Raw genomic sequence first — 144,179 nt, 5'->3', positions numbered from 1 at the left:
CAAAACCACACAATGTGTATGCAGAGAGAAGCCATGGGATTGGGGGTGGGCGGGGTAACAAGATGGTCTTTGGGTTAGTGGGGGAGTGGGTTAGTCCTTCTTTTATGTTGTTGTCTGAATGGCTGTCCCGGTTTTCTATCTTGAAGATTCTGATCACTCTGAACAGGGCGAGCAGGCTGTGTGAGTGCTCTTAGGTACTGCGCGTGCAGGAAGCAGCACATCCAAAACAGAGCATGGACCAGAACCACACAGGCTTGAAATGCAGCCAAATTTGCACCAGACCTGCAGATGCTCATTTTACTATAGCCGATATGATAGCTTAGTGGGTTGAGCGCTCGCTGCTGTGATGTGTGTGTGATCGCAGGTTCGAATCCCAGCAAGACCATCTCAGCCTTTCATCCTGAGGGCGATAAATGAATACCAAGACAGGTTGGGTGGTATTGTATGCATATTTGTTCTATAAAAAAGTCCTTAAGCGTAAGTGCTATACAGTAACATATTATCATTTGGCCTTGGACGTCTGCTTGTATTCACAGTAATTTGACAATATGGATCTATACACACAGATAGTAATGATACATATGGTGATCCATTCTTGTATGAAATGTATATCACATTAGTGAAATCATAACCATATTTTGAATAGTGTACTTAGGAACAATGCTATTTGATGGCCACTTCCTGTTTTGTCAAGGGGTGAAAGGTAGTGTTTAATTAATGGCACAGATTCTGTAGAAACATCTGTGTTTGTGCAGTGAGAACCGTGGTAGGCAATGCATTCCTTTCTATAGCATTGCGCTTTGCTGGGCACAGATTCCTCAGTCAGTGTTCACTCTGTATCAAGTCTCACTCACACACATTGATTTTTACAAGCCCTTGCAGTTGATGTCTAGTTTAGAGCTTATATTCAAATGACCTTTACCTGTTTACTGCAATCCCAGTTACCTGCAATAGCACGTTACTATCTGGAAATTCTTTAGCAATTTGCGTCCTCCAAATGAAACAAGGAATACATCAACACATCACAAATCATCCTCTATTGTTTTTTAGCTCAATTTGTATATAGCCTTTATGGACCTGGATGCTCTACTCCTTTTTTTGTGACAGACTATGGTTTAGCCCCTAGCTATTGGGGGATGCTTTGGCGCCCATCATATCTTTGTTACAAGCCCTGCACTGTATTTATATGCTATATACTGTGTTTATTGGGTTTTTGTCGTCTTTACCTTGTTTCTTTTTGCAGGCAGGTCACTGTTCAAGTATCCACGCTAGTCAGGCCTTAGCGTGGAGCTACCAACAGCCAGCCAGGCGAGCCCATCCCTGTGGGTAAGTAACCACTAGTGACTGTACATCTTCAATGCAGTGCAATGTAAGGTGGTCCTGTATAGCATGACTCAAACCACATTGGCAGCCTTTATTATGCACACCTGTTGTCTCCCCCCAGATGCAAGGCCACCCTTGGTTCCAGTCCAGCGTATAAGCAGCACAGTGACCAGGCAGAACTCCTAGCCTATTCCTCCTCTTTCAATCTGGCCATGTTTTGTTATTGTGAATTTGCATCCAGGCCTAATGTGTGATAGGGCAAAAGGAAAACCTGGATTATACCTCTCTCAAACACTGGGGTGGAGGGTAGGATGATTACACAAACGTGTGCATTTGTGTGCATGCAGCAGGCATTCACTTGCTATATGTATGTTGCTGCATGCACCCTTGGTGTTTTTCATACGTTAATTACAATGCAGCTTTCCTTTTTGGCTACTATTTTTTTCTGAGACGGCATACCATAATACAACGTCCGGGCCACTGCTTGCTCGCCTGGAGAAATAACATGCATGCATCCAGTTAATTTACCATGGTATGGGACTGGATTACTGTTAGACTCAGCATTTTATAGACCCAGCTGGATATTGTTCTCTTTTTTGGGAGGGAGGTTATGGTGAGGCTGGGGAAAAGTCAAATTTGAAAATGCTGACAAGCACTTGTTTCCTCTTAATGAAATTATATTTTGGATGTTGGCACTGGCAGCCAGGTTACTTAGACCTACAGGTAGGAATCAGATGCACTATTAAGCTAATTTTATTTTTTAGGGGAGAAATGGATTCAAAAAAAGAAAGGGAGGAGCAGAAAAACTAAGAGAAAAGAAGAAAAAGTGAATGGAAGAGGAAATCCGGCCAAACAAAAAAAAGTGAAGATCTTTTTACAGGTCAGACCATCAATATATCACGTGGTATTGCTGGGAGAAAAGTGGAGGAGGGTGATCAGCCATCTTCTTCAGGTACAAGTGTTAAACCTGGTTCTTCAGTGGACCCATCAACAAGAGCTCCAGATGTGAGAAGACTAGAAGCCAGAGTCTCTGCAGTTATTGGAGACATCTCAACAGAGGCAGATGCTGCAACAACTACAATGTCATCAATCATTGAAGGTGTCCCCCGAGAGGAAGTGTCAGAATCAAGTCTGCCAGAAATAATTGAGGCTGTCCATCTCGAGGAAGAGGCAGCCAGTGGTGGTACCAGTCTTCCACTGCCACAAACAATTGAAGATTCCCCCAAGGAAGAAGTTTCTGAATCAAGTCTGCCAGAAATAATTGAGGCTGGCCATCTCGAGGAAGAAGCAGCCAGTGGTGGTACCAGTCTGCCACAAACAATTGAAGATTTCCCCAAGGAGGAAGTGTCAGGCACAAGTCTGCCAGAAATAATTGGAGACAACATCACACCCCCAGAGGAAGTGGCAGGTACTAGTCATTTGGAAGAATCTTTATCTGCTTTACAACATACTGAAGACTCAGGGAATGGGGTTGTGATGCACAGAGCACGGAAAGACGATCTACGGGTGGCAGACTATTTGTTTCAACGTCAAAAACCAGATCAACTTTCCTATTTCTTCCAGCACCATCCCATTCAACCTCCCAAACATAGACACATTAAAGCAAGCTTAGCCTTTTGGAGGGAAGATGGGGGAAAACGGTATTGGTTAAGTTACTTTGAAATACAAAAGGCCAGTTTTTGCACAGTTTGTTTAGCGTTTACTAAACGTGGAGAGAGGGGTCTTTTCATCAATGGGATGATAAACTGGAGGCGTATTTACCAGTGCATTGCAGAACATGAGGCAGGCCAAGATCACCGGAGGTGCACAGATTCATATATGTTGAACTTTTCAGGGGTCGACATAGGCGGTTTACTCTTTCACCGACAGAAATTAGCTCAAAGTGAGCAAATCAGAAAAAGGAGAGACATATTGGAGCGCGTTATTGACGTTGTAAAAGGAGGCTCAGTTTTCATGGGAAATCAGAGACCATGTCCGAGCTGGATAATGAAGAGCTGGATCATGGAAACTTCCTTGAAATCCTTCTGCTCCTAAGTAAATATGACAGACCTCTAAAGGAACATATTGAGACCATTCAAACCAAATCCAAAAAGAAAACTGGGCAAGGACAAGGTGCTTCTGTGACCTTCATGTCAAAGACTACAGTTGGGTATGTGATAGAAGCCATTTCCAAACTGATCAAAATGGTAATCTGTCAAGAAATAAATGAAGCTGGGATATTTTCCATTCAGATAGACTCAACCCAAGATGTGAGTGTTACTGATCAGTGCTCTATAATTATTAGATATATTACTGACACTGTACATGAACGCCTACTAGCAGTAACCAACTGCACTTTGTCTACTGGAAAAGGGCTGTTTGAGTTGGTGCAGAGTGTTATTAAAGATAATGGTTTGGACCTAGGCAAGTGCATTGGGAATTCAACCGATGGTGCATCCAATATGCAGGTGCAGTACAATGGTTTCACGTCCTGGCTCAGTAAGGAATCCCTGGTCAAATACATGTGTGGTGCTATGCACATGTATTAAATCTTGTACTTGTAGAAGGGACACAAGTATCAAATGAATCCACTTCTTTGTTTGGCCTGTTAAACTCCTGTGCCGTTTTTTTCAGGGAGTCCTACAAAAGGATGGATGTGTGACGTGAGCTGTCTGCGGAAGGCCGCACATTCCAAATAATAGGAGAAACAAGGTGGTGGGCGAAGGATGCAGCACTACGGAAAGTTTTTGGCTCCTTTAATAACCCAAACAAAGCAATGTTCATTGATGTGGTTGTTGCACTCAATAATATTGGCTCAAATACGGAAAAATTCAATGCAAACGTCCGTTAACAAGCTTTAAACTTTTCTGAGGCTCTGTGCAAATTCCAAACAGTGCTCACAGCCCAGTTATATCTCAGAGTATTTAATTCGACAACCCCATTATCTAAGTACCTCCAGACAAGTGGAATGGACATCCTACAGGCACAAAGAATGGTCTCGGACACTACAAAAGCGCTTGCTGCACAGTCAAGAAATTTTGATTCTGTGTATTCAGCAGCTGAAAAATTTGCAGAATGGGCCAACGTGTTCTTGGAAGAGAGAGGCTATGATAAAGGAGTGGAAACTGCACTTCCAGAGGGGAGAGTGTCCCACAAAAACAGGATGCCTGGAATGAATGCAAGGGATGAGCCAATCACCTTGGCTAAAGACCGGTTTAGAGTTACTGTACATAATGCCATTATGGACAACATTCTTCAAAGACTAACTAGTCGTTTTAAAACCCACTCATCTCTTGCCGCAGATATAGCATGCCTGGATCCCAAAAATTTCAATGAAAGACTACCCGACAATGCTCTTACAAATAAGTGCTCCTTGCTTGAAAAACTGGATGACTCCATAACGCTACAGGGGTTAAGGGAAGAACTCTCAGACTTTGCAAGCAAGTGGACTAAACTGAGGAGGACACTACCAGAAGAGTATGCCTTTGAAGCCCTACATAGTGAAGATCCAGCACTACAAGATTTTGGAGAGCTACCTTTAGTAGAGAAATGCAATACATGCCGTAACTGTGCAATATGTTGCTATGCAATTCTAAAAAGGTATGAACTTTTTAGTAGTGCTTACCGGCAATTGTATTTGACATACAAGTTCATCTTGACCTTATCTTGCACACAGGTAGCATGTGAAAGACGTTTTTCAAAATTGAAGAATATTAAAACCAGCCTAAGAAACCACCTCTGCCAAGACAACTTCGAAGCCTTTATGCTCATGTCTGTGGAGCGTAATGTGCTTGTCAAATTACAAAATCCGGACATAATCGACCTGGTTGCACATAAAGTGCATTGTTGCAGGAACTCTTGATTGAGTGATTTCCAGGATTTTCATGAACCTGGAAGCAGGATTTTCAGGAGCTGTGGACCTGGCTGTCACAGAGCTGTATGCAAAGTTATGTTATTTTATGAGTTGTGTTGTTATTGTGTCATCATTTGGCTGTACTGCTTATTAAATGCAACTCTATTTTCATTACTGGTGTTAATTAGTAGACATGCTTTGAGTCTTCGTTCTGCAAAATAAGTATTTTACTATGTGATAATGTTTTTTTTAAAAAAAAAAAAAACAAAAGGAATGCTATCACTTTCTCAAGCGTTTCCACAAAACATAACAACATGCAACAGGCACATGAACCCTCCATAAGTAGCATTTTCTGTTAAGTCGTGAATTGACGCGATTCACGGATGATGGTTTGAGGGCCACTTTTTTTGAGGTGAGGGGTGGGCCACTTTTTGAGGTGAGGGGTGTGCCACTTTTCTGAGGAGAGGGGTGGGCCACTTTTTTTTGTGTGTCCGGGCCTATTTCTTGTCCCAGTCCGACCCTGCGGAAGAGTACAAGGGCCGCATCAGGGGAGTCAAGGTGCATATTGACATCTCTGAGGAGGAGAAGCTTGGAGGTGGAGGCTTGGAGAGAAGAGGTGAGGTCAGACTACTTTGAGAGGGAGACCGGGTCTGGGGGCCTGTAGATGGAGTCAGTGGAGTCAGAGTCAGTGAGAGGCTAGGAGAAGCACCAAGCCTGCAGACGAGGCATATGAAGGAGGAGTAGGACTGAGTGGGTATGATAGTAGCAGGGACCCATTCAGTGAAGGCCACTCCGCCCACGGACTGGTTAGGCCTGGGCTTAGAGAGGATCTTGTAGCCCTCCAGGAGGAGAGTGGCAAAACTCGTGACAGAGCTGGCCATGAACCACATCTTGGTTATACCGAGGACGTCAAGGTCTTCAAGGAGGTGGCAGATGTCAGAGGGGTGTTTTACAGCAGAGCAAGAGTTGACGGTAGCAAAGTGGAGCAGGTTACCACTTTTGAAGGTCTTCCGAGGAGGGGTACAGAGTGTGGTACACCTGTCGGAGGTAGCAGAGGGGCCAGAGAGGTGGCAGAAGGAGGAGTGGCAGAAGAAGGAAGGAAGGTGATGAGAACCAGAAGACACCTTTCTAGAGGAATGATGTTGTGTCGAGAGCCCTGGACCATGACAGTGCCATTTCGGTAGACATTAATGATGGACCTAGAGGAAAGGACGGATGCCAAGAGTACTTCCTAATGGGTGCCACCATTAATGGGAGAGGAAGAGAAAGGGGAGAGCACTGAGACCATACGTGGAATCCAAAGGTCCGGGGAGGGAACGACAAAGAGTAAGTCAGTGACAGTCTGCTTGGAAGAACTGTTGACATAGGTGTCAGCGATGGGCAGGCCTGGATTGGAGACCAGGAAATCTTTCTTGAACTTTTTCCTTCCAGACTTCGAAATCCATTTACTTCTAATAGATGAATTATCAAATGTTCACATACCACTGGTTGGTTCTTACTGATTTGGAGACAGTTAACTCTGGTTCTGGAAACGTTACAGGGAAGTATGACGTTATTGCTTAAAGCAAAATGGTCAGCAGGGCTATTTATGGATGCATAAATAGCCCTAAATACTAAATGTAGTATCTCCATTTAAGCAGGGTTCCAAAAACAGGATTATTATAACAACCATTCGGTCCTGATGAAGGTCCTTCAATGATCCACGTGCGGCACGCTCAGTTCAAATGTTTGTAACACAAGTAATCACTTACAGGCACAATTGGCCACTCACTAGTAATTAATTAGCCTTACGATAGCCATATCTCCTCTTACTCAGTAACCAAAATTCAAGAGTCACTTAGTATGGTATATTTATATACAATTCTATAAGTATCATGTTAGTATTGTCTGATTCTGAATTGTTAAATGATTGTTCTAGCTACACCGTAATACACATTTGTAGCATCTTATAGTCTTTTTGTTGTCCTCATAGTGTATGATAAAAATGTCACTTAGTATGGTATATTTATATACAATTCTATAAGTATCATGTTAGTATTGTCTGATTCTGAATTGTTAAATGATTGTTCTAGCTACACCGTAATACACATTTTTAGCTTCTTATAGTCTTTTTGTTGTCCTCATAGTATATGATAAAAATGTCGTTCTACAAAATGACCTTATTGTTCAAATGTATTGCGGTGTGAGCAATATGAACTGCAGTTTGCAGGAGAAGTTGTGCTTTGTTGTCTGTCTTCAGTGTCTTTACTGGTTCACGTGGACGCCTCCATAAAAGGCCCGGAATAGCGCAGAGCGTGCGGTCTGAGCAGTGTGAACTGCAGTTTGGCAGTTTGGTGGTTCAGGTGCCCTCATCTTTGCACCCCCGTCTCTGGCTAAAGAGCAAAGATCTGCACGCTCCTCCGATAATGGATCACGTTTAAGTCCCAGGGAGATACCTGACCGGGGGACATGGGATATCTTCCTCCATCTATGACCTCAAGAGTGGCCCCCAGGTAAGGCAAGTATTTTGCTTACCGCTCAAAACAGGGTGCATGGAGAGAACGAGACTGCTATGGCCGGTGTATGTGATGGCTCTGAGTTGTGTTCTGACTATAAGCCTAAACCAAGCGTAAACTGAAGCCCTTTTCTTTTCCCTCTTTATTTGCAGACCTATGCACCAGGGCTGCGGCTGGGTCAGCCGCTTTGGTAGTCCCATTGACTGTGTCCGCATCCCCATTGCTTTCTAACCGTAAAGTTGTCAGATTTCATGCATCAACTCTCCAACCCTTGCCTACAGCTACCTTGGAGAAAAGAGGGTGGAGAATTCAGTTAGACAAATGTGGTGACCAAAACGGTGAGGCCGGCAGTTTTTATATTTGGTCCAAACAGCCTAGGGGCCCTGCACAGTAACGCTCCCATTGCGAAACCAGAGCACACTCCACGTTCAGTTCATCTTCCTTCTCTGACTTCATCATCTTCTGTTCCACCAGTTCTACCAGCTTCTGGTGAAGCAGCACCGGATGTCTCTTGCCAGGCACTACTTTCAACAAGCAAGGGCTTGCTCCGTGAGATTACAGTTAGGGAAATACTGTCAAACTGTGAGGACATGCCCGGCAAGCGGGTGGGGAGATGTCGGGTGACTTGAAAACAACAGCGTTTACTGCTAAATCGCCAGCTAATCTCCCTATGTCTCCATCATCATTGCACCTTCTTCCACTGACCCCACTGTAACTTGCGTGTTGTAGTGTGAGCTCCTTGGCTGTCGAGGCTGTGGATGTGGGGCCTCTAGCTTTGAGGCGATGATTGTTCCTTCAGACCCCCTTGTAGTGGACATACCAGACTTTTGTGAGACTGCTGCTTTTTGTCGAGCCTCAGTGGTGTACAAGGGTGGTCCCTTGGGTCTTAATACATCAGCCCCCAACACGGGGCAGTCTCCTGTCCTCTCAGTCAAGGGAAGTTTGGGTCCGGAGACGTTGATTCCCAGAGAGCAGAATACATTTTCCCTGTCTTCTTTACAGTTTGACGAGGCCACTCCAGCCCCACCCATGGGGAAACTGCCACCAATTAGGGAGCATTGTTCAGCTGCTCTAGTCGACTGCATGCTGTCTTGAATTCCAACTTTGCATGCAAATTTAAATGTGGCCCTTAATTCTCTAACCGTTTTGCACAAAAAGGGTAGGATGCGCTTTGAAGATCAAGGGCTTCCATTAAACAAATTGACTGAAAGATTGTCCTACATGGAAGGGTTATTTACGGGTTGTGAACATGTTCATCAGTCACATGGGTGTTTTGCAGGGAGTGTTTCAGCGGGGGCACCCCAGGCCACCTGTGCGTCACTACCCGACAATCGGGAGGTGAGGCCCATCTGTGACAATAGCGGCAATGCTCCCTGTCTTCAAGTAATCAAGGTCATAAATGTGGGGGGATTATCTATGATTTGTTCTTTACCACAGGGTGACCAGAGTCTTTTCAATGAACAGGTGTCCCTTTGTGGATATACTTCCCTCTTAAGCGAAAGTCTGATGCAGGAGGCTGAAGACCTGTTGGCAGAGTGGGAGGTGAGGGCGGTTGCTGCTCCTGATGTAGTTATGGATGGGGGTGCCCGGGGGAGGGATGAAAGGGGGGCCTTTCCCATTTTTCAAAAGAGAAAAGTAAGAAAAGGAATAATAAGGGTGAAGTGGTCCTTGAGAATAAACAAACAAAGAATAACATGACGGTAAGGAATAACAACTCCAGGGGGACACAGAATTTTTGGAGAAATGTATTCCTACCCGGGCCTCTCCCACTCCTGTCCCCGCACCGCCACCCTCCCTGGGTGTGTCTATGCCAGCTCACTGCTCCACACAAACTAACCAAGCAAGAGAGGAGAGCGGAGCCAACCAGTACAGTGCCTCAGATCAACCTGACCTGAAGGTTGGTGAGCCGGTTATACCAGCAGCCTCACAGGAGGTAGCGACTGGACGGGGAACAAGGCAGGAGACAGCTGTAGATATGGATGGTGTGCCTATCTCTGTTTGTGTGCTTCCTGCATCTGTTGCGGCATCTGCTGGTCTATGCCCTATAGCAGCGCCGTTCAGATCGGCCCATTTGGACAAGAGGGCCCGTTGACATGCTAAGGGCTAGCCAGGGCGTGATGGGTGAGGAGAGGTCACTATCTGTACTTGGTTTGCCTCATGAACCTGCCCGGGCTCAGTCCGATATCTTTGTTCCAACCTTCAGAACTCTGAAGGAGAGGAAACGTGAAATCGGTCTTGCCCGAGCTCCTGCTAAATTGGCTGGGGGAGTAGGCCTGCCCATCAATAAACAATTAGTAAACAAGGTATTATTGGAAAAACTCATTGCGGATCTGGAGGCCATGGTCCTCCAAAGAGTTGTTTTGAGTCCAATGAGGAGTGTCCCTCCCTATCCCGTATTAGTTCAGGTGACATTACCCAGGTTGAGTTCTGGAACAGTCAGAGACTGGATAAGGTAGTCCTCCACTTGCACTCACGCTTGATTTTAAACCAAATTACGACTGCCTTTGATTACATCAGAACGTGTGGCTATGACCGCAGTGTTCGAAGTGTACGAAAAGAAGTAGTGGAACTATGTTCAATGCTGGCCTGCTACCACTCCCCTCAAAGCCCATTATCACGTCCCCTCCCACACAGACTACACACCACAAACACTTGAACCTGCTGTTTAAGGGAATGTTCAGTGCATTGCACTGAAAGGCCAAGTTTCAACTGCTTCCTACACTTTTATTTTAAAACGAACCCATTCCAGAACGGTTTCTTTTTTCAAATAAAAGTAAAGGAGCTGTACAAGGTCATTTAAAAAGGTAGAGGAGCACCGCTCCCGACCGCTCCCGCTCACTTCGACCACCCTCCTCCCCCACCTAAATCCTGGGGGGAACCGTCTGGCGTGGAATGCCTATAACATTAGGTTATTTAATAACATCTTGGTTACCCTACTTCATGGCAAAGATCTTTACCAGTTATTAAGAAATGTGTTATATGTGTCCTGTTGAACACTGTCTTTCTTTAGTAGGTTGCAGCCCCATTGGCTGTTCATAAGCATGTATATGCCCCTATGATCCAAGGTTAAAAAGAAAAGGATTTGCGTAGAACGCTGCGTCACATCCCCCTGAGAGACCAGATCCAGCGTAGACACCTCAACATTGTGTATAGAAGCTGGATCCAAAATTATACGTATATTCTTCAGTTGTCATGGAACTCGTGTGCGCGTGTATGCAAGTGCTTGCGTCAATGATAGAGTGAATGTTGTTTGGGAGCGTGAGTGAATGGGAGAGACTATGAATGCTGTATGGGTGTGCAGCACGGGGGAATGTGAGAGTGGACGAAGAATGAATGATGAACGTTGCATGAATGCTCGTGCGTGTTTTTTTTTATGTAAAAGTGAACGAAGACTGAATGCCGTATGAATGCTATTGCGTGTGTGTGAATGTGAGAGAGAAAATAATGAATGAGGCTGTGTGGTGGGAGCAGGCAGCATGACAAGAGTTCCTACATGGTATTGGCCCACAGTGGAGGGTCCAGTCTGGACATTTCTTTTCTGTGGCATGTTGTACTGGTAAAGCCACCAGGAGTAAGCTCCTATAAAGCAATACTGGCAAATATGGGTGTAGACTCCCTGAATATGTATGGTAACAGCCAGCATGAAAATGTATTTTATACTGCCATATATTGTGGAAAGGAGTTGGAAAATGCTCCTGTGCACTGTTAGTGACTTGTTGCTCCGATTGGATTGTTACTTGTGTCACCCTACAAAACCTGGGGTTTTCATCCAAATTTTCACAGAATGTGTGCTGAAAATGCACGATTTTAACCCAATATTTTTTCAAATGTTCCCGGGGCAAGAATGCCCTTGAACGCCCTTTGGATGCTTCAGGCTCCCTCGCTATGCTTGGTAGCGCCACATATTCTGGGAAAACATTTACGCCCCTACAATAAAAAAATGCATCAGCCGCCACTGCCCATAGGGCATCGACAACCGCTAGAATGGGTGTGGCTTCTGTTCTACATTTATTTTGGCTGCCACATGGAGGAGGTTATGAAAGCTGAAGTCATCCTCTTGTAGTTGGCGGGCGCCTGCTCTTGATGTCATTGTCATGATGTGCGCCTAGATCAATCAATGTACTAGAGTCAGAATAGGAAAAACAATATAGATGTATTAAGGTGTTAGCACAGTATTGGCAAAGATAGTGATAAGGAAGATAAAACAAAGAGACTAACATTTCGGGGAAGCTTATACTCAGATGTGTAGTGGAAACCTAACTGTTTTAAACCTTTCAGTAACCAGGTTTCCCTGCCTGGGATTTTGTCTGGCAAAGATTCCCAAAAGATTGTTTGAATTGTGTCTGACAAAAGCCTCTTCAATAAGAATGTCCTCCAGCGTTCTACCCCATTCACACCCACAATCCCAGGCTTCTCCCCCACTTCTGCCATCATTCTTCTTGGTCTTCCTGTTTTTTTGACTCAAGCTCTCCATTTCTTCCTGGGCCTGTCATTGCTCTGGGGACTCTAACATCTTTGTGGACTGAAGGGACCCGTTTTGATAGTCTCCAGTGCCCCAACGCTCCTCTTTCAGTATCTCTTTTACCAACTCACTGGTCCCCATTATGAGCAAGTTGGTAGCCGTGTCTGTATGTCAGACATGGCTACCGCCACGCTCGCTACCGGCCCCGTCACCCTCGATTGGGCAATAACCGGCCCATTACGAGATGTAATTGCCCATTCGCGGGTGGCGGTATTGCCTGGATACCGATCCCCATTCTGCCCTATAGGGCAGGGGAGCATGTTTGCACCAGCACCGTTGATAACGGTGCCAGTGCAATCACGAGTTCTGCTCGCAGGTGCCGCACGGCCTTCCAGGTAAGACCTGGCGGGCTGTCAGGAACCTGCAAGCAGAACTCGTAATGCGGCGGGACGGTATGAACGGTGCCAGTGCCTTACCGGCACCGTTCATACCATTCCCACCACTATGATAAAGAGGCCCACTGTCTCTTCCCTGTATCTAATGCTCCATTCTTGTCCACCTCCAATAACTCCTCCACTCCTGTTTGCACTCAGTTTCTTCACTCATCCATATCTCTCAGTATCTCTTCCATCCATTTCCCCCTCCTTACTTCCCCTCCTCTCCTGATCTAATACCTTCTACTCTTGCCCCATCTACAGTACCTTCCTTTTCCACATCTTCATTCTCTCCTTATCACAGCCGCCTACATCTCTTTCCACTCTCCCTCTACTATTGTGTCCTCCGCCATCTGCATACCACACTCTTGCTTGGTTGCCTGCAACTTTCCCACTCTCTGCCTCAATATTCGCCTTCTCAAGCCTGATACCACCTGTAACCTTCACCTTAGTAATCTCTTCCTCACACCCATTGTCACCTTTAACCTCCTCCCTCGTAATCTCGCCCACACCCTCTCCTGTTTGCCTCTTAGAGCACTGCTGCATTCTCTCCCTCTCCAACCACCAATTCAACCTCCTTCTAGTCTCTGGTCCACTGGCTCCAATCTCCAATCTCCTGTTGTCTAAAAAAGTCCCTCCAGTCTTCCTGCTTCAGCTCCTTGAGATTTCCTCTCCAACCACATCCAAACTGGGCCTTATCACAGATTGGGCGGTAGCCCTCCAATGCGGCAGTAATGCTATTAGTGAGTATGGCCACATTTACCTCCTTCTCAGAGCTTTCATTTTCAGCGCTAATAGCTCCCTCAACCCCATTGGGACTAATTGACCCAATGGGTGATGGGCAATAACCGTTACCCTGCTACTCGTGATCCGGCGCTAATAGTGCCGGAACGAGTAGCAGTAACACTATTTGCCTATGCGGTTCCCGCGGTAATTCCACCCAACCGTGATCATATCTCAAGCACTTTTTTCTAAATTCCTGCCTCTTATAGTGTCTTGAGTCCTCCCACTGGGCCATCCCTTTCATGAGTGGGAACTGTTGGGAGTGGGTATTGTCGGCAAGTCGGGATCGGCTAGTCTCTAATGGGATGTGACACGCTTTCCAAAATACTTTGGTTCCACATCATTCTGACATGGAGCTGTAGATACACTGGCTGGCTGCCATCTTGAAGCCTCATGCTGCTGACGTCATGTGATCTGTGAACTGTCCTTGTGGTACGTGTCTGTGGGTAACAGTGTGTAGAGAAATCATTGTATGTACCTGGTGACCTATGTGCACTGATTGTGCTTGCTCCAAGCTGTTCCTGGTGCCCTCCATTATCTGCGATCCCTCAATCATCGCAACAGGGTCCAAGTGAGGTGAGCCAGATTCCTCTTAAAGGGACAACATCCCAGGGACAATAAATGTGCAGTTCCCTGCCACGTGGCCAGGGAGTGATGGTGGTGAGCAGGTGATCCCTCCTAAAGATCCCAGGCCCAGCATCACTCCACATGTGGCCCTATCCAGCACTTATGGCCATCCCACTACCCACCCGAAAACCAGGCAGCGAGCATTGCCACACATTCCATACAACACCATCTCACCGACAGTGCACACATTACATTTAATATCACAATAACTGAAATTTGATAGGCAAAAAAAGTAAAATAGAAGCATCTTAAAATTGAAAATAAAATACAAATGTTCAAATAAACAGTATGGGGGATAGCATATGAAAAAGAGAAGACAATTGGGAATCTCAAATAAAAAAAGAAAAGCAACATAAAGGTGAGAGAGGTTGCTTGTTGCAAATAGAGGGTTAGGGAGGGATCCACCCATTTTGCAATAGAGAAGGGAAACTCCCTACAATTCATTGAGGTGGCTTGATGTGCAATGGCCCAAAAAGGAATTCATTGAAATGACTGCACTGACTTTGGCTTGCATTCAGATGGTTTTCATTGAAATATCATAGATCTGTACTCCTTCAATAATTTTACAGAGGAAATTGGTGTGTGCTGTAGGTGGGCATAATGGGTAGGTGCTTTGATCTGCTGGGTGGAGGTTGCTTTTTTGGAGGGACCTGGTCAGTGCTATGATAAAGCAGTTCTAGGTAGCTGCTTCGTGATTGGCCTGCAGAACAACACCAGGTGGGGCCATTTTGGCCTTCAGAATATCAAATCTGGCCCCATGTAAGACAGTGTGGTGACAAGATTTCACTGCTCCTGGGTTGGTATGCAACTTTGCGCCATCCATGGAGGTACCTGATATGACCAATGTTCAGGGAGAATGGACCCTTGGTGAGACAGACGTGTTAAAATGTGTAGGTGAGAGTCCTGGAAGGTAGATTCTTAATGATGGGGTGTGGAGACTTTCATCCCATGATGAGATAGCTTTGGTAGATCATAAGGAATTAAAGAGGTCATGGAGGGTCAGGGCGTGGGAGATATCTGGGATAGAATTAAGTGGATATTCTGTGCACTTGAGAATGGTGTTGATGCTCTGTATGAGTTCGCTGAAAGTGACATTAAAAAGGTGTTGCATGCAGTAGTGTTTTCTATGAAGTGGGTTGTCAGGATTGGTTATGAGCATGTTTATTGGTTACAGTGATGGTGGTATCTGGAGCTCAATGTTGTGTAAGGAGTTGGGATCAGAGTTTCTTGAAGTGAGCAAATGGTCTTTCTGACACACCTTTCTTCCTGTCACTTGGTTACTTTGTTGCTAGTGTTGAGCTCTTTTGGTATTTTAGAAAGTCGAGGGGTTTAAGCTTGATGTTTTTCATCACACTGGCACCCGTGTGTTGATGATATGTTGGAGAGAATTTCCATCCGAGGAGATTATTATGCAATGTTGAGGGCTTCTAGTGTGGTTAATGTTGTGTGCCTGTTAGGCAGCGTGCCCGCACCTCTGCTAATTATCACATGAGGACTACTCTGTGATATCCCTATTTTTAGATGACATTTGAGATCTTCAATAGCCATCACTTCGGCAAATCAAAGTCAAAAACTAGAAAGGATTCACTATAATTATGCAACAATGTGCCTGGCCCTAAGGATATACCAGCACAACGCTGTTGCTCTCAAATCCCTGCAAAGGATCAGACTATCGGGTTCATGGGACTGGGTACAATGCACGAGGCCTCTGGTTGCCTCTGCACAGCTGCCACCTCAGCTGAACTGTGATTGGCCCAGTAACATTATATCTGCTGCCAGTGACAAGAGCCGGAAGGCCCAGCCGGCAGGCCCGGCTCAGAAATGCCCGGAAACAAGGTCAATTCCTGTCGTGACCTGGGCACAAAACTCTGTTCCATGCTCCCTCCCTGCCACACTGCCTACCAGAATATGCCTAGCATGCAGCGGCTCATCCGTGGTTTCTGACATAGGTAAGTCGCATGTTGATTTATACAAGCCTCTGTCTGTCAGCTGTATCTCAGCTTCACCCCCTGCATCCAGCCTCCTTGTTTCACCCCTACCACGTAACCCGCCCCCTCTGCCACTTACAATGTGGCTGCTTGCTACCACAAACTGTTCTAACCCTCTCTCTCAGTTGCACACACTGCATCAATCAGTCCCGTCCATTGCCGACCTGCCCTCACAGCATTGCGCTTTTCAGCATTGCGTATTCCCAGACGTGCACATCAAGCCACCACCCTCACCGCATGACATAGCCATGCATGCCGCTCCAATTGTTAGCTTGTTACATGCTCCACTTCAATACAAAGTGAAGCGTGCCTTGCAGGATACCACTGCCACGTGTTCTCCACTTCTCAACACTACTATGTGCGCCGCTCCGTATGCTATCTTGAAATGTGCCACACCTGACTACAAAGTATTGTGTTTAGCCTGATGGCACTGCTTTGTATGCCCTTTCTGATGACAATGTTCTGTGTGCCTCACCCCAGGTCTATGCAATGACTGTTGCACCCAATAAAAATATGTGCCCCCAATAAAAATATGTGCCACGGCAACCTGTTACCCTCTACTTGTGGCCCACCTGCTCTGCTCATCTCCTCTGGGGACTCCCACTGCCCTAACCACTTTTACTGGTGCAGGAGATATGCCCACAGACCCACATATCAAGCCCTCCTCCTGCCTGTCCTGTGCTAAACCCTTCCCTCAGTCTAATAACCCTCACTGCCTCCCCCACTTTTACGCAATCTTGCCCTGCCCAAGCGACTTCCGGTCCAAGCCTGCAAGCAACTCAAGCCCACTAAGCTGCACTGGCACCCTGTCACCTACTTGCTCTAAACCTATGAGTTCCCTGCCTCCCGCGCTACCCAAACCCTTGAGTGCCCTATCACCTGCACTACCCAAGCCCATGAGGGCCCTGCCTCCTGCGCTTCCTAAGCCCACAAGTGCCTTGACCCATGCGCTACCTAAGCCCATGAGAGCCCTGCATCCTGAGTTACCTAAGCCCATGAGTGCCCTGCCTCCTGCGCTACCTAAGCCCATGAGTGTCCTGCCACCCATGCTACTGAAGTCCATGAGTGCCCTGCTACCCATGCTACCCAAGTCCATGCATGCCCTACCACCCATGCTACCCAAGCCCGTGATGGCCCTGCCTCCGGCCCTACCGAAGCCCATGAATGCCCTGCCACCTAAGCTACCTAAGCACATGAGTGCCCTGTCACCTGCTCTACCTAAGCCCATGAGAGCCCTGTCACCTGCACTACCCAACCCCACGAGGGCCCTGCCTCCAGCCCTATCTAAGCCTGTGAGTGTCCTGCCACCCATATTACCAAAGTCCACGAGTGCCTGGCCTCCTGCGCTACCCAAGCCCATGAGTGCCCCACCCCATGTGCTACCTAAGCCCATGAGTGCCCTGCATCCTGCGTTACCTAAGCCCATGAGTGCCCTGCTTCCTGCGCTACCTAAGCCCATGAGTGTCCCGCCACCCATGCTACCCAAGTCCATGAGTGCCCTGCCACCCTTGCTACCCAAGTCCATGCATGCCCTGCCACCCATGCTACTCAAGCCCACGGGCACCCGCCTCCTGCACTACCCAAGCCTATGAGTGCCCTGCCACCTGAGCTACCCAAGCCCATGAGTGCCCTGCCACCCATGCTACCCAAGTCTGGGAGTGCCCTGCCACCTGCTCTGTCCCTCGAAGGACTTGCACCCCCAGACCGAAACACATGATCACTACTTCTCCCCCCTCAGAAGCCCTAAAATTACACAACCTGAGTTCTAGAACATCCCGGCACCCCATTGATCTCCAACAGCCCTCCTACCCTATCACAGCCAACCTCAGACTGTTTAGGCTATCCAGCCGGACCTCGCAACCATGACCACCTGAACACCTTCCCCCTACCATGCGTTCACATGCCAACGCATCACCTCCTACTGCCCAGAACAAACCACTTAATTGCACCCTTATGAACATCAGATACCTGGGCGCCCACGCTATAGAAGCTCATGACCTCATCATCGACAAACAAATTGACCTACTAGCCATCACAGAATCTTGGCTACATAGTGCCTCAGGCCATATGCTCAGCATTGCTATTCCTTCCCAACTACCCGATTCACAGAACCGACCGTGCCAACTACATTGGTGGAGGAGTCGCTATCATCTAGAAATCAGACCTTCTTATCCACTCCCTTCTTCTGCCTTATACTGAGGGATATGAAACGCTATTACTTAAACTTAAGATTGATCCCCAGACATCTTTCACCATTCTCCTGCTCTGCCATCAACTTAATGCCTCCAGATCACCTGACTCTGAAATCCCCCTCCTCATAACACCCTTCCTCAAACCAGCCACCAAATACATAATTTTAGAAGACTTCAATCTAGGTTTCCAAGATCCCACTGATCATAAAGCTACCACTGTGGTCCAATCCCTCCACGACACGAAGTTCTCACAACTTGTCTCTGCCCGTACCGACATGAAAGTACGCGCACTCGACTGGATACTTACAAGCAACTCGACCTGTTAGACCAGAAAAAGTAACGCTATAGTTGAGTTATATGCATAATGTGTTGGCCGGAAACCAATCGCATCATGTGACAAAAATATCGCGATCTAAGAATCGTCATTGTAACCATAGGGCGTCCATTTTGTGAAATGTCGGCCATTTGCTTTTTTTCTTTTCTGTCAAAACGCTTTGCAAATGTATTCTATGCTTTAGACTCACACACAGTGAGAGGCCACGGCTTGGACGCTGAAACACTAACACAGACAGGAATGTCAAACTGTGCAGAAATACATTGTTTTTCTCTCTCACTAAATCCTTGAAGTTGAGCAGAAGCTGCATCTAATCAGCAGACCAGGTGCCGGATTGTCTTGCAAGCGCTGTTATAAAAGGCAGTTGAACATGAATTATATTCTCCTAGCGGTGTTCCTTCACGGAGAGTGGTATGTTCTGCTTCAGAACTATCTGACCCTTAGCTCATGAGCCAAAACATACAGATAAAGTAGTAAGGAATGTTTCCCTGCTAAGAACATGATATCCTTGCTGAGCCAGAGCTCCATTTTCCCCATAACAGAAAGCTGTCTCTGCTGCCTTTGCTAAAATAACTATGTTTAGGCTGAATGAAGACCTGCCAGAACGTGCCATAATTGTCATAATTGTCAATCACTGAACCCTAGCCTGTATGACATGTATGTGGGCGGGTCGAATTTCCTTAACAAAGGATATGTCTAATGTATATATATTGCTGTTTGAGCGCTGTTCACTCTCTCTCGCATCTCACAGTGTTTGGGAACACACGTCGTGAGGCGGTGAGACCCAGTCGGCCAACTGAAAATACTTGGAATAAACCAGACATGTTTAGAAAAAGAACCTCGCGTCTGACGTGTCCTTTTAGTATATGGTTATTGTGCCTTAGTTTCCATATGCAGTCTTTATGGCCTAGCAGACCATCGACATCTCTCTCATCAGCCCAGTCCCATGGTGAGATCGCCATCGTATTGAATTTAAACTACATCACTGGAACCCCCCGAACAACAACACCCGACAACCACCCATTCAAATCCTAGCGAGAAGCACTTGGAAGCTCACTCATGAAACTCTTAAACACACTTTGGTCACTCTCATTGAAACACAGCCTCCCAACTGCAAGAGACCTGCGGCTCTCACCAACCACTATCGTGACAGCTTCCTAGTCATGCTAGATCAACATGCTCCCTTTGAAAACAAATCTCTAAAACCTTTCAAACTGTCACACCTGGCAGCAGGCAGCGGTCCTCTAATATCATTCATACCAAGCAGCGTCTATATCAAAACAAACAGCGTTCATTTAGTTCATTGCAGCACATAGCCGCGCCACTTTGTCAGTGTTGGCAATTGCCAATGGCGACAAGCTACAGCGGATCTCTCCACTGTACAGAAACGAAGAACATGTCACGTGATTGGTCAGCTGACCTCACCCGCTATGGGATCTCGAAGGACCCGCCTTTTGCCCACACGCTTAAAACCGGTGTCTCCCTGCTGAACACTGCTTCTAATTGTAGCATTATTCCTGTTGTGACTTTTGTTTACCTACGATTCTTGATTTGACCTCAGTTTGCTCAACGAACTCCTTTTGCCTTACGTCTCGGCTCCTCCTATTCCTGTAATCGACCTGTACTGTATTTGGACTGCCTCTGCCCAACGTTTTGCTCAACGTCTGGTCTTCTTGTTGCCGTACTCCACCTGTCCCTGTGACGCCTTTGATTGCGCGTGGTGTTTCCTTCAGCGCACAATGTTCCTCACACGTAATTGTGCATCGGCATCGCATTGCATTCTACAGACACCCGGTAAGCCTATTGTTGCATCTTCTGTCTGCTCAATTGGTTTACGCTCACGTTTGGGAATATTCTCTTTACACTCTGAGGGGTTTACACGGTTACCTTGTTTTGACTATAGGCACCACAGACCACCCAGTCTCCAGTAATATCTGTTGTTCAGTTGAGACTTGCACTTCCTGTCTTCTGACTAAGTGGTCCTCACAGGGATCTTCACTGCGAATTTAACACAACTACACACTGTGAACTTTCTTCAACTACAACATACTGTGCACAAAGAACGCTCAGCTGATAGTGCACCATCTCGGACCTAGTGCGACCCACGTGCCACTCGGGTTTACTTACCTCTACTAACTACATGTTTGTTTTGTTCCGTCATTGTGTTCTATACTCATACTGGATTAAAGGAAATCCTCTACTCCTGTTGTGGTAAGACTCTGTATTGTTCTTTCCTTTCCCGCTCTTATCCTCTGGTAGCAAGTAGTAATTCTAGCTGTTTTTTCCTTAGATAGGGCCATAAGTCATCTCAAGTCAAACAAATCCTTGTTCATAAGGTACTTCCACGGAATAATTAGAGTATACCATTGTCTCCCATTCCTCGGTAAGCATTTAACCTGTTTATTCTTTCTCTCCACAGCATTTGGTTTAGCGGTGCACATATTCCCCGCTCTTTCATTTGATCTACTCCTCTGTCTGTTCATACCATCCAGCAGGGGAGCATATCATAGTAAAGAGTTCCCTCAAGTTGAGGAGGCCCAGGTTCTGGAAGAACCCCGGCTCTGGAGACCCACAGGATTCTCATTCTTCTTCATACCTCCAACCACCTTGAGGCCTTGTGTTCAACACCCCGGCCAACGTGGTGAGTAACACAAGCCCACTAACATCTGGTTCACAGATGAACTAGTGCAGCTCCACAGACAGAAAAGAGCCATTGGGCATCTACACAAGAAACACCCTACCCCCAAGAATGCCTCCCTACTCGCCACCACTTCCAAGACCTACAAGGCCACTATTTTTGTGACTAAAGTTGCCTTCTATGACAACAGAATTAGCACGGCAAGCGCCAACACTAAGGAAATCTTCGCTATTTTGCGCACATTAGAAAACCTTTGTGCACAAATCTCCTTAGTTAAGCCTGACAAAGCGTGGTGCACCACTTTACAAACTGATCAATCAAAATCAATCTACTCTGTAACCAAATAATGACTAAGAAAGCAATACTTACTGCCAAACCTATGCATCGGTCCATCACCGTGCATTTCTAGCTGCCCAACCTCCCCTCCGGAGCCTGACCCTAGGTTATCCTTTCAACCTGTATCCCAAGCATCTGTTCTGAATACCATCCAGGACCATAAACCCTCCAACTGCAAAGGTGATACCTGCCCTGCCAACATAATAAAGTTCTGCGCCCCAAGCCTTACCCCCATCATCACAGATTTTGTTAACTCCTCATTCCATTAATGCAAAATACCCACTACTATTAATGCAGCCTGGGTCATTCTCCTACTAAAAAAACCTAAATCCTCACTGGACCTGACAATATCTACCAACTACAGGCCCATTACCACAGTACCCTTCCTGCTCAGAATCCTAGACCTCATTGCTTACTTACAATGCCAGCAATTCCTAGAGCAACACTATCTCCTTGGCATCAGACAATCTGGTTTCCAACTGAAACACTTTACTGAAACAGCCTTTATCGATCTAAAAAATGCAACTGGACAGCATTAGAGATGCTGGCAGTGCTGACACTCTATTCTTCCTAGACCGCTCCGCTGCATTTGAACTTGTGGACCATGACCTACTCTGCCAAAACCTTTCCCAGATCTTCCACTTCACACCCGAGGCAGTCAGATGGATCAAATCCTTCCTAAGTGACCATATCTCCAGAGATGTCACTCAAAACCACTTAGCCAAACCCATCCCTGTCCCTCTTGGTGATCCGCAAGGCTCTACAACACCTACACTAAACCCCTCTTTGATATACTTGACACCCTAGGCATCACCAACACCAACTTTGCAGACGATACACAAATTCACATCCCCTTTCCAGCAAATACACGTATGACTCTAACACCATTAACTAAGTCTTCTGCATCATTCAGTCTTGGATGGCTACCCATAACCTTTGCCTCAATGATGGGAAGACAGAGTTACTCATTGTAGGCTCACCTGCTTGCCTCAAATCCATCAACCCCTCTTACACCTCTTTCACCATTGACAACTCTACCATTCCTGTCCTCAAACATGCTAAACCCCTTGGGGTCTACCTTCATGTGGAATTAACCATGATGAGGCGCTGTCAATGCTCAATCTTCAACCTCCCACACTGCCAAACATTCCTCATTAAGCAGACAATTCCTGATTCCCAACAACTGCTTCATGCTCTGCAGAGGCATTATCCTGAGCAAACTAGACTGTTGTAATGGCCTATTCAAGGGCACATCTGCACCCCATCTTGTTAAGGTAAAGCTGCTTCAAAACAAAGCACTACGGGCGGCTCTGGGCCTCCGCAAATCGGACCACATTTCTGCAACTCCACAAGAAGTTTATTGACTACCAACAAAAGCACGGATTGACTTCAAAACATTGACTATAGCACACCATTGCATCTACAAAGAGTATCACTACATATTATCCCCACCAAAAATATCGCCCTATAAATGGTCATCTGGAACGGCCATAGGTGATATTTTGGGGGGGTAATTTTGGTTTTTTTTTGGAGAGGGGGTTGCGGGGGTGTCCACTGCTCCTTTAAAAATAATGAAATAATGCAGGGGTTGCAGGGGTGTCCCCCGCAGGTTTCATGCCTTAAAATCGGCACAAAAATATGGCAATAATTTTGTATGGCGATATGTTTGCGGGGATATTGACACATGGAACCCTACAATGAAGACCCATATACTTGAAAAATTGCATCACAAAGAAGCAGCACTGTCGCTCACTCAGCTCCTCTGACCAGCTTACCCTAGCTGTTCTACGCTTTAAACTAGCCAGAGCAGGGGGGGGCAACACAGCCCCCACCCTCTGGAACTCCTTACCTCCACACTTAAGAAATGAGCCATCCTACCCAGCATTCAAGCGACTGTTGAAAACGTGGTTATTCAATAAGTATGACTAACACTTTAAGCATGAACTGTCTCCTACATTGCCCGTACTACTTTCTATTAAGGCAATGATCTGTAAAGTTTTTACTCTGTTACTACCATGTACAAACGCTGTGATACCTATGGGTCTAGGCATTACACAAATATTAAAATACAAATAAATAAGACTAGAATGAGTTCCACAAATGCCTATTTATTATGCCCTCTGCTATACACCAATCAGGGAGCTAAGATAAGAAAGTATATTCTCAACATATTGCGGAAGAAAAAGACAGACAAGTACAAAAGCCGTTCCCTCTGTGCTCGGTTCAAGAAATCCTTCAAAAATCTAGAGTTGAACTTGAAAACAAAACTATTGCCTTACCGACCGGAGAAATCTTAGCGATAAGAGCGGGTTTGGAGAAACCACCCTGCAGACTATGTGCAAATCCAGATGACTCTGAATCTATAAAACATCTATTGATGAGATGCCCAGCTCTTCACCAGGCCAGGAGCACCTACTTCACCCCCCTGACGGCTACATCATTTGTAGGGAATGAAGATATTTGGTGGAACCGCCTAATCACAGGCGAAAAGACTCGATGGCACATGGCGACCGCTAAACTTTTAAACCTAGCTTTGGAAAGAAGAAAACTTACTCCGGAAATTAGGATCTAGATGCACTGACAAGGAAGTAAAACGCAAGGCTTGAATCATCTATCAGGCAAAATTAGAAAGGCTTTCATTCAGTCCAGAAAGCGCTCTTGTAAAAATCTTTTAATGATTAAATACAAGTAAAAAAAAATAATAAAAAAAATAAAAAATAAAAAAATAAACTATTGTATCTGAAATTCTGCAAGGACCTAAAACTTGCCTGATTTAATGAAGCATTTGGGTATTCCACTCCGAGTTAAGACTGTCCCCCCAAGTATCCCAGACTGTGCCCAGGCACTTGATCTGTTCTACCACAGATAAAGGACTTATCAGTAATTGGCCACTCAGAACTTTGTCATCTGCCTGATCCAGAATGCCGTCAACAACTTGAATCCTTTAAGGGTCTAAACTTGTGGACACCACTCACCCTCCGGCTGCAAACCTGGAGAAAAGAATCTCAGAAAAATTGCCCCCTACCGAAAATGTCTACCAAGAATCGCTGAATCTCTGAAGAAATATGCATTCCAACCCACGCAGTCGTCTTAAGTGGCTATAAGTGAACTTATAGGACCTCATTATAGCGGTCATATTAAAAATATATGTTTATTTTATAAACCACATATATTTTAAAAAAATACACCCAGTTTTATGTTATAATCGCAATGGATAGAAAGTACTGCAAGGGATAAAAACCCATGTTTACTGCATGCAATACTCTCTATGTACTGCTCATTGTAAAACCATTCCATGCAGGCCCAACTCATTAAGTGGCATGATTAACATAAACGGTATTTAAAATACCACATATTTGTTCCCTTTACAACCATATTCATAATGACGCCCAAGGAGTAATTTGCCAAACCCCTTGAATAGATTACGACTATCTAGGCACCAGGTTCTCCGAGAGTGTCCTCCGACGCCTGGTCGCACTAAATAGCAAAACCTACTACGATATTGGTCAAATATAGTGGTGGGATCAGGAGATTTTACTTGAATCCTGACACACTCCTGATCTACCACCTTCAAGCCCTCTCTATGTCTGTATACGGAGCAGAAATCTGGGGGCACACTAGATCCCAATCGCTAGCTATAGTTGAGAGCACGTTTGTTAAAGCCCTGCTTATGCAGTCAAACGGCGCACCCAATGGCAGCTTGCATATGGAATGCAACCTGTGTCCTATTGAATGTGCCATCAGATAGAAACCTTTACACTATTGGATAAGAATCTGGACCTCCCTGAGCTTGAACACAAAGTATAGGGAGGCTCTATCCCATGTTATGTCTTTGGAGGGTTCGAGACCCCTCCCCTGGTTGAAACATGTGAAGTCTATGGATATGAATCTGAGAGCTCTATGGGAATCACCAGAAAGCATGACAAAGGAAACCGAAGAGCTGGTCAGAAGTGCCAGTGCGGCAACATCAAGACGCTACATGGAAGAAACCTGTTGCAAACTCAGTACTGGTGTACCCTACATGCAGATATGATATGATATATGATATGATAAGTCATTTATAATGCTCCTCTACACTGTTTCTAGGTGCAACAAGACAAAGGTGGCAAGACAGGGGGAGGACAAGACAAACGATCTTACTAGGCCTTGAGTCATTCAGTTTGTGCAAGTGCGAGAACGAGAAGTGTAAGGGGAAAGAGAGGGGGGAAGTGCAATGGAGAGGGGAGGGGAAATCAGGGCAGTAATGTTCTGAGTATGTGCAGCCAGGGTAGAGTGGCTCTGGGTAGTGCAAGGAGAACAAGGGACTGTAGGGTTACAGTTACAGCCCCTAAGTGCGTCGTAGGCCTGAAGACAGTGCAAGGGTGACTGATCAAGAAAGAGCCTGGTACCCAGTGAGACTCTGAGAGAAGCCAAACAACCAGTCAGTATAACAGACAGGTAGGTCAGTTAGGTCAGCAGGGGAGGGAGAGGGAGAAAGCAGAGGAGAAGAGGAAAGTTTTGAGCTGCTTCCGGAACTTCAGATGGTCCGGCTCAAGTTTGAGAGGGGCAGGGAGGCCATTCCAGAGCGAACCACCTGCAGACAAGAGAGATCTACCCATCACTCTCTGCCTGGAGAAGCGTCTAACCCTTAGAGAGTTGGAGGTAGCTGTGTGAAGGGCTCGAGAAGGAAGGTATTTTGGAAGAGAGCATTGGATGCAGTGCGGGCCCCGGCCCCAGAAAGTCTTGTGAACAATGCAAAGGGTCTTGAACTTGATCCTTGCAGCCACTGAGAGCCAGTAGAGAGATTTTAGGGCTGGAGAGGTACGGTGCCTGGGCTTGAGGCCAAGGATAAGTCTTGCAGTCCTGTTCGGAATTAGTTGCAGAGGGCAGAGAGCAGAGGAAGGCAGATTGAGAAAGAGCCTGTTGCAGCAGTCCAGCCTAGAGAGAACCAGGGCCCTGAAGACAGCGAGCTTCTGGGGAAAAGTGAGAAAGGGAAGAGTCCTATGAGGAGGTGCAGCTGGTAGTGGGACTTCTTGGCGACATCCGAGACTTGAGGAGAGAAAGACAGAGTGGAGTTGAAGATGACATCAAGGTTTTTTGCCTCGCAGGAAGGTGAAGGAAGTGGGCCCAAGGTGGGCTGTCAGAGTGAGAGAGGGAAAGCTGGGGCAGGTGTCCCAATATGAAAGGATCTCTGTTTTACTGGCAATAAGACAGAGAGCATTGGAGGCACACCAATCCTGAATTGTGGATAGAAAGTCAAGAATGAGCGAGAGAGGAGAGGGGACTAAGGAGAGCCTGAAGGAAAGCTGAGTGTCATGAGCATTACACTGAAAGTTAGAGGAGAAAGTAGAGATCAGATGGGCCAAAGAGGCCAAGTAGAGGTTGAAATACCAGGGTGAGAGGATAGAGCCCTTGGGAACGCCACAGGTAGAGAGAGAGGTGGCGGAGAGAAAGGGACCAAGTTGAACCTTGGAGGGGCGGTCCAGGAGGAAGGAGTTCAGCCACTCTAGGGCCTGATCTGTGATTCGCAGGTTTTCACGGAGTCGATGGAACAGGATGGAGTGGTTGACCGTTTCGAAAGCAGAGGAAAGAGATGAAGCTAGCTTTTGGGCATGAAGCACATTTGGACACCATTGGTCTGCGTTATGCACGCAGCCTTTACATTGACTTCTGGGTTAACACCTTGAGGGTGGCAAGCTACACGAGGATCTGGCAGGAGCCCTCTGATGCAACATGCCAGACTTGTGGAGTACAAGAGGAATCCCCATCCCATGTTTTGCTAATCTGCCCTGGATAGAAGGACTTTCGATCAAATTACCACCTCCCGCTATTGAGAGCTGCATGTATCCGACATCCAGGCGAGGCAATGGCCTACTGCAAAACATCAGGTGACCTGAATACAGTGCACTTTGTTGCCAAATTAATTCACCGGGTAGGGTTGAGGAGGGCAAGGCATCTGAAGTACTGTGCTAACAATAAATGGTGTATAACCCTCATACAGTGAACAGCCCAAGTGCTGCATTCACCACTGCCCAGGAAAAATGTGGAAATGCAGTAGCTTACTCCCTGATACGGTACAAATGCCTGCAACATTGAAGCCTTAAAACCACAGCATAGGTCCAATCCTATTCAACCCCTAATAGCACTTACCCTCAACCCATCCCTTCTTTTTTTCTCCTTTCTTTTTCACTGCACTTGCATGCTCCGAATGACACAAGACCTAGTAGGACCGCTGTTTCTTTCTATGTATTCATAGTTATTCCCATTGTTTATATTTCTCCCGTGTTCGCTTCCCTGTGCCTTGTGGCACTTTGAAACACTGTCTTGTTGTATAAACGCTTTATAAATGTCCAATAAATAAATAAAATCATTTCAACTTTGCACTATAATAGATGTTTTTAAGCATTGTATTAGATCATATTTGGAAGAGAATGATTTCAGGCCAAGAAGTACAATTAACAGCGGCAGTGGTTGAAATACTGAAGGCCTTGAACTTCCTTACTTAAGCCCAATGGAGTGGGTAGGGGGTGGGATTTTGTCAGAATAGCAGAACAAAATGAATGACAAATAAACTGGTGGCCGAGACACAAAGTCGTTAGGCGCAGTAAGAAGAAAGGGGGTTGTAAACAGATGGAATGGACACCTGGGATTTTATTGAGCGGAAATGGTTTCTGAGATTTCTGTGCATGAATTGTTAAAATTAAATTCATTTTTTTTTCTTTTAATGTCGATTTGTTATGTTGTATGGCTGTGATAAAATTAGTAAAGGTTTTTATAACCATAAACAAAAAAACAAAAATGTTTTTTAGCATTGATATGATATGATATGGCATTTGTAACGCGCCTATACACAAGTGGTTCAAGGCGCGACGAGGCGGGGGGGGGGGGGAACAGGGGAGACAGACAACGATCCTACTAGGCCAGGTGTCATTCACCAGCATTGTATTAAGCGATCTTATTTATGGGATGCATTTAAATGGAATTAACTTTTTTTTAAGTTAATTGATTTTTATTGAAAGTTAAGAATAATTAAATAGCCATTACAGCAAGTTGTATGAAAAGTGAGGTATGAGGGAATGAACTTAAATGTTTTTATGAATTGCTGATTTTTAACATTGCTTGACGTTAAAAGGGGGTGGTATTGGAGTAATTGTATCACTTTTCATTGTTGTGGCGTTTGTTTATGATTTTCTTGTAACTTGCATGGCTTAATTGCTGATAAAGTGAGTTTGATTGATTGATAAATACATCAAATAGATTATGAAACAGACACATGCCACAAATACATGTGGTTTCCTTCACTGCCCCGCAGATATGGAATACTGACTGTGGTGAGACTGAAGAGTTCTTTATAAAGGGAATGATAGCTGAGTCTATTGAGGCATTCCAGTCCTGGCGGAGAGGGCAGTAACACAAGTTACAGCCCTCTCCACAACGATGTAATGCCATTATAACATGGGCAAATCTCAAAAACTGGTTAAACACAAAATAAAATACACATTTGGAAGACGTGCTCAGACCCTTGCAGTGAGCATTGTCCTGGTAGAATGCCGGGGGTATAACATGTAGTTATGACCCTCTACTGAATCCTGGTTTACAATCGCCCGGCTGCGTTTCAGTGCTATACTGTCTGTTAATAGCCCGTCTGTGTTCCAGTGTTATAATGTTTGTTATTCATAGACTTGTGTGGGTTGGGAGTCGGAATGTCAACGACTGACAGGCAGATACTTTCAACACCATTTTGAAGTGGGGTGAAAAGAACAGCCTCACTCCCTGCTGAGACTTGCAAAACATGGTGGCAGAACAGACGTCTTCCAACAAACCCGGCCATCATTTCCAATCACTGCTCTGCAGTCTTTAGGCAATATTAAACACTGAAGTCTAAACAGTATTCATGAGGTTTTCAACATTCGCTAAGTGTCAGATAAACAACGACGAGGACAATGCCGAGGCAAGTGTTTAGAATGACTTCAAGTTGGGGAAAGGGCCACTTCTAGTCACTCGGCAGCTGGCACGCTTTGCATGCCAGGGCTGACAACTCTTCAAAGAGTGTAGACAAGCAGGAGAGTGTGGTAGAAATCAAAACGCTTGCACTCAAACAAATCACTCCAGCTAACAGCTAAGATTCACTTGAAACAAAAGTGTATCTTAGACAAGCATGCAGGTAACATGAGTCTGTGTTGGGTATGCACCCCGCCCATCAAGACTAAACATGAGCTCCTATGTGACCCCTGTTAGGCAGTATATGAGGGACCACCATGTGGTAGTACAGAAATTACCTCCCCATTAGACAGTATAAGAATTACCTCCCCCGGGCAATATAGTAATGACCCCCTCTCGTTACCTTAGAAAAGACCCCACCTGTCATGGCACAGAAATGACACCAAAACAAATGCTGATTAGGATCAGTAAGAGAAAAAAGCAGGTTATGAAATCAATTTATAGTGAAATAGGGGAGGCTCTAAAGGGGGCTTATACGGCATGTTGTGGTTACATGTGAAAACTTCCTCCTAAAAAACATCTTTGCCAATATTGTCGACCCAATTTTCTGCCTGATTGTTTTTTCTTTTTTTTTCTTTATAGAACATCACCCAATACGGCTCTGCTCCCCACCCATCCCCATACACCATGCAATTCTCTGATGATTCTTTAACCCTCTACCCCTTTTCTCTTACTCGCCAGTGTGTTTTTAGGCTGACCTTATTCAGGCAAAAATATAGTAATACAAAGAGGTTACTCAAAGGCCTTTTCATCAGATGTTAGCTTTCACATGAGTCAATCTTGCGAGTTGTGTTGTGAGCACAGAACCTACAGGGAGATTATGTATATTCAGAGATCCCTGTGTTTTTCATCTGTATAAAATGTCCCCATCTGAAAGTCTCTTGGCCTAGTAAGATCGCTGTCTCTGTCTTCCCTTTGCTCCCCCTCCCTTGACTAGTCGCGCCTTGAAACACTTCTGTATAATCGCGTGATAAATGCCATATGATATCATATCATATATCATATCTTTCTAAATTTTGCAGAATCCTGAAAAAATAAAGAGGATCAAGCACATTTTGATCATTTCTTGTAAGTAATACTATACAATTAAAAAGCTTCAAATTCACTATAATTGTTCTTTCTGCTCACTGAACAAAAATCGGAAAACCATAATGGTTTGGGAATTGTGACACTTCAGGAATTGGAAGAGCAAAAACACGATCTGTGGCATAAAGTGCCCATGCGAGCTCATCGATGTCGGCAAAACCAAAAGAGAAGTACGACAGAGGATTTGTGAGCATAGATCGCGTACTAAAAACAAAGTCCAGGAAAACCTCTAGTTGAGCATTTTGTTAATTTCAATCATAACGCAACAGAATTGTTTTGGTTTGTTATCCAAACAGTGAACATCAATATAAGAGGTGAGATGTGGAAGCCCTTTTGAACAGAGAAGATAGGAAATGGATCAGGTGGTTGAACACTGCGGACTAGGGTTTAAATGTATGTATAGAGTGAAACACCATAATCGCCAGTATTTACTATACAGATAGTGATGCCGGAGCAAATTTAGATAGGAAGACATCCATTAAACAGCATATTCTGGCCACCTTGAAAAGCTGGTATTAGCCAGCTGATATGGCACCCTTGATAATAGTTTAGCACTTTCCCCAAGGTGAGGTGTTAAACAGATGTGCAAAACGTCAGAAGTAGTAAGCTAATTTGTTATAGCGAGGCGTTTTCTAGTGTAGACCAAAGTTGTTTAGTGGTCTGTGAACTTGTTGTAGCTAGTAGGTCCTCTGCAGTTTGCACCGGAGGGTGTCAGAGGTTTGTGTATGTTATTACCAAGCAGACCGTGTGGTAAGGGAGTTTTACCCGTACTCTCGCTCCCCTTTGACATCAGGGAATTATTTGCAGCCAGAGGTAGCACTGATAACACATTCCGATATTTGAATATACAGAATGAAAAATTTAGAGAGAAATTCTTTAGACTTGAGAGACTTTCCAAAAATGAAATTAATAAGTATTGGGAAGCCAGTACAATGAGAAACTACCCAGAACAAAGAAACATCCCAAGGGGTTTTAGAATGCTCACATTACTGGATTTTAGCAATTTTAGAGGATTCAGACATTGCAGAAAAATGCGAGTTCTAAAGTGATGATAGTGTTATTAATAGAACATGCAGACATAGAACATGCAAGAATTGAGGCTCGCATAGAAACACTTACTAAAGACATTAATGGGTCTAATTCCGGGTTTGGCAGTAGCCGTGCTTGTAACACAGGCATGGCTGCTGGCAAATCCGTGATTATACTGGCAACCGCGAATGGGCAATTACCGGGTCATGCCGAGTTTGGCAGACCCGGTAATTGCCCATTCGCGGGTGCCGGTAATAAGGGACTCCCCATCCCCATCCCCTTTTGGCCCCATAGGGCTGAATGGGAATGGGGAGCTGGGATGCACCGGCACCGTTCATAACGGTGCCGGTGCATCCAGGAGTTGTTCTTGCGGGTGCCGCACTGCCCGCCAGGTCCGACCTGGCGGGCAGAGTGAGTCCCGCGAGTACAACTCGTAGTATGGCGGTACGGTAGCAATGGTGCCGGTAAGCTTACCGGCACCGTTGTTACCATACCGCCTAGTCGTAATGAGGCCCATTGAATCAATGAATGCACTTGAAACTGCTAAAAAGAGGAATTTTTATACACTGTATGATATTTTGAAACATCATCAGGATAGGGTAAACTTGAGAAAATGTAGGAAGTTTGTTAGGGATAATAGAGATTACAGAGAGGATAGAGTTTATACATTTCAGCCCAAATATGATGAGAATAGGTCTAGCACTTCTAGAGCTAGCACTCCTATTTCCTCTCCAGGTAGCTCTGATGTAGATAGTAATGATGACGTTTCTTAAGATTACACTTCTGCTACAATATAGCACAATCTATTATCATGGATACCATAGGAACTACACCAAAAAGCTATTTTAGAACAAATTCAAAGATACAAAAGAGGCAACAGAAAAAATATGATCATCACCTACTATTGGTCCCCACAAAGACGCTTCCTTCATCATAAAAACACAGTTCATATTCTTCCTGCTTTTGAACTTTCACTGGCTTCTCCATCTCCTCGAACCACGTGAGTTTTGCAATTTGCTCATTCCAGTACCTGCTGCACACGACATTCACTTTTTCGATCACTTTTCCGAATCTTACAAGTCTGTCTGCCATGCAGCTCATTATATTTCTTGCCATCTGCTTGGCACAAACCTCAAGCCTTCCAATTTTAGGTACAGTCTCTGTAGGCAATGCACACTTTTGGGCTTTTGAGCACATTGCAGGTGGTCAGGATCCATTACTTCGAGTCGCACGCTTCATGTCTGGAAAGTGCTTCACAATCTGCATAAGGTCAGATGGAGTAAACATTGAGCTGAAGAGAGGGTCCCAAGAATGCGCCTCATCACCCCCAGATTCATGTCATGATGAAGAGCCAGAAATGCTTGCAGCCACTCATCTTATTTCGGACTAATCCCGAGTGCACCAATGAATGACAAATACACTGAAATGTATCCTCTCCGCCAGTCAAGTGGCACAGCGAGTAAAGTGCTCGCTTTGACATCCATGCAGAGCTTGCTAACGCAGGTTCGAATCCCGGCAGGGCCAAACTCAGCCTTTCATCCTTCCGAGGTTGATAAATGAGCACCACACACCGTGGGTAATTATAAGCAGTGCTCAGATACCTGAGGGTTCGTAGCGCTATATAAATGCGAAATTATTATTATACAGACCGAATACAATGCTTTGCAAGTGTAGGAGAAGAACCAGAGATCGTGGACAGAGACACCTATATGGACAGCCTTGACTAAAGCACCAAGAAGCCACGATGCTGACGTCACTAGTGACACCATGACGTAGCAGCGTTAGATATGAAGCACACTCGCAGTCCTGCAACGCATTACACAAACACACATTCGTATACATGAAGAACATGCTTACCCAGTTCTATAGCTAGAGGAAAGATACATATACATACTGTCAAAGCTTTTCATTTTTTTGCAATAGCCAAATGCAGTAACGAAGAACCGTAAGGCACAAGAGATCGAGAGCAAGCTTGCAGACGCTTATAACAATGATCGAGTGGACATACAGGGGTATATATGGAGCCTGATGGAGTCACATATTACTAACATATAGGGAACCTAGTATAACATGGACAATGTAGAAACCACATTATAAAGGTTAGGAAAATTACAGCCGGCCTCAAACAACTGAGCATGAGACAAGCAAAGCTGATTCAGGCTACACAGAGAGCAAGATGTGCAAGACAGGCTCACATCCGAGGTCATAGATACAAGGACACATTCCAATCTCCAGGCAACAAGGAGTCTAGCTGCAGAAAAACTGAATAATTCCTCCTAGATGTGAGCTGGAGAGCTCAAATTTGGGGTCCCTAAACATGTGGTACAGCCAAACGAGACAATGGACAGTCATCCTTGGTGGGAAAGCAGAGCCGATCTCATCAAGCCAGACGAAGACAGCAACAAGTGTTGCAAGGTCTGAAGCGCATTTCTCATAGGCAAAGGTGGTTTACACAAGTTACATTACAGACACATAATCATTCATATCACCTTGAAGAGGTGCACAGACCGCTGAGTCCCAGGCCTGGGGAGATCAGCTCTAACCAATCACAGTTTAGAACGCCAGGGGTGGATGGCAAAGGGTAAAAACCAATAGTAAGCCCATTACTCTACAATAATGTAATAGATAGTTTCTTGGGGACGGGACAGGCCAGCCACCTGACATGCAAGAGCCAGTATAATAACATCTATAGCAGACCATACAGCAATAGAACTCTCGATACCCAATCCCGTGGGATGATCGTTTTTTCAAGGAAGGGCACCAGTGATGACGACATAATCGCACAAAACCAAGCCGAACACCATGGGGCGCTGAGATGTACCAGAGAATTCCTCTTTTTCTTGTATTGATCCCTGTTTGTTTTATTTGCAATACACCGCAGTTTGTACTTGCTGTTGACTGAGTCCTCCGTTTTCTATGGGGAGGGTGTTGGGCCCTCTAAGTCAAGCAGACCCCCAGCCACGATCTGGCATACCTGGGAGACCCTCCCAACAGAGTTTCCTGTGGCATTAATACTTTAGGGGCTCCCGATGCGTGTGGAATTAAGGAACAAACAGCAGATTCCAGTAACCTTCTTTTTCCCCACTGAACTCATGTCTGCATACCAACTATTACGTTACTCTGGATGGTGCACATCTTCTATTGTGTCTAACCCAAGTCCACGATACTGATTGTATTTGGCCCTTCTAACCTGTCTCTTAATGTTTCGCACAAACAAAATTTGAGAGACTATGAGAGAAACTATCATTTGCAATTATGCCAGAAATCACAGGAAATAATGCCAACATTAGTACATTGGTACGCTTTGCCATGCGTTGCTGGATGACAAATGTATCATTAACAGATGCAAAAGGCAGTGTACCATGTGCCGCGGTATTATTCATTTCAGTTATATTTGCACCATTGTCATCTATTAAGGAAACCAAAGAGCCATTAACAAAAGATCCATTCGTAATGTTTGCATTTGTTACCCCCCCTTTATATGTCCAGCCCCTGTATAACTACATCCCACATATATTCCTAAACCAAGCATAGAAACAGCAAAGATACCAGCTAACCAGTGCATAACACATATATATGTGGAGGAGAACATAGTTATGAGAAAATATTCTTGAAAACGTGGATGCTGCTTTTTATAAATGGCGTTGTTAGACCCATGTACATCCATTGCAAAGGTGATCATTGAGAAAGAGAGAAAGAAGAGCGAGAGGGAGTTCTCATGTGCAAAACAGTGCATATCAGCGGGTTTTGTGTGTCGCAGAGGAAGGGCGGTTGTAGGATCTATAACAAATCAAATTAAAAACACCCTGGCAAGGAAGCAGCATTAAACATTTATTTACACGTGTTTTCTCAGTATTACTAATATGAGGAGAGGGTCAGATTGCAGCACTCAGCTTGCACTGTAAGCATTTTACTGAACATTGGTGGATGGTGTGGCCTGAGGTGCTTTGCAAACATCAGACAGATGCACCCAATACCGTAACTTGCAAACTTTCACTGCAAGGGGAGTTTGTTTGTTTGTTTTTTTTATTATTTATAATTCGCGAACATACCCTAGGGTAACAGGGCGCAGCAGTTACATGTATATGTGAAGCTTGGTTACAACAGCATAGTTATTTACCTGCAGATATAAATACAAAATATATGCAGGTAATTCCTTTTACAGACAAATAGAACTAGAGCAAGAATATAAATGATGCAGGCAACTTGCTGATATCGGTAGTATAAACATGTAGGTGATAGTGGGTGAGTGTGTATGGAAGTGCAAAAGGGTGGAGGGGTGGTGCTCCTCACAGTGAGACCTAGCTGCTTATTGCATTTAGTGGTCATTCGCTTTCAGCCACAGGATGGTGTTGTCCCTGAAGTTTTGGTAGGGAATGTCAATTCTCAGTGTGGGAGGTAGGGAGTTCCATAATTTGGCTGCTTTCACTGGGAAGCTGTTGCCACCTATTGTGGAGCGATTAAATTGGGAATAGAGAGGCAATCTTTGTAGGCTGCTCTGGAGGGTCTCATGGAAGTCTGTCTATGTAATCTGTCGACCAGGTAGATAGGTGCAGCGTTGTTGAGAGAATTATGCGTAAGTGACAAAGTTTTTAGGAGAATTTTGTCGTTAGTTGGGAGCCAGGTATTCTGTCTGCTACTCTCAGAGATGTGGTCTCTTCTAGAGATGCCTAATGCCGCTCTAAGGGCGTTATTTTGTAAGGTTTGGATTTTTCTAGTAATGGCTTTGGTGGACCCTAAATAGAGGGCATTGCAGTAGTCCAGGCGAGAGAAGATGAGGGCTCTAGCCAGGGTCGTGCATCTAGTGTCAGAGAGAAATGGCTTAGCTGTGCGGATCAATTTGGATGTGTAGGCCGTGGACGATGCTAGGGAATTAACCTGTTTGGTAAATGAGAGCTTTGAGTCTAGGTAAAAGCCAAGCATTTTTACCTCATGTCCTACTTTGATGCTGTTGCCATCAATTATAAATGAGGAGTAGTTGGAACCTAGTTTTTTTAGGCTAGAGGTGGTGCCCAAGATGATGGGTCATCATTCAGGCATAGTCCATGTGTGGCCATCCATGCCTGGATGATGATATACACTCTATTCACCAAGGCCAAATCCATTTTATAATCCCCAGAAAGCGGGAGGAGGATCTGGGTATCATCTGCGTAATTAGTGTAGGTGATACCGAGATTATCCAGATCATCGAAAAGAGGCTTGGTAAAAATGTTGTACAATGTGGGCGAGACACAAGAACCCTGTGGCACGCCACAGGTGATTGGTATGGGGTCTGCAGCTGCTGTGGGAGAGAAGACCCTCATGGTTCTGCCATTTAGGAAGGATCTGATCCAGGTAATTGCTTCCTCAGAAAAGTCAGCCGCTGTGTTAAGGTGGTTGCAAAGAATAGTGTGTTCGACCAAGTCAAATGCAGCCGAGAGTTCTAGGAGGAGGAGTAAGGGGGCTTTGCCGTTATCTCTAAGCTCATCAATTTGGGATATGAGGTCGATAAGTGCTGTCTCGGTTCCATGTTGTGGATGGAAGCCTGATTGTCTCGCTCCCAATAGATGGCGTGCTTCCAGGTGTTTCTGGATTTGTGCATAGGCAACCTTATCCAAGATTTTTATGAGAAAAGGTACAGTCGTGATTGGCCTGTAATTGGTCGGTGTGGATGGGTCAAGAGTGTTTTTTTTTAAGAGTGGAATTACCCAAGATTGTTTAAGATTGGTGGGGATGGTGTTGGTGGAAAAGGATGCATTAATAAGCTTCGTAATGAAGGGAGAGAGGTCTTGGGCAGCGTCCTTGATAAGCTGCGCAGGACACAGATCGCCCTGACACTTAGACGGTTTCAGTGACAAAATGATTCTTTCCACTTCAAGGGTTGAAACTTTGGTGAAGTTAAATCGGGTGGATTCATTAGTTGTAATACTCTCGGTTATTTTAGATGGGGAGAGTTGTTCAAGGAAGCTCTTTTACTGGAAATTTTGTTTTGTAGAGTGGAGATTTTGTTAGATAATGCGTTTTGGATCTCTAAGCACCATTTTGTATCTTTAAATCAGGTGTCAGGTGATGCTATAGGGTTCTCTATTTCTTTGAGGATAGTAAATAGCTCCTTCGGATTAGATTTGGCTTGGGATATGTGTGTGTCAAAGGAAATTCGCTTTGCTAAACAAATTTCTCTTTTATAAAGGGCTGACAGTTTAGAAAGTTTGACTTTGTTGGCTGCTGATGGTAGTTTTTTCCAGGCGGCCTCACAGTTTCTTTTTTGCTGTCTTAGGTTTTTGAGGATGAGTTTTGGGCTTACTTGGTATAAGTTTGATGGGGGCAATCAAGTCCAAGGAGGTGGACATGATTTTATTATATTCTTTGACCAGGGTCTCAGGATCCGAGTTGTCTGGGAGCGTGTTAAGGGTGGGGAGTAAGGTCGGGATAAGTCTCTCCACAGTAATACTCTTTTTATTTCTGGTTAGTGTGGGTGAGCCCTGATGGCTGGGGGTGGTGGGGGTCTATTGGTAGAAAGCATGAATGACACAAGGTGGTGGTCAGTCCAGGCTAATGGTGAGATAGAGAGGATGTTGGCTTGACAGTTGTAATCGGCCACTCAGTCAAGTATTCTACCTTTGTCATGGGTAGGTGCGTTACTTCTTTGGGTGAAGTCTATTTCTACAAGGGTGTTACTTGTGTTGAGGGCGAGCTGGTCTGAAAGGTCGTTAAAGCCCATGTTGAGGTCCTCAAGAATAAGTACTTGTGAGGAACTTTTAAGGTTGCTGGACAAAATGGTGTTGATGTCATCCTCGAATGTTCCAGGGGGGGACCGGGGGGCGGTATATCAGGTGGATATTAAGAGTTTGGGCATTGGTGAGTGGAACTTTGACAGATAGTAGTTCACATGAGAGGACATTAATAGGAGTGGCTAATCTCATGGAGAGGCTGCATTTGTAAATAATAGCAATACCGCCTCCTCTGGATTTTAATCTGTCTTGTCTCAATATGGAGTAGCCACCCGGGACTGCTAGCATAAGCATAGGGCCTGCTGCCGGGTGTAGCCATGTCTCTGTGATGGCGTGGAAGTCAAAGTCCTCTCTTAAGATCAGGTCAGCAATTTCTATAGCGTGTGCTACTAGAGATCTGGAGTTGATTAGGGCTCCCTTGATCTGAGGATTCTGGGTAGTTGTGGTAGTAGAGTGATGGATGTGTATTGTTTTAGGTTTACTATGCTTGACTAGATTATTTAAAGGCCTAGGGTCAGAATTACGAGCTAGGTTCGAAATTAGGTTGGTTTGGATGGGCCGGGTTGGCATAGTCCTTAGTCCTGTTGTAGTGGGAATAGATCTGATGGGAGGCTCATACATTTTGTCTAATCTAGCTCTGAGACGTAAATTCCTAGCTGTAGTTGGCCAGGGATTACTCAGTAATGGGGGTTGAGAGTCATTCATGGCTAGGAGTGATCTGGTAGTTGTAATATTGTGAAGGTTAGAAGTATGTGTTGGGGTGGGTGAGTGAAGTAACATAGTGTATAGCGTAATGCTTTTTATAAGGGCTATGATGTGGGCAGTCTGGCTAGAGGCTAGAGGAAGCATGCTAGATAGTGGTGGCAGAACTTTAGCATAGATAACCTCAAAGGGGCCGTTACAGATAGGCTCGCTCTACCAGCGGATAACGTTCTTAACAAAGACACAGTCACCAGAGAAGAGCTGGAGAGGAGGTGTTGTAGGTGGAGAATCAGGAGCTGCACTGGTCGTCTCTTTAGTCTTTGGTGACGTGATCTGTTGAGAGATACATTTTATTGCTTTTGTTAACGCACAGAAGTAGCTTTCAAAACTTGTTCCCTAGAATAGACGCAGCCCTGTGAGCATCAGATGCTCTCCCGATTGGAGATCTTTACGTAATGCGCCCATTTACCACCTTGTGGGGCAATAAGTGGTGTCCTTACAGGGTTGTGTGTGCGTGCTAAAAAGAACGAGGGGCAAGCATTGCACCCAGTTCTTTTATAACATGGTGCAAATCTTGTAAAATGTGCTTTTTAGAAGACCATTTATCGCATCCACAACCCTGTTGGGCTGGGGGTGGCAAATTGTACACATCCGATGCTTAATGCCCAACAATGCTGTGATCTCTTTGAAGAGCTAATTGAAAAAGTGTCTGCCATTGTCAGACCTTAATACTTTGCACACGCCCCAAAAGGGAAAACTTCAATGACCAAGAACTTGTTGCGCATTTTGCATCAGAGTGTGCAAAAGAACCTGCCTCAACCCACCGTAAGAAAGGACACAAAACTACTATTAGGTAGCGAGACCCATTATACTTTCACCCATACCTGCATCATCGATATTCAACTCACGGAATGGCCCTCTAGGGTGGGGTGGTGTACCTTGGATTGTCCGCAGGGGGAGACCAGTGCTGTAAGTCTGACAAGTGGTACAGTTAATAACCATTTTAGTTTCTGCCTCCTACAGATTGGGGACAAACCAGTCCTCCTGAATATCTGCAGCAATATGCTGTTTTGACACATGGGATGGATGATACAGCTGGTTGAATGCGACCAACAGCAATTTGTGCAGAATTACTGCTTTTCCTGTTGTCTCTTGCCGCATAGTAGATCTGTAGGGGATTGTTTACATCCCCTCTTCACCCACTGATCCTTCTCTGCCTGTGGGGCCCATCCATGCAATTCAATCTATTGTGCAATCAGTAAGGAATTGTAGGAGTCTGGCAGCTGTTCTCTGCTCTGCGCTATTACTGGGTACTCAGATACATTTGGAAGTGGTACATACGCTGCTTGCTTGGCCACCGCATCTTTGGCAACGTTACCTAGTGAGCCCTCCTCTGTGTCATTAATATGGGCGGTGCATTTCACCATCAAGGAGGGTTGGGACAATGCATCAACAAATTGATCCAACAGTGCTAAGTGCTGTACCGGGGACCCGTCAGTCCTCCTAAACCTCCTTCTCTTCCATTGCGCAAGTCCTGAGTGCACCGCTGTGGTGACGTAGGCTGAATCAGAATAGATTGTGATGCTGCATCTTTAAGACACTAGAAGTGCTTCAATGAGTGCTATAAATTCTGCCGCTTGGGCCAAGTAATGCATGGGCAGTCTTTTTTGCACCTATATCTCATAGACCCCATCTACTAGGTGTACCATTGCCGCTCCAGTATGTCTCAAACTTGTTCCCTGGTCAATAGTTGCTGACCCGTCAATGAAAAGTACTCCCCCCCCCTTCGAGTGGCTGTCCCTCACTTTTAGGAGCTTGTCTTCCTCCCCTTCAAATGTTACACAATCGTGCCTTACAAGGACCTCGTCCATGCATGATTATGTTAAAAAAGTGGTGGGATTCACTGTTTTACACCTCACAATGTGAATGTTTGGGCTGGACAGGATGATCTCATATGCAGATGCTCGCTGTGTAGTCAAAGTTGATTTGGAACTCTCTAAAATAGCAAGTACCGTGTGTTCCATGTACAGTGTTACAGAGCAACCCATGACAATTGTGTAGCTTTTCTCAAACGCAAACCCAGCTGGAGCAAGTGCTTGTTCGAATGGGAACTGACCCTGCATCACAGAATCTAGCCCCATTCTCTATGCTTGCAGGTCTTGCTGAGCCTATCAGGCCCTGCGCGCCCTCATGTTCGGCAAGGATGTGACAGTTTGTTTTAGAAAGACCGCTCCTCTCTACCCCCTCTGCCCACTTGGAACCCTCCTCTTCCTCACTGCTGACCTCCTTCCTGCGAATCAGGACACTGATGCTGAGGTCTGCCACACCACTGTCCCTGTACTGCACCTGACCAAAAGGCTGCTATCCTCACATCTGCACGCGCTACAGCCTGCTCCGCTAATTCGGTCTCGGTACTTGCCATCACCACCCCCTCCACTGCAACTAACTTTATCTGTACCAGTTTTGCTTCCTCCACCTGCAACCTTTGAGCTGTTTCCTTTTCTCGTTCTTTAATCCTTTTACAGGGGTGTATAATTATAGTCCAAATCTCGGCCCACCTCTTTGCCTCTATGCCCACTTTCTTATCGAGCGCTCTATGAACTTACTTAGGTAATCCCCCTTAATAACAAAATAAAAACGAAGAACTGATTGGTCCCACTGGTCACCCGTCTCTGCTCTCCACATCTCCTGCACTTTTAAAATGTACTGAGCGGCATCTTCATCGTCCCCCATGGTGTACTGCATTATGGACGGCAAGTCCGGTTTGTCAGGGTATGCCCATCTCAGTGCGTCCCACACAATATTGTTAAAAAGGGCCACATCGTGTGCGTTGTCATGTAGCTTCACTCCTTGATTTTTGGCCTTGACCCACATGTCCCCTGCTTGATCCCCCACCATTGCAACAAGTAAACCTTTCATGTCTCCCACTGCCTAAGGGTTTCCCGCTGTCTGTTTTTCACATGCATATATTCACTTCCATGACCCGGCAGTAACAGGTGGGAGCACTTCGATCAGATTATTCCTATCCATCTGAGCCCACAGCACATAATATGCCCTTCTAGGTCCCTTATGCAACAACGGCAGTTGCATGCCCGCTCTCCGCCTTGCTTTCATCCATAACTTTCCTTTTTCATTGCCACTACTACCCGCCCAAATCTGCTCCTTACTCGCTCACCCCTCAAACGTTCTACTCTTGGCGTAGTTACCAGAGCCCCTTGGGCCTCACCTTCCTCGTCCTCAAACTCTTACACACTGTCCCATTCTCCTTCTTGCATCACTTGATGTGCTGCTCTGTCTGACCTCTCCTTCTCATAACTTGTTCTTTCTGCCCCTCTGTCACTGCTACCGTGCTTCTCAACATGCACATCCTTGATAGCGGTGCTATTCAGTCTAAATAAAATGTCCCCAGCCTTCCACTCGCCCAACCCACACCCCAGTTTTTCTCTCCCCTTCCTTTATTGCCTTCAATCGCGCCAATTCTGCGTGGGCTGCCTCTAAAGCCTCCTCTAACTCCTTCTGTGACGTACTGTCTCATGGAGTGACAATGTTAGGTGTTGGTCATTATGGGGGTGGTGCGGTGGCAAGCGGGGGCAAATATGTTGGGTTGGTGTATCCTGTGGCTGGGTGGACAGTGAGGGGATAAAGCCCCTCTCTGGGGGTGGGCTGCAGCACTTCCTCTGGCGCTGCTGTGTGTACTATGGCTGAGGTTGCACTATCTTTGCACTGGCGCGTACATCCAACAGTAACCTTTACCATTTTTCAAAAGTCTAAAATCTCTTTTCGTTTCTGCAGTGTTTTACCTTTATATTTAGCAGTTAGGAACATGCTCATATGTTCTAATATCTCTCTGTTATTAGTACCCTGCTCTGGCAGGGGCGGGGCACCCCCACCCTTTGGTCTCTGCCACCCATTGATTGTGGTACTTCTCCATCTTATAATTGTACCATGTCAATGCACTATACATATACTCCAGCTGAGTCAGTACCCCCATACTGACAATGGTACTTTCAAAAGAAGTTTCTAGTCATGTTTCACACACAATGTTATTATAACCGTTGCTACCAGTCCTCCATTCGTGCCTCCCAGTCACCTCCTATCCCCAGCCCCTCCCTTCATGCTCAATTCTGCACTTCTCACACCTCACACTCACAATACTTCCACAGGCCCTCCCTCAGCCTCCACCGAATTCACAATAATAGTTCAATACACTAAAACAATAAACTAAAATAAGAAGCCAAAACAACAACAACTACTCTGCCTCCTTCCCCCACCCGGAATATATTGGGCACAGAAATCCAACCTCTCTAATTATACAGAGCTCCTACTTTTGTATCCCTTTATCACAATAAAAAATGATGCCTCCTTCTCCCCTTACTCGGAAAGGATCCTACACTCCTGTTTTCCTCCTCATTACCTCCTTAATAATAGTAAGAAAAACAAAAATGCCACATGGCCTTGCATACTCTTCCTTCACACACACACAAACTGCGTCTCCCCACTCACCCTTTCCCCCGTTGGTGTCGCTCGCAAGAGGTGCACTTACATCTGTGTGTTCACCCGAGCACCTCGGTCACGGGGTCACAATAACGGCCTGCACCCTCGTAGGAGTAGCCCCCGCTCCAAAGAGCAGGCAGGAATTCTGTTAAAAGGGCTCCTGTACACCACTGCAAGTTGCGTGCTTGGGACTGGTCACTGCAGGTGGGCACGGCCCCTCCAGAGATGTGGCCTGGAAGCCATTGTCTTCGTGGGGGTCGCTGGGATCAAGTCGGGGTCACCAAAAATGTATAGAAGCCCCTCAACGCTCACACCAGAAAAAATGCAACCCACTCGGGAAAAAGGGCCAGCACACCTCTTGCAAGGAGAACAAGGCTTTATTTCCACAACAATAGAAGTGCACCAGCAAAGCACTCTGCTGTCGTGGAACGTTCTGGCAAAATCAGTATGAGCAACACGTTATGAAGACCCATAGCGTCATCTGTGACGTAAATTACATAATGTACAAATCCAAATGGCTGGTTGGTGAGACCCTATACATAAGCTACCTGCTCCATAAGGGATGACAGGCCATTGGTCCCAGCCTCATCTGTCCATCTTCTTCCAGGTAGGCTCCTCCTAGTGTGTCATCAGGCATAAAGCTACAATTATTTGGTTATTAGGTGAAGAAAAATTATACATGCTCTATATCTAACGTAATGTGCACCTGGTCCTGCAGACAAGGGCTAAGAGGATACTTCAAGGTCATTGTGCCTAACAGATTACAGCTTGATTCTAGACATGTTAGCGCTCATGCAAAGCTCCCCACCCTTGTTTTAGATTTGTTGTCTTGCACCTCACGGCACCTCAGAGCACAAATCACGTGACCTATGGTGATGGCAACTGGTCCCTGCTTTCTGATCGAATGGGGGTCTAACAGTTTTATGGTTGGCGGTGTGGGACTGACTGGTACATTGGAATACTGGGGGTCTTTGGACAGGGCCATCTGGGCGCTATTACTTAGAGCTGGGACGGGGAACATTGGAGGCTCATGCCCTCCTTCTGGTGAGATCGCTTTTCGCAGAGAGCTCTCAAGCCCCTCGTTGCCTTGAAGGGCACATTCCTTCTGGGATATGGGCAACATGAGACAACTAAGGCCCTATGAATGTCTGCTGCTCTGGCCTTTCTCACCAGTGCCCAAGCTGCAAACTATCCCTGCATGCATACACTTATTCCCATGTGTGTGCCTCAGACCTGCAGCCTGGCTACCGCGCATAGCTAGGTCTCGATTTCAATATGGCTGCTATTATCTAAGATGGCGTCTGATTCCCAATGTACCCTGAAGCCAAAGCTTGCACCACCCACCCGCACTATGGCTCCTGCTGACACCGCCACACCCTTCTGTAAACTCCCTGAGCCCCTACTGCACACTTCCAGGCCTCCAGCCCCTACTGCACACTTCCAGGCCTCTACCTCATCCGAAAGCGCTCGGGGGCCTGGCACGATTGTCCCTTCTTCCCAACACCTGGAACCATACATATACACATATATGTGCGCATGAAGGTTAAGTGTGAAAGTTGTGACCATCAGCTAGAAGTCGCGTTTGGCCATGTGGCTAAGAGCTGTGCACCCGGGTCAAATTTCCCGTAGTGCAACGGTACATTTAATTTTAGTATGCCAGAGTTATGCAATCATTTGGCAAGAGGGACGATTTAGATGCAGCTGCTAAATGCCAAGCTGCGTCATGAGCAGCTCTGAAATGGCTCTTGTGCCACTTGGCGCGAAGGGGGCTCTGTGGCCACAGTGGTGTGGGAAAAACGTCCCAGACCAAAAGGCGTGTGCCAATACAGGACGCACCGTTCTAGCAGTAGCCATTTTTTTTTCCAAAGTAAGAATGAAGTTTCATTTGATGTGCCAGCAGCATTTCTATACCATATGTGGGTTGCATGTGTTTTCCAAAAATACACATTTTTATCATTTGAATAAATATGGAAAAAACACGTCTGACTTATATAATAAATATGGATAAAACCAGAAAAAAGTAACTCAATATATACATGGATCAAGGCAGACGGAAACAGTGCCAAAATAAATACCTAAAAACTGGGCGCTGTAAAGTATCATTATAACTTTCTGATTAAACATTTCCACAATAGATTCGTCTTTCAGTTGCCGAATAATACACAGCCCTTTGTCGTGTATCAATTAGATTATGATCAAGCATCCTATAACTAGCGTTCCATTTTTATTGATTTTTGGACATTAAAACAGACGGAAACCGATCTGTTTCCTGTCTGAAATTATTTGCAAAACACAGAGAAGCAAGGAAAGCTGGCCCCTTCCTTTGCACCCCAAGCTCTCAGTCATGCCTTACAGGCCAGTGGCTCTGCAGACTGGCGGCATGGGGAGCCCAACAAAAGGAAGGGAAGTCCATTTCAAGCTGTCTGAATGGCTGCCGGGATGTGTGTCAGACCAACAAATAGCACATCAGTGGTTGTGTGATTATAGTAATGTGCAAGCAACAATATTAAGTGCTGCTGTTTGCAGTTAGGGTGCAAAAGAAGTTGCACTTTTGTGCACCCCGGGTGTGTTTTAATTTATTTTTTAGTTTTGCTTAGTAGGCGTTGCTGTAAACTCTGACTATGAAATAGAACATTTGTCATGAGAAGTGAAGCTAGGACAGAGACGGCATTTGAGGAGGGACACACAGATTGTGGGCTGCATTTGGAATGTTACTCATCCATTGAAAGCCCATGACCCTGCTACTCCCTATGGACATACCTGCCCTTTCCTGATCAAAGAACATCTCCCTGGGATCTCTCTGAGCCTAGTTCTGTACTTGCTGAGCATCCTTGTTAAAGGTAAAGGTAATGGACTAATACAGCAATAAACCAGTCCCTAGTGTAATACAAAGTGTGCCTTTTGTAACTTCATTTATAAGAAGTATGTGTGTCCTTGTACCTGTTCCTTCCACTGAATTATTGAAGCCTTGGCAAGGGCAACATTTGTGGCTCTTGTGTAGGCATTAGACAGATATTTGCCAGGCTCGACCTTACCATGCCCAGATACTAATATCATTTTCCATGAGTTGCTAAGTTATGGTTATGTGGTACTATTATGCAAGTGCCTTGAAAATGCTGAACAGAGGCCAAAACGGTTGGCTTTGCCATTGCTTGCAAACAATTACTACCGCGTTCGTATTTATTGTGAGGACAGAGCTATGCTGGATGTGCACTGTCCCAGCACAGTCGATCAGAGGCCTACAAGTACAATTTACCTTTTTTATTTAAATAAATATGGAACATACTTACACATTGAGATTTTTCAAGATCATAATCCAAAAATATGAGGCTAAATAGCAAGAAAATAACCAAAACATAAATAAGACTAAATACAGACGAATTGCCAAAATAATATGTACTATGAAACCAGGAGCCTTAATTATAACCTCTTTATGCACTGGAACACGTGACACATAAGTTTAATTTTTTTATAAAGATGGTGGAAATATATATCTGAACCCAAATCAGTAGCAATTGAAAGGAGCAATGAACATTATTAACCTTGGAATTGAACTTGAAGTTTTATTGACTTGCACTGTATTGCACTTTATGTTGCATTTGTATTCTATATGCATTTTATTTCATATTTCATATGTCTTATTATGTGTAAAGTCCAAATGATGGACTTTAATGTTATAATTATTATAGTATTTATTGAGAGAAGAGTGAGCTTTGGGATGCACCGAAGTCGCAGGGAAGTACACAGTGAATGAAGAAGAGCTACACGACAGGAGGCGCGCACGCCGGGTGAGACGGGTGGCGGGCGGGCAGATTCACAGCGAAGGATGAACAAGCAACTAGGGGAGAAAACAGTGCAGAGCGCATCACCCAGTCTCAGTGGGAGTGGAGAGTGTGTGGACCCAGTTGTTGGGAAAGAGTCTTTCCTTTATGTGGAGGGTCTTAAGCTCCTTCTGAAAATGTAGAAGAAAGGGGGCGAGTCTGATGTTGATGTGGAAGAGGCTCCAGAGCCTGGGGCCATCAATAGAGAAAGCCTGCCTTCTGGCTCTCTCCTTCCCGCACCGTTAGAGTTCAAGTCTGCACATGTCCTTATTTCTGGTGGATCATAGGCCTCCAGATAGGCTGAGCTTCTTAGTCAGGCATTATTTATCATTATTATTATTATTATTATTATTATTACTAGGGTATTCATTAAGCTTGGACCTAAATCATATGCGGAAGGACACCATGTGGGAAGCATGATACAAGGGAGCAGGGAATGGTTGGATGGGCCATTTGGTTGCAAGGAAACAGTGGGAAGCAGCTCACCCAGTCTGAGTGCGGTAGCTTGTGGACTTGAGGGTGACAGCCTTGTAGATGATGCAGTAGGATTTGATGATGATACGGTTCAAGAGAGAAATAGAAATAAGTTGCTAGGCAACTATTTGTACGCATAAATAAGTCCAGAGTCTAGCCCAGTAAGTCAAGGGATCAACGAAGCGAGCAACCATAAAATAACCTGCAGTCCTCAGTGGACCCACCACAGAATACGTGAATAAAAACCCTAAAAGGAGAAAAGAGGCCCAGGGTGCAGAGCAGTCACTGCGCTCTGCTCCCAATCAATTGGATCCTCAAATGAAATTTGGTGGCTGTCTGGGTGGCTGAGATTGTACCAACGAAAAGTGTTTCCAGGGCACGTGCACGAACGTAAACGCGCACGCACGCGCGTGTGTGTGTGTTTGAAAACACGCGTGCCTTTTGGTCCTTGGGAAGAGGGTTATGTCATACAATATGTTGGTGATAAATAATATTGCACATAGAGATGTTTATTAGTTAACACCAAGGGAGTGGGGCATTTATCAGAAGTTATATCGAATCACTAAAACTGAGAGTGTCCTGGGTCATTGCAGTCGCTGTTTCTGAAGTCCAGGTGGTTTTGAGTGTGGATAAGTGCTGCGGTAGGTGATTCTCGAGTGTTTTTGCTTGGACATATAAAGATTTCATCCAAACATATTTTCTCCCGGAGTGGTGTATTAGGAGGACTGATTCTCATCTTAGAAGGCGGTGGGGGGGGGGGGGGGGTTCGTAGGGGGTGATATTTTGTCAGCCTCTCCTAAAAATGTTCCTGTCCCACGCCTTGAAAGACTCTCAGTGATGCAGACAACCTTTAAGCTGACGCAAAAAGAATACATGTGGGGTGCGCAGGGATTGGAAACCCTGATCACTAGGGAACAGGTCCAGCCACAGCCAGACAGTGTTTAAAGCCACCCAAAGAGCCCTTCCTCTGATCTTTGAACCTCTATCTAGCCCTTTTAATGGTCTGCTCCACTGAGTCCCAAGCACGGTGAGTGTAAGAGGAAACCAGAGCATTCCTGGGGTAGGTTTCCTTTAAACAAACATGGCACCCCTGCCCTTACAGGTCCAGGTGGCACTCGTGGCGGGAGAAAGGAGGGCCTGAGCAACAGTGTGACCCAATTCAGAACCCCTGGCCAACAGCGTGTAAGCACATGTGGTTCTGTCCCACTCCCACCCCCCTTGCGTCCCACCAGTGTATTGTGTCAGATGTATTGTGCGCTGCTCAGGATGCTGGGGGGGGGGGGGTCGCTCACATCCTGGATCACAAACAAGCATGTGCATTACCTCACTCTCAGGGGACTGCTGGGAAGATGTATAAAAACATGGCCAGGCACATTGAAATCAGTTACAGTGCTGTGTGCTTATGCGATATGACCCCTCTGGTCGCGTGCCGATAAGGGCTGATAGGGGCAGCCTGCTAAATTCACTACCTCCACAGCACAAATACAAAAAGGTAGCAGGCGCCCCTCTCTAGAAAGAACATGGAATGATAACCTGTTCTGTGGTTTTTTTCTACCTACTTTGAAAGTCTGCAGCCATTGCTTTAAGCTCACTGTACTTTTTAAAAAGGACGAATAACCATTTGCAGACCTGTCTTTGTCCTGCCCACAAGGGCAGTCCAGCAACGAAAATCCATGCAAACCTCATTTGAACAAGAGAACAAACAGCAACCCCAGACACGTGTTTCAGCCTTGTTGGGACTCATCAGTGAGGTGGAGCTGTGCCTCTTTGAGCACAGTGAGCAAAGAGTCCATGTCTGGGTTCCCCCAGGTAACTTAGGGTGACCAACCCCAAGTCCCTGGCAAAAATACAAAAAAGGTAGCAGGCGCCCGCTCTAGAAAGAACATGGCATGATAACCCTATCAGTGGTGTTTACCCACTTTGAGAGTCAGCAGCCATTGCTTTTTGCTCACTGTACTTTTCACAAAGGAGGAATATCCATTTGCAGATCAGTCTTTGTCCTGCCCACAAGAGCAGTCCAGCACCGAAATGCCAGGCAAACCTCCTTTGAACAAGAGAACAAACAGTAACCCCAGACACATGTTTCAACATTGTTGGGCCTTGTCAGTGAGGTGGGGCTGTCCCTCTCTGAGCACAGTGAGCAAGGACTCCACGTCTGGGTTCCCCCAGGTAACCTAGGGTGACCAACCCCACGTTTCTTTCAAAAATACAAAAAAGGTAGCTGGCACCCCTCTCTAAAAAGAACATGGCATGATAACATGTTCAGTGTTTTTTACCCCATTTGAGAGTCTGCAGACTTTTTGCTCACTGTACTTTTCACAAAGGAGGAATAACCATTTGCGTATCTGTCCTTGTCCCGCCCACATGGGCAGTCCAGCACCGAAATGCCAGGCAAACCTCCTTTGAACAAGAGAACAAACAGTAACCCCAGACACGTGTTTCAACATTGTTGGGCCTTGTCAGTGAGGTGGGGCTGTCGCTCTCTGAGCACAGTGAGCAAGGACTTCACGTCTGGGTTCCCCCAGGTAACCTAGGGTGACCAACCCCACATTTCTTTCAAAAATACAAAAAAGGTAGCTGGCACCCCTCTCTAAAAAGAACATGGCATGATAACATGTTCAGTGTATTTTACCCCCTTTGAGAGTCTGCAGACCTTGCTTTTTGCTCACTGTACTTTTCACAAAGGAGGAATAACCATTTGCGTATCTGTCCTTGTCCCGCCCACATGGGCAGCCCAGCACCGAAATGCCAGGCAAACCTTCTTTGAACAAGAGTACCAATAGCAACCCCAGACATGTGTTTCAGCCTTGTTGGGCATCATTAGTGAGGTAGAGCTGTGCCTCTCTGGGCACAGTGATCAAAGGGTCTACGTCTGGGTTCCCCCAGGTAACTTAAGGTGACCAACCCCAAATTCATTGCAGAAATACAAAAAAGGTAGCAGGCGCCCCCCCCCTAGAAAAAACATAGCATGATAACCTGTTCAGTGTTTTTTTCCCACTTTGAGAATCTGGTAACTGATATGCAAATGGAAAGAATTCCTCCTTTGTGAAATGTACAGTGAGCTAAAAGCGATGGCTGCGTATTCTCGAATTGGAGAAAAAAGCACAGAATAGGTCATCATGCCATGTTCTTTTTAGAGAGTGGTGCCTGCTTCCTTTTCTGTACCTCCATAGCACAGTCTGGCCGTGAATGTGGTAAATGCATTTTCATTTCAAGTTTGGAGAGAGCTTGCGGGGGTTTCAGATCTCTTATAATGACATCGCTCAGATCCCCTGCCTCTTGGGTGAAAAAGGTATTCAGTCCCTTCTTCCGTACAATGCCTAGTCTCTTGGATTCTTGGCGTGCCAACACGCGTGGTGATCACTGTGATCATAACTTACCAAAAAATGTCATCAGTGGTTTTGTAATGTTAAAGACTTCTGCCACCAGGACTTTGTTTGAGTCCAGCAACTCATTGCTCGCATGCCATTGGACAGTCATCAGATGGTCGTCTGTGTGTTTATGATCAATATGAGTTTGAGTTGTCACCTGTACGCCAATGCCTTTACCTTTTTTTATTTTTTTAATTTGTTTTACAGTTCACCATGTGAACATTTCACATAACAATACAATACAAAAAATAACAATAAAACTATTACATTAAAACTTCATCCAACAGATAACACCATCATTTTAGAACATCTTCTGAATTCAATTGAATATCATTTAAGAATTGATAAAGTGCAAGCAGTGCTTGATAAGAGTGACCATACAAAAGTTAAGACCACAAAGCATTATAGTCAATAAAATCAGTCCTGAAAATCAAATGTCTAAAATATTTCATCCTTTTGGAGTGCAATGCAGGGAAACTAATCACAACATGCTTTAAAGTTTCAATACAATCAACAATCTTACAATAATGACAAGCTACAAGAGAGGGTTGCAGCAAGCCCCATTTAACTTTAATCTCCGTTGTAGGTAAGATATTAAGTGGAAATTGCAAGAACATGATAGGAATCTTACTATGATAAGAAACTTACTTTGGATAAAGCCTAAGATATTTAGGAAAATGGCCGGCACACTTATGCTCAAATTTCAGTTGATTTAGAGAACTATACTTATGCATCTCTTCAATAGTCTCATATCAATCAACCTTATAAAGCGCTTTTTGGATTCCCATAAGGTGTGTAGGGATCATCTGAAAAGTGAAACCCAGCTTCTCCATAATGTTAGTGCACGTAGAAAGTAAAAAACAAATTGATTAGTTAGAGTCACTATCGAGCAAATCTCTCATGTCCTCGAACATTGATACTTTTGGTGGTTCTAAACATTTCCACACCAGGCAAATTACCTTCCAACACCATCTGGCAGACGGCGAGTACAAACCCAGCTCATATAGAATAAAAGAAATGGGAACACAATTAGGAAGATTCTGCGCTTTCCTCAAAAGCATCTCAACCTTCTCAGTCACCCACACAGGCATTACCTCCATTCCGTACACTAATTTAGGTGTGACTTTACCAGTATAGAATAGCACCAAAGGCTTAATAGAAAACGTATAGTACTTTCCTTTAATAAGACATATGTGTACCCAACTGCTCTACCTCTGCTTTAAATATTTCATAGATTTTACCTTTAGCTGGTTTATTATAAATAGGAAAACCCAAATACAAAATATTGTCCACAGCAAACAATTTCTGCAAGCCCATCCTCCAGATAAAATTAGACGTCAAGTCTAAGATTTTTGTTTTATCTGGATTCAGAGTAAAAATAATATTTTGAGCATATTAGGCAAATGTGGTCATCATTCTCTGTAGGCCAATGGTAGTGGTATCAAACGACATAATGCTATCAGCATATGCCACGCAAAAATAACTAAACAGGGCAAACCTAGGGGGGGCAAAACATACTGGGGCTAAGACTTTATCCAAATCAGATAGATATAAATTAAAAAAGACACGGTCAAGATACACCCTTGGCGTAAACCAATGCTAGTGGTTATCTTCTGAGATAGTACACCCTCATGACTTGGTCTGACCTGGATGACTGAGTCACTATGCAACAACACTAGCATATTCAACAAACCCAGAGCGATCCCCCACCCAGCCAATTTCTGCCATAATGCATTTCTTTTGACACAGTCAACCGCAGCAGTTAAATCTAATGAGGTTACATAAATATGTTCATATTTCTTATTTTTAGACAAGGGTGTATCCTGCATCAATCTGATCAAAAAAAACATTCAGGGTAGTACCCATATTTTTGCAGAAGCCGCCCTGGAATTTCTTCATTCTATCTGCCTTACATGCCCGTTCCTCTAGATGTTTTAAGAGGATGGCTGCAAAGATTTTTTGATCGGCATCCATGATCATCAATGGTCTGTAATTACAAGGATTCAGATGATACCCTTCTTTGAAAATAGGCAATGCATAAGATGTATGCCAGGAATCCTGCGAAACTCCTTTCACGAGTATCTGTTGGAAAAACCAAGAGGGAAGCCCATACACCACTCGCGGCCTTGAACACGTGGTTATTAAGACCATTAGGATCAGCAGCCCTAGATGAGCTAGCACTTGATATTGCGTCCATGTTTAAGTTTATTATGTAGGCACTAGTAGAAACTTCCTGCAGAGAAAAATCTGGTTCAGGCCCCAAATGAGCTTTCCAATAGATTATCTGGAAATGACTGGTCCAGACTTTCTCAGAGATCGGATTGAGTTGAAGGGAAGTCTGCGTATTTTCCAGACCTTTAATGACCTGCCAAAAGGCAGAAGAAGTACCATTCTTCATTAATCAACGCATAGCCTCACCATCATTCTGCAGCAACATACATCTGTGGCTCCTAATCCAATGCTTGTAACTATTTTTGGCAGGTTTTATTAATCCCATCTTTTGTTCTAGTGAGTCATTACTGTTCATAATATTTTGAATAAATTGTCTAAGCAGCTTCTTGTGATGCACAACAGTTTTTTCAAATGTACCGGTATGTGAACCACCAACAATCTTTCTAAATTTCGCCAAACCCAAACTACTAACAGCATTCTCCGTCGTCTCTTTTAAAAAATCCTGAAAAGAATCAACATTAATAGTGCAGAATGTCCATCCCAGGGTACTGACATTCCAAAGATGTTTTACGTTTTTATTAAGAGCATTCAATGTACCATTATTTATAGACAGGCTAGTTTTTCCCTTGGCTAACCTGCAAAGGGATTCCCACCATCATTTCTTTGCTCTTAACTGGGACATCAAATGAGAATAAAACCATATTGTGATCACTTGCGTCAGTCATCCTTACATGAGAATTATTACAAAGGGCATACATAATGGAATCAACAAAAACATAACCAATAATTGATTGCATAGTTCCATTATTCCATGTGTGCCTCGGAGGACAATCTCCTGACTTATGCCCATGAAGAATAACTAGACCCAAGGAAGTTAACCTATGCATCCACATTTCCCCATGATTACCCTTTTTCGAGCACTGTATCCCTGAAGTTTTGCCACCCACTGTAACTACAGAGGAAAGCAAGCAATATGACTTCAAATCCCCAGCTAAAATGATATGCTCATTCCCTTTCACGTCCAGCCATTTCAAAATCTGACTTTCTAATTAAGTCAAAAATTCTTTCAAGGGACTAATCCCCTCATTCCAGTAAATATTTACTATAAGGCGATTACGTAGAAGGTTATTTACAATTATGGTAACACACACCGCCAGGGCGCCCGTCTGCATTCCAACCTTTTTAACAGGTGAACAAATAATTTCAATTTTTCACGGCAATCCCGATCCCCCTTACCGGACGACCCAAGGTCCCTATTTGAGCAGGTTGAAAAAGAAACACAAATCCATTGATCATCAGGGACCCTCATAACCATGTCTCCTGGAGCAAAATAATACTTACATTCCTTAAAAAGCTGCCAGGTTCAGGTTCAGTTAAGAGACAAGAATGTCCTCTTGGTTTCCAGGAGATCAAAGGCAATGTTGCACACTCAGGACTTACATCAAAGAGAAGATTTCCCTGATCCTGTGTTCATAGCCGCACCTAGCAAGGTCCAATCCAAGGTGTCCCTTTCCAACGATTCACCAACTGGGGTCCACCGCTTTTTCCACCCAGGAGACTCCACTTCACTCATTATCAAGTCAAAGGCTAAACCAATTACAATTTCCATAACCACAATATCAATTCTGTCATCCAACTTAAAATCTATACATTTGATATTCCTAGACTTGATAGGTTTTAAACAGGGGATCTCAGAATAAAGAGACAAGATATTACTGCGGTTCATACGAAATGAGCCTGACGAGGCCCATTATATTCACATATCGATGTACATTTGGCAGTCCTAATCGCAGAGCAATCATTCGCAGAACCTGGCCAATTTCCACCAGCCTTACGTATTACCAAACTCTCTTTATCCAAAGATCAAGCCCCTCTCAAAATACTCCTCGATGAAATCCTGTGATTTTTCATGTAACTAAGTAAGCCTTTTTGTAACAGTGCCACGATGCCCCTGGGCCGCCTTGTGCGCTTTATAAATGTAAGCAAATAAATAAATAAATAAATAAATAAATGAGGAGTCGCAGGTATATTTATATCTGCCTTTACCAGTCTGTGCAGTTTTGTAGCCATTGATGCTGACGGGTACTGTGGTTGTGCTTTGTGGGCTGAGCAGCGCGTCTGCCTATTTTCAGCACAGATCCCTCTTCCTGTGCTTTTTCCTATTGTTTTTGTTATCCTTGCAGCGAGTTCTTAATGTCACATTTCAAGAAGTGAGAACGAAGAAACTTCAGGGCTAATGGCATTCTAAAAAGGGGACTCACTATTCACGCCCTCTCTAATATGCGTCCTTTTCCAGGAAAACTCAGTTCAAAAACATCCCTCTCTCTTTCTTGCTCTCTCTTCCCTCTCTCTCCCACTCTATGCCACTCTCTCTTTGTGGGCAAGAGTTTCGTTGACATGTGTGCGTTTGCTAGCTCCACCCCAGCCATTGCTCGCAGCAGTGTGGGACCAGATTTAGGGTGACCAGATTTAAAAAGTAAAAAATCGGGACGGGCAACTAATATAAAAGTAGGACTAACTCTTGAAAGTGGCTGTCAAGGCACTACAACTTCAGTAGTGGTTGAAGGAGACGGGGGTTTAAGTGTTACTGTTCAAAGAAACACATATTATAATTAATTTATCACAAACTAACACCATCTTAAGTTGTAAAATGCAGCATTTCTTTTGTGCGAGCTGTGCTTGCCAGCTATGAACACCTACTACCAAAAACCGGGACCACTGCAGTTTCCAATGGAAACATGATCTTGACAAATGGGGGCAGCGCTCCAATTTCGAGGCCAGTTCCGGCAAAACCGGGACGTCTGGTCACCCTACCAGAAAGGAAATACAGATAACTTGAAGGGAGTAAGGGGTGCTGTGACTTTTTTTTATATGTATGGTTAAGATAGAAAGAGATCAGCAGCAACAGCGTCTCCCTGGAAGTGGGGACCAGCCTGGAGTTTGGAGAAAAACACTGTCATCACACGTGACACTCAGAAATTCCACCATCAGGCTAAGAGAACATTTTTCGCACAAGGGAGTTGTGGGGGACATGGATAGACTCTTCTGGAAGCAGGGGCGCTGCCAACATTCTCAAAGGCCTTGTAAGGGATCAGAGGATCAGACTACAGAGTCTACAATTGTGGGTATTTCTTGACAAATATTGGTGTTTCTTCGCACTGTAACAAAGGCACTTACTCAGTAGCACTACTAACCAACTCGAGGCCAGCTTGCATAAATAAACATTTCCTTTGTGTTTAAAGAAGAAACGGACCATTGATTTGAATTGGAGCCTGACCCTTATCAAGATGGAGACAAAATGGTGTATATTCTCATCAAAAGTAGTTTAAAAAAAAAGGGAAATAATTTGATTGTAATTTGTAAACTGTCTCTATTAAAAAAGGTTCAATGCTTATTTCTAATGATCACTTCCACTATACACTGAACTCATAATCTTAATGCGCAAAGTCTGTTATCAAATCCTAGAAAAAATATGGGCCTCATTACACGGTAGGCGGTAAGGGATTACCGGCACCGGTAAGGGTACCGGTAAGGGCACCGGTGCCGGTAATCCCTTACCGCCCTACTACGAGGTCCCTCGGCGGGTCCCATCCTTAACGTGTGGTCAGACCACACGTTAAGGAAGGGACCCGCTGAGGGACTTCAGAGCAAATAACTATTAGCTCTTTCCCCAATCCCATTGAGCCCTATGGGGGCTCAAATGGGAATGGGGAATGGTAATTGGCATGGGGACTTACCGGGTCGCCCAGGGTCGGAATGACCTGGAAAGTCCCCATACCGCCTACCTGGACCCAGAAGGCGGTAAGGGGTAACCATGGGGCTAATAGCGCCATGGTTACCTCCTACCGTGTAATGAGGCCCTATATCAGTTATTTTCTGATAGATGGTTATCAGTCCAAGTTGAACACTCTGGTTCACTCCTAGTTAATGCTTTTAAAGTGCCCTATGAGAAAGGGAACAAATAGTGCCATTCCATACTCAACGAATGTATGATTAAGTCAGGGACGTCATTACATCAAAATGCCAGGGGTAGTGACATCACTACCTTTCATCCCTTGAGATAACAGGAAGTGGCACCATATAGAATTGTTCCTAAGTACACTACGAAAAATATGGTTACGATATCACTAATGTGATATGCATTTCATACAAGAATGGATCAAAATATGCATCATTAATATCATTGGGCCTCATTATGAGGTGGGTGGTAAGGGATTACCGGCACCGGTAAGGGCACCGGTGCCGGTAATCCCTTACCGCCCTACTACGAGTTCCCTTTGCGGGTCCTCCCTTAACGCCTGTTTTTTCCAGGCGTTAAGGACGGGACCCGCAAAGGGACGCTGGAGCTAATAACGGTACCGCAATTTGCGGTACCGTTATTAGCGCTTTCCCCATTCCCATTGAGCCCTATGGGGGCTGAAATCGGAATGGGGAAGGGCCTTGGTGAATGGGCAATTACCGGTCCTGCCAACCTTGGAATGGACCGGTAATTGCTCTATTCACCAGGGCGGAGTCGGTAGGGTTTTGGAGGCAGCCATGGAGCGCATAGCTCCATGGCTGCCTCCAACCTCGTAATGAGGCCCATTGTGTATATGTCCATATTACCAAATTACTGTGAATGCAAGCAGACGTACAAGGCCAAAAGATAATGATGTGTTAATATATAACACTTACGCTTAAATGCTTTATATAGAACAAATATACATACAATAGCACCCAACCTGTGTTGGTATTCATTTATTGACCTCAGAACGATGAAAGGCTGAGTTAGCCTTGCTCGGATTCGAACCTGTAACATGCAGATCACACACACATCGTTGCAGCGAATGCTCAACCCACTGAGCTATCCTACCTATCCTACTGGCTATAGTAAAATGAGCAATTGCATGTCTGAATGTTCTCAAAATCAGAAAGCAAATTAGACTCTGTGGTGGATGCCAATAAACCGGTAACTATGATTGAACAGCAGGCCAGTTCATCTGCAGGTTGGCAAAATAGGGAAAGCAGCGCACTCGCACGATATCCCATACTCTGGGCACGAGTTACCTCATACATGCAAACACCCTGAAATATATGCCTGGGAGATGGGAAAGATAGAAACATTACAACAAAGCATTAATTGTGGCACAATAAAATAAAGCGGTACTGTATGTGCCATGGTCAAACATTTCTACACTGTGCACAAGCTTTTAGGCGCAAGGATTCTGTCAAGTGACTGAGGACACCGAGATGGAATGTCTTGTGATCATCATAACAGAGACAACAGCAGAAAAAAACATCTTATGTTGCCAAACGCAAAATACATAGTCCGGAATGGATGCTTATTAAACTCCAAAAAGCTTTTTTGACATTTTTGTCTGTGTTGTGAATTTGAGGTGTTTAAGAACAGACTAAATCAGTGACTCACCCCCCGGAGTGTGCCTGAAATTAACCTTTAATGAGTCCTGCAATTATTGTACAGAATTCCAGAAAGACACATTATTTGTTATTCCTATTCTTTCTTATTTAGTGTCACTGCTCAGAGTATTACACTTGTGGAGCCCCCGGTTTGAGAGGCCTAACAAGAATACCTGCCACTCCAGAAACAAAGAGCCACATGGCACTGGCCACAGCCCAGGAGCTTCCATTAAAAAGGGTTACAAGGAAGACTCCTGGGGTAGCAAGGGAGACCTCAGAGGTCGCAGTTGCGACCCATGGCAACCCCTAAATGATGTCCCTGGATTAAGTCCTCATGTCAGATCTTAAACAAGTGGATAACAGACTGCAGGTGAACCATGGAAAGTCTCAATTCTTCCTCACACGCATTTTGTTTATTTACATTTTATTTTATAGGGTCTTTGGGTCTTTATAATGCGCCTATACACAGTGTGTTTCGAGGCGCAACAAGACAAGAGGATGGAGGAATAAGGAGAACAAAATAAAAACCAAACCTACTAGGCCTTGTGACATTCGGATCGTGCAAGTGTAGTAACCAGAAGTGCAGAGAAGGGAGAGGGGAAGTGGCGGTCAGAGCAAAAGGGCCCTTGAGAAAAAGCAAGGGCCAGGGAGGCCAGGCGGACAGCAGAGACTGCAGGGGAAAGAAGGTCCAGAAGCTAAGTGCAAGGTAAGGGGCTAGAAGGGCTTCAGAGTGCAGGCCTAGCCAAGTTAATGCCGGGGTAGGAGCCCAGAAGAGCAAGTGCAGGTAGAGGGGGGGAAGGTCAGGGGAGTCCAAGTGCAGGTGTAAACTGGGGTTAGGGGGGCCTTGTGCTCTGTAAGACTCTGTGGGAACCAGGCAGCTCGTCAAGGGCAGATGGGGACATTAGAAGGGGAGGGGGAGATGGAAGGAAGAAGAGAAAAGGAAGGTCTTGAGAAGCTTTGGGAACTTAAGGAGATCGGCTCAAGTCTGAGAGGGGCAGGGACGGCATTCCAGAGGGAGGCACCTGCGAAGGAGATTCATCTACCCCCCAGTCTCTGCTTGGAGAAGCACCTGATCTGCAGAGAGTTAGAGCTATACGACTGAAGAGCTCTAGCAGGGAGGTATTTAGGGACAGAGAGTTGGATGTAGCAGGGTTCCAGGCCCCAGAAAGCCTTGTGGATGATATAGAGGGTCTTCATTTTGATCCTCGCAGAACCGGGAGCCAGTTAGGGCTGGCAAGATGCAGTCCCTGGGCTTGAGGCCAAGTATAAGTCTTGCAGTTCTGTTCTGGGTTAGTTGACGAAGGGAGGAGATAGGCAGATTGAGGAAGAGGCTGTTGCAGTAGTCCTGTCTGGAGACAACCGAACCAGAGCTCTGAAGATATTGAGTTTATGGGGAAGCTGAGGAAAGGGAGGATGTCTCTGATGAGGTGCAGCTGAAAGTTAGTCTTCTTGGCAAGGTCTGTGATGTGAGGCAAGAAGGAGAGAGAGGTGTCGAAGATGACACCAACGTGCTTTGCCTCACAGGAGTGTGAGGGAAGGGGGCCCATGGGGGGCCAGAGTGTGGGAGGGAAAGAGAGAGCAGGGGACCCAATGAGGAGGATGTTTGTCTTACTGACATTAAGGCAGAGATCGTTAGCAGTGCACCATGCTTGAATACCAGACATGCAGTCCAGAATGAGAGAGAAAGAGGAGGAGGCAGAGGAGGGAAGATTGGAGGAGAGCTGTGCGTCATCCGCATAACAATGGAACTTAGGAGAGAAGGTGGAGATGAAATGGGCAAGAGGGGCCAGGTAGATGTTGAAAAGCCAAGGCGAGAGGATAGAGCTCTGATGGACACCCATGTGGCGAGTGAGATGGTGGAGAGAAAAGGACCCAGTTGAACCTGGGAGGGTCAGTCCAAGAGGAAGGAGGTCTACCAGCCCAGTGTCAAGTCCGTGTTGCCAAGGGTATCACAGAGCTTATTTATCAGGGTGCCATGAATGACCGTTTCAAAGGCAGAGGAACGGTCAAGATGGATGAGAGCAGAAGGAGAGCTGGAATCGAGTCACGTGGTTCAGGAGAGTAGTTTCGTGCCTCTGGCAGCACTGAAGCCAGACTTCAAAGTGAGTTCAAAATCCACTCCTTTTGAAGCATGAATTATAGAGGAGGGATTGGATTCGGACCATTGAGTAATACAAATCTTACAGACTATTCTTATATCACTTTAATATAGAAACCTCTTAATACCCTTCTTCCTTATTTAATTAAATTCCCTAACAGATGGGAGTGAGTGAACGTCCTTCGATTACGTCTGAACTTTGTACTCACAAGGGAGATTGTGTGAATTTGCTTTAAACTCGACATAAATCAGCAAGAGTGTAGATTCTGCAGGGAGAAAGAGATGGTAGAATCTTGGGAACATTTATTTATTGAATGTCCCCCCTAATCCCTATTCGGCATATGTATTTCGACAGATTTTTATACTTCTCTATTTCACCTGCTCTTAAAAACCTTTGGCATCATAATTTGCACAAAGAATGCTTAACATAACAGAAACTGGTCAATTTCTTTCATGAATTTATATTTAATCATCAAACTGTGCTTTTACCTGCATTTGTGTAGATAATGAGATGATGATTGCATGTTTTTGAGTATTTATCATGATTCTGCACTTTGCCAATTTTTTTTAATACAAATTGTTACATGGATGTTATATATTTGTTTGTGAAATGTTTAATATTAAATCGTAACAAAATAAATAATTGAAAAATATAGTTCCAATTTGTGTTCCTGGACATTTTCATAAAATCAAACAGCCTTTTGGGACATAGGAATGTGATGAAATGGATGTATGTGTAAATGACCAAGTACAAAAAGCACACTGAGCTTGATGCTCAACTCATTTTTCCACAACACTTACCCTAAAATTAAAGTGTTTGTAACTATGAACAACATATACCCATTCCTAAAGTCTCAGGATTCAGATGTGGGATAAAATGGCTGCAACATCTATCACTCCATTGGAGTCCAAGGGCCATCCTGTGGTGGGTGCCACTGGGTTTGGGAGTCTAGCAGAATTTCAGAAGCAGAGGGGCTGAGTCGTACGGTAATGATATCTGTGCGTTGTGCGTATGCCCAGTCCCTAATGCACAGACACCCTCAGAGAATTACAGATATATAGGATGGACTTAAATAAAACGTGTACATAGCACGTACATGGATAAATATAAATGACAAGGATTAAGAGATATGAACAATAAATAAAAATTTGCATTCAATTGAGTATTTTAATCAGGAGATTTAATTTAATCTTTAATATTGGTTTAAAAACCTGTAATTTACAAGGATCATGTCATCCCATGTTAATATAGATGGATGGATAGTGAGCTAGAGACATTGGCTTCATCACAAGTCGGGCGGTAATCCAGCACAATTTCCGGTAAGCAGAAATAACGGTATCACCAGGTTGTGCAGTGTTATTAGTGCTGCATCACAACCTAGGGTGAATGCGTGCCCAACTCCAGCGGGAATGCAATTAGCGCCTGGTGGAAACTGCGCAGAAGAATTGCAGCTAATAGCGCTACCACTACCGATCCCGGTGCTATTAGCACCAGTGGAAATTGCATCATTGCCGAAAAACACAATCCATCATATATCTCCACTTCCTGCAGCCATCTGGTCCTGGAAAGAAGCCTTCATGTCTCAGGAGAGGATCTAAGGCAAGGCGGCAAAACATTGTCTGCGGAAACCAACATTTAGTGAGGGGGACCTGGTGGTCCTCACAGATGAGATTATTGCGCACTGTGATGAGCTAAATGGCAGTCAGCAGCGTAAGACCAATGCAATGCCTTCAGCCAGGAGGTGACTGCACTGGCAAGTGTACCCTGTGATAGAGAGGACTGGCGCAAGCTGTGGAATGACCTGGTCCTCAACGCCTGGGAGGAAAAGTGCAGCACAGTGCTGGACATAGAAGGAATAGAGGGAGATGGCAGTGCGGAGGTGGGTGCCAGAAGCCAGGAGGCAGGTGGTGAGTCAACCCCCCCAAAACAGGTGAATGTACAAATGACAGCCCATCATAAGATGCCCCAGTGGACAGGGACACATGGCAGCAGACCCAGAAGCCAGGCATGCCAACAGGGTGGAGTGACGGAGTAGCACATCAGCCACCCTCCATGGCAGCCATGTGGTAGGTCACAAAGGGCACCCATGAGCGTCACAGTAGTGGGAAGGGGTGGCAAGTAACCTAACCAAATGCCATGATATGATATGATATGATATATGATATGATATGACATGATATATGATATGATATGATATGATATGATATGGCATTTATAACGCACCTGTACATAAGTGATTTGTGTTTCAAGGCATGACAACACGACAAGCGCAACATGCACACCACACTCCTGCTGGCAAACCTTATGCCTCCGGGAGGGAGGTGGGAGTGCGACCACAACGCAACAGTGCAGCAGTCACACCAGCATGTTGCGGGCCCAGTTGGCCTGCTCCATGTTGGCATGGCAGACAAACCACAGGGTAGTACATGTCATCCACACTGACATGTGCTCAGCTTGCCAATCACTGTGCACCACAGGGCAGTCTTGCTGGTTGCACAGAGTGTCCCCTAGAGTCATGCCAGTACCATGGACTAAGCCACCACCCCCACCATGTGAGTGCCACCCGGGGAGAAGATGTGGGGCTATGAAGGACCACATGCATTCATGCAATACGCAGCTGCCCAGACATGGACACCCTGTCCTCCCAAAACACAAGCCAAAGACCAACTCGCCCTGTGTCACACACTCATTGTTAGAAGCATCCCTCATGATGCTGTGCACACATGCAATCTCCCTTGACCAACCATGCACATTTTCCCATATGTGTGGCATCCCACTCTGTACCATAGCAAATGTGTCTTGCATGCCAACACACATGGGGGAACCATACCTGAAAACATTTCATATGTCCCCTACAGGCACTCACGCATTGCCTGGGGCATCAGAGGAGGAGGAGGTTGCAGCCCATCTGGGAGTGGCACATCCAGGCCTTCAAGGTCTGCCACCATCACCACCCCACAAAGGACCAGTCAGGCTACGCCGAGGCTATGCCGAGGCTATGCCGAGGCTGATGTCCCACTGTGATACACCGCAACACAGCAGGGCCAAGTCAAAGACCACTCCACAGGCCACTAGGACCAGAGTAAGGCAAACTGCACCCACTCCTGCAGCTGGAGGCTCAAACACCGAAGTCACACCTGCTGGCAAGGTGACTGTGGAGTCACAGGGGGGCACCAGTCTGGTGGCACCACCTACAGAAGAGCGCCAGACCCCCAGAGAGCCCTCCACAGGGCCAGCATCCACAGGCCCACAGCAGACTCCTGGGCAGGACGTTGACACACCCTCTTATGGCTCCCCTGATTCCAGCCCAGGGCCAGTGCATTCATGGCCACCCGTAGGATTGTGCGGCCCATCGCAAAGTACCGGGCTGAGACAACTGCCAGTATGCCCGCCCTGACACTTTATGGTCAAAGGGCCAGGGGGATGACTGAAGGTGTCACTGCACTGGCAGGGGCTATCCACCAGAGCAACGAGTTGACACTCCAACAGCTCTGGGGACCAAGCTCATCCCTTTCACTTCTATGACTCCCACAGAGGAGTCACAGCAGAGCACACTGAGCGTCAGTCACAGCACCTTCAGTGCCCAAGATCGTGGGGATCTGTGCTGGGGAGTTGGTGGGGGGTGCACGCAAAGGTCCTACTGTGCGCATGGTTGTAGGCATTATCCTGCTGTGTTTGTGGATAACGCACAGGGGCAGCTGTGGGTATCCAGAGTCACTTGCCTGTGGGAGGCACAGGCATTAGTTACGGTGTAAGGTGTGCGGGTGGGCTTACACAATATCAGGGCAAGGGGCAACTTGTGCATGCAAATGGCCTTCTTTTCATGTGTTGATTCTATATCTGTGCATGCTGTGTCACTCGTGTCATGCATTGTTTCTGCTTCACCTGCACTCTGTTCCCTTGCAGTATATGGTACGTGAGGTGTATGTTGGTGACATGTGCAGCTGACAAGGTGGCTGTCATTTGGCAGTGTATTTGCACTGTGCATGTGACATGCTGGGTTTCCCAAGGGCCCTCCCATAACATCTGGGGCCGCCAGGTCTCCATTGTGGGTGGACGCACATGTGTGCATGGCTGTGGTACTGGAAGAGTTGTTGCTGTTTGAGGCGATGTGGCCATTTGTCAGCATTGCTTTGTTAAGTGCATGTTGCATTGTGGTACCGGTAGTCATGTTGGTGTATATAGTTGCTACTGTATGTGTACATCAGCTTCTCCATGCAGGTAAGTATGACATGTGCATGCTCCCTGGCCTGTACTGTGATGTTGGTGCGGGAGGTGGTCAAGTATGGATTTTGCATTCGCTTGTCATGCTTTCCTTTGTATAGTTATTTGCATCCCCTCCTCCCCCCATTTGGGCATGTGCTTCACGGCACATGTGTGCTGGCTTTTCTACTCACCACCTATCCGGGTCCATTATCTTCTGTGCCTCTCCATGTATTCTGGCAGTGTGCTGTTCCATAAGACCATGGCATCATGGGTGGAGCCGGGGTAGCGAGCCCAGAAGTAGGTGATGTACAGGTTGGGGTCGCAGGTCACCTGCACATTATCTTCCTTCCAGAGCCCTTCGCTCATCCGTCTCCAACTTCCTCAGGGTCAGCCGCTTCTCGAAGCAACGAGCTGGTGGTAGATCTCTCTCCGCGGCAGGGGCCTCTCTCTGGAACAGCCTTCCTGCCTCCCTGAAATTTGAGGAGAACCATCTCCGGTTCCGGAAGCACCTCAAAACCTTCCTCTTTGCTTCTGCTTTCTCTCTCCCTCTCCCCTACTAATTCTTCACTGAAACTGCACTGAATCTGCAACTGGGCCACTCTCACCGACCTCGGTCCTGGGCCCAGCCACTCTCCACTTGCACTGCCTCCCTGGCAACCCCTGCACTGCGGGACTGTCTCTGTATCCCTACAGCCCCCCCTTCCCAGCACTTGTCTGCACTTACCCTGCACTTGCCACCAGCTGGCCCTTTTCTTGTACTGCACTTCCCCCCTCCCCTTCCCCTTGCACTTCTCCCTCCCCCCTACCCCTGCACTTGCGCGATCTGAATGACACCTGGCCTAGTAGGATCGTTGTCTGTCCTCCCCTTGTTTCCCCCCTCCCTGCCTCGTCGCGCCTTGAAACACTTGTGTATAAGCGCGTTATAAATCCATATCATATCATATCGTATCATATATCATTCGGTGTGTGGTAGTGCTTGCGGTTAGGTACACTGCTTCGTTGGCCTGGGGAGCCACCAGTGCAACATGGGTACAGTCCAGGGCAGCAATCACATTTTGCATTTGGGCAAAGGCATAGAACTAGCCGCAGGAGGGCTTCAAGCACCTGGCCCAACACTGTGCAGAATGTGGGCTGTGCCATGCCACTGAGTGCTGGAGGTGCCAGTTTCAAAGAATTGTAGGACAGACACTAGCTTCAGCAGTGGGGGCACAGCTGTCCGGATATTGATCCTGCTGCCTATGTCGCCCTGTATTGTGGTGAGCAGCTCTTTTATGGTCTCCCTGTTGAGGCGGTACAGGGTGACCAACTGGCTGTTGGTGAGGGTCCAGGGTGAGGGCCTAACCCTGGGGATCAGTGCACACCTTGCCTGGGCTTTCTTCCTCTTCCTCCTGCTCCCCCTCCTCCCAAACCCCCGCCTGTTCTCCCTGTGCACTGGCCTGGTTGTCCTGCCTCTCTACTTCCAGGAGCAGCATGAGCCGCTGGCTGTCCCAGCTCACATTGGCTAGTGGCATCATGGCGTCTGAAACACTGTTTGGGGTAGGGGGGTGCCTTATGTAGGCCTCGGGAATGGATTGGGATCCCCTGTGGCTTTATTTCAGGCACCTGTGTTCATTTACCTCCAGCTGCAAGCTGGAGGCACGTGCTATGTTTTCAGTGGTATTAGCGCTGGTTTTCAGCACTAATACCGTCAGACATAGACTTGTGATGCAGCTGCGTTTTCCCCTCATGTGGCTGGCTGTAATAGCGCTGGCTGTAATTTTACAGTCAGCGGTATTTGCGCCGGCTCATGATCCAGCAGATCAGTATTGGCAGCGCAAATTCTGTTGCCACCACTTTTACGAGTTACTCCCAGACATGTGATGAGGCCCATAGTCTTCTGTTTCCCCTCTAGGCCTCCCGTGCAGTTGTCTTGCTTCTCTTCCTTGTCCATTCTCCTTTCTTTGGTCTCATCTTCTCCATTCCTCACTCTTTTCTCTCCACTGCCTCTAATCTCCTCTCTCCACTGAACAGCCTAGCTCTGCTGTGAAACTCCACACCTCTCCTCCTACCTCCCACACTCCCACTTTGTAGAATCTTCCTGCTATAGTACATCTGGATTAGGGCCTGAGCATCTAGTTCACTGTCTTCAATCGTCTCTGTGGCTAGCTCAAGCGTTTTCTGTGATTGTGTACAGCCTCGGCAGACTGTCGATTCCCCAGCAGACGTGTATTGGGGAGTGGAACAGCCTGTAGTTGAGCAACGTCTGTGCCCACCATCTTTGAATCATTCAGCACATTTCTTGCGCTCCCTCAACTCATCAACTCATTAAGCAGCTTGTTCCTTCTCCTGTCCCAAGCCTTTGTAAATTGCTACAGCCTGCCTCGTGCTGAGAGTATGCCATACATTAGTGCAGAGGTCTTCAACCTGTGGGGCACGCCCTCCCCAGGGGGACGTGGCTGCCTCCCGAGGGGGTGTGGGGTGCGAAAGCCCAGCATGAAATGTTAACAAATACTTATTTTTTTAGATTGGAGGAAATGGGAAGGGCGCCTCACATGGTCGGACTGCAGCATAAAACTGTCTCAGGCACCAATGAATGTTTGAATAGTACCCAAGGGGGTGTTATTTGCTCAAATGTAAGCAAATTGTGATATTTAAAGAACGTTTATTCAGCCAGAATGGTCAAACCTAATAGCTGCATAGTGAAGGCCCACACTAGCATTTTGCATTTTTGGTATGCGCATTGCCCAATTGCCCTATAGGCCAGTCTGAGAGCCATAATGGGCAAGGCGGTGTCCACCCAGGTGGAGCCGAGGATCCAACCCAGTGAAACACTGAACACTCCCCCAGCTGTTTTTTCCAGCTGAGGGAGTGCTCCTGGGCTGGAAAAGGGAAACACTGTTTTTTCCCTTTGACAGTTCAGTTCAGTTCCTCAGCCGCACATGCCCCATGAGCCATGCAAGGCTGGGGGCATTTTGCTTTGCCAGCGTTGCATAGCTCATTGGAAATTCTGTCTGGGACACAGCATGTCTTTATGTGCGATGGGGAGCTCCTGTGCCTGCTCGCATATACGGACAGAGCAGCCTGGAGTGGGGCGTTTCAGCACCCACATGCAGGCCCATGCAGAATGTACGTTTATGTTCATTTATTTTTTATTTAAATATGTGTATGAATGCGTGTATGCTTGTGTTATAAGTGATTGTTTGGTGATGGGTGCTCGTATGACTGACAGAGTGATTGCTGTTTGAATGTGTGTGTTTGTTTTGGTCAGTTGATCCGATTTTGGCGTGTGGAGAGTAGAGGGGGGGGCGTTGTAGCCTTTATTCCACAATGCCCCTACCCACCTGCCAAAATCAGCTCTCCTTCTGAGGTGCTGTGGAGCCCAGGGGACAGGGATGATATTTTTTTTACTGGCTATCTATCATAAGTGTCCAGTCAAAAATACATTGCTTTCCCCCTTGGCCAACTAGTGACTTCCATACACACATAATCATGTTGATTGTGTTAGGCACTGTGGGGCACTGTGGGGCCCAGGGATAGTTTCTTTTTACTGGACATCTATCTTAGAGGTCCAGTAGAAAAATATCATGCATGCCCTCTGGGCCCCACCCAGCACCAATTGCATACTGTTGGGCTTTTTACCCATTTTTTTTTAAAGTATGCTCTAAAATGAAAAATGTTAACCCATTATTTTAAAATATTTTTCAAATAATTCAGGTGTGCAAATCCCCACAAAACCCCCTTGATTGGTTCAGGCATATGTGGTGGAAGTATTTATGCCCCTCCACTTAAAAAATTCACCAGCCACCACTGGCCCTGGTACTGTGCAGGGAGCAGGATGGGGGAGCCCAGGGACTGTGGTGGGAGCAGGATGTGCGGCAGCCAAGGGATAATGCTGGGAGCAGGGTTTGGAGAGTCCAAGGTCCGTAGTGGGGTGGGGTGGGCACAGGGACTGGGCTAGGAGTGGGATGAGGGAGATCAAAGACTGTGATGGGAGCATGTGGGGAAGCCCAAGGACTATACTGGGGGTAGGGTGCAGTGACAGCGCGCAATAGTTCATAGCCATTTGGACTTACTGTCCATTTGGCATTTTGGGGGCGGGGGCGGCCTGCGTGAGTGCGTGTGTGTGTTTCTGACAAGTATTGTGCCGTATTCTAAGCGCATTCAGCGACTCTCTAAGAACAAAACGAAACGTACTCAGTTATCAACATTGTAAAGAGGATATAATTAGGGCTTAATTCATAGAAGCGTTTTATAAAGGCAGAACCATGTAGGAAAACGTCCTCTGTATTAGGCACTTAGTAGGCTTCGCTAGATTTCAAACCTGTGACAAACTACAAGGTGAATACATTTACAATCAGCATGCACTTAATTCATTGAGATATCTACAGTCCTTTTTACATATTGTGTAAAAATAAATCGAATTTAAAGTGTAAGGTGTGATACATAAAATAGCACATTTAAGCAAATTGCAAAACCCTACATAATGAGCTGTGGGCCGATTCCTGCTTTTTCTACAAGGTTTAGCATAAGCTGACAGAGGGGGATTTCTGGGAAGGTGCAGTATATGAAATCGCAGCCATACAAGTCTCGCTTGACAAAATGTGAGTTGCAATGGGGACCTGTCACTGCGACTAACTAGTGCTGAGACTTATAATCAAACCCAATTGTTAAGGAATTTGCTAACACCTCTCCTGAACACGTGACAACTTTTCAGAATACATTCCAAAAGTACTATCTTTTGATCAGCTATAATCAATTGACCACATTGAAGTGCTTGTGACTCGACAGAGCCTTCCACAGGACAGACTTTTTAGTTGGTTCTGTAATGTCAATGAAGGGGAAACTTTGAGACATTTGTTTGTTGATTTTAAAAACTCTGATGTTTTGGGAGATTCGTAAATACTGGACATGGGATGAAAAGTGAAGAATTGTGGATACAGAGGATGAGTCGACACAACTAATCCCTCATATCAGCAATACTTCTATTTGGGAAAATGTTAACTGCGAAAAACGAAAATTGTATGTGAAGCAAGAGACCAAGTAAAATACCTAGTCACACAGCCGCTCTCTGCGTTTCCCAACCTGGGTTGTGGTTTTTCAAAATTACTGACAGTTCAGCTTTAAAGTCAAAAATATACTTCAAATTTCAAAAAGATAAACGAGAAGTTCTGTTGTTTTTCAAAATAGTTTATATCAAAAAAATGATCTAAATAAAATGAGTGGTCACTAATATTTTCTTAGTGAGGAAGAGTTTGCCACAATTAATTCATTAATCAGACCGAATTTGCCAATGCATTTCGGAAATAAATTTCCTTCATCAGGGCCAGTCTAAAAATGATGCATACAAATTCATGAACAAAGGAAACAGTTCAAAACGGTGCTAAATTGCATATTGGTGTCATACATCATCGTGGTAAAGTTAAAAACATACCATTCAGTTGAGGTTGCAGTAGTAAGAAAGAGCAGAAAAAAGAAAAAATGGAAAAGGCCAATGAGTCACTATTGTATATAGGTAACTATCAGTTAAATTAACAAGAAAGGCCAGTTACCTGTGACAGGTAGGTAGAATGTTGAGTGTGGCGAACTAAAGTGTAGCGGCCGTGTGGTGACCGAATCGAACTGCCTGACAGGAATCAGCGCAGTAAAGTAGCCTTCAATGCGATTGCTGGAAACAGAAGAAACCCGTTGTTGAAAGTGGTTCTCATCCGTAGTCATGATTATTTAAAAGGTGAGGGAAAGAAAATTGTAACCTGGTATATAGTTTGTTTTCTGTATCCACTTCTATAAAGTGTTAAATGTATGAAGGGAGGATTTGCTGCAGCAGAATTGGTCATGGGCGAATTCAACGCATATTTTTGGACGAAGTTCATGGAAATGTAGGTTTGGGTAATAAAAAAGGTGAGAGTGGGTAAGGGGGTTTAGAGGTCTCTCCCCCTTTTACATTTGCATTGAAATGTTCCAACCAAAAAGGAAAATTTGGCGTAAACTACCTCAACCAATTGTTTTCGAGGAAATCACATAGAACCACTACAGGCACCATGGGTCTAGTAATCGTGAGACCCCCTTGGTGTTAAACTTCCCTGTACTGCCCGAGTGTGCGAGCACCAGAGATATGGCCCTACGAGGGCTAGCACACTGTGCAAACAAACACCAGGATACAAGGGGACAGACCGGGGTGCACCACTGCTGCATGAAAGTCAGGGAGGACGGTGGCTCCCTCCCCGACCTTATGTGTGGGCACACCACAGGGCAACGGTAATTCCAAAGATGGCAGCCTAAACAGGAGACCCTGCTCAATGTTCCCGCACACCTAAAACACAACCACCAATAAAGGCGCCCAATTACAAATTTAAGAACAATTTTGAAGGCCTTTTTGCCAAATGCCACCCAAGGGCAGGGCCATCACTAGATGTGACAGGAACTCTAACCGTTCTAAAGGTGGGGGTGCTGCCTTCATTTTCAAAAGATCGCTTCAAATCAGGCCCATCCTTAATCATCAGATCCCATCGGCTGAACTACTATCAGTTCAACTGCTAATACCACCTAATCAAACCGCCACTATTCATGTTATTTATCGACCTCCAGGACCTGTGACTACCTTTACCGAAGACATTACGTCTCTCCTAGCAGATAACACCAAACCCAAATCCCAAATTATATTATTGGGTGACCTTAATTTGGGATTCCAAGATCCAAACGATCCCAAAGCCCTTGATCTTGCCAGCACCCTAACAGATTTAGGGTTCACCCATCACATCCACACACCTATGCACAACAAAGGTAGACCCCTTGATTGGCTTTCTGATCTGAACTGTAGCATCGATTCGGTGATGGTCACCCAGTGCTTGTGGTCAGATCATCACAAAATTAGCTTTTCCATTAAATCCTGTCAGCAAACCCTTAAACAAAATATCGCCCCATCCATCTGCACTGGAAACAAGAAGGACATTACAAAAGAGAAATTGCTCCCTCTCATCCTTCCCCTCCTTAACAAAATATCTTCATCCTGCTCAGACCCCACCTTACTAGTAGATACGTATAACCAAACTATCCAAAAAGCACGAAACATCATAGCCCCATTGAAACTGCGGAAACCTAAATCCTGAGCCCACCTTAATTTTGTGGTTCACACCACGCTTGAGAGATCTACGCAAAACAAAAAGAAATGCTGAGGCACACTGGAAATCCCATCCTACGGACACTAACAAAAGTTCCCTAATCTTAGCCTCATCCAACTACAAAGAAGCAATATTCCTTGCTAAAAAAGATATGTACAATAACAGCATTCTTCATGCTTAATCTAATACTAAAGAGCTCTTCAAGATTCGAAAATAACTTGAATCTCCCTTAGCACCTTTTGAGAACTGCAATTCCGACACCGATTGGTGTAAAAATATCCAAAAAGCCCTCCTTGATAAAATATCCACACTCCAACACAAAATCAACGCAGAAAAATGCAGCCTTCACCCAGACTTGCTACCTAACCCCCACCTCAACAAAATACCACCTTTGACACATTCCTTCCAAACTTACCGCTTTACGCCTCTCTCTATTGCTGAGGTTGAAAACAACATAAAAAAAACTGAAACCATCGAACTGTCAAGGCGACTCTTGTCCCGCCCCTATCATCAAAGAAGCGGCCCACGACCTTGCCCTTTTCATCACCACCTTTATCAATGCCTATTCTAAATCTGGAATAGTCCCTGACAACCTCATTCCACTTATAAAAAAAACCCACCTGAGATCCAAGCAACCCCTCCAACTACAGACCTATTACTATGGTCCCCTTCTTATTGAAAATCTTGGACCATGCTGCCTACTTACAAATTCAGGAATACCTGGAAAATAATAAACTCCTCGACCTCCATCAATCTGCTTTCCGACCAAGGCCATTGACCTAAAATCACAAATCGACGACCTATCAAACAATGGCAAGTTGGCCCTCCTGTATCGGCAGCATTTGATTTGGTCAACCACCAAAATCTCTGCCACCACCTTAAAAGTGCTGCCCACTTCTCTGATGAAGCTACATCCTGGATTAGTTCCTTTTTGGCAAACAGAACTTTGTAGGTCTTTTCCCCATCTGCCGAACCTTCTCCAGTCCTGTGTAGTGTCCCCCAAGGGTCTTGTGTCTCACCTGCTCTATATAATGTCTAAACAAAGCCACTCTTTTGATATTCTTGACTATCTGGGTGTCACCTACACCAATTACGCTGATGACACCCAGATGCTTATCCCTATCACTGGTGACTACGCGACATCATGGGCTTTGCTTAAATGACGAAAAACTGAGTTACTCATTCTCGGATCCTACTTCAGACTCAATAAATTGGATCCCTCCTTCAAATCATTTGTCATTGACGGTAATACCATCAAGGTATGTAAAGATACTAAAACTTTAGGTATATGGTTCATAGTGATAACATCGAAAACAAAAAAGTCGAAAGTCATGATTTCGAGAAAAAAACGTTGAAAAATAAAAAGTCGAATTTCTTTTTTAATACGTTTTTTATTCGAAATGGGGGGTTTCCCCTAAACCACCCCTTTTTTTAACTTTTTTTTATATACTAGAGCCAAAAAATAAACATAAATAAACAAATAAATAATTCGACTTTTATTTTTCGACGTTTTGTTTTCGACATTGTCTTTCGACATTTTTTTTTCGATATTTTGACTGACCACCTAGTTATATATCTTGATTCTACCTTATCCCTCACGAGACAAACTAATGCAGTGGTCTCAGCATCAGCCTATATTTGCAAACTCATCACTGCATGCAGACCTTTCCTCACCGCTGCCAACTGTATCATCCTGGCTAGAACTCTTATTATGGACAAAATCGACTATGTGTAATGCCCTCTATCTTGGGACTAGCCAAAGGAACATAAACAAGCTGCAGGTAACGCAGAACAATTCTATCAGAGCTGCTCTTAACATTCCCAGGATACTCCACATCTCCAACACTAAGCGCAGCTTACACTGGCTCCCTGTTACTCACAGAATATCCCTTAAAACTCTTGCACTGACCCATAAGTGCCAGACTAATCTGGCCTCTGCGTACCTATCCAACCGGTTCACCCCTCACTCCTCATCCGGCCCGTTGAGGTCAGCTCATGCCCACAACTTATCCATGCCCAGATTTAAGCTGCAAAAAGGTGGTGGGTCTAGTTTCCCAGTCCTTGCGGCCAAATTATGGAATACACTCCCCAACTCGCTTAGAGCCGAACCATCCTACAACTTATTCAAGAGTAGGACAAAAATGTGGTTCTTTACCCAGGATCATGATCCCACCTGCGTCTAACTCTTATCACCATGCAAATTTACTGTACAATATGCACCTACAGTATACTGGTGAAATTCTCTACGGATTTTCATACTCGCCTGCAAATTTGTCTAAACCAAGTTCTCACACGCATTCTATTTTCCTGTATATTTGTATATTTCAGTCTGTATAAAGGGCTGCTCTCGCCACCCTGCACTATTTTGTAATGCTTGTTTTTTGTAACTATGTATCCTTTGAAGAAATGCACCCAGATGCCCTTGGGCCAGGTGAGCAATACAAATAAATAAAACAAACAAACAAACAACCAAATAAGGCTTGCACAGATGGTCACGCTCAGAGTTTGAAGTGCGTTGGTGATGCATTAAGCAAGTGAGAGAAGGAGTTTCACGAAAGAGAGGAAATAGAAGACAGAAGACAGGTCAGGGAGGAGAAAGATTAGGAGGTGATAATAGGAATACATCTTTTTTTTATTTGTGTTTATATGAATTTGGATTAAAAAAACTTTACAAAATAGAAACACACTTCAAATCAAATCAGATTGGCTACATAATACAAAAACAATATTCCTTATCAGAAGAACTAAAAAAAGAACAATTATCCATAGCAAATACAATAAATCCACATAAAAAACATAAGTATAACCTTTGCTTAATTACGGTAATGTTACATTAAATTCATACTCTTAATAAATGCAACTACCGCTAGGCCTTCTGTAAATTTCTGGATGTTTAAACATCTCCTCCAGAACAATCCATCTGTCAGAACAGTGCAATACACTTTGGGGCTGATTCATGGAATTTGTGCGCCGAAAAACTGGGATTTGTGCACCATTCTGCCCACAAACCCCCATTTGTTAAACAGGGATTTGCGGGAAGAATGGCGCACAAATCCCCGTTTTTCAGCGCACAAATTCCATGAATCATCCTCTTTATATTTATCCAAAAACTTATTTTTAGATTCGGACAAGGCATGACAATAAAGCATCAAATCCCTAATAGTTTCAATAGATGCATTACAGAATCGACAGCCACTATTACATTCAGTAATGACCTTTCTCCTAAGTAAGATGAACCCATTAGGGTCCTTTAAGATGGAGATGCAGATCTTACTCATACATCAATAATCAGACCGACTCAGGAAGTTTGGCAAAAATCTCAGCGGTTTTATTAACAATTATCTAAAACAGGGAGTACAACAGACATCAACTGTCATTCGCTCAAGTCCCTCAATGATTTACATGAAAAAACACAACTTTAAACTACAAATTCATTGTAAGTGACGTCATAATACGTAGCAAGATAAGAAAACTTACTAGCGTAGATGATAGGCTTAAAGCGAACATCTAAGTATAGTTTCTGTAGGGGCGGGGATCCTTATTGGTCTCTAAGGTCAGGTCAGGTTGGCAACAAATCCGACCCCAAGTGCAAGTCATCGTCCGTGTCAGACTAATACATGATGTTCTATTGGCTTCTCAAACTATTGGGCTCCTTACTATGGGGGCCTCTGCAATTGGTTGGCACTCTTGTACCGTTCTGGAATATTCCACTCGCTAGCAGCACGCGAGTTGGTACCCCAGGTGCTGGGGGGGGTTTGGCCTGGTCATGCCTCCCCACCCAATTAGACCAACATCCATCATCACTCCTGCGGTCTGCCAGTCAATTAATGCATTTGAACTCAGCCTTGCAAAGGCTCAATGTGCCTGAGAATAAAAGGGAGTGAAGGCATGGCCTTATCTTCTGCTCTCAGTGTAGCTCGCCCCAAAGTCTATTTCCATCTGACCATATGATTAGAGACCACATTTTTTTGAGCTCCTTCGTTGTGTTAAATACTATTAAATGAAGAAACCTTGGCACTTCTAGTGTTTTTCAGTTACACCTCAAACAGGAGCTCAACTCGCTTCTCATGTTCACTGTATCTTCTCGAGTAGATAACCAGGCTCTTGGCGGCCCCGGCTCTTGACACTGGGCCAGGTAAGCCTTCTCAAATCTTCCTTCGCCATCAGCTATTTTATTCTGCTGTGCCACACTTCCAGCCCTTTCATTCACAGGTTCCAAGTTTGCTCAAATGCGTCGTGGAACATACAGATTCTATACATTCCTATATATATATACATTGGCAGCACCGCCTGCAATCAATTCACTATGTAGCCAGCCTCATGAAAACTTTGTCTACCTGCGTTACTGCGTGTGTAGATTTGTGAACAGGTTTTGCATTTTCTTCAGTGCTTCTCCGCTCATGCAATATTCATTTAGCTCCCGAAATGATACTTACTTCGCTACTTTGTCATCAAATTCTATAAGGTCAATATTCTTTCTTCATTGGCATCTCTGCTAGATGCGTAATTTCTGCTTCTTGTGATGTCATCAGTCTTCTCTTTCACTCATCTTCACACTTATTCCGGAACCTTCTTCAGAAGACCATAATTTCTGCGCGGATACATATAGGGTTTTCTCAATGGATACCTTGTTTCAAGGACCCATCTCAGTATAGGTACCATTATTGGATTTGCACACGTCGCAATTTCGGCTGTCAACATATAGGCAGAATGGGGGCGGGACTTCCGGTAGAGGCACTTGACTCCTCCTCTACACTTCCACCCTCTGGTTGATTTATCGACCACTCTCCCATCAGTCTTCACATCTAGACAGCCTCGTCTTCGAAATACTTCTTTGGAGTCCACATCTTTATTAATCCCTTCAGGCATCCTGCTGATTTCACATGTTCATCAACACTTCAGGTCATAAGACTACATTGTCCATTTGGCCTACAGTAAACCCATCTTCCCACATACCTCTTGTGGTTCTTTGGATACAGGAACTTTGTTCCCTCAGGTGCATGAATACTGGACTTTACATAGTCTATGATTTTTTCATCTGTCAGTTCTTTGGCAATTGAGGTTCTTATTTATCCCTTATCTGATTCCTGCTCTTTTCATTCAAGGCTTCTCATATCTTATCACATGATCTCTGGTGTGTGCTCTTGCTCTTGTCTTCAAATCTTAAACATAATCATATTTCTCTAGAGCTGACCATTCAGTCACCCATACCAAGGATGCTGTTCAACCCTGGAATTGACCTCTTGTATGACAGAGTGCATGGTGAGTCAGGCAAGGAGCTGTTTGGACGTCTATCTCTATAGCTACAAATATCTTAGACTTCCCTACAGCATAAAGTAGGATATCAGAAACATAGCAATCCTCCTAAGAGGTTCACTTTCCCACCTCTTTCATGTGTGGATACCACATGTTGCTCCCCTAATGTGCTGTACCGTCTAGATAATTATTTAAATCATAAACATCTTCCCTTGCACTTCTGTTGGGTTTCTTTCCTACCAAAAGATGGTGTGCAAAATGCTCATGGAGTATATCAGTCATCATCCTTTCTACAGGGGGAATTATATGAACACTAGTCAGAGAAATAGGTGACCTTACATGTGTCACTGGTGTGGGGATAATCACGTATGGACTTGGTCTGCTTGCAATTTCTAACTTTACATAGGTTACTGGAGTGGGGAGAACCAAAGGGACTCCAACCTTTCTGGGACCAGCAAGGTAAGCAGCATGCATTAGCAAAAACAGAAAAACAATGATAGATGCTGTGCACACTTATATTATGCAGCAGTTCATAAGACTATAAGACCCCACAACTGGTGTCTTTCCACACGTCATTGAGTCTGCTCACTTCCTGGATCTGCATCACTTTCAACGGACCACATTGTGCCTACTTTTAAGGAAGGGAAACCCCTTATTAATCAGGCAGCCTTGTTAAATGCTCAGGTAGCTGTGATATCTGCTCGATTATCGCTGTAAGCAATCTTCTAATCACATGGGTATTCTTAGGATCCTGCACAAAAGTATGTATATCAGTGTTACGCCCAACAAGAGTAGGGTAAGCTCGGAGTATAAAAATTAAGGCAGTGAGAAGAAGTCTATGGACATCGACGACAGATAGGACCATGAATCTGACTAAAGAGAAACTCAATCAGGAACGAATCAGGGAACTGCTCCCTTTCCCAATCGTCGAATATGAAGTCAAGATCGGGCATTTTTTGCAGACCAGTACTTTCTAAAGTCCAAATTGACACGATTCCTGTGGTTCGAGAACAGTTACTTTTTGCGCTCCTGCTAAAATATCTCTAAAGAGTGTCCGGGGTAAGCCACAGTCCAAATACACACTTGCATTTATTTAATCAGCAATCTTAGCGTCCTTCTTCCTCGTCAATGATCGAGTCTGCATGTGCTGAACTGCTTCATCTTGTCTTGCTTCCGAATCGGTTGGGGGGTGTTCCGGTCTCACCAGCATATGGCTTCACGTCACCCAGGTGAATCCAGGCATGCCTTTCTTGGACTTTTACTGCAGATGGAGTAATATTCTCCGCGGTGTATGGTCCACTGAATCGGGGCTCATGCCACTTCCTAGTGAAGTTGCATATTAAAATGGAATCTCCAACAAATAATTTGGGTACAGGTAGTTCTTTAGATCCTGTTGGGGAATGGTCTTTATCTGTGTCCTGTGACCGACACCGCTTATGCTTGAGTTGATCTGAAATGACAGAGATACTGGCAGTCAAGCATGTTAAATACGCATGTAGCTAATTTCCTAACAATTCTGCAGTCATCTGGGCATCATTTCTACTCCTCGATGGAAGTGACAGAGGCATTCTCATTCGCCTTCCTCTAAGGAGCTCATGGGGTGTGAGGTGGTGGTCCGACCTGGGCTGATTCCTTAATGCATATAATGCAAGTGGCAGGCAATACAGCCATCCCTTCTTCAGTGTCAATTACATTTGAGCAATTCTCGCTTTGAGAAGACCATTGAGTCTCTCACATATTCCGCTCGCTTGCAGGTGATAAGCAGAAGAAAACTTTTGTTTTAAACTAAGCAATAGGCTGATCTGTTCAAATACTTCATTAACACAATGGGGCCCATTGTCGGATCTCAGTGTTAGGCAGAATTCTGTGCAGTGCCCTTAGGGACCACTACACATAATTAAGACTACAGATGGCAATACAAGTTTACCTTTGGTACAAGCCTGTAGTACTATGTCAGAGTGGTAGCAGTGGCAGAGCAGTCAGGCTTATCCCAAGAGTATATGAGCAGTAGCAGAGATTACACAAAGGGACCACAATTACTGTGACTCAAGCAAACACTGACTCAAGGTTTCAGGTAAAAAATATAAGTACATTTATTTTTAAACCATCAGTTATAAACACAACACTTCTATTAAACCTTAAATAAAACCATACATAAAATATACTACAACTAATCAATTCACTTTATACAGTATGTCTCAAGGTAAGTACCCTGTGTTTGAATGAACCAGTGTTATGAACAAAACACGATACCGCGAATACGGTTGCGATCACTTTTTGACAGTTCGATCTACTAAATAAACGCGTATCCGTGACATGAATTGCTACCGGGGCAAAAACACACTTAGCACCTGAGATACCCAGAGGGAGTTGGGGGCAAAAGTCACAGGCAATATTTTGGTGAGGTAGACAGAATCGAGAAACACTCAGAAACATGAGTTCAAAAGTCAAAGGGCCGGAGCCAAGTTCAAGTGACACCGGGGGCCTGTTGCCAAAGATCACACTGTTAGACAGTTCACGATTCAAAATAGCCAAGAGTACTTTGATATTGTCAATGTTCGGAAGCAAAAGTTATAAGAAGGAGGGAAGACAAGGGCAAGCCTTGAAGATGAAGAAAAGGGATTCACCCAGTTTCCTCAAGCAGCACACAGTACCTTATTCCAATGGTGCAGCTGGTGCCCTGGCAGTTGTTCCTGTTGGTTTCCAGCAGACCCACGGTTCCTGGAGCTTCGTTGTGAAGGAGGACGTCTGGAGGGGGCCTACACCACACAGGGATGAAGCCGGCAGCAGCGACAGCGAATAAAAGGTGCGCTCCTTAAAAACAGGAGAGGCTCGTCAGGTGGCTATCCGGATCACTACAGCAGTGTACAGCGATTTCGACCACGACGGCGACCTCTAGCTGAAGAAGATAAGCTGGTTATCCCCACCAGGCTCACAGGAAGAAGATTCCGGACTGGATCTCTCGTTGAAGAGTAGATAGCTCAGGACTGCAGCAGGGCTTCACCGGGATGGGGTAGTTGCAGCAGCCGTTGTTCTCTCTGCTTCTCTTCAGTTCCTTGTAGTTCCAGTGGCAACTCTGACTTCTAGCCCAAGAGACCTGCGCAAAACCCCCATTCACACAGCCTGGCTGTCAATCACGCAGAAGGGGGGTTGTCCAGCCTGGACAACCACCTCAGCCAATCATGGCAAAGTGTGACTTGGGTTTCCTAGGATACCCTAGCGGGTTTATGTTCGAGGCTAATATAATAGCCAAGAACAGTACCACGTTTATCTAATATAATTGCGGTAGAAAAGTTAGGGTAGATACCACTGCCACCAGCCAAGTCTAAATGTTAAAAGAGCGAAACAATGCTCAGGGAGGTACATACAGAAAAGGGGTACAGATTAGCCCTTTCCAGTACTCCATGTAAGATGGGGTGTACTGGGTCTGTGGTAAAAGTGACTATGTAAAGTAAATGACAACTTTACCTTTCTCTGGGGGACAGTAGTCAGCCCCAGTGAAATGGAGTCGGAGGGAAGTCTTAAAGACAAAACTGGGTTACTACAATGAAGGTGCTGTGTAACCCATACCCATACAAGAAAAGGGGCACCTGGAGTGGTGTGCTCCAGTGCCCAAGATCACACAATGAGTAAAACATACAGGCCAAAACACATGTAAGAGTGGAAAATGGATGTACAGTCTTACCAGGTGGAAAAAATAAACTCCAGAAATCCAGCAAAGCTGCTGGGGGACTCACTAGGTGAGAGAAATTAGCCCTTGAAGGGGAATTCTCCCTAACACTGAGCACCTCACATACTCCTCATCTAGGAAAGACTTCTCTGACTAAAACCTTTGCAGTGCAAGTGGCATCAGGGTGCGCACATGGACCAGCTTCAGTCAATCTCAAAATGGGGCACGCTACCACTATCATATACCTATATCCACTACATACTTGCAGCATATCAACATATCCAGTGCTGAAAAGGACCGTTTGGATGAGGAATTACTCCTCTGATTGTTCGCAATGTGTGCCCAGCAGTAAACCTTTGACATACGATGCAATTTGCTACATAAAAGGCAACATGTTCTAACAAATTTGGTACATACCAGTCCTCTGCAATGGCTGCTGCAAGGTTTTCCCTAGATACGTGCACAGGGTAGTGTAGCTGTTCGAGCAATAACCTTAATAAAGCTACATGCATCACTGGCTTTCCAGTGCTATGCTGCCGCCAGAATGCTTCAGCGTCGATAAAGTAAACCCACCCCGTGTTCATAGCTCTTTTTCTTCCCTAGGAGCACTGCCTTGAGCTTCCATCAACTGTGTTCTGGACAAATGATTAAACCCTTCATTTACACTCATAATCGGGACCACTTTTTACATCACATCTGGAGAATCAAAAGATCTGGAGACTATGCAACCCTTTTAGCTTCTTCGTGTGCCACTTAATTCCTGCGTGAGATAAAATCAGTTCTCTTAGTGTGTGCTGCACATTTAACTATTGCGATGGCTACTTGGAGTTGTAGTGCTTAAATAAGCCTGTCCAATAATGCAGCGTGTTGTACTGGAGTGCCGTCTGCTCTGAGGTAGCCCGTCCTTTTCCAAAGTGCTAGCCCTGCGTGCACAGTTGACATCTTGTAGGCAGAGTTACTGTACACTGTTACTTCCTGCCCTGCGTCTTTAAAGAGCTCAACAATAAGCGCCACCAATTCTGCGGCCTGTGCTGAAAAGTGAGACGTAGTCTTGCACTTGCTACCACTTCAAATTCCCCATTAGCTCTGTGCCTTAGAACAGCTGAACCTGAATCCCGTTCTCCATCAGTTTGATACATTTTTGATGACCCGTCAATAAAGAGAACCTCCCCCCTGTTAGAGCATTCTCCTTCACCCTTGGCATCTCATCATAGAACTCCTCATAGTTTGAGCAATCATGCACTTGCTCATCCGCTGTCACAGGTTCGGCTACGAACGTGGCAGGGTTAACTATTTTACACCTGACTATTTTAATCGCTGGATTTGATATAACTACCTCATACACAGAAGCCATCTGAGATGTCAGTGTACCCTTAGGTTTCTCCAAAACAGAAAACAATGCATGCTCAACAAACATTGTCATAGAACACCCCATCAAAATGCTTGTAGAGTTCTCAATGGCGAATGCGGCTGCTGCCAGCGATTGTTTGCAAGGAAAGTATCCTCTTATAACTGGATCCAGAATCCCACTATAATATGCCAGAGGTTCATGCCCAAGTTTAGTCCTCTGTGTAAGCACAGCTGTCATAACTGTCCCATTTGTGTGCGAAAATAGGAGTAACTTCTCAGAATAATTGGGAATTCCTAAAATTGAAGCTGTACAAATTGCTTTTTTCAATTCTTCAAACCCTCCCTCCATTTCCTCAGTCCATTCTATTTTTTTCTTGTCCACTTGGGCTTTTTTCAAAGCCTGCAAAAGGGGACCCGTGTATGAACTATAATCAAATACCCATGCTCTAACATAGTTACACAATCCCAGAAACTGCTGCATTTGCTTTATTGTTGCGGTTTTGGTGTTTTCATAACCGCCTCAGCTCTTTCAGGTGTGACTTTCTTTCCCTCATGCAAAATTAACTAGCCTATGTACACCATCTCCTCCTGGCAATATTGCAATTTCTCCTTGTCTACTTTATAACCCTTGTCTGCTAGGATAGTCATTAACTGAATCAAATCTCCCCCGCACTCATCTTCTGTCGTTCTACAAACTAAAATGTCATTGTATGTACTGCAGCACAACACTCTGCAAATCGATATTGCTTAGGTCCATCTGCAGAACTCTATTAAAGACTGATGGAGATTCACAGTACCCCCAGGGGGAAAAGAGTACGCTTCAGCTTAGTCTGATGAAACTTGAATGACATAGGCCCTCATTACGACCCTGGCGATAAGTGAAAAACGATGCCGGTAAAGTATTACCGGCATCGCTTACCGCTAGGTCCTATTATGATCCAAGGAAGTGCAATTAGCGGTACCGTAGTTAACGGTGTCGCTAACAGCACCAAGGGCGCGGGCACGCGACCCCCCATGCCGGAGAATAGCGGCATGCCGCAAATTGGGGAACATCACGAGTCGAGCGGACATGCTCTTAACGCCCTTGCGAAGGCCGTAAAGTGCCTTACCGCCATGGTGCTAATACCGCCATCGCGGACCACCCGTAAATGGCCATGTGCAGTGTTCCCAGCTGTCACAGGTGCACACAATCAGCAAAGGTGGAGGCAATACAGACTGGCCAAGTACAAAAGGAGCACACCCCACCCCTTCCCACACTCCACAATGATTCCAATACGACTAGCAATGTGGGGCTGGAGGACATGATTGCAATGGAAGCGCTACAGCAACAACAACTACTACAACAACAGACAGCACACAGGAGACGCAGGAGGAGAAGGAGGGCAAGGCAGGGCCAGCAAGCCCCACCAGCACAGCCAGTTCTACCACGCAGGCAGCCCCCAATCCCACGCATCAGAGCCAGTCCATTCAACCTCACTGCTGAGCAGATCCACACCCTGTACCGTTTGGACCGGGACACCATCACCACCATCGTGGACATGATACACAACGACATCGTCAGCATGACTGAAACACCCTACTGAAGGTACTGTCCGTGCTCCACTTCCTGGCCACAGGCACCTACCAGCACACAGTGGGGCACTTGCATGGCATTTCATAACCATTATTCTCACGTATGCTGAACCAAGTGCTCAATGCCCTCCTCAAGCACACAGACGACTACATTACCTTACTACGGACTGCCCAGGAGATGACAAACACCAAAGTGGGTTTCCATGCACTGGCCGGCATACCTGGTTGCATTGGTGCCATCGACTGCACCCATGTGGAATTGGTGGTCCCACATGCCATGGAGGTAGCGTACCGCAACCGTAAGCAATACCACTCAATCAACGTACAAATGGTATGTGACTCAAACAGGATCATCACACATTGTTGTGCCCGATACCCCGGATCAACCCATGATTCAATGGTCCTGCAGAACTCCACAATACCACGCTACATGGAACGACATGCAGGGCCGAGATCCTGGCTACTTGGTGAGTCTCATGTCATGGCCATGGAATTGTGAAGTGGATAGGTGATTGACATACCAATGCATGCTTTACCTGGCTGACGGGGGGGGGATGCATACTTCAACTGGCTGACAGGGGGGAGAGGATGCATACTTCATCTGGCTGACAGGGGGGGGGATGCATACTTCACGTGGCTGACAGGGGGGGAGGATGCATACTTCATCTGGCTGACAGGGGGGGATGCATACTTCATGTGGCTGACAGGGGGGGAGGATGCATACTTCATCTGGCTGACAGGGGGGGGATGCATACTTCATCTGGCTGACAGGGGGGGTGGATGCATACTTCATCTGGCTGACAGGGGGGGGATGCATATTTCATGTGGCTGCGAGTAGCAGAGGTAATGGAGCTAGCTCATACCCTAAAGCAGTCCAGACTTTAGCAGACACCTGACCACATAATGCCAGATGTAGGCAGCTCTACCATGTGAATGAAGATGTGGCCCAACCATGACCCAACCAAATGCATGTGCACTATACAAAATCAGACCGCATCCACCTCAAAGAAATGCACCTACATGCAATGACTTCAGCCAATACACGGCAGTCCACCATAACTGCGCACAAAGGAGCCACATGACGGACATGAACATCAAAACACCAATACATGGACACAGAGGCCCAAATGAATTGCATAACAACATTTGAAGTGCTCAGTGAGGTCATCATGAGGCTGACAGCAATGGTGCCATGATGAGAGCATTGATAACACATGGACATCGGCCGGATCACCAAAACAACCGTTATGTACTAACACAGTGAATGGGCACTCATAAGGTACTGGACCCCCCTGCATACAGTGGTTGAAGGCATGCAAAACAGTCCATAAGAGGAATACACATATAGCGGTCACATTGTGTGACTCCATTCGTGCATGGAAATGGGGTTCAAAGTAAGAGATGAATGCATGCCATGGTGTCACGTCATGATTTGAAATCTGATGTCATGACTGACACATACATTGTTGCCCACATACAGGTGATGCAGGCTATCCCTTGAAGAGGTGGCTTCTTACCCCAGTCCGGAACCCACAGAACCGGCATGAGGAGGACTTTAATCGTGCACATACATGAACCCGTGTGGTGATTGAGCAGACATTTGGCCTCTTGAAGGCACGGTTTCGCTGCCTCAGCAGGTCTGGTGGGGCACTCCTGTACCACCATGAGAAGGTGGCAAAGGTTGTCATGGCATGTATAATGCTACACAATATGTGCATCAGACGGAATGTGCCCCTACCCCCTGACGCTGAACTGCAACCACCTGACGATGAGGATGAGGAGGGTGGGGATGGGGCAGCACCTCAGGAAGGAAGCGATGCACAGGAGGGACGTGGCATGCGTCAGACTCTCATTAACCAATGCTTCTAGCACACATGGACGGTGGGTGTCACATGGAGAGGGCACTTGGGGCACTGTGTGTGTCTGGGACATGCACACTGTGGGCTGTTCACCAATAAAGCACACGTACACAATGAGCAATGTCCACACATGTGATTTGTGCATAACCAAAAAGTGTATTGAAATTGTGATTTGAATGAACACACCCCATCCCCCCTCCCCCTCAACTCCCAACCCACCCGTCCCCCCTACCCCCTCAACTCCCCAACACACCCCATCCTCCTTCCCCCCTCAACTTGCCACAAAAGTGTGTGGATGCATCATGTGGGATTGTCCCACTGGGCGGACGCTATTGCCCCCCCTCTCTCTGCACCCGGGGCACCCCTGCCTGTACTCCGCAGGTTCCTGGCAGATCTGCGGACGGGGCTGGATGGGGCAGAATGGCCAGCCGAGGAGGTACTTGGCCCCTCACAAGGACGCATGTCCCTCAAAACCTGAACAAGGTTTGTGAGCACGTGCCGCACCGCGGCTAATTCCGTACATATGTCCTTGGTTGAGGATTCTATTGCCGCCTTCACTGTATCAGCACATTTTTGCATTTCGGCCCTAGCACTCCCACATTTGGCCACATGCTGGTTCATCAGTGAGGACAGTTGTTGTTGCCGCTGGATTATCTGTTCCATTGATTCCTGGTTTCTCGGGGCTGACGAGGATGCCAGTGGCGTGTCGAATGTGCTGCTCCCCTCCTGCACAATTTCAACTGGGGATGGAGTGGCTGGCCAAGAGTTATCAGGGGATTGACCCTGTATGCCTTCATCGTGCAGGCTGCATGGGGACAGGTAGGGGGAATGAAGGTGGCCAGTGGGGGGACCTACAAATACATCTGCATTCCCTGCATCATTGTCCGAGCCACCTGCGGTGGCAGCGGTCTCGCCCATTGTGCTGCTTCCGGCAGAACCAGTGCCTTCGGTGGGCAACACTTGCTGGGTGTCTGATGCTGGTGCAATCATGGTGCTTGGCCTGGTGGACATCTGTGCCCCGGCCTGTGTTGTCACCGATGATTTTGGCTGCTGAGGGATTTTGTGTTTTACAGCAGAGGTGGAGGGTTGATGTGCGGGGACATTGGGCCTGGCTTTCTTTGCAGGTGTGGTGGCAGTGTCTTCCTCGTCACTGTCCGAATGAGAGCCTGTGGTGGAGCAAAGGGGGGAAAGGGTTAGTGATGCCTCTGTGGACTTTGAGCAGGCATTGTGATGGCTGCATTCAATTTGATTTCTACGTGTTGCACGTTGGAGGCAGTAACATACTTGTAGGTGGTATAAGCATGGAGGCATCTGTGTGGCTACGGGAAGGGTGTGCATACTGCATGTGTACAAGGTGGAGGTCAGAACTGCCTGTTGGCAGTATTGTGCAGATGTGTTGTGTTATCCCTGTCAGGCTTCATTGCAATTCCCATCAAAGTGGACTTCAGTGACTTTGGCATGGCTGGATTTGAGGCACCTACCTGCGTCACATGAGGTCGGGGCTCCTCCCTCCATGTCTCCGACCCCCTCGATGCATTCGGTGCCACTGAGTGCTGCACATGTCTCCCCCATGGCTGCATTTTTATTGGGGACTGTGCTTCTCCACCAGTTTCCATGGCCAGGTTCCTGTTGGCAGAAAGAATGCTCCTTACGCGGAGCCGTAGGTCATCCCACCTCTTCCTGCACTGTCGTGCATTGCGGGGTGTAGTGCCAACTGCACTTACCCTCTGTGCAACCATGGCCCATATGGCCTTCTTACGGGCTATTGCTGGCCTTGTCATCTCAGTGGAGAACACCACATCTGCGTGTTCCTGAAGTGTGTCGGCCAACATGTACAGCTCCTTCTTAGAGAAGCACTCCTGCCGCAGCCGCTCTCCACTTTTTTTAACAACTTTTGGCATTGTGGTGAAGGATTGAGGTAGAGGAAGGTTTGCCGAGGTTGTGGGGTCAGGTGTCCACTGGTTGCGGCAGATGGCAATGGATTGTGTTTTTGAAGATGGCCGCCGTGCTCTTTCCCGTTCCTGTGCGTTGACGCAGCTTCCGGTTCCGTTTATTTGCGGTCACCGCTAATAGCGGTCCACGCAATTTGCGGTCACCGCTAATGGCGGTCCCCGCTATTTGCCTTCACCGCTAATGGCGGTGATCGTTGATATCGATGGCTGAGGTGGCGGACATGCTATTTGCACGGCATAAAATGCCGGTAAGTGGCATTTTTAGTGCTTTACCGCCATGGCCGTAATGTGCCGCTTTTAGCGCTATATGGCCAGCATGGACATGTTGATTGCGCCATGCCCGTAATGTCCACAAATTACCGCCAGGGTCGTAATGAGGGCCATAAGGTCTTGAGAGTCCTTATGCAAGAGGATTGAGAAAAAGTAATTTTTCAAGTCAATCACTGTGAAATATCGTGCCTCTGTGGGAATACTACATTAAATCATCCCAAGAATTATGTGAATCTCTGCCTCTACAATCTGGCTAATTGGTCTCATGTCCTCAATTAATCTCCACTACCCCCATTTCGATTTCTTCACAGGGTACACAGCAGTATTACACAGTGACGCTGATGTCACTAAGATACCCTGTTCCACCAATGCTGATATAGCTTTAAAAATACATTCATCCGCATCTCGAGACATCGGGTACTGTCTTGCTCGAGGTAAAATTGCTCCAGGTTTCAGCTTAATCTTAACTTCTGCCACCCCCTTCAATAGGCCTACGTCATAGGGGCACTTTTTCCATGTCCTCAACAAAAAATGCTGGCCGATGCTGCACTATCACCATTTGCTGTGGGATTTCCCTTCTCTCTATTCTGATCCAATATGTTATACTCATCTCGAATAATACTTCATCATCTGATGGATCATCTTTAAACATATGTTCGTCTGTGACGTCAGTCAATCTATATTTTATTTTATTTTATTTATTTGTTTGTATAGCGCTATAGCCCGCGGGCATCAGAGCGCATTCTGAAAAGAAGGGACATGTGATGACAGAGAACGGGACAGTGGTATAACCACACATATAAGACAGTTCAGCGGTGTACTAGGATTTATTGTCTGGTCAAGAATTTATTTAAATAGCAAAGTCTTTAGTTTCTTTCTGAAGTGTGTGTAGTTTGTTTCCAACTAGTTAGTGCCATTTGAACTGCTTTTTTGATATGCAGGGGCTTTGCCATATAGGCATCGATGGACCATTGTGAGGGATTTCAATATAATTCTCTCCTCAATACCCAGCCAGCGCAGGTCTCTTCTGTTGCTTGTAATATGTTCCCTTCTTGACTTGCCTGTGATAGTCCTAAAGGCATTATTCTGAATCACCTGGCATTTCTTCAGGCATTTGCTATTTGCTCCAAGGAGCAAAGAGTTGCCATAGTCAAGTCTAGAGAGTATTGTAGCTCTGGCTATGGTAGTGCTGTTTTTCTGAATGAGCAGATGTCTGATTTTTTTGAGGAGTTTTTGGTGATATTGGCAGTTTCTTTTCAGATAGGCTGTATGAACCACGGCTCCCAATGAGGCCTGTAGATAAACTCCGAGCGTCATCACTTTTCCTGATATTGGAATTTGAGCATTTTTGATACCGAATGAGGAGTATAATGGGTTCCGTTTTTTCCTGGCATGTGAAGACCTAGAAATCATTAGCTCCGTTTTGGTACCATTAAGGCACATCCAGTTATACCCTTCCACAATGGCAATTACTGTTCTCCATGGCCTGCCCTCATCATCAGTTCATTTGAGCATGGCCAATTCCCGTTGAACAATGGCTGCCTGTATCTAGTTGACTAGTCAGTCCCCCCTCTTCGTCCATAGGTACCTGTGGCCTACACAAGAACTCATCAGGTATTCTCATAATCTTTCTGACTAGACCGGGTAGCCAGGTTAACAAAATGCATACCACATGAAGAAAGACTTCTGGCTCTAATGGCATCCCTCGCAGAGCTATTTGCCATGTAAATGCCATGGTAAATGTACCTACATTTAGATAATGTATCCCTGGAGTGGAACACACTGTGCCTTCATCAGTGAAGGAAGTCGTCATATTTCACTTGTCATTAAATCTCAGCCCAGAATATTAACAAGTGTCTGTTTTGAATACAATAACGGTACAGACATGTCACTCTCTCCTATAGAGACTGGTAATTTATCAGTAGAACAAAGAAACTCCAGAGAAGCCCTGAGCATTCATGTCATTTCCCGATAATAGATATTTTCCCTCTCGTATACATGAGCGAGTTGCCCCAGTGTCTACTAAAAAAGAAAAAGATTTGCATCCTATGATAACATCAACTCTTGGTTCCTCTTGGGGGTTCGGTATCACTGATAGTACTGAATACATCAAGTCACCATGTCCTATTGTGGGTACATGCTTATCCCTGCACCTGTAAAAGGACTTCCTCCCACGACAGTGACACCCCCTACTCTAGGTGTCAATAGCTCTCCGTGTTTGCACTCTGCTGTATCTACATGGTTGCATTCTGTGACTGGCCTTGCAGCGGATTCAAAGGTGCTTGCTGTGGTTGCAAAGCCTGTTGCCTTTGCAGAGCTTGTACTTGATACACTCTCGGATCTTGGGGAAACCTATCCCTATTTTTCGAGCAATATGCTGGAGGATAAGCTGTTCCCCCTTCTAGAGAATTGTCCATTCTGTACATACCACTGGCTCCCACATGTTCGCGTGATGTGCCCTGTCATGCCAAATGTCCAACATATAGGAGGTAGCCTTCTAATTTGCCCTCCTTGCATATTTTGATTGTCATTCTGCATATTCTGAAATTGTCACGCTCACCTGGGTCTCTGCGGGAGCAATGAGTTCCTCCGGTCTCATTCTCTCGTTACCCTGGACTGGAAAGCTGACCTGCCAAGAGAACGGGTGGTTAGAGGGTTTTTGTGAAGCAGATGCTCCAACCCTCCCTCCGCCCTCCCTGTGTCCCAAGTGAGGTGTGTACCCTTGCTATGGGCTTGGCTCACATTTTGTTTTAGTGTGGTGTACTCTCCATCCTGCATCTGCAGGGGTGCTGTAGTCTCGGGGACAGGCGCTAGTTGCTTCACTAGGTCCTGGTTGATGAGCGACAGCTGACCTTCAGTTGTATATTATTCGCAGTAGTTGCCCAGTTGCTGCACTGAGAGTTATTTACATGAAAGTTCTGTTTGCAGGCTTTAATTCTTGAAGACCACGTAGCTGCTGATGCAAGTAAGTTCAACTGTGGGCTGTAGGTAAGTTCAACTGCGGGCTGCAGGTAAACTCTATAATGGGCAGTTAATTCACTGGCTGTGCATGCATGTTGTGGAGCGGAGAGTGGATTGCTGATTTATGCGCTGACTGCGGATACACTGTGCTTTTACTAATGTTCTTTGTCTTTGTGGGTGTTTCCAGAAGCGAGGCAGCTGGCTAGGCGTGACCACTGTGGAGTCTGAAAAGGCGTCCGGAGCGAAGCAGCTGACTGGATGCGGCCGCATTTGGAAGTATTCCACTCAGCTCGCACACGAAGGTGAGTAAGTACGGATGCAACTTTGGTCGCGCGGGAGACAGAGGAACTAGTTTGCACGTGAGCACTTACTGCTTTCTAACTTCTTCTTCTTCTTATGCAGGTCTGGAGCATTGGCGTGACTAGAAGAAGAGGAGCGCTTGCTTCGATCGCAGAAATCCAATGGAAGTCCGGGCTGTGGTGAGCGTGTGCCAAAGGCTACAGAAAGCACACGAAGCATGGGCAAGTCTCTGGGCGTGGCTTATATAGGCAGCCACGCCCAGACACTAGAGTGGGCTACACAGTTCCTGGATGTCATACAGGCACCCATGTTGGAGTTACAGGAAGTAACTGGAAACAATAAGGTCGATGTGAGTGAAGTGCATTCTATGACTGCCTAAATGAATGTTTTGCTTTCCAGGCCTTTGCCCATTCAGCCCCTATTTGTGCTTTCCACCTTCCCCCATGTGTTTGTGCTAGTGAGGAATGGGACCCCATGCTAGTAGCCATGACAGAAACCAGCCTTGGTTATTTTGAAACCCACCCTGATTATACTGGAAACCACCTCTTCCTCTGAAGCCCATTCCTTGGCCTTACGGCGTGAACCCATTACCTCCTTGATCTGATTGGCGTTGATTATTCGCCTGCGATGCACCCACTGCTTGCTGCATTCTGAGCCCTTCTCCGCTTATCAGTACCGCTTCTTCTATGGCATACTTTGACAATTTCTTCTGTACTAACGTGGCCTCCTCAAGTTTCCTAGCATCTTCCTTCTTCTTATTTTTCTCTTGTAACAATCGACAATGATGCATGATAGTCAACTGTATCTCTGCCCATGGCAACGCTTCCATTCCCACTAGTTTCTTGCACTGTCTCTGGACCTGCTCTGGCAATCCCTGACACAAAATGTGGTAAAATACTGGCACTGACTTCCCCCAAGGCTCCCGTGTTTGAAAAGTCCAGCGTTTCTGAATACTTTTAATATAAGCAAGCGGATCTTCGTCATCTTTCATTTTATGCCATAATTGCACCCATATCTGACATATCACGATACTGTACCCTGAGCGTTTTCCAAACAGCTGACCTACAATTATTAAATGTTGCTCCATTATGAGCTGTGTTCTGTGCCGTGACACTTGAGTAACCTGCTCTCGTCCAAATGTCATCAGCCCTTTCCTGAAGAATAACTGCTAGGAGACCCTTAATGTCCCCTATGGCTAGAGTATTTCCTCCTGTCATCTTTTCTAGCTCACAAATCAATTTTCCCGCACCTGTCATTAAACTAGGAAGTTTACATCTTAAATTATCCTTGTCCATCTGGGGCTAGGGATATACTGCGGTCTGGCCCCTCGTTTCTCGAATAAGGGCAATTGTGTGAACCCAAATCTGCAATTGGCTTCCATCGTCTGCCTATTCATAGTAAGGACAATGGTTCCTGATGTCTTGTACCTGGCAATGACCTCAACCTGTTCACATATGGTGGAGATTCCCCTCTCTCACTATGCATCATCCTTTAGGTCACTTTGGGCACGCTATGGGGTCCTATCTTTAGATTGGTCTAAATCCGACCATCTCACTTCCTTATCTGTCAGCAAACATCTATCGGGACCGCATGCACTTTCTCCCTCCTCACCACGGAAGGTTTCTCTGTCTTCATCTGACATATCCAGTCCCCAACTAGTGTGGCTTTCATCTTTCTCATCCCTATATAAAGTCAGCCTGTCTAAAGACAAGGCTCTATGCTCAAGACAAAACATGCTTCCTTCTTGGCTTCGTGACTGGACAACTATAGATCGATCTTCTTTTCCCCTGCTTCCCGATTCACCTTTTGTTCTCATCTCCTGATAAGCTTTATGATCCTTTCTCTGATGCTTCCTAGCTCAGAATTCTCACCTAGATTTACCCTAGATGGTCCTGGCATTGCTCCTTGCAATGGGAGAAACTCCTCTATATCGGCCCATGGTATTACTGGACTCAGTTCCTTCAGCTCTTTCTCAATGCGATCAATATCACGTGCCCTCTGTCTCATTTTTCGCTCCATTTCTTAATCTAATTCCCTTCACTTTCTCGCTTCCCATCTAACTCTTTCCTCCTCCTGTTTTTCTCTTCCCTTCTTTCGTTTGCTCTATGCACTACTTCATCTCTTTGTCTTTGCATTCTTTTATCTGGTAAATGTCGGTTCTTCTTCCTCTTCTCTCTTCTTTTCTAGCCTGTTGTCATACTTCCTTTGCTCCTCTGACCTTTCTTCCTTTCTTAGCTGCTCCTCATGATACATCTGCTCTTGTGTTTGTCTACTCTTCCTTTTATGCTCATCTTCCTTCAATCGTTTCTCCCATTCCCTGTCTTTTGTATCCTGTTTGTCTTGATCTTCCCCTTGCCTTACTTCCTCAATACTCTTCCCATCAAGTTTGAGCAGTATCTGACCACCCATCCATTTGTTCTGCACGAGCGTAACCTCGTCAGCTTTATCCTTTTCTCCTTTCCATCTCTTAATCTTCCATTCTATATCTAGGGATACATTCGGTCATTCACTTTTCTGCTCTTTGTCTTGTACGACCTTAAAGGTCACATCCTTTCCTTTAATCCTTTCTGGGCTCTCGTCACTGCTATAAGCAGGCGGTTCTTGTATCGGATTACTATATCCTGTCGCCGCCTTTAGTTCCCTTAATGGATACAATCCTTCATCTTTTGCACTATCGCCATTTACTTCGGGCGTGGTAAGGGGAGCAGAAGGCTCAACACCTTCCTCTCTACACTGATTAAGCATCCAGTCCTCAGGAGGCAGATCTTCTCATTCCTCCTGGTACATTTTTCAGAGCCCCAGACTAGCTAGCCTTTTCTCCAATTTCTTCCCTGTGTACGCAGCGTGCAAGTATGTGGTCATGTGTTGCAAAACCGCTTTGGACAGCGATCCCCCTTGTGGCCATGGCATGACAATCTAGTCTGCTGTATGCTATACCCATTCTGCACTATACTGTTTAAGCGTGGGTGCGTGTTTTGGCAGTTGCTTGCAAAGATGCATCAGTGGAGTAACATCCCCCATTGCGACAAGTCTCAATTGACTGTCGATACTTAGCGTTGATTTTCACAAAAAATGTTTTCAGAAAAATAACAAATATGAGCATGCACCACCAGTCAGCACTCAAAGCATCTATTCTTCTCAGTTTACTTCAATCTACCTATTCAGTCAAAACTGACAATGACTAAAAAGATAGATAACAACTTTTCATCTCTATTCAACACAGCCTATCTTTGTCACTCTTCGACACTTCACTTTTTCAATGCACAAAATACACAAACAGACAAACTAGTCGACTTTAACATATATCTCCTCGGCGCTCTTTACTATCTATTGCCCCTTAAATACTCTGCTAGGAGTTTGAATCGTTCCCTCTCATAGACCTTGTCCATGTGCCGCCTAAGTACCCACTTTGGATTTTGAAATGACTCCTTCTAAAAGCTCCTTGAGCTTAGGACTCTGGACTATACTGAACGCTCCTCATCATATATTAATCAAAACAACCCCCCTGTTACCTCATACTTTTACCACAATCCCCCTATTTTGCCAGCCCCCTCAATCTATTCATCATTCGCCTTTCAGCTCCTGACTCTCGGGATCGTCTCCTCCTCCAAACAGCCACCGTCGCCTTCGGTCCGCTCAGCTTCTGTGGAAACCAGGAGTGATTTCGTGAAAGAGGGACCCTTCCGACCTGTATCAGTCTTCTTGCAAGAATTCTATTTTGGCCACTCTCCACAGGAAGACTCGCAATGCTCCTTCTAACTGAGGGAGGACGCCTGATATTCCGAAAGTTCTAAAAGCCTACAGATCGACGGGATTGAACCATCCTCTCTCTCCTATCAAGTGAACCCATTAGGGTCCTTTAAGATGAGGTAACAGTATCTGAGATGGCTGGGGATGCAGATCTTACTCATACATCAATAATCAAACTGACTCAGGAAGTTTGGTAAAAATCACAGATTTTTTATTAGCAATTATCTAAAACAGGGAGTACAACAGACATCCACGGACGTTCGCTCAAGTCTCTCAATGATTTACATGAAGAAAACACAACTTTATACTACAAATTTGTCCTAAGTGATCTCATACTACTTAGCAAGTTAAAAAAACTTACTAGGGGATATGATAGGCTTAAAGGGAACATCTAAGTATGCTTTCTGTAGGTGCGGGCATCGTGATTGGGCCTCTAAGGTCAGGTGGGCAACTAAGCCCACCCCAAGTGCAAGTCATCTTCTGTGTCAGACTAAAACAAAATGTTCTATTGGCTTCTCAAACTAGCTTGTACCCTTCTGGAATATGGTAGAAAATATAGGGCGCCTGGCGGAGTCCTGATTTACCCAGGTGGGTATATGTACAAAAAAAAGGAATAATCAGGATGAAGAAGATCCTACAAGTAAGCCAGTTGTGCCGTGCATGTATGTTTATTTTACATTGACACAGTCCTTTTTTAGTTCATTCAACAATTTATTTTACAGGTCTTTCGATAAGCACGAAAGTTTTTTGGCATCAAACGGACAAAAGTGATTGTGAACGGTGGTAACACGGGTTAAGATATTTACACAACATACACAAGGGGGAAGATACAGTTATGTCACGGGGATCGACACAGGTGTGTTTCGGCCAAAACATGGCTTGATTGAAGCCGGTCTATATGCTGGCCTTCGTCAGGAAAGGCACCATTGGTGGTGCTGTCCGTTGATTCTGCTGCTCCGGTGGCAGTGGCAAGCTGGGAAATATCCTCACGTGGTTGAAGGATAGTGTGTGCGTGATTGCACTTAGGAATATGCCTGAGAGTGCTTCAGGCCGACATCTCTCGGGTTCCCGCTGACTGTGAAGGGCCACAGTGGGTCCCAGATCGCAGTATGTCTGGCGTACCTCTGTATACGGGGTCCTCAGCTCGAAATGAAACTGTGGCCCGAGTTCGAAGTCAAGAATATTTTGGACTCAAAAAGAGTGAGATCAAAACTCTTTTACCTAATTGACTGGAAAGGTTATGGCCCACAGGAAAGGTCTTGGGAACCTAGTGACCACGTGCATGCACCTCGTTTAGTGAAGAGGTTCCATCGGGAATTTCCAGACAAACCACGGCCAAGGGGGAAAACGACTTTAGGAGGGGCCTTGAGGGGGTGTGCTGTCATGATGCCTGCCCCCGGAAGACCAGACCAGGCCCAGCTGCCCCGGAAGCAGGCATCATGCCACTTGGAGCATGCCCAAAAGCCCCAGTTAGGGGCTGTTTGGGTATAGTCCTGGCCCCTATGGCGCCAGGCTCATAAAGATAAAGTCAGTCCTGGCGCCATGGGCGCCAGGCTCATTATTAATAACTTACCTGAAGCAGACCATGCTGCATACTCACCTGAGGCAGACCATGCTGCATGAAGACTCAAGCCAAATGAGGCTTAGGAGGGACTATTTTACTGAAGGGACTATTTTGTTACTTGGGTGGGGCTGTGGAAGAATACTTACCTGGATCTTCTTCCAAGGCTATTTAAACCACGCCCGGACAGCCACACGTGCTTCGCATTATTCTGCTTGCTGCAGCATAACGCTCACCGTGTTTTCAGCAGCTCCAGTCTTCAGCCACGCCCGCTTCGGTCCTGGTACTCCTGAAACAAGAAGACAAAAAGGATAAAGGTTAGAACAGGAGTTTTAACTTTAATCCTTACCTGAATCCTGATCCATTTCGCCACGGAACTGAAAGACAGAAGTCTTTGAAGCATCGCTTCGCATCCCTACGGCGCCGCGCTGAACTCACCTGCTTGGCGGTACTTCAGCATTCCATCACGCTCTCTCCATCTCGCGGCCGCCCTCCGACACCTAAGGAGACAAAGACAGCAAGGTGAGCAAGGGGACTCTCTAAGGCCATACAAGCTACCCCCAAGGACTTACCTGATTTACCACGGGAGGTACTCACCTCATTTCGGGTCGCCGCAGTCAACTCTGCTTCATCGCCGTACCCCGGCCCCTAAGGGGAGAAAGCATGACAATACCAGTTACCCCCCACAAAACATACCTGATTTACCACGGGGGTCTCACCTCATCTCGGGTCGGCACAGTCCACTCTGCTTCATCGCCATACCCCAGCCCCTAAGGGGAAAACCACAATAGACTTACCTGAATCTTACCGAGTGCCATTTGGAAATCTTCGAGTGGATTAATCGGCAACCTGCAAGGAATCGGACAGAGTGAAGAGCAGACATTTGAACTCTTATGAACAATTTGACTTTAGAGTCAATACTGGAACTCACCAATTCCTCTACGCCAGTGAAGTAACTGGTCATCAACGCGCCCCTGCGGTCGACGCAGGATGGAGAGCTCATCCTTCCAAACTATCAGGTGAGACTAAAGAGGGGACATCAAGAGTGATCAGTGGGAAGACAACGGGAGTGGGGAAGGTGGGTTAACACTCAATTCCACGGGTGGTTAATTCCTCTTCTCCTTTGCAGAAGAATATTCTTGCGAGCCAGACAAACTAGGCTGAGCGGGCCAGTCCAGTCAGTCATCTCGGCGCTACACGTCATGCTGGTGGAAATAACAGCGGCCCAGTTCCGGTCGACACCCCCGTGGGAACCAGGTGAGCGTAACACCGGTACCCCAGGTGCTGGGGGGTTGGCCTGGTCATGCCTCCCCACCCAATTAGCCCAACATCCATCATCACTTTTGCGGTCTGCCATTCAATGTGTTTGAACTCAGCCGTGCAAAGGCTGACTGTGCTTGAAAATAAAAGAGAGTGACGGCATGGCCTTATCTTCTGGTCTCGTATAGCTTGCCCTTAAGTCTATTTTCATCTGACCATGTGACTAGAGACCACGTTTTTGAGCTCCTTCGTTGTATTAAATACTATTAAATGAAGAAATCTTGGCACTTCTAGTGTTTTTCAAGTTACACCTCAAACAGGAGTTCAGCTCGCTTCTCACATTTACTCTATCTTCTCGAGATAACCAGGCTCTTGGCGGCCCAACTCTTGACACTGGGCCAGGCTAGTCTTCTCGAGTCTTCCTTTGCCGTCCGCTATTTTAGTCTTCTGCACAACATTTCCACCCCTTTCATTCACAGGGCCAAAATGCGTTGTGAAGCATCCAGATTCTATCCATTCCTATATATATATACATTGGTGGCACTGCCTGCAATCTATTCTCTAGGTAGCCAGACTCATGATTACTTCTTCTACTTGTGTTACTGCGTCTGTACATTTGTGAGCTGGTTTTGCATTTTCTTCAGTGCTTCTCTGCACATGCAATCTTCATTTCCCTCCCAAAATGTTGCTTACTTCACTACTTTGTCATCAGATTCTATAAGGTCTATATTCTTTCTTCATTGGCATCACTTATAGGTGCATCATTTCTGCTTTTTGTGACGTCACCAGTCTTCTCTTTCACTCATCTTCACACTTCTTCCGGAACTTCCTTCAGAAGACCCTTATTTCTCTACAGATACATATAGGGTTCTCTCAATGGACACCTTGTTTCAAGGACACTTCTCATTGTAGGTACCATTATTGGCTTTGAGCATGTCGCAATTTCCGGCTGCCAACATATAGACAGAATGGGGGTAGGATTTCCGGTAGATGTACTTTGCTCCTCCTCTACAAAGATTTCCTTTGTTAAGAGCAAATTCCAATGAAACTTCAGCAGAATAGATCATTTGGAAACTGTGTCAGCAAGAAAGACAAGGTACCCCATCTTTTGTGTTCATGGGATAGGTGGCTCATTGTTTGGTAAGAGTGGAACAATTAAATTGTGTTAACCCAGTCTTAATCAAACAGGGCCCTCTTACTTTAGTTGGGTTAACATTAATATTTTTGTTCATCGAAATTTCTGACATAATTTCACACTTCTGACCAAAACGAACTAGAAAGTAAAGGTTATTTACAGAAATTGTTGTGCTCTTACGCGCCCCTCCCAGAACCTCATATAAAGAATCAGTGATGGGGGATGTCAGTTTAGCAAATAAGAGTAACATACGCCACTGAACACAAGCTCTTAAAGAAATGGTCTCCAAATCGAATCTAATGATCACTAACGGAATAGCATTCAGAACTTTCAGTACTCTGCGCCATAACTTGGACTCTATCAAATCCAATAAATTGAATATAGCCTCATCGTAAAGTTCCAGTCCATATGTAAATTTAGGGACTATCTTGCCCTCATAAACTATAAATTCTGGTTTAGTAGAGAATCGCCCAAATTTACGATGTAATTTAGAAAGTTCGTTCTGAAGCATGAAGGATTTTTGAAGCAAAATCTCCCAAATATTCTTCAGGCCCGGTTGTGCACTAAAATTAAAACCCAGGTACATAACACTAGGACTTGTCTTGATCACCATATTTTCCAAGTTCCAGACTAGACTAATTATGTTTTCTTTTTTCTACCTTGACAATGCCAAGATCTTAGTTTTAGAGGGATTAACTAGGAGCCCGTTCTCTTTAGCATATTTAGAGAAGCAGTTGAGGAGCCTCTGCAGGCCCACTTTAGAACTATCTAATAGCAGAAAGTCATCAGAATAAGCCAATCATGATACTTTACATGTACCTATTCTAGGAGGAACCAGACCCGCTTCAGTGAGACAGGCGGCCAAAGCACAGCCCTGTCTTAGGACCACATAGGTACATAACCTGCTAGATAGATCCCCCAATTTGTTCAAGCAGATCCGTATCCCAGTCTTCGGCTATAGGGCCATCACTAGGCGGAGGAGGCCCTGCGGCAGTCCCAAGCCAGCTAACTTAGCCTACAATCTATTGCAATCCACTTGATCAAAAGTCACAGAGAGGTCAATTGATGACACATAAGTACACCCTGCTGTATTTGACCAGGCCTTTTCTTGAAGATGTTTCAAGGTTAGTCCATTGATATTTGTAGCATGGCCTTTACGGTACCCGGTCTGATGTTTATTTAACCTATGGTTAGAAGCAGCCCAATTCTCAAAGTGGGTCAACAATAGTGAGGCGAAGATCTTGCAATCAGCATCAATTAAAGAGATGGGGCGATACTACTTTAGCTCTGACCTACAGCCTCTCTTAAAAATGGGTATGATGTGGGCAGTACTCCATGAATGTGGCACAACTCCAATGTTTAGAATGCTCTCAAATTGCAAGAATAGGACATTTGCCCAATTGGCAGGATCCACCTTAAAGGTATTATTAGTACGCCCATTCGGGCCTGGGGCTCGAGATTTCTTGCATATTTGTAATAGATTTTGGACAGTTTCAATATCAATTGTAGGGACACAAGAGATGTCGTATTGGACATATCCCATTGAATTTCCAGTCTTAGGTGCAATGCCATGAAGGTCTGGAAAAAACGTAATCCATTGGTGCTCGGAAACAGCGTTTAGGTGAGAGGTAATTAGTGCAACATCCTGATTATTAATCAAGGACCAGAACCTACCCACATTGGAGGTGACCAGATTTCGGAGCATGCTTTCAGCATCATACTGCATCATATATGCTCTTCTTGACTTACACAATTGTTTATATTTTTGTTTTATTTTCCAGATGCCGTCCACTTTTTCCTTTACGTCCAGTGTCAGAGCCTTTATTTGCCTAATCTTTTTCCTCATAGTTGTCTTGACCATAGCCAACTCTTCATTATAACTTTGCACAATTTTTGAGGGTGTTAAACATCGAAACTTGGAATTCAGTCTTACCACATTAAACATGTCAGACATAAAATCATCAAAGTTATTCGCATTAAAAGCCTCTGGTTTCCAATCAGGCGAAGTTGATCGCCTGATAGAACACAGGTCCTGGTTTAGAATCGCAATATTGGGATCAGACCACCGTATTGCGTTCCCAGAAGGGGTCGTTCTTTATGTGACAGTATGGCCCGTTCCTGCGTAGTAATACAAATATTAAATTCAGCTTTTAAGATACTGTGGTCACTCCAAGCATTCTTAAAAACAGAAAAGGAGGAACAAAAATTCAGCAAACAATCATCGATAAAAATGTAATCTAAAATTGAGGAACTGTCTCCTCTAAACAATGTATTCATGTTGGATTCTTGACCAAAGTCTTACCCATTTAGTGGGTAGAGCCCCAAAGCCTTTAAGGCCATACACCAACTTCTACCATTTTGAAATTTCAAGTTACGTGGAAACATGTCTGCAGGCATTTCAAAGAGATCAATTCCAGGCGCTTGTAGGGTACAGTTTGAATTAAGATTTCAGCCACCATGACCCTACCATTATCATTATAAGTTAATCACAGTTGAATGAACTTTACAATCACACTTAGAAAGTTTAGATGATGTCAACCACCCCCGATTCCAGTACACATTAAGCAATAACAGTTTAAACTGCAAATCCTTAGACGTGAGCGAAATTGCCATCACCCTAAAGGGGAGGTCGGGAAATTAGATGCACCCCTGATGGTCTAACCCCCCTAGATGGTTTGGCCGCTTGATTAAACACCTGGGAGCCATCTAATACCGGGGACACAGTCAACCTAATCTCTTGTAACAGGATGCAATTAGATTCTTTTAACACACACATGGCATCAGGGTTGTTGAACATATGGAAAACTTCCTTTGTATTCCAAGATTTAACACTCCAACCCGGGTCTCTCTTCTCAGTGATAATACCTGTTGGGGGCCTGTTGGGGGCTATGGGTCCATTTTCTACTACAGTGTTGATGTGAGTGCTGGCCAATCCACATTATTGCCATCCACAAGGTCATTACAACTCACCTCAGATCTTACACCGTATCGAGTGGGGTGAACCAATATCCGGGGAACGCCACCATGGCCTGTGCCCACTCCTTCTGCAAAGTTACATAGCTAACATCACAACCAAGGGCATGTAAACTTGACCAGATTAGATTTGAAATATATAATTGAGGTTTCAGGGTGACTGCGGTCAGGAAAAGCAACCCGCTCTATGTCGGTGGACGTTAATAAACCTAGAGCGGGTATTTTGGAAAAGATCAATAGAATAGTTTTGCGAATAGGTAGACAATCCCCCCCCCCGTTATTGGTCATGTGATCCACAAGTGGTTGAAGCTGGCTACAGATTCTTAAGGTGTCAAGTTAAACCTTTACTGTGTTGGCATTCAGCTCACTCCATATATTGTCATAGAGAGCCACAAAGGAACTTAGCACCATGTTGAGTGCCGAAACAGTCGAGTGGGTTAGTCGAATTCGATCTTGAACCTCATGAAAGGTATGGTGCATGGCTGCATCACTGGAATAATCTGCTGCCTCAATTGAAGAGTCCGACCTCAGACATGCATGGCCATCAGGTTCATTTGTAATAGAATAGTTGACAATGATGTTTGTTAATTCAATGAGAGATCCTGGGTGGGAGGCATCGCAGGTTTGTTGGGCTACGCTGCCCACCATGCATTCCAGGTGAGAACTCGAGTTCAAGTTGTTCTCCAGGGCTAAATCTGCAAATTCAATAATGCTGGGATCTGGAAGGGCTTTTACTCCTACCGTGACCCCTTAGTCCCTCATAACTGAATGATCCAGCATAGCAATTCCTTTAACTTGAACTACGGATTTAATTTCGGTGCTGGTGCCTATGGATCTGGCAAAATAATGGTCAATAACTCTCTGGCTAGCAATAGGTGAGAAAGTAGCATTTTGGCTTGGTATTTTGAGAGCCAAGCAGGATTTCTTCAAAGTGAGTGGAATCCCAGACCATGTAACGGTCGGAGTAGATACTTACTTTCTAACTGATTTTCTGACAGATTTTACCTGAACTGTAGTCACCCCTGGAGAAGAGGATTTTCTGCTTAAACTGGGAATTAAAGCAGCCAAAAGCTGCATGGGCATGTCATCCCCCATTATATTGGTGGACAGTTAGTTCCAGGAAATCAGCCTGGGAAACTTGGCTTCTGAGTCCCTGCAGTCTCTAGGTCAATACAGCAATAGATAAAAGTATAAGAAACAGCTGCTGGCACAAAACAATAGCCTTCTGTTACTTACAGTACTGTTTGTTGCACCTCCCAAAGGTCAAAAAGACAGACGGCAAAACATTTTTCAAGAACCACCAGCGGACTGTAGACTTACACACTTAAGACCCACTTTGTGGCCCGCTTGGCAGGAGGGTCTGGGTAAGTAGCAGCGTCGGAAGGCAGTACAGGGCTCAATAGGCAGCAATGGTAAATAGACCAACAGCAACAGGACCAGCAAGCACGGCAGACACTGCAGACTGCCACTAAAGACCCACTATCAGAAGGCGGCAGTATTAGGAGGTGGCACGAGGTGAGTATCAGGAAGCGGCAACAAAACCGTATCAGGAGGTGGCAGGAAGAGAAACAGCAGACGGCTGAGAAGCAGGCAGAGGCATCCACTCTATAGAGCTACTAAATAGAGAGAGCTGGAAGGAATGAGGTGGCAAGCATCACCCAAAGCAGGGGCGAGGGGTGAGAGCCAGAGCAGCAGCTGTTGAACCCATAGTGGGAGGAAATATTAGAGGGTGATGTGGCATTGAGGAAGACCAAGATAGGAACAGGAGAAGAGTGGAGGTATTAAGGGTAGAAAGCAGGATGATAGGGAAGGGAGGTGATAAGGCCCTGAGTAAGCTCCTCTCTGGAAACTGGGGCTGGCAAAGCCAGGTGGCTCAGTGCATCTGGAAAAACGAAGCGCCACCTGGTTTTATGACTAGTGGCAGAGACATAGCAACATCTACAGAACCTACAGGAGACAAGCTGGATACCTCATGGGAGAGGACACCACTGGGACGGATTGCAGGGGAGAAAACCTCAGAGTCTTGGGAACTTAAGAAGAAGGCATTTGGACTACATGAGACTGTGCTGCCCGACATTTTGTTGTATGAACTCTTCTGTGGACTCCACACGGCTTTGTGGCAAGGATGAAAGTGAGGATGGAAAGTGATGACAGTATCTAGCGCATCATCGTAGAATGCACTGGAAGGTGGGTCCTCTGTAAAGATCTGATACATATCATGACAGGTGAGTGCTGATTGGCCAGGAGTACTTTGTACAGCCCTTAAGATGGACTGTTGAGCGCAGGCAAAACAAGGATGGGACTTTCCTATCAGGATGCTGCTCGTAACTATATCATGGAACCAAGAGATACATTCAGCTCTGCCGTTGGTCTCTCAATTGTTATCATGGAGGTACCCTGCCATGCTTCGTGCTCGGTATGAAGACCTCCAGCTGCTACATCGCGAGGAGACCTCCTGAGCCCTATGAGCTACTCCATGCCTGTGGGTCAGAGGAAAGAGAAAATTGCCAGATCTTTACATTTTTTGTAATTTCAAAGACTGGTGATGCCTGCCTCAAATGATTGGCTTCCATTATTCTAAAGGAGTGGTTATACCCGGAATTTAACAAAACTACTATGTACTGGCAAACACCTGCAATTCCTTATTAGCAGCTCGTAGCGGCCTCCCAGCCAATCGGGAAAACCCGGAACAAGACCTCTCGGAAGCGGGAGGCCGCCCTCTTCCATGCCAGAAATCACATAAGTACGCCTGTGACAAATCAACTTACGGGGCACCAGTTGTCCAGGGAAGAATATCGGTTTCTAAACCATCAATCAGCCCCACACCTCTAGTACACCAGAAGGAATCCGAACAGATTGGAAACACAAGTAAATTATAAACCTCCTTGCAGGGCACCCTATGTGCTGGTTGGGTACAGGTGGTGGAGCAAAGGGGGGAAAGGGTTAGTGATGCCTCAGCGGACTTTGAGCAGGCATTGTGATGGCTGCATTCAATTTGATTTCTACATGTTGCACTTTGGAGGCAGTGACTTACTTGTAGGTGGTATAAGCATGGAGGCATGTGTGTGGCTACGGGAAGGGTGTGCATACTGCATGTGTACAAGGTGGAGGTCAGAACTGCCTGTTGGCAGTATTGTGCAGATGTGTTGTGTTAACCCTGTCAGGCTTCATTGCAATTCCCATCAAAGTGGACTTCAGTGACTTTGGCATGGCTGGATTTGAGGCACCTACCTGCGTCACATGAGGTCGGGGCTCCTCTCTCCATGTCTCCGACCACCTCGATGCATTCGGTGCCAATGAGTGCGGCACATGTCTCCCCCATGGCTGCATTTTTATTGGGGACTGTGTTCCTCCACCAGTTTCCATGGCCAGGTTCCTGTTGGCAGAAAGAATGCTCCTTACGCGGAGCCGTAGGTCATCCCACCTCTTCCTGCACTGTCGTGCATTGCGGGGTGTAGTGCCAACTGCACTTACCCTCTGTGCAACCATGGCCCATATGGCCTTCTTACGGGCTATTGCTGGCCTTGTCATCTCAGTGGAGAACACCACATCTGCGTGTTCCTGCGTGTTCCTGAAGTGTGTCGGCCAACATGTTCAGCTCCTCCTTAGAGAAGCGCTCCTGCTGCAGCCGCTCTCCACTTTTTTTAACAACTTTTGGCATTGTGGTGAAGGATTGAGGTAGAGGAAGGTTTGCCGAGGTTGTGGGGGTCAGGTGTCCACTGGTTGCGGCGGATGGCAATAGATTGTGTTTTTGAAGATAGCCGCCGTGCTCTTTCCCGTTCCTGTGCGTTGACGCAACTTCCGGTTCCGTTTATTTGCGGTCACCGCTAATAGCGGTCGTTGAGGTGGCGGACGTGCTATTTGCACGGCATAAGATGCCGGTAAGTGGCGTTTTTAGTGCTTTACCGCCATGGCAGTTGTTACATTACCGGCATGACGCAATGCTCTTGCCCGAGAGGTCATAATGTGCCGCTTTTAGTGCTATATGGCCAGCACGGACACGTTGATTGCGTCATGCCGGTAATGTCCGCAAATTACCGCCAGGGTCGTAATGAGGGCCATACGGTCTTGAGAGTCCTTATGCAAGAGGATTGAGAAAAAGTAATTTTTCAAGTCAATCACTGTGAAATATCGTGCCTCTGTAGGAATACTACATTAAATCATCCCAAGTTACAGAACTATGGGAATCTCTGCCTCTACAATCTGGCTAATTGGTCTCATGTCCTGAATTAATCTCCACGACCCCCATTTCGATTTCTTCACAGGATACGCAGCAGTATTACACAGTGACGCTGATGTCACTAAGATACCCTGCTCCACCATAGCTGATATAGCTTTAAAAATACACTCATCCGCATTTCGAGACATCGGATACTGTTTTGCTCGAGGTAAAATTGCTCCAGGTTTCAGCTTAATCTTAACTTCTCCCACCCCCTTCAATAGGCCTACGTCATAGGGGCCTGTAGTCCATAAAGAGGATGGCACTTTTTCCATGTCCTCATCAAAAAATGTTGGCTGATCCAATATGTTATACTCATTTTGAATACTACTTCATCATCTGATGGATCATCTTTAAACATATGTTCGTCTGTGACGTCAGTCAATCTATATTTTATTTTATTTTATTTATTTTTTTGTATAGCGCTATAGCCCGCGGGCATCAGAGCGCATTCTGAAAAGAAGGGACATGTGAAGACAGAGAACGGGACAGTGGTATAACCACACATATAAGACAGTTCAGCGGTGTACTAGGATTTATTGTCTGGTCAAGAATTTATTTGAATAGCAAAGTCTTTAGTTTCTTTCTGAAGTGTGTGCAGTTTGTTTCCAACTTCAGGGTCACGGGTAGTTTGTTCCATTTAAGAATACTTCTGCCCGAGAAGGTCTTGCCAAGACCATTCTACTTTTTAGCAGGAATAGTTTGGAGGAGGCCTTTATTAGAGGATCTTAGGTTTCTGATTGGTTAGTGCCATTTGAACTGCTTTTTTAGATATACAGGGGGTTTGCCATATAGGCATCGATGGACCATTGTGAGGGATTTGAATATAATTCTCTCCTCAATACCCAGCCAGTGCAGGTCTCTTCTGTCGCTTGTAATATGTTCCCTTCTTGACTTGCCTGTGATAGTCCTAATGGCATTATTCTGAATCACCTGGCATTTCTTCAGGCATTTGCTATTTGCTCCAAGGAGCAAATAGTTGCCATAGTCAAGTCTAGAGAGTATTGTAGCTCTGGCTATGGTAGTGCTGTTTTTCTGATTGAGCAGAGGTCTGATTTTTTCGAGGAGTATTTGGTGATATTGCCAGTTTCTTTTCAGATAGGCTGTATGAGCCACGCCTCCCAATGAGGCCTGTAGATAAACTCAGAGAGTCACCACTTTTCCTGATATTGGAATTTGAGCATTTTTGATACCGAATGAGGAGTATAATGGGTTCCGTTTTTTCCTGGCATGTGAAGACCCAGAAATCATTAGCTCCGTTTTGGTACCATTAAGGCACATCCAGTTATACCCTTCCACAATGGCAATTACTGTTCTCCATGGCCTGCCCTCATCATCAGTTCATTTGAGCATGGCCAATTCCCCTTGAACAATGGCTGCCTGTATCTAGTTGACTAGTCTGTCCCCCCTCTTCGTCAATATAAACCTGGGGCCTACACACAAACTCATCAGGTATTCTCATAATCTTTCTGACTAGACCGGGTAGCCAGGTTAACAAAATGCATACCACATGAAGAAAGACTTCTGGCTCTAATGGCATCCCTCGCAGAGCTATATGCCATGTAAATGCCATGGTAAATGTACCTACATTTATATAATGTATCCCTGGAGTGGAACACACTGTGCCTTCATCAGTGAAGGAAGTCGTCATATTTCACTTGTCATTAAATCTCAGCCCAGAATATTAACAAGTGTCTGTTTTGAATACAATAACGGTACAGACATGTCACTCTCTCCTATAGAGACTGGTAATTTATCAGTAGAACAAAGAAACTCCAGAGAAGCCCTGAGCATTCATGTCATTTCCCGATAATAGATATTTTCCCTCTCGTGTACATGAGCAAGTTGCCCCAGTGTCTACTAAAAAAGAAAAAGATTTGCATCCTATGATAACATCAACCCTTGGTTCCTCTTGGGGGTTTGGTGTCACTGATAGTACTGAATACATCAAGTCACCATGTCCTATTGTGGGTACATGCTTATCCCTGTACCTGTAAAAGGACTTCCTCCCACGACAGTGACACCCCCTATTCTAGGTGTCAATAACTGTCCCGTGTTTGCACTCTGCTGTATCTACATGGTTGCATTCTGTGACTGGCCTTGCAGCGGATTCAAAGGTGCTTGCTGTGGTTGCAAAGCCTGTTGCATTTGCAGAGCTTGTACTTGATACACTCTCGGATCTTGGGGAAACCTATCCCTATTTTTCGAGCTATATGCTGGAGGATAAGCTGCCCCCCTCTTGAGAATTGTCCATTCGGTACATACCATTGGCTCCCACATATTCGCGCAAAGTGCCCTGTCATGCCAAATGTCCAACATATAGGAGGTGGCCTTCTAATCTGCCCTCCTTGCATATTTTGATTGTCATTCTGCATATTCTGAAACTGTCACGCTCACCTGGGTCTCTGCGGGAGCAATGAGTTCCTCCGGTCTCATTCTCTCGTTACCCTGGACTGGAAAGCTGACCTGCCAAGAGAACAGGTGGTTAGAGGGTTTTTGTGAGGCAGATGCTCCAACCCTCCCTCCCCCCTCCCTGTGTCCCAAGTGAGGTGTGTACCCTTGCTATGGGCATGGCTCACATTTTGTTTTAGTGTGGTGTACTCTCCATCCTGCATCTGCAGGGGAGCTTTAGTCTCGGGGACAGGTGCTAGTTGCTTTACTAGGTCCTGGTTGATGAGCGACTGCTGACCTTCAGTTGTAGTATATTATTCGCAGTAGTTGCCCAGTTGCTGCACTGAGAGTTATTTACATGAAAGTTCTGTTCGCAGGCTTTAATTCTTGAAGACCACGTAGCTGCTGATGCAGGTAAGTTCAACTGTGGGCTGTAGGTAAGTTCAACTGCGGGCTGCAGGTAAACTCTATAATGGGCAGTTAATTCACTGGCTGTGCATGCATGTTGTGGAGTGGAGAGTGGTTTGCTGACTTATGCGCTGACTGCGGATACACTGTGCTTTTACTAATGTTCTTTGTCTTTGTGGGTGTTTCCAGAAGCGGAGCAGCTGCCTGGGCGTGACCACTGTGGAGACTGTAAAGGCGTCCGAAGCGAAGCAGCTGACTGGATGCGGCCGCATTGGGAAGTATTCCACTCAGCTCGCACACGAAGGTGAGTAAGTATGGATGCAACTTTGGTCGCGCGGGAGACAGATGAACTAGTTTGCACGCGAGCACTTACTGCTTTCTAAATTCTTCTTCTTCTTATGCAGGTCTGGAGCATTGGCGTGACTAGAAGAAGAGGAGCGCTTACTTCGATCGCAGAGAAAGGTGAGGAAATCCAATGGAAGTCCGGGCTGTGGTGAGCGTGTGCCAAAGGCTACAGAAAGCACACGAAGCATGGGCAAGTCTCTGGGAGTGGCTTATAGGCAGCCACGCCCAGACACTAGAGCGGACTACACAGTTCCTGGATGTCACACAGGCACCCATGTTGGAGTTACAGGAAGTAACTGGAAACAAAGGCTATGCCAGAATAAGGTCGATGTGAGTGAAGTGCACTCTATGAGTGCCTAAATGAATGTTTTGCTTGCCAGGCCTTTACCCATTCAGCCCCTATTTGTGCTTTCCACCTTCCCCCATGTGTTTGTGCTAGTGAGGAATGGGACACCATGCTAGTACCCATGACAGAAGCCCGCCTTGGTTATTTTGAAACCCACCCTGATTATTCTGGAAACCACCTCTTCCTCTGAAGCCCATTCCTCGGCCTTACGGCGTGAACCCATTCCCTCCTTGATCTGATTGGCGTTGATTATTCGCCTGCGATGCACCCACTGCTTGCTGCATTCCGAGCCCTTCTCTGCTTATCAGTACCGCCCCTTCTATGGCATACTTTAACAATTTCTTCTGTACTAATGTGGCCTCCTTAAGTTTCCTAGCATCTTCCTTTTTCTTATCGACAATGATACATGATAGTCAACTGTATCTCTGCCCATGGCAACGCTTCCATTCCCACTAGTTTCTTGAGCTGTCTCTGGACCTGCTCTGGCAATCCCTGACACAAAATGTGGCAAAATACTGGCAGTGATTTCCCCCAAGGCTCCCGTGTTTGAAAAGTCCAGCGTTTCTGAATACTTTTCATATAAGCAAGCGGATCTTCGTCATCTTTCATTTTATGCCATAATTGCACCCATATCTGACATATCACAATACTGTACCGATACTGTATCCTGAGCGTTTTCCAAACAGCTGACCTACAATTATTAAATGTTGCTCCATTATGAGCTGTGTTCTGTGCCCTGACACTTGAGTAACCTGCTCTCGTCCAAATGTCATCAGCCCTTTCCTAAAGAATAACTGCTAGGAGACCCTTAATGTCCCCTATGGCTAGAGTATTTCCTTCTGTCATCTTTTCTAGCTCACAAATCAATTTTCCCACACCTGTCATGAAACTAGGAAGTTTACATCTTAAATTATCCTTGTCCATCTGGGACCAAGGATATACTGCGGTCTGGCCCCTCGTTTCTCCAATAAGGGCAATAGTGTGAACCCTAATCTGCAATCGGCTCCTATCGTCTGCCTATTCATAGTAGGGACAATGGTTCCTGATGTCTTGTACCTGGCAATGACCTCAACCTGTTCACATATGGTGGAGATTCCCCTCTCTCACTATGCATCATCCTTTAGGTCACATTGGGCACGCTATGGGGTCCTATCTTTAGATTGGTCTAAATCCGACCATCTCACTTCCTTATCTGTCAGCAAACATCTATCGGGACCGCATGCACTTTCTCCCTCCTCACCACAGAAGGTTTCTCTGTCTTCATCTGACATATCCAGTCCCCAACTAGTGTGGCTTTCATCTTTCTCATCGCTACTTAAAGTCAGACTGTCTAAAGACAAGGCTCTATGCTCAAGACTAAACAGGCTTCCTTCTTTGCCTCGTGACTGGACAACTATAGATCGATCTTCTTTTCCCCTGCTTCCCGATTCACCTTTTGTTCTCATCTCCTGATAAGCTTTATGATCCTATCTCTGATGCTTCCTAGCTCAGAATTCTCACCTAGATTTACCCTAGATGGTCCTGGCATTGCTCCTTGCAATGGGAGAAACTCCTCTATATCGGCCCATGGTATTACTGGACTCAGTTCCTTCAGCTCTTTCTCAATGCGATCAATATTGCGTGCCCTCTGTCTCATTTTTCGCTCCATTTCTTAATCTAATTCCCTTCACTTTCTCGCTTCCCATCTAACTCTTTCCTCCTCCTATCTTTTCTCTTCCCTTCATTCATTTGCTCTATGCACTACTTCATCTCTTTGTCTTTGCATTCTTTTATCTGGTAAATGTCGGTTCTTCTTCCTCTTCTCTCTTCTTTTCTAGCCTGTTGTCATACTTCCTTTGCTCCTCTGACCTTTCTTCCTTTCTTAGCTGCTCCTCATGATACATCTGCTCTTGTGTTTGTCTACTCTTCCTTTTATGCTCATCTTCCTTCAATCGTTTCTCCCATTCCCTGTCTTTTGTATCCTGTTTGTCTTGATCTTCCCCTTGCCTTACTTCCTCAATACTCTTCCCATCAAGTTTGAGCAGTATCTGACCACCCATCCATTTGTTCTGCACGAGCGTAACCTCGTCAGCTTTATACTTTTCTCCTATCCATCTCTTAATCTTCCATTCTATATCTAGGGATACATTCGGTCATTCACTTTTCTGCTCTTTGTCTTGTACGACCTTGAAGGTCACATCCTTTCCTTTAATCCTTTCTGGGCTCTCGTCACTGCTATAAGCAGGCGGTTCATGTACCGGATTACTATATCCTGTCACCGCCTTTAGTTCCCTTAATGGATACAATCCTTCATCTTTTGCACTATCGCCATTTACTTCGGGCGCGGTAAGGGGAGCAGAAGGCTCCTCACCTTCCTCTCTACACTGATTAAGCATCCAGTCCTCAGGAGGCAGATCTTCTCATTCCTCCTGGTACATTTTTTAGAGCCCCAGACTAGCTAGCCTTTTCTCCAATGTCTTCCCTGTGTACGCAGCGTGCAAGTATGTGGTCATGTGTTGCAAAACCGCTTTTGACAGCGATCCCCCTTGTGGCCATGGCATGACCATCTAGTCTGCTGTACGCTATACCCATTCTGCACTATACTGTTTAAGCGTGGGTGCGTGTTTTGGCAGTTGCTTGCAAAGATGCATCAGTGGAGTAACATCCCCCATTGCGACAAGTCTCAATTGACTGTCGATACTTAGCGTTGATTTTCACAAAAAATGTTTTCAGAAAAATAACAAATATGAGAATGCACCACCAGTCAGCACTCAAAGCATCTATTCTTCTCAGTTTACTTCAATCTACCTATTCAGTCAACACTGACAATGACTAAAAAGATAGATAACAACTTTTCATCTCTATTCAACACAGCCTATCTTTGTCACTCTTCGACACTTCACTTTTTCAATGCACAAAATACACAAACAGACAAACTAGTCGACTTTAACATATATCTCCTCGGTGCTCTTTACTATCTCTTGCCCCTAAAATACTCTGATAGGAGTTTGAATCGTTCCCTCTCAAAGAGCTTGTCCATGTGCCGCCTAAGTACCCACTTTGGATTTTGAAATGACTCCTTCTAAAAGCTCCTTGAGCTTAGGACTCTGGACTATACTGAACGCTCCTCCTCATATATTTACCAAAACAACCCCCCTGTTACCTCATACTTTTACCACAATCCCCCTATTTTGCCAGCCCCCTCAATCTACTCACCATTCGCCTTTCAGCTCCTGACTCTCGGGATCGTCTCCTCCAAACAGCCACCGTCGCCTTCGGTCCGCTCAGCTTCTGTGGAAACCAGGAGGGATTTCATGAAAGAGGGACCCTTACGACCTGTATCAGTCTTCTTGCAAGAATTCTATTTTGGCCACTCTCCACAGGAAGACTCGCAATGCTCCTTCTAACTGAGGGAGGACGCCTGATATTCCGAAAGTTCTAAAAGCCTACAGATCGATGGGATTGAACCATCTTCTCTCTCCTACCAAGTGAACCCATTAGGGTCCTTTAAGATGAGGTAACAGTATCTGAGATGGCTGGGGATGCAGATCTTACTCATATATCAATAATCAAACTGACTCAGGAAGTTTGGCAAAAATCACAGCTGTTTTATTAGCAATTATCTAAAACAGGGAGTACAACAGACATCCACGGACGTTCGCTCAAGTCTCTCAATGATTTACACGAAGAAAACACAACTTTATACTACAAATGTGTCCTAAGTGATGTCATACTACTTAGCAAGTTAAAAAAAACTTATTAGGGGATATGATAGGCTTAAAGGGAACATCTAAGTATACTTTCTGTAGGTGCGGGCATCGTGATTGGGCCTCTAAGGTCAGGTGGGCAACTAAGCCCAGCCCAAGTGCAAGTCATCTTCTGTGTCAGACTAAAACAAAATGTTCTATTGACTTCTCAAACTAGCTTGTACTCTTCTGGAATATTCCACTCGCTAGCAGCATGCAAGCTGGTACCCCAGGTGCTGGGTAGGTTGGCCTGGTCATGCCTCCCCACCCAATTAGCCCAAAATCCATCATCACTTCTGCGGTCTGCCATTCAATTAATGTTTTTGAACTCAGCCTTGCAAAGGCTGACTGTTCTTGTAAATAAAAGAAGTGACGACATGGCCTTATCTTCTGGTCTCGTGTAGCTCGCCATTAAGCCTATTTTCATCTGACCATGTGACTAGAGACCACGTTTTTGAGCTCCTTCGTTGTATTAAATACTATTAAATGAAGAAACATTGGCACTTCTAGTTTTTTTTAGTTACACCCCAAACAGGAGTTCAGCTCGCTTCTCACAATTACTCTATCTTCTTGAGATAACCAGGCTCTCGGCGGCCCAACTCTTGACACTGGGCCAGGCTAGCCTTCTCGAATCTTCCTTTGCCGTCCGCTAGTTTAGTCTTCTGCACAACATTTCCACCCCTTTAATTCACAGGGCCAAAATGCGTTGTGAAGCATCCAGATTCTATCCATTCCTATATATATATACATTGGTGGCACTGCCTGCAATATATTCACTAGGTAGCCAGCCTCATGATTACTTCTTCTACTTGTGTTACTGCGTCTGTACATTTGTGAGCTGGTTTTGCATTTTCTTCAGTGCTTCTCTGCACATGCAATCTTCATTTCCCTCCCAAAATGTTGCTTACTTCACTACTTTGTCATCAGATTCTATAAGGTCTATATTCTTTCTTCATTGGCATCACTTATAGGTGCATAATTTCTGCTTTTTGTGACGTCACCAGTCTTCTCTTTCACTCATCTTCACACTTCTTCCGGAACTTCCTTCAGAAGACCCTCATTTCTCTACAGATACATATAGGGTTTTCTCAATGGATACCTTGTTTCAAGGAATCTTCTCAGTGTAGGTACCATTGGTGGCTTTGCGCATGTCGCAATTTCCGGCTGACAACATATAGACAGAATGGGGGTAGGATTTCCGGTAGATGTACTTTGCTCCTCCTCTACAATGATTTCCTTTGTTAAGAGCAAATTCCAATGAAACTTCAGCAGAATAGATCATTTGGAAACTGTGTCAGCAAGAAAGACAAGGTACCCCATCTTTTGTGTTCATGGGATAGGTGGCTCATTGTTTGGTAAGAGTGGAACAATTAAATCGTGTTAACCCAGTCTTAATCAAACAGGGCCCTCTTACTTTAGTTGGGTTAACATAAATATTTTTGTTCATCGAAATTTCTGACATAATTTCACACTTCTGACCAAAACGAACTAGAAAGTAAAGGTTATTTACAGAGCTTGTTGGGCTCTTACGCGCCCCTCCCAGAACCTCATATAAAGAATCAGCGATGGGGGATGTCAGTTTTGCAAATAAGAGTAACATACGCCACTGAACACAAGCTTTTAAAGAAATGGTCTCCAAATCGAATCTAATGGTCACTAACGGAATAGCATTCAGAACTTTCGGTACTCTGCGCCAAAACTTGGACTCTATCAAATCCAATAAATTGAATATAGCCTCATCGTAAAGTTCCAGTCCATATGTAAGTTTAAGGACTATCTTGCCCTCATAAACTATACATTTTGGTTTAGTAGAGAATCGCCCAAATTTACGATGTAATTTAGAGAGTTGGTTCTGAAGCATGAAGGCTTTTTGGAGCAAAATCTCCCAAATATTCTTCAGGCCCGGTTGTGCACTAAAATTAAAACCCAGGTACATAACACTAGGACTTGATCACCGTATTTTCCAAGTTCCAGACTTGACTAATTATGTTTTATTTTTTTCCACCTTTGACAATGCCAAGATCTTAGTTTTAGAGGGATTAACTAGGAGCCCGTTCTCTTTAGCATATTTAGAGAAGCAGTTGAGGAGCCTCTGCAGGCCCACTTTAGAATTATCTAATAGCAGAAAGTCATCAGAATAAGCCAATCATGATTCTTTACATGTACCTATTCTAGGAGGAACCAGACCCGCTTCAGTGAGACAGGCGGCCAAAACACAGCCCTGTCTTAGGACCACATAGGTACATAACCTGCTAGATAGATACCCCAATTTGTTCAAGCAGATCCGTATCCCAGTCTTCGGCTATATGGCCATCACTAGGCGGAGGAGGCCCTGCGGCAGTCCCCAGCCAGCTAACTTAGCCTACAATCTATTGCAATCCACTTGATTAAAAGTCACAGAGATGTCAATTGATGACACATAAGTACACCCTGCTGTATTTGACCAGGCCTTTTCTTGAAGATGTTTCAAGGTTAGTCCATTGATATTTGTAGCGTGGCCTTTACAGTACCTGGTCTGATGTTTATTTAACCTATGGTTAGAAGCAGCCCAATTCTCAAAGTGGGTCAACAATAGTGAGGCGAAGATCTTGCAATCGTCATCAATTAAAGAGATGGGGCGATACTACTTTAGCTCTGACCTACAGCCTCTCTTAAAAATGGGTATGATGTGGGCAGTACTCCATGAATGTGGCACAACTCCAATGTTAAGAATGCTCTCAAATTGCAAGAATAGGACATTTGCCCAATTGGCAGGATCCACCTTAAAGGTATTATTAGTACGCCCATTCGGGCCTGGGGCTCGAGATGTCTTGCACATTTGTTATAGATTTTGGACAGTTTCAATATCAAGTGTAGGGACACAAGAGTTGTTGTATTGGACATACCCCATTGAATTTCCAGGCTTAGGTGCAATGCCATGAAGGTCCGGAAAAAACATAATCCATTGGTGCTCGGAAACAGCAAATAAGTGAGAGGTAATTAGTGCAACATCCTGATTATTAATCAAGGACCAGAACCTACCCACATTGGAGGTGACCAGATTTCGGAGCATGCTTTCAGCATCATACTGCATCATATATGCTCTTCTTGACTTACACAATTGTTTATATTTTTGTTTTATTTTCCAGATGCCGTCCACTTTTTCCTTTACGTCCAGTGTCAGAGCCTTTATTTGCCTAATCTTTTTCCTCATAGTTGTCTTGACCATAGCCAACTCTTCATTATAACTTTGCACAATTTTTGAGGGTGTTAAACATCGAAACTTGGAATTCAGTCTTACCACATTAAACATGTCAGACATAAAATCATCAAAGTTATTCGCATTAAAAGCCTCTGGTTTCCAATCAGGCGAAGTTGATCGCCTGATAGAACACAGGTCCTGGTTTAGAATCGCAATATTGGGATCAGACCACCGTATTGCGTTCCCAGAAGGGGTCGTTCTTTTTTGTGACAGTCTGGCCCGTTCCTGCGTAGTAATACAAATATTAAATTCAGCTTTTAAGATACTGTGGTCACTCCAAGCATTCTTAAAAACAGAAAAGGAGGAACAAAAATTCAGCAAACAATCATCGATAAAAAAGTAATCTAAAATTGAGGAACTGTCTCCTCTAAACAATGTATTCATGTTGGATTCTTGACCAAAGTCTTACCCATTTAGTGGGTAGAGCCCCAACGCCTTTAAGGCCATACACCAACTTCTACCATTTTGAAATTTCAAGTTACGTGGAAACATGTCTGCAGCCATTTCAAAGAGATCAATTCCAGCCGCTTGTAGGGTACAGTTTGAATTAATATTTCAGCCATTATCATTATTAGTTAACCACAGTTGAATGAACTTTACAATCACACTTAGAAAGTTTAGATGAGGTCAACCACCCCCGATTCCAGTACACATTAAGCAATAACAGTTTAAACTGCAAATCCTTAGACGTGAGCGAAATTGCCATCACCCCAAAGGGGAGGTCGGGAAATTAGATGCACCTCTGATGGTCTAACACCCCTAGGTGGTTTGGCCGCTTGATTAAACACCTGGGAGCCATCTAATACCAGGGACACAGTCAACCTAGTCTCTTGTAACAGGATCCAATTAGATTCTTTTAACACACACATAGCATCAGGGTTGTTGAACATATGGAAAACTTCCTTTGTATTCCAAGATTTAACACTCAAAACCCGGTCTCTCTTCTCAGTGATAATACCTGTTGGGGGCCTGTTGGGGGCTATGGGTCCATTTTCTGCTACAGTGTTGATGTGAATGCTGGCCAATCCACATTATTGCCATCCACAAGGTCATTACAACTCACCTCAGATCTTACACCGTATCGAGTGGGTGAACCAATATCCGGAGAACGCCACCATGGCCTGTGCCCACTCCTTCTGCAAAGTTACATAGCTAACATCACAAGCAAGGGCCTGTAAACTTGACCAGATTAGATTTGAAATATATAATTGAGGTTTCAGGGTGACTGCGGTCAGGAAAAGCAACCCGCTCTATGTCGGTGGACGTTAATAAACCTAGAGCGGGTATTTTGGAAAAGATCAATAGAATAGTTTTGCGAATAGGTAGACCATCCCCCTCCCCGTTATTGGTCATGTGATCCACAAGTGGTTGAAGCTGGCTACAGATTCCTAAGGTGTCAAGTTAAACATTTACCTCCGATAATATTAGAGTGTTGGCATTCAGCTCACTCCATATATTGTCATAGAGAGCCACAAAGGAACTTAGCACCATGTTGAGTGCCGCAACAGTCCGATGGGTTAGTCGAATTCGATCCTCAACCTCACGAAAGGTATGGTGCATGGCTGCATCCCTGGAATAATCTGCTGCCTCAATTGAAGAGTCCGACCTCAGACATGCATGGCCATCAGGTTCATTTGTAATAGAGTAGTTGTCAATGATGTTTGTTAATTCAGTGAGAGATCCTGGGTGGGAGGCATCACAGGTTTGTTGGGCTACGATGCCCACCATGCGTTCCAGGTGAGAACTCGAGTTCAAGTTGTTCTCCAGGGCTAAATCTGCAAATTCAATAATGCTGGGATCCGGAAGGGCTTTTACTCCTGCCGTGGCCCCTTAGTCCCTCATAACTGAATGATCCAGCATAGCAATTCCTTTAACTTGAACTACGGATTTAATTTCGGTGCTGGTGCCTATGGATCTGGCAAAATAATGGTCAATAACTCTCTGGCTAGCAATAGGTCAGACAGTAGTATTTTGGCTTGGTATTTTGAGAGCCAAGCAGGATTTCTTCAAGGTGAGTAGAATCTCAGACCATGTAACGGTTGGAGTAGATACTTACTTTCCAACTGATTTTCTGACAGATTTTATCTGAACTGTAGTCACCCCTGGAGAAGAGGATTTTCTGCTTAAATTGGGAATTAAATCAGCCAAAAGCTGCATGGGCATGTCATCCCCCATTATATTGGTGGGTGGTTAATTCCAGGAAATCAGCCTGGGAATCTTGGCTTCTGAGTCCCTGCAGTCTCTAGGTCAATACAGCAATAGATAAAAGTATAGGAAACAGCTGCTGGCCCAAAACAATAGCCTTCTGTTACTTACAGTACTGTTCGTTGCGCCTCCCAAAGGTTAAAAAGACAGACGGGAAAAATGTTTTCAAGAACCACCAGCGGACTGCAGGCTGCCACTTAAGACCCACTTTGTGGCCTGCTCCGCAGGAGGGTCTGGGTAAGTAGCAGCGTCGGGAGGCAGTACAGGGCTCAATAGGCAGCAATGGTAAAGAGACCAAAAGCAACAGGACCAGCAAGCACGGCAGACACTGCAGACTGCCACTAAAGACCCACTATCAGAAGGCGGCAGCATTAGGAGGTGGCACGAGGTGAGTATCAGGAAGCGGCAACAAAACAGTATCAGGAGGTGGCAGGAAGAGAAACAGCAGACGGCTGAGAAGCAGGCAGAGGCATCCACTCTATGGAGCTACTAAATAGAGAGAGCTGGAAGGAATGAGGTGGCAAGCATCACCCAAAGCAGGGGCGAGGGGTTAGAGCCAAAGCAGCAGCTGTTGAACCCATAGTAGGAGGAAATATTAGAGGGTGATGTGGCATTGAGGAAGACCAAGATAGGAACAGGAGAAGAGTGGAGGTATTAAGGGTAGAAAGCAGGATGATAGGGAAGGGAGGTGATAAGGCCCTGAGTAAGCTCCTCTCTGGAAACTGGGGCTGGCAAAGCCAGGTGGCTCAGTGCATCTGGAAAAACGAAGCTCCACCTGGTTTTATGACTAGTGGCAGAGACATAGCAACATCTACAGAACCTACAGGAGACAAGCTGGATACCTCATGGGAGAGGACACCACTGGGACAGATTGCAGGGGAGAAAACCTCAGAGTCTTGGGAACTTAACAAGAAGGCATTTGGACTACATGAGACTGTCCTGCCCGACATTTTGTTGTATGAACTGTTCTGTGGACTCCACACGGCTTTGTGGCAAGGGTGAAAGTGAGGATGGAAAGTGATGACAGTATCTAGCGCATCATCGTAGAATGCACTGGAAGGTGGGTCCTCTGTAAAGATCTGATACATATCATGACAGGTGAGTGCTGATTGGCCAGGAGTACATTGTACAGCACTTAAGATGGACTGTTGAGCGCAGGCAAAACAAGGATGGGACTTTCCTATCAGGATGCCGCTCGTAACTATATCATGGAACCAATAGATACATTCAGCTCTGCCGTTGGTCTCTCAATTGTTATCATGGAGGTACCCTGCCATGCTTCGTGCTCGGTATGAAGACCTCCAGCTGGTACATCGCTAGGAGACCTCCTGAGCCCTATGAGCTACTCCAGGCCTGTGGGTCAGAGGAAAGAGAAAATTGCCAGATCTTTACATTTTTTGTAATTTCAAAGACTGGTGATGCCTGCCTCAAATGATTGGCTTCCATTATTCTAAAGGAGTGGTTATACCCGGAATTTAACAAAACTAATATGTACTGGCAAACACCTGCAATTCCTTATTAGCAGCTCGTAGCGGCCTCCCAGCAAATCGGGAAGACTCAGAACGGGGGATTTACCACATGGTGCAACCCCCGGAACAAGCCTTCTTGGAAGCGGGAGGCCGCCCTCTTCCAGGCCAGAAATCACATAAGTGCGCCTGTGACAAATCAACTTATGGGGCACGAGTTTTCCAGGGATGAATATCGGTTTCTAAACCATCAATCAGCCCCACACCTCTAGTACACCAGAAGGAATCCGAACAGATTGGAAACACAAGTAAATTATAAACCTCCTTGCAGGGCATGCTGTGTGCTGGTTGGGTACAGGTTCTGCAGCTGCCGGACTGGTCCTCTGAGTCTGGTAACTCCCTCTGTTCACTGGGAGATGTTTAGTGGAGGGATATTGCTTCCCTCTTTCAAATCCTGGCCTTCCTTCACTGGGGGAAGATGTAAGGCAGACTGTACCTTCAGCCAATGTCGAAATGAGTCCTTCTTCTTACTCCTTTTAAAGTCTACGGATGATCAGTCAAGTGAGGGGCTCAGCCCTCTTTTAAAGCCAAATGGGCACCAGTGATTGGTACAGGCTAAGCCTACCCTAAAGGACCAATCCAGGGTCCTCACCAACAATCTTCTGTTATGCTTAAGGTCAGGACCAGAGTGCTTTGCAAAAGGAAAGCTACAACATGTACTCCTATATCCCACCCATCTTATTGTCTGTTGTAGATCAAAGTGTCTCTCTGGTTAACTGAGGTTATATGTGATTTTACCGACCACAATTACAGAGTGGTAAATTTAATTGTGGAAAAATACCCAAAAACACTGAATTATTATTATTTTTTTAATTTGTAGGGGTCCCCTCCCAACCCCCCATTTTTTTACCCTTATAACAGCACCCCAACCCCATCCCGACCCATTTTAACCCCTTAACCCTGCTACTCTTTATTTATTAACTTAATGTTTTCTGTGTTTTTCGGTATTACGGTCCACTCTGAAATGTACCTCTCTGTAATGTTTTAGATATTTTGGGCCTCATGACAAGTTTGCCAGGCCGGAAATAAGGGTGCCAGTAAGCTCCCCGGCACCCTTGTTTCCAGACCCGCAAACTATGTGTTTGCTTGCCGTAGCTGCTGTGCCCGTCAGGTCTGACCTTGCCGGGCACAGTGGTCATGGTAAGCAAACCTGTCACAGAAGCACCGGCACCATTAGCAACGGTTCCTGTGCTTCCATGTCCTCATGGGAAGTGGGGTTAACAAATTTACCAGTGCCTGATTTCTCAGCCACCGGACTCGTAATGAGCCAGTGGCACCGGGAAGTCGGGCGCTGGTAAATATTTACAGGTCTGGCGGTAAACCCGCTGGTAGCACCGGCAGGTTTACTGCCAGACCCGTCATGAGGCCCATTGACTGGATACCGTTAACTGAGCCCTCTGTGACTCTTGATCAAAGTGCAGGTCTCCCATGAAGTTTGTGACAAGAGCAGACTTCCTGTCTCCCTTAAATCACATACTTCTTCCCTCTGAAAGCGGTCCTCTCTGCATAGGTTGCCTACGGTAAATAGTGGACCCAGAAATGCCATTCACTGCCTTTCATACAGATGGGTGGGTGCTAGCTTCAAGTTGACACATTGCATATCCAAGAGGTGTTAGTCCTGCCCTCCTGTTGTCAGTTCTGCGAACAAGCCCCTTCCACAGGCTTGCCTTAAGAAACTCTCATCAGTATGCGCTGCCACCAGCTGAACTAGCCAACATAGAGGCAGATCCATGGAGCCTTTGATATTTTAATTAGGCTGACCGTGGCTGGGTGAAGGTGTCGCCCTTCCCTCTCTGAGATGCTTTTGATATACCTGTGGCTGTCACAACCCAGCTGAATATGACGGGGGAGGACGGCGCCTGTAGGCTGTGTCCTCCTGGTGTACACGTGACTATCTGTTTGTCACCACCCCCCACGCTCGCTTTCCCATCCTTCCCCTCCCCCAAGCCCAATTTCCACATCTCCATCTACCCCTAGCCCCTCCCCACTTACCTTGCTCTCCTTTGTTCCTCGCTTGCACCGGGAACAGTCAGTGTTCCCAACGCATCTCCATCATGGCAATGGCCGCTATGGAAAGGGAAAACGGACTGAGTGTAGTTCCCTTCTCCCTAATCCCTGTTGGCCATCCTGCATTGTAGTTTCGTTTCAAATTCAGAAACAGCAAACACTGCATTTTTCAACTTGAGAAAAAACTATTAGCATCCAGGTATGGCATGTCGGGTGGTAATATCAATAAACCAGCTTTTCCGGGGCCGGTAATGCCCTAGGGATAATGCTACTCGTCACATCACTCAGGCTTCTAATTTGCCAGGGGCATTACCTGGCCCTGTAAAGCCACCACCCATCAGGGTATATTGCTTAATAAAGTGCATGCAAGCATACACCCCCAAAATAGTACAGTGTGTGTGTGGTGCACCCCAAACAACAACAAAGTGTGTGGACTACATTATAAAAATATTATGTTTTCAGAATCTCCAAACATTTATTTACCCCTCACCATTTTTAAAGTATTCTGTTGTCATGTGAAAGGAGTGGCTTCTGAAAGCCATTTATTTTATTTATTTAAATGATTATGCAGTCCTGGCCTTAGGCTGAGGGTCCAATACAGAAAGGGTTGCAGAGGAGGTGGTCTGGCTGGATAAGGTGTTAAAGAGGTAAGCTTTGAGGCTTTTTCAGAAGGTGTGGTAGGAATGTGGCATGGGAGGGCATTCCAGGCTCTTGGCGACATTGGTTGAAGGCTCGTTTTTGTGGCCATCTTGCAGTTTGCACTGTTGTGCTAAGAAGAACCCATTCTGAGGTTGGGAAAAGATGTTGGCAGCCGCAATCCAATTCACATCTGGTGCCAGGTTGTGTCCGATAACTAATATGCAGCTGATAAATTTGGGGTGCTAGAAAAAATATCTGCAATGCTGTCGCCTCGGCATCGTAACGCTCATGTCCAGCCTAATGTATTGGGCAAAATAGCGAAGTGCCTAGCAGCCAAAATTCTTAATGACAGAACAATCACAGTATATGGGCCTTGCCCTACTATTAGCCCTCTGTTTTTTTATATGATATGATATGATATGATACGATATGGCATTTATAACGCGCCTATACACAAGTGTTTCAAGACGCGTCGAGGAAAGGTGGGGGGAACAGAGGGAAGACAGAGACAACAATCTTATTAACCCAAGTGACATTGAGATCACACAAGTGCAGGGCAGGGGGGGAGGAGAAAAGTGTGAGAGGTTAGGGGGAGAGGAAGTGCATTACATAGGATAAAAAGCAAATAAATAAATAAAAAACAATAAATAAGAATTGTGGCCAGCTGGTGGCAGGTGAAGGGTAAGTGCAGGCATCAGGTGTCAAGTGCTGGTAGGGGCCTGTAGGGAAACAGAAACAGCCAGAGTGCAAGGGCTGATAGGGGGCAGTGCAGAGGGGCAGTGCAGGAGTGTAACTGGCAGCGAGGGGACCTGGGCCCGAGAGCAGAGGGTAGCCAGGTGACCAATGCAGTTTCAGTTTCAGCCAATAGTTCAACAGGTGTGAGGAGGAGAGAAAGCAGAAGCAAAGTGGAAGGTCTTGAGGTACTACCGGAACCGGAGATGGTTCTCCTCAATTTTTAGTGAGGCAGGGAGGCTGTTCCAGAGGCAGGCCCCAGCCGAACAAAGAGATCTACCACCAACTCAAGCGACTGACCCTGAGGGATTTGGAGGCGGATGAACGAAGAGCTTGAGAAGGAAGATATTTAGGAAGAGGGAGTTGAAGGTATTGAGGCCCCAGGCCCCAGAAGGCTTTGTGAACAATGCAGAAGGTTTTGAATTTAATCCTCGCAGCCACTGGGAACCAATGCAAAGATTTCAGGCCTGGAGAGAAACGATCCCTGGGCTTGAGGCCAAGGGCAAGTCTCGCAGTCCTGTTCTGGATGAGTTGCAGAGGGCGGAGAGTAGAGGCAGGCAGATTTAGAAAGAGGCTGTTGCAGTAGTCCAGCCGAGAGAGAACCAGAGCTCTGGAGACCGTGAGCTTCTGGGGGGAAGGAGAGGAAAGGAAGAATCCCTCTGAGGAGGTGCAGCTGGTAGTGTGATTTCTTAGAGACGTCAGAGATTTGAGGAGAGAAGGAGAGTGTGGAGTCAAATATGGCCCCAAGGTTTTTAGCCTCACAGGTGGGAGCAGGAAGAGGGCCATGGGAGGCCGGCCAGAGAGTGGTAGGAAAGGAGGGAACGGGTGTGCCGATGAGGAGAATCTCAGTCTTACTTGCATTAAGGCAAATATCATTGGTGCACACCACTTCTGGATACCAGACAGACAGTCAGAAATGAGAGAAGGGGAGGAGGTGGCTGAAGGGAGCCTGAAAATTAGCTGAGTATCATCTGCATAACACTGAAAGTTGGGGCAGAGAGTGGCAATGCGGTGGGCAGAAGTGCCAGGTATTGGTTGAACAGCTAGGGAGAGAGGTAAGACCCCTGGGGAACACCACAGGTAGAGATAGCGATAGAGGAGAGGAAGGACCCAAGTTGGACCTGGGCGGGTCGATCAGAGAGGAAAGAAGTCAGCCAAGCCAGGGCCTGATCGGTGATACCCAGGTTATCACAGAGATGATTGAGCAGGATGGCATGGTTGACCATGCCAAAGGCAGAAGAGAGATCAAGTAAGATGAGGATACAGGTGGTATTGGAATCAAAGTTGGAGAGCAGGTCTTCACAGATGTTCAGGTGAGCCGTTTCCGTGCTTCTGGGAGCTCTGAAGACAGACTGATGGTCATGGAGGCAACAAACAGATTCAGTGTGAAGATTAAGCTGGGAGATGGTCAGCTTTTCTAGGAGTTTGCCCAGGAAAGGAGTGATGGAGATTGGGTGATAGTTAGCAGGGCAGGACGAGTCGGCAGAGGGTTTTGTATGAAGAGGGTGCACAAGGGAGGTCTTCAGGGGGGAAGGGAAGACTGCAGTGGTGAAGGAGTGGTTACAGAAGTCAGCCAGAGCAGGAGCCAGGGTGTCAATGTGGTCCTTGATGGTTTTGGAGGAACAGGGGTGAACTTGTTTTGACAAGACTTTCATAGATCGGACTTGTCTAGAAACCTTGTCTGGGAAGAACAGGGGAAAGGCAGAGAATGAGGGGGGAGAGGTGGCCGAAGAAGGTCCAGAGGAAGAGCAGGGAGCAGAGGGAGGAGGGGGAGAGGAAGAGAGAGAGGACAAAATATCCTGAGTTTTAGAGATTAAATGAAACGCCAGAGCCGTACAGAGGGCCTGGAAGGGGACAGGAGAGGTAGAGACTGCAGCAGGATTGGCCAGTTCCTTGCAGATTTTAAAGAGTTCAGCCGAATTGTTAGATGCTGCAGAGACACAGGCTTGGATGTGAGCTCTCTTCTTGGTGCGGACAGAGAGCCGGTATTGCCTTTGGAGCAGGCGGCAGGCCAGTTTGTCAGAGGATGTACCGGAAGCACGCCATTTCCTCTCAGCCACCCTGCACTGGCATTTGAGGGTGACGAGGTCCGAGTCGTACCAGGAGTTGCACTTTGCTTTGGGCTTCATGTGGATCCTCATAACAGGGGCAAGAACATCAAGAGTATCAGATATAGCAGAGTGGAGCATGGAAAGGGCTGTGTCAGGGTGTGATTCCGCCAAAGGAGGAGGGGGATTAGAAAGTGGCGGTGAAGGCCTCAACTGACACGTGCTTCATGGGTCGGATAACCGAGAAGGTGGGTGGAAGTGCAGGAGGTGGCTTGGTCTGAGGGGTAGAGAGGGTGACCTGGGAGGAAAGGAGAAAGTGATCACTCCAGCAGAGTGGAGTGGTTAGAGGGATAGAAAGGGGAATGTCTGAAGAGATCAGAACATCCAGAGTGTGCCCTGCAGAGTGAGTCGGGCTATAGGGGAGAATAGAGAGTGAGAGAGAGTCACAGATGTTGCAAGAGTCCAGAGGAAAGACAGGAAGCATCCAGGTGGATGTTAAAGTCTCCAAGTAGGAGGAGTTGAGTGGTCGAGACCAGGAGGGAAGAGGAGAGGTCCGCCCACTCAGAGGGGAAGGAGGAGATCTGACCAGGTTGCCGATAGATGATAGCCACAGTAAGGGAGTGGCTAGGAGAGAGAGAGAGCCTGCAGACGAGGCATCGAAAGAGGAGTAGGCCTGCATAGGAATGACAGAGGAAGGGATCAACTAAGGAAAGATCAGGGCTACACCCCCTCCGGAGCGGTTGGATCTGGGTGTGGAGAGGATCTTGTAGCCATCAGGCAGGAGAGTGTCAAAGCTAGAGACAGAGCTGGCCGTGAACCATGTCTCGGTGAGACCAAGGATATCAAAGTAAAGTTCTTCCAGGAGACGGCAGATGTCAGAGGAGTGTTTGACAGCAGAGCGAGAGTTGAGAGCTGCAATATGGAGATGTTTGCCATCCTTGAAATACTTCTGGGGAAGGGTACAAATCAGAGGTATGCCCTGCGGAGGTGTAGAAGAGGCCCCAGGGGGGCAGAAGAGGAAGAGAGAGAGGTCAGGGTAGCAAAGGAGGAGACAGTAGAAGGAAGCAAGGAAACTGTGTTGGGAAGAGAGGGGATAGCAGGAGAGGAAAGGAAATTGATGAGGTGCGGGAAGCGTCTATCAAAGAGGAGAAGGATGGCCTGAGAGCCTTGGACCAAGACGGTCCCATTCAGGTAAACATTAATGATGACCTTAGAGGAGTGGAAGGAGGCCAGGAGGGCCTCCCACTGGGTGCCACCATTAATGGGAGAAGAAGATAATGGAGAAAGCACAGAGACCATATGAGGAGTCCATAGGTCTGGTGAGGGAACAACAAAAAGGATGTCAGTGAGGGTTTGCCCGGAGAGGCGCTGGTATAGGTGTCAGCAATAGGGAGGCCTGGGATGGAGACCAGGATGTCCTTTTTAAACTTCTTCCTACCAGATTTAGTGAGGAGAGCAGGATAGTCAATAGACAAGCAGTTAGAAAAGATAGGAGAAACAGAGAGCACCATGGGGTAGGTAGGAAGAGTAGAGAGATGAATAAGAGGGAGGGAGAGGGGGAACACTAGGGAAGGACACAGGGAGGGGCGCAGGCAGACTAAACTGAGATGAGACAATAGTAGACAATTGGACAAGACGACAGGAGCTCAGATAATGGTAGAAAGTTAGCTAGATGAATGCTTTGCTAAGAAGGCAAAACCAGAGAACGGCACTACTTTCACAGTGTAATTTTGACTACCGGAGAAAAAACAGCTAAGTCTGAGAGTCCTGTATAGTGGGGAAAAAGGCCTAGGTTTCACAATGAAATTTTAATACTTTCACAATGCCATTTAAATACATTCACAATGCAATTAGCTACCGGAGAAAAACACCTAAGTCTCAGAGTCCTGTATAGTGGGGAAAAAGGTCTAGGTTTCACAATGCAATTTTAATACTTTCACAATGCAATTTTAATACATTCACAATGCAATTAACTACAGGAGAAAAACACCTATGTCTGAGAGTCCTGTATAATTGGGGAAAAGGACTAGGTTTCACAATGCAATTTGAATACTTTCACAATGCAATTTAAACGCCTGGGAAAACAAACAAAAAAACACACACGTAAGTCTGTGAAGCTGCTATGTGGCTGGGTTAACAGGGTAGCGTCAAGGCTCTATGCCTGACCCTGGTCACTCCTACCTTACTTAGTTGCTGCTGGTTGACGGCTGGCCACTGGCTTCCCCTCCTGACACCTGCAGACACAATTTGGAGCACCTCTGTGGGAGCCGCCCTTTGCCTTGTGGCCCTTAGCCACAGGGCCTGCTGGGCAGGGGGCTGCCTGGGGGAGAGGGGGTTTAGTGCAGTGATCCAACCAATCACGGGAGGAGGGCAGGCTGGGAGGCAGGAGGGGATTGGAAGGGGAGGGGAATACAAAAGGGAAGGGAAAAACAGCAACGAAGCACGCAGGGCCTGGGGGGCCTCAGATAATAAGACACCAGATAAGAATCCCCAGGAGGATCTAGCAAGCACACAACCACTCACCTGGGCAAGCCCGGGTAAAGAGCTGCACACACGCAACGCTGCCAACTAGGCCAGGCAGGGGACAAGGGCACCCTAATCACGGGATTGGGGTGAGCTGGGAGGTCGGAGGCGGGAGGGGAATGGAAGGGGAATATGGAAGGGAAGGGAAAAACAGCAGTGCAGCAGCACAGCAGGGCAGCACGCAGGGCCTCGGGGGGCTTCAGATACTAATAAGGCACCAGATAAAAAGGCACATGAGGGTCCAGTAAGCACACAACCACTCACCTGAGCAAGCCTGGGTAAAGAGCCGCACACACAAACAACCGGCAACTAGGCCAGGCAGGGGAGAAGAGCACACCAATCTCAGGAGGAGGGAAGGCTGGGAGGCAAGAGGAGGGAGGGGAATGGAAGGGGAATACGGAAGGGAAAAACAGCAGCACAGAACACGGTGCCCTGGGGGACCTCAGATAATAATAAAGCACCAGATAAGAAGGCCCAGGAGGGCCTAGCAAGCACACAACCACTCACCTGGGCATATAAAGACCAGCATAGGATCCAGCTATTAAGGGACGGAAGCAAAGGTGATGACATTCGACCTCCCTATATGATCATGTGACTGAGGGCATGGGCATCCTCAAAGGGCACTTTACATCTTGGATTCCCCTATTAGAGAGTCAGGGTGGACAGAGACATAGCCAGCAGTAGGACAAGCGCCTGTCGTGTAATGCCCTACTGGCAGAGGGGCTGATCATAGTAGACTCGAGTAGCTTAGAAATGGACAGAAATAGAAGCAGAAATAGGACATTTGCCACTAAGAACCTCAAATTGATGACCCTGAAATATGGCATGGGGGTGGAGGGAACACGTGGAGACAAACTCTTTGCATGTCATTTTCTACTGGAGTGGAGCATAAAAGGAAAGCATGAAAGCAGCTTGCTCACGCACACTCTTGGTCAATCGCAATATCCTGATTGATTTCCATGGAGTTTCACTCTTAGCAAGTACCAAGTTAAGGCCAAAACATCAAGGTTTGGCTTGGCACCCCGAAGTCTGTGAGCTAGTAGGGAGCCAAAAGCTTGGGAAGTAACTAATACAGGCCCAAGTCCAGGAAATGCAAATGTTCTCAAATAAACGGCATTGATGATTACGGGACATCTGTGGACCTCATCATGGGTTGGGCGGAGCGGTAAACATGTGGCGGTAACGCTATTACCGCTGCATTACCTCTCTGCCCAATGTCGAGTTTGGGCGGAAAGTGTTAGGTTTACCTACAGCTTTTTGCTGGAAGTAAAAACCTCCCCTTTCTGCCCATTTTCAGTGCTGTTACCACCTGTGCTAATACCGCAGCAGTATTATCGCTGCGGTAATAGCTCTGAAAAGCCCCATAGAGTCTTATGGACTCTGAATTAATGGAGATTAACAGCGCAGCAACCGCAATTTAGGGTCCGGTACAAATTGCATGGGGCTGAGTTGCGGTAACGCTAATCGCTATGGGCAGTATCCTGCCGCATTTACCGCCGGGATACCGCCCAACTCATGATGAGGCACTTTGTTTTTTCCCTTCAACAATCGACCCTGGAAAGTGAAGGCCATCAATCTATGCCATGGTTTGCTTCCCAAACTCTACCTCTTGCTCTGTATAGAAGGCCCAATACGTGCCCTGGAAGGAGATTAGAGCCATGCATGCTGTTGCTGTTTACTGCACACTTGGCCATCCTGACTCGCGATACTATAAATACATCGACTCATCTCTGCTAAGAAATCTGCAATGCCTGCGTTTTCGAGGTCCCTGGGGAACAAACTGAATCGTGTATTTGCGATTGCAACACCATAACCTCGCGCTTCTAGATGGTGAGAAGCAGATATGATATTTCAAAAGCAGGAAATGAGTCAGGGGCCAAAAAGAAGAAAGAGGTATAACACGCCACTCGTAGACTGTTCCAGAAGCGACTGGAAGCGAAAGAGGCCTACTGGTTCCGCGAGCACGGTGCAGTCTCTTCCTGCCCAGGGAAGAGCGCTGCTACGTCCATTAATCTCCACATCCGTGTGCATCCCTTTGTTGTCACCCAGCAGGAAAAGGCCACAGGACGCTGTTTGTGTTGGCCCGCACAAACCAGGAGCTCAGGGAATATTAGGGAAATGTCGTGATAGCAAATTAAATCCATGCTTACATGTAACCTCTATCCTTGGCTCTTGGGTACCGAAATATTTGCAGACAAAGGAAAAAAATCTGTATCCAAGAGAAGTGATGCAAGTATCAAACGGAGGTCGGCGACCACCGGGGCCAAAGATGTGCTTGGCCACTGATGCTCAGTGTGATCAGTTTAGGTCTTTCACTGTTCCCCACTAAATTCTGTCACGAAATAGCCAGCTCTTTAAATTTAGTAGACTGAACAGTAGAAAAGAGGAGGACAAAAAGGACTGGATCTAGGGGAAAATATCGATTTCTTTTACTGCGAATTTAAAATAACTTATTTTAGCTCAATTAAGCCCATCTACTTTTTCATCTAAATTCATTGTTTTCAATTCAAGGTTTACTACCTCGCAGTAATGGTCTGCGATATTTTGTAGTAATACCAATGGACTGAGGTGTGGTTTAATGGACTAAAAGCTGAAACTCTAGAGGGTTGGCTGAAAGATTGGTGAGTGTGTAACTGCAGGTGAAAAGCGTTCTGTGCTGTCAGACAGTCTCTTGGCACCACTGATGGCGAAGGAAGAATGAGGCAAGATTTGGAGGAGGTCATGTTTTAGATTTCCCCAAAAGAGATCAATGTTTTAGGGTTTGTCTTAACCCGAGGAGCTGGGCATTCCAACTTTCTGCCACCAGAGCACGAAAACACCTTCCACCTTTGGTGGGCAGGCAAAACTCTGTGATAATCAGAAAGGATAACTTTGGGGATTGGAGCAACCTCCATAGATTACAAAGGTTGGCTCTGAACACTTTTACTCCATTCTCCTCTATGGGGTTGTGGGGAATAACTCAATAAAAGGCTTACCACTTCCATTTCAGGCTTTTCAAATGTTGACGTCTTTATACAGCCTGGGTTCGTCCACATGTCAGTGTTGCGCAAACACTGCACAGCAGCAGAATCCACTTACTGGAGGACTGTCATTGCTCCTCAGTGTTCGCAGGACTTCCTGCATCAACACATAGTTGGTTCAGACACTGTGACAACCATTTGTGAGAAATTGTTCGACCTCATAAATGGTGAGAGATTCGGGGTTGCTGCTGGTCTCGGGAGTGTGTAAAAGGGGAAATGAAGGCTATGTATGCTCTCAATGGTGCAAGCAAGGTGCACAGGGAAGAAAAAAATACATCCTTTTATAGCTCCCTTTTGACCACTAATGCATGCATGCATGCAGAGAATCCTCAGGGAGACGATTGCGAGGATAATCTGCAGTTAACAAGCCAACTAGCGGCTTGAGATCGTTCAAGGCTCCTTCTTAGGGATTATGTCATGTGTGCAGTGCATCCACCTTTCGAATCGTAAGGGAGCAGATTATGAGGATAATGTGATGTAAATAGTCTGACCCATGGCTGAAGAATATTGAAGCCTTTTAGGGACCCTTAACAGTGATTATGGAACGCGTGCAGCACATCCCCCTTTGAATCATTAGGGATCAGATTATGAGGACAATGTGACGTATATAGTCCAACCCATGGATGAAGAATTGTGAAGCCTTTCAGGGATCCTTACCATGTATTATGGCACATGTGCAGCGCATCCACGTTCTGAATCCTCAGGGAGCAGATTACGAGGATAATCTGCCATAAATAGCCCAACCAGCGGGTGTACTCACCCTCCTTGACTGACTGGCAGAGGGGGAAGCGTCAGACACCTACTGTCTTCCCGCCTCAATGCCTCACAAATCTCCAATGCCGCGTCCTCTCCTACCTCTTTTGAAGTGGCAATCTCTACTATTGCTCTGCCTCACTCGTTTCACATCATCTCCATCTATCACCGTCCTGATCCTACTGGACAATCCTTTGATGATCTTGGGAAGCTCCTTGATTCTCTTTCCACTAAACATCACCTCATTCTCTTAGGTAACTTTAACATTCCCTCTCCTACCACTTCTCAGAAATCTGACCTTCAGTCTTTTCTTAGTGACCACGCGCTCCATTCTATCCATAACCTACCTTCCCACAAAGGGGGTAACTCTGAGGATCTCTTCATCTCCACCTCTATCTATGCCACTAATACTATTGTCACACCATTCTTACATGATAATTAAATGTTTCCACCACCATCTCCTTTCCACCCCCTGGACTTTCCTCACCACTTTCTTTACCTATTACTTCACCCATTACTAAAAGGAAATGTAAACCTTCTGCCATTTCCCCTTTCCCTCTGATCCACAGCTCTCACCAACACTGCCTTCTCCAACTTCCAATCACTACTATCAGATTCATTCTCCTCTCACTTCCCACTGCTTACTTTCACCCCTAGGTCAGCATCCTCACCCATGGGTCACCCCATTCAAAAGGACCTGTAACTCTACCTCTCTGTCTGAACTTTCTCAAGTCCAATCTTGCTAGAGCAAAATCAACCACCCCCGTTGGCTACAGGGCACCCTAAACTCACTCCTCACTCCTCCTATGTCTATGACGATCAAATCCACTCTCGCAGCTAATGACCTAGCCGAATACTAACATTTCCAAAATTAGAGACTCTCTTCTGGCTTTCCTCACGCTCTCACCTGACCTTTCTTAGACTCCCTCCTCATACATTCTTCCCTCTGCCTACTCTACCCTCATCCTCTGCCTCTATTTTCCACTTTAGTCACACTAATACCTACTAAGTGTTATCTTTACTGATGAGGGCTATCCCCTCATGTGCCCCATCAGACCCTCTTGCTCCTCAGATAGTCAAGTCTATTGCCCCTTTAAGGCCTCTCACCTCGCTGAACTCTTCAACCTGTCCTTCGACTCCGCTTGCTTTCCCTCTGTTTTCAACAACCACAGTCATCCCTCTCCTAAAAAAGCAAGGGACTGACCCGAACCTACCGGCTAACTTTCACCCTGTGTCTTTCCTTCTGCACTGCTCTAAAGTGCTCAAAAGGGTTGTGTTCAACTGTCTCATCCACAATCTTCAAGACCCCCTAAAAGCAGATTTCCGCTTCTGTCACTCCACAGAAACTGCTCTAATGAATGTGTCTCACTTCATCGCCTCTGCTAAGCACTCCACCCTATCGTTTATCCTAGTTCTCCTTGACCTCTCTGCTGCCTTTGACATTGTCGATCACTGTTCTCCTTGAACTGGGTTAACTCCCCAGATCTTTAAGGCGAGTAGCAATACCCAGGAGATGGATGGGGATGCAGATTTTTTTCATACATCAATAATCAAAACAACTCAGGTAATTTGGAAAAAGTAAACTGTTTTATTTTCAATGATCTAAAACAGGGAATACAACGAACATCAACACACTCGCTCGATCGTCCTATTCAATGCATCTTAAAAAAGGCTGGGTTCGTATACCCAGAATTAGTCATCAATGACGTTTAACTTGCATTATTACCAATGTCATCCTACGTGGCAAACTACAAAAACCTATGCACAGTGATAATTGGCTCTCAGTGAGTATCTAGGTATACGTTCTATTCTAGCATGAGTCAATGAATGAAAGTGATTGGTTTCTTAACATCAGGTGGGGCAATTAAGCCCTCCCCTCACAATGGCTACTATGAATGTCACTAAATGTACTACCTCCCATTTGCTACAAAACTATAGGACCCTTAATTACGCAGTCCCCTAAAATTGGTTGTTTTCTAACCTCCGTCAGTACTTTCCACCTACGTCTAGCAGCAGGCAGGCCAAACATCCAGGTGCTGGTGAGCTTGCCTTAGCACCAGCTTCCCACCAATTAATATATCAATCCATCATCACCTCAATGGTCCAGTGTCATTTAGGGCTTTGAAGCTCGTCCTTGACAGTGTTCTTAATTCTGAGAAATTCAAGGAGTGAAAGTACAGTCTGTCATCGTACGTAGTTGTGACCACCTCGTTCGTCCAACTTAATCTTTCCACGTGACTGGAGACCATGGAATCGAGCATTTTGTGCATCTAAAATATTAATTCTTAGTAGACCTCTGACGTCTTTTGATTGTGTCCATGTCTTCAGAACAGAAGTTCTGTTCTTTCACACGATTTGTATCCAAAGTCAGTTTGCTCCAGTTTGATAAGACCTTAGCTTCTTGGCTCATCCCAATCTGTCTTCTGAGATTCATTTTGTAATTCAATTGCTTTTTAACTGTGACACACTTGAAATGAGGTCTTCACGTTATTGTTCAGCACTGCCATAATGCATAGTGGAAACATCCATCCTTTACTTGATCATTTACATATATGTATGTATTGGTGCTTGCCGCAATCTACTCCCTATAAAGCATAAGGCTAGCTTCATGATTACTTTGCTGCTTGCATCTGTACACGTGTAAACCAACTTGATATCGTCATTGTTTCTGTGGCATAAGCTTCTGCACCTTGATCCCAAGGTGTCACTTATCCTTGGTACTTTCTTCATGCCTTATAGAATGTCTGCATTCTCTGGTCTCTGCATCTCTTCTATACACGTCAACTCGACTCTGTGTGACGTCACCATTCATATTTGCCATTTAACTGCTCTGTTTCTTTAGGAGTCTTATTTAAATGGTTGTCATCCTTCTTTATTTGTAGATATGGCTTTCTCAATGGGAACCTCGTCTCCCAGATTCTCTTCGGTATTGGTAATCTCACTGGTATGGCACAGAGGCTATACTCTGCTCTTTGCCGCTTCAACTGCCCTGTGTATGTCTCGTATTTCGGTACAAAGTCTATAGACAACATAGGCAATATAAGTGAAGTGGTTGAGGTGGGGGTACTTGGCTCCTCCTCTACACTCCCCCCTCTGGGCGATTCATCGACCACTCTATCATCATCCTTTACATTCAGGCATCCTCTTCTGAAAAAGAGCTTCTTTGGGTTCCATATCTTTATGACTCCCATCAGGCAACCTGCTGTTTTGATATGCTCATCTTTGGTCCACGTCATGTGTTGACATTGTCCATTTGGGCTTCAGTAGACCCATCTTCCCACATATTTCTTATGGTTCTTCGGATACAGGAACTTTGTCCCCTCAGGTGCATGGATAGTGGCCTTCACATAGGGCCTCATTAGACGGTAGGCGGTAAGGGTTTACCGGTACCGGTATTTTACCGGTACCGGTAAACCCTTACCGCCTTACTACGAGGTCCCTTTCCAGGTTGGCGTTAAAAACCAACCCGCAAAGGGACCGCAATTTGCGGCACCGTAATTAGCGCCTTCCCCATTCCCATAGAGCCCTATGGGGCAAAAATGGGAATGGGGAAGGGCAATGGGGGAAAGGGGAATTACTGCCCCGCCAACCATGGAATAGGGCGAAATTCCCCTTTCCACCAAGGCGGAGCCGGTATTTTACCGGCATGGACCAAGGTGCTAATAGCACCTTGGTCCACCGCCATCCGTGTAATGAGGCCCATTGTCTCTGATTTCTTCATCTGTCAATTCTTTAGCCTTCCATCTTTGCGCAACATCAGTCATAATCTTAATTCATATTGCTTTCTTTGCTGTCTTCCTGCATCGCGAGATTATCAGCTTGATCACACAGAATCCAAGCAATATCATCACTATCAGAGCACCAAGGAATTTGAAGATGTCTGCCATCCACTGTGGAATCCATGAAAAGATCGATCCAAACCAGCTGTCATCAGTAATGTCTTCAACTTTGTCTATTATCTGACCATGGAATGTAGTCAGCATGCCTATGGCCTCTGACAAGGTTCAATTCTCATAATCATGAGACGGTTTGAATGTGCAACATGATTCTCCAATTTTTGCACAAACACCTCCATCCATAGCTGTGATCATATCCAGGACATACCTATTCTGGAGGGTCATCAGCCTTATGGCTCTTAGTTCCTCTCTGATTGCATTGAATCCCTTTATGGTCGTGTTAATCGTCTCTAGCAATTCCCATCTGGTTATCTGTAACCATTTGGTGTTTGCTCCTACCTGGATAGACGGCATGAAGATCAACGTTAACACTGATGAAGTCTGGCTGAACAGTCTATGCTCATACGGAATGGCATCAAAGACTTCTATTGACTTTGCTGAGAAGTAATTATCTCTTTTCATTCTTCTTAGCAGCTCCACAGATCTCTTCTTCCTTAGGTGAGCATCTGATTTCGGGAAACTGTCAAGATTCAGATCACTCTTTGGTATCACCAAAGCTGGAACATGAACATGAACATTCACTAGCAAGCAAAGTCCTTCCCAATTCTCTGTCAACTTTATATATGCTCTGGAAACGCAGGCCCAGTAGTGATCCATTATCAGTACTGTCACAATCTTCATTCCTGGCACATCAAAGATTTGTCCGCACTTCTGATTTTCTCCCATTTTTCTCGTACCATTATTTCTGAAGCAGAATTTTGCACTTTCTAATGGAACAATCTGCAAAGGTCCTCCTCCACTTTCGACCCAAGTCAGTAGCTTGGTAAGCCTGCAGCCATTCTGTGCAATGTCAATGGCAAGTTTGTAACACCCAATAATTACCCAGGCTCTGCAGATAACCACTCCTTCTTCCCATCTGTCTGGTGATAAAACGGATCCCCAGATTTGCATCTGTCCTCTGTTCTTCTATCTACGAATTTCTTCTGCAGATTTTCCTGGACTTTCAAGTTTCTTGTTCACTTCTCTTCTGATTCCAGCTCCTTTCTCTCCAGGCATGTCATATCGGATCACATGAATCTTGGTCTTCTTGATCTCTTGTCCTTGTATCTTGGACATAATCATCTTCATCAGGATCTGTCTTTTCATTTGCCCATTTGAGATAGGCATCTCGGCCCATTAACTGGCATCCGGTCTGGCAAAGTTTTACGTGTGACAGACAATGTGCTGTCTGGACACCTACTTCAATGGCTATGAAGATCTTAGACCTCCCCATACTGTGCGGCAGGAGTACACACATAAAGCATCCTTCCTTTGAGGTCCTCCTTCCCACTTCCTTCATATGCTGATACCAGATGTTATTTCCCAAGTGTGCTGTGCCTTCCAGGTAATCATTCAGCTTGAAATCATCTTCTTTGGTATTCCGCTTTGATACTCATTCTTCTCTCGTGACCTTTCATAGTTTCTTCATGAAGAACTTCAGCATAGCTCTTTCTTATTGGACCAATCCTAGGAACGTTTATCAGTGGTCTTGGCACGTTCATTTGTGCTACTTGAGTAGGAGATAGTTCAGAGCGTCTCATCTGCTCAGCAGCCCATTTAGGCATGAAAATGTCTCACAAAATCTTCATGTGTGACCTCTTTTTAGGGACTGACCTTAGATCATGTATCACAGGACCAGATCTGTTTGCATGCATTACTTGGGTAGGTTCACTTTCTAACAATTCTTTTCTTTGTTTCTCCTGCAAAGCCTGTTTCTGGAGCCCAAAAAACTTCTAAGACCTTTTTTGCATGTGAACGGCTATAATTACGATTTATCTCAGGCTCAGACAATGTGACATCTTTCTTTGGAACAGGAATGACTACAGAGGGTTTCGGCTGCCTAGTAGTTGCCACGTTCATACCCTCTTTCTGCTCAGGAATATTCACTGGAGTCTTAGCTCCATGCACATCAATATGGTACGAGGTGTGTACCGTCAGTGAAAGTAATACAATTATGAACAGAATGAAAAAGTAGATGATACATATATATACAATTTTGCAACATCTACTTTGTGGACAACGTGGACGTCTCTCAGCTTCAGGCAATATCATGTTACTACTAACTACACCCATCTTCATTGCCTAAGGAGGAAAAATACAAATTTTAATATTGTAACATTCTGTGCTGTTTCTTGACAATTGTCGACTTGACTCAGCGCTTTGTCCTGGTTTATCAAGGACAAGACCCTCAATTCTCTTTCTGCATCACTCTTTTCATCAGACAAAACATAGATGTCTCTTAAACATAAAGCAAATGATTTCACCAATTTTTTTTTGCTTCACTGTTCAAACAAGTTCAATAACCGACATGAACTCTCAGTCTATGCTGCGAATCTGCTTCAGACCAGATGTTGTGATGAATTTCTTTCAGCATGAAACAAGAGTTTTCTTTGACCAGCAGCCTCTCGATCTGTCCCTCAAAGGAAAGTTTTACTCTGACCTCAGAGTACTCTCAGAATAAATGTTCACCTGGACAATCATCCCTCTAGATCTCGCTTAAGGCTGCCTTGTTTCTCGGGTTTCTTAAAAATGTCCTAACACCAGTATGTCCATTAACAAGCTGTGGGCATTCTTCGATCAAGTAGTAGAATACAAGATGGATTAGTCTGTGTGCATTGTCAGTTGATAGAGACATTGGCGCTCTTCCCACTATACTCAGGAATCTGCAAAACTTGCTCGATGATTGCTATGAGTAGTCTTCTCACAATTGGGCCATTCTTAGGATCCTGCAAGAAAACACGAATGTTTGAAGTTCTTCCAACGATATCCGGTTAAGAGTGCAGGATGAAGACAAAAACCTCAAGTATGATCCTTGAAATGTTGTTATTGGGTAATAGCATGAGAAAATCCAAACAGAAACTCAGTATGGAAGGAATCAGGATACTGTACTTTTTCTCAATTGTCAAGACCACGATCAGAATTTGGCATATTTTTCTCTTCTTATCAAGGCTTTAGCATGCCTCAGTCCAAAGTTAATAAGCTACTGTGGCTTTACTAATACAAATCTGCCGTTGACCCTGCAACTGATTTGCACAGAGTGTTTGAATTCGCTTCCCTTAACCCTTTCAAAGATGGCTTAAAAGAGTGTCCCGAACAAAGCCACATTCCAATAAACTCTTTGGTCTTTCTACTTGTCAGCTTCTGCGTCCATTCCTCCTTGTCATAGACCTTGTCTGAACATGCTGTGGTTCTTCCTCAAAGCCTGTACTTGCTTCCAATGGGTGTAAGGGCAGTGAGGTTTCTCCAACGAGAAATATGACGTTGCCAATAAAAGTCCATAAGTCCATGTACGCCTGCCTTGAACTCTGATTGCAGACGGCGTAACGTCTTCCAAGATGAATGGACTACTGAAGCAGGGTTCGTCCCACTTCTTTCTTGTACGGTTGCGGATCAGAACTGCATCACCAAGGAACAATTGAGGAAGATGCAAGTTCTGCGATTCATTCGTTGCAGCATCTCCTTCTGTGTTCTGCACTGCCCCACACCCTCTTCACCGTAGCTGACCTGAAATGACAGAGATACTGGAAGTCATACAGTTCAAATAATCACGTAATTCCAACACTAACAGATCTGAAGTTGGCTGAGCATCACTTCTAACTCTGGATGGAGGTGTGAGGGGCGTTCTCATTTGCTTTCCCATCACAATTTCATGGGGGGGGTCAGAACCAGGCTGGTTCCTCAATTCATATAATGCCAGTGATAGGCAATGCAACCACCCTTTCTTCAAGGTAAGCTTCAACTTGGCTATTCTTTCCTTAAGTAAGCCATTGAGCCTCTTGCATATCCCATTCCCCTGTGGATGATAAGCCGAAGAAAACTGCTTTATACCAAGCAACGAGTTTATCTGCTCAAATATCTGGTTCACAAAATGAGGACCATTATCTGACCTCATGACTTCACATACTCCCCATCTAGAAAATACTTTCCTTACCAAAAATGTTGCTGCACAGGTGGTGTCTGGGTGTGTACATGGACCTGCTTCAATCCACCTTGAAAAGGGACAAACTACTACGATCGTATATCTATATCCATTACATATTCGTATCATGTCGACATAGTCGATATGCAAATGCTTAAAAGGGCCATTACGTCTCGGTATAACTCCCCTAACTGTGCGCAGTGTATGCCCAGCTGTGAATTTCTGGCAGACTATGCAATTTGTCATAAAGAATGCAACATGCTCTACCAGATTTGTTACAAACCAATCATCAGCAATAGTTGCATAAAGATTCTCCCTAGTTACGTGCGCGGGGTAGTGTAGCTGTTGCAGCATTACCCTTAATAAGGCTACAGGCATCACTAGTTTACCAGTGCTGTTTTGTCGCCACAATGCTTCAGAGGGGTTTAAAGAACACCCTCTTTGCGTCCACAAATTCTTTTCCTCTTGAGGTGCTTTTCCCTGAATATTGACACATGTATTTTTCTGCAATTTGGGGGTAAAATATACCTTACTGAATGATTTATTTTGGATATTCCTTTACCTGATGAAGGGCTGGATTGGCCCGAAACGCGTAGTAGATAGATAGGTATAAGAACAACATTACCTGTCGTATTACTTGGAGATCCACATACACACATAAAAAAAAGTGTTGAGAAATGATGTGACTTTTTCACCTGTATATATAACCTTTTATGTTTGGAATTTCCAAGAAGAATGTATGAAATATTCATGGAAGTATTCCCACAGTTGGGGAATTCTTTGTATATGTGACTTTTTGTTGATATTAAAAGAGTCTGGAAAACAGACTGTTATTTACCTTAAAGCGATATAAATGTTTGACTTCAAATTTCGTATTGAATAATTGAAAAGTATTTGTTTTTTTAAAGTGTTTTTTGGCATGTTAGTCCAACTAAATTACTTGACTTGCGAGTTTTTGTGTGTGCCCCTGGTTGTACCCTGTTATCTCAAGGTACCTCTCTTTGCACATTTTCTACGGTCTGGTAGCACAGATCCACTAGGGAGCACCTGGAATTTGTTGAATTCATCAGGATATCCTACTAAATTGCTTTCTTTCTTTATTTGAATCTTAAGGAGTTCCCCTCTACCCTTAGCTTTGTTAAGTCTATCTCTTTTTGTTGCTACATCAACTTTAGAGGTTGCACCACTATTTGCATTGAATCTTATTAGATATGTCCTTTTCTAAAATTGAATCTCTCACTACTAACAGAGCAGAAACACTAGCATTCTCCCAGGAGGATGCTAAGTGTATATTAGATTTAATTAAAACTACGGAGAAAGAAGTCTCAGCATCAGCTAAACCTGAAGAGCTAGTTTTTCAATTAGAGAGACTCATTAGAAGAGAAAATAAACCAACGACTACATGCTACCACCTTAGCTCAATATCATAAAGCCCAACGCATCAGTCTATCAGTTATTCTTTTTTAGACTGGGTCCGTGCAGACGAGGGAAAAAGAAAAAATCCACCAAGGAAAGTAAGTCAACCAATAAAGAAGACTTAGTCGTCAACATTTCGGCATATAATTTGAGTAAGTTTGAGAAAGCGATTTTGCAAAAAGGAATATCGTTTGTACCACACTATAACAGTTCTCTCCTGAAGGAAAACATTTCTTTTTTCAAATTAACTAGGAAAATGAAGTTGAAATTGTTCTTTGATACAATAGACTTAACGGACACCAGACCTGAATCAGAATATCTTGAAATGAAACCAAAAAGCGTATCAATGCCTCCCATTCAGAACAACATAATGGATGCTTTTCAGAAATCTGTACTCAATGACATGAAGAAACTGAAATTTCAGAATCGATCTCGAGGGAATTTGACTAACAGTGAAAAACAAGTTTTGAATACATTATGGAACAACCCAGAAATAATTATAAAACCCGCTGACAAGGGGGGGCTCTCGTGATCTGGGATACAGAGAAGTACAAATCTGAAATAGAAAGACAACTATCTGATCAGGATACTTATTTGGAAATCTATAATGATCCCACAATACAAGTCGGAGAACTTATTAAAGCTACATTGGATCAGGCAGAGATGGATGAACTGATCACCCATAAGACAAAAGCTTTTCTCACCAATACACATCCCATTATGCCAGTAATGTATATACTTCCAAAAGTTCATAAGGATTTACATAATTCACCTGGAAGACCAATCATAGCGGCCTCCAATAGCTTACTTGAAGCTCTAGCACAGTATGTCGATAAGATCTTACAAACATTGGTGCCGACGATCACCACTTACATTAAAGACACAAACGATTTTCTGAGGAAACTCAGTGCTTCCACTTTCATCGAAGAAATGGACATCCGATTCACTATGGATGTGGCGAGTTTATATACCAACATTACACATCAGAACGGTCTAGAAGCAGTCGAATGGATGCTCTTGAATACTACACAAAATGTTCAATCTGACAAGGTTTTTGTTCTGAAACTTCTAAAGATTATTCTGAACAACAATTTCTTTAAGTTTGAAGACTGTTACTTCCTACAAACTTCTGGGACATCAATGGGGGCTGCAATGGCCCCGAGTTATGCAAACATTTATATGGCCTAGATAGAAGAAACCCAAATTCTAAACAGTACCTTATGGAACGGAAAACTACAATTCTTTGTGAGATACATCGATGACCTCTTCGGAATATGGAGAGGTACAAATGAAGAACTAAATTGTTTCTTTGACTGGATGAACACTTTATCACCTAGGATTAAGTTTACACATAAATCAAGTAAAAAACAACTTGAATTCCTGGATGTACTTGTATATTACAAAGAAAATCGCCTAGAAACCACAGTATATACGAAAAGTACCGACAGGAACAGCATATTATTGGCATCAAGCTTTCATCCCAGGAATACTATTGAGAGCATCCCACTGAGTCAACTTCTCAGATATAGGCGAATAATTTCAGAAGAGGAAGAATTTGAAAGAAAATCAGTGGATCTTACCAAGAAGTTTCTGGCAAGAGGATATGATTCTCAAAAATTACAAACAAAGACGGATGAAGTCAAGAGAATGACAAGAGAATCAGCTTTAAAACCAAGCGCCAAGAAATCCGGTACAGAATTAGTATATGTTACTATTTACTCACAACAGAGCAGTCAAATAAAAAAAATACTAAAGAGGAATTGGGGATTGTTAACCCTTGACCCAAATCTCGCAAGACTCTTCCCAACGACACCACTCTTTGCTTACAGCAAGAGCAGAAGTATATGTGATTTTCTAATCAAATCAGACTTCAGTCATAAGAAAGATACATCAAAGATCTACAAAGGGACGTTGCCATGCAACAATTGTAGTTGTTGTCACAACGTGATCCAAGGCAACCAAGTTAATCACCCACACAAAGGGTTCACAATACCATTAAAACATACATCCACGTGTGACACTATGACTGTTGTTTATGGGTTAAAATGCCCATGTGGTTTTTTCTATGTGGGCCTTACGAGCAGGAAGGCCAAAGTTAGATGGGGAGAACACAAGTCAAACATTCGACAATCTTCACCAAAATCCCCAGTAGCCATGCATTTTAAAGAATACAAGCATACAGTTGCACAAGTTAAGTTTATAATTTTGGAACATGTGCGTTTACCCAGAAGGGGTGGGAACCAAATGAAGTTGTTACAACAGAGAGAAGTGTACTGGATAGATAAGCTCGACTCAATGTGCCCCCGAGGGATGAACTTGGATTGGGATTTGTCCTGTTACCTATAAAAGTAAAGTTGTCATTTATTGTTTAAAACTGAACTGTTTGCTCTTTTGTCTGATGTTAACAATGGATCAGTGTCAACAAAAATGTGTACACAGACCAAACAGACTGCTATCTGTCAATAATGGATTGTCTTTGTCTATACAGCTATCCGAAAATTCATTGATGTAAACACTTAAATGAATGAAGATATGGTGACTATCTATTGGAAATAAGTCAATGCTGTGTACTCCTTAGTAGTGGGCAAGTCTAATAACAACAGCAAGTTAGCATAAGGTGTCAGCGAGTCATGTTCTTGTTGTATCTGAAATACAAAGATTACATCATGAGCTAGGTGTTTAGTAGAGTGCACTCATTTCGCATGTTTCAACAGAAGCTAACATTAACAAATATATGCCGAGTGCAAATTATGTTGTTATCGCATTAAAACACAAAGACTATGTCACGAGTGAGATGTTTAGCTGAACACGATCAGCATTTGCACACTTG

This window comes from Ambystoma mexicanum, chromosome 2p, assembly GCF_040938575.1.
Source record: "Ambystoma mexicanum isolate Mex_15411 chromosome 2p, UKY_AmexF1_1, whole genome shotgun sequence".
Lineage (NCBI taxonomy): Eukaryota > Metazoa > Chordata > Amphibia > Caudata > Ambystomatidae > Ambystoma > Ambystoma mexicanum.
Note: the sequence above shows the minus strand (reverse complement) of the source record.